The sequence below is a fragment of the Strigops habroptila genome, chromosome 2 (genome assembly GCF_004027225.2).
Source record: "Strigops habroptila isolate Jane chromosome 2, bStrHab1.2.pri, whole genome shotgun sequence".
Classification (NCBI taxonomy): Eukaryota; Metazoa; Chordata; class Aves; order Psittaciformes; family Psittacidae; genus Strigops; species Strigops habroptila.
This window is the reverse complement of record NC_044278.2, coordinates 33,938,120-34,058,441: the sequence shown is the minus strand read 5'-3', so window position 1 is coordinate 34,058,441 and position 120,322 is coordinate 33,938,120. Positions and strand designations below refer to the sequence as shown.

The 120,322-nt window shown below is 42.1% G+C and overlaps 1 protein-coding gene across 4 annotated transcripts; it reads right to left on the bottom strand.

Moving 5' to 3' along the window:
* Nucleotides 1–222: 222 nt before the first annotated feature.
* AGPAT3 (1-acylglycerol-3-phosphate O-acyltransferase 3) lies at nt 223–91,533 on the bottom strand. Of its 4 annotated transcripts, XM_030476806.1 has the most exons (11): nt 91,021–91,257; nt 55,791–55,855; nt 48,965–49,085; nt 16,449–16,675; nt 11,870–12,039; nt 11,519–11,680; nt 9,010–9,163; nt 8,445–8,547; nt 6,131–6,206; nt 4,046–4,244; nt 223–3,341 (listed from the first exon to the last, which is right to left on the bottom strand). In XM_030476806.1, exons 4-11 carry the CDS (start codon nt 16,624–16,626, stop codon nt 3,253–3,255), a joined length of 1,131 nt encoding a protein of 376 aa, XP_030332666.1. In that variant the 5' UTR covers nt 16,627–16,675; nt 48,965–49,085; nt 55,791–55,855; nt 91,021–91,257; the 3' UTR covers nt 223–3,252. The 4 variants fall into 4 exon arrangements, with proteins under 4 accessions (XP_030332666.1, XP_030332665.1, XP_030332667.1 ...); XM_030476805.2 differs by lacking the exon at nt 55,791–55,855 and having other exon boundaries at nt 91,021–91,300; XM_030476807.1 differs by lacking the exon at nt 48,965–49,085.
* Between the last annotated feature and the right edge of the window lie 28,789 nt (nt 91,534–120,322).

Here is a 120,322-nt window from a genome sequence, read left to right as displayed (position 1 = left end):
TGTAGGTCAACGTGGTGCTACCTTGGAACTGGTGATGAGAGCAACATTACCGTTCTTCATTACAATGTCAAATGCTGTCAAGGCAAAGAGCATAGCATCTGTCCATCTCAGTCTGAGAGCCATTCATCTTCGGAGTCAATGCTGAACTCCATGGCAGTCAGCTTGCAAGTCCATACTGGAGAACATGGTTTTTAGTCTAAACAATGAAACAGTAAGTGAAAGTTTTCAAAGGTGGAGAGAGAAAACGCTCCCGTAGCTTTAAGTTTATTAAACCTAGCATGGTTGAAAAGCAGAAGACAAAAAACATGATACATTTTTGTTTATTATTGCTCTTAAAGGGCTTGGTAGTCAAATATACAAGCTATGTTCTATTAAACCAGAAGAAAATAAGATATAAAATCTATGCTCACTTTTCCAATCCAAGCCACCTGCTAATCTTCATTAGTGACACTAACTTCAGCTATTTCCAGTCATTTTAATTTATACATACTCTGTGTACATGTGCACGTGCGTGTGTATAAAAACCCCTATCGAAGAGATAAAATTCAAAATGAAGAGATTTGTGTTGGTTTTGTACTGTTTTGTGCATTGCTATATATTTCAGTTTTCAAAATGACTACTGATATGTCTGTTTAGAAGAGCAAAATTTAAGTAAGTGATGATGTATTGTATTTTCAAAAAGAAAGCATGACCAATAAGTTATCATAAGAAAATATGAAATCTTGATTATTCTCCCCTTGATGTACATGCACTAATCCCATGATTCAGAATAGGGAGTTACATGCACTAAGAGGAGAAAAGAATCCCGTAAAGAGAAAGGTTATTAATTCCCCTCTCCTTTAAGCATTTCCCCTCTTCTCAGTATTAAGAAGGGATTTACTTTGTGAAATTCTTTTCATGCCCATTAATATACTGCTGAAAATGTAAGTATAAAACATGTCAGTGGTCAGCCTGCTTTGCAAGCCTCACTCTGCTAAGCCAGTACAATTTATATAAACTCACTATCATCTTCAGGAAGCAAGTGTACAGCATTTGTAACATCTCTCTAAGCAGCAAGAATTATATCCATTACTGAATTACTTAATGAAAAAGAAATAAAAGACTAAAGAAAAGAACAAAAAGCCTGCTGCTTTTAGTCCTCCAGTTAAAACACGGGGAAAAATCAGAGAGTTATCTTCATCAGCATTTGGAGGTCTAACCGTATTTAAAGACAAAGTACAAAAACATTCAGCAAGGAAAAGAGTCCTGGCTAAGCTCTGTTCTCCTCAATTCCAAAAGCATATTCCAAATTCCACTAAGATTAACAACAGTTTTGCATCCCTACCTTAGGAAAGATTTATTGAGGGGACAAAGATGGCATACTAATGCTGGGGCTACGGGTACAATGATTCAGTGAGGATGAGTCTAATAGGACACGGACAATGTAGGTCATCCTTCAAAACCTCTTGTTGAAAAGACCACAAATAAAAATCAAGTGCCTGACAGAATAGTGATTAATGACCCCAAGTAAAATATTTTTCTAAGTTACAAAATTGCTCTTCCAGTGTTTGAAAACAGAAAAACCTGCGGGATAAGAGGTTACATTCCAACAGTTACAGTAAATATGAAAAGAAGGTAAATTATTACTCTCTTATCTTGGTTACTAGAGCAAAGATGAAAATAATGACCAGTGCTTTGATAAGATCTGCCTTTACAAAAGTGAGATAAGTAGTGGCAGCTGGGTTAAAAACACAGACCCCGAGAGTCAGCTTCTGCCCTCAGCTTTAGATCTGCAACCCATTTCACCAACTTCTGAGCATAGCCAAATGCAGATTGTGGCCTTCAGACTTGAACATACAGGTACCTCTGCTAGTTAATACATCTGTTTGCTAGGCACACAGCAGCAATCTACAAAAACCTCAGAATGTGTGTTTGGAAAAAAGTACAGGTACAGCATGATTCTAATCTCTAATTTCCAGTGAAAAAAAACACCCCAAAAAGTCAACAAGCAAAACTAAAGATATTTAAAATCCCTGAAGAGACCTCATACTCTTTCTAATGCTTAACAGCACAACACACCTTGCAATATACTTCAGACTAACATCTAAAGCATGTCCAAGTAGAAAGTGCAGCACACCCTATCATTGCAGTACGCAGGGTAAGAAGAATCAATGTTGAAACTCCCATTAAAAGTTCAAGAGATGCCAGTATTCGAAATCTGATTGCTACAAACCTGTCTCCTTTTCACATTTTTGTAAAAGATGACATTTTGAAAACTGTTGTGCTGATTTCTGCTGCTGCCTCCCAGTTTACTGAGAGAGGTTGGCTGAAGTGGACTTTGGTGATGAGAGATGCAAATAGAAATAAAAGGAGAAAACGTCAGAACAATTGAATTAATTTCCTTCTTCACACAACTCCAAATTCCGCAGTCACCATGAATTCAGAAAACGTAACAAGCCTAAACAGAAACAAGATCTTCATACATATAGGATGTGAAACAGGGCAAACAACACTCAAGACTGAAGTAATACTTAAAAATTAAACAGCCTTGAGCTGTTAGCAGGAGGTATGATGAGAATTTTAAACTGTTTTAATACTAGTGGATCTGTTCTATGGTATGTGCTGATCAGTAACGCACTGCTTCCAAACTCCACTACCCATTCCCTCACATTAAAGAAGTTTTAAGATGTTGCCTAAAAATAAAAAGTATCATTGTAACACATAGATAGGATTTCATCTGCAGCCACGACAACACAGCCTTTCCAAAATGACTCTAACCAAATGAACATCTGCAATTAACTTAAGAAGGGTTGATTTTCCTGGCTCATTAATAAAAAAAGTTGGAAATCAACAAACATATTGGCTTTAGCAAGAGGAAACATTCAATGGCTCCTGTTGCAAAAGTGAGTGTAGTGCTCTTGACAGAAACCAGTGTATTCAGTCATCTGAAGATGCACGTGGCCATGGCCAATGCCCTCTTTTCTTCCCCCACTCCCAAGTCCCCTAACAAAGCAAGAAAAATTAGCTGCTTCTTCCACCCCACCCCAGATTTTCTCCCATAGTTTGACTACAGTAATCTTTAAACAGGCAGAAAGTTGACGCGTTCTCTTCAGTTGATGCCTCCAACTTCTTCATTCTTGGCTCAAGTTTTATTTGTTAATATTAGTCATCAGTTATTAAGAAAATACAGTTTCTAAGTGTTCATTGTTGTCTTTTAACTGAAGTTAATCGGACACCATAGTCTGGTTGTATGTGCTGAACTGTAGCTGTCAGTTATTTCTTTTTCTTGAATTCTTGGTTGCCATAGCTGGAGCCTTTTTCTATTTCGGTTACTCCTATCAGTCTACGAACTCCAAAGGAAGCTTTAAAATATAACAGAGAAATAGGAAGTGTATTAAAACCAGTTCAAGGATTTAGGAAGTAGCAAACACACAGGCAGAACCAACATGAGTTAACCTAATCCTGAAGTCAGTAGTGATTACAGACCAACAGTGTGTTGTATGAGGCTGCATATGGATCACAGGTCAGATATCACTAGAAGAGGAGGACAATCTATATTCAAAAATATAATTAATGCTTCTATGTTGAGTAACAGGACATGTAGTATGAACACTGAGGTATATTCCCTTCCCCAGCCCCCATTTGGTTTTGGTGTTTGGTTGTGGATTTGTTTTTTCCTTCCTTAGGGTTTTTTGTTTGGGAGAGTTTGGGGGGTTTTTTGTTTGTTGTTTTTGTTTGTTTGTTTGTTTTGTTGGTTGGTTGTGTTTTTTTCATTCACAGTCAAGGTGTGCAGTAAAAGTATTTTCTCCTTCAGGAACCATAATAATGGGCTACAAGACTCGCTTGCTACTGATTGCTATAGATATTGCCAAAGATATGAAGGCAAGCCTGCCTGGATTAAAGCTTTTGAGATAATAAAAATGCTATACAATATAAAGACTACAGAGTGAGCTCCAAGTACTCTTCTGCAAGCTCCATTCATATTAATTAATACACAGAACTTGGTGGAGGTAATGGATCCTGTTACGTGTCACTCTGGGCTTAGCATCTTCTCTGCTTTTATTACCTGCTCCAACAAATCCCAGGAATGCAAGGATGAGGAGAGGTGATCCACTCGCAAAAACTCCGAAGCCAAATGTGAAGAGCGGAGAGAGGAGAACTGTGGCCCAAAAAAGAAAGTTTAGGAGCGTCCAAGGTCTCCTACGAGGTTTAAACTGCTGGCCAGGAAATATGCCTTCCTGATTATACATCTCTTGCAAAGCATCCTGGGACAAAGAGAAGATAGGAGAAAACAAGTTCATAATGTTTGCACACCAAGCAATCCAAGACTAGTCAACTGCAGGACACCATCAAGGACAGTATCTGTGGTAAATACCCATCCAGAGTACACAGCATTCGTTTCCATCTGCTGTCATTTATTCGGACATTTCCATTGATTGCTGAGGCCACTGTATAAGCCCTCTGAAGGCAATCTTAGCCACCATCAGAAACTGACACTGTATCAGCCTCTCCATCACAAAATATCTTCATCTCTTCTCTTAATTGCTCGGGATTTTAGGGCAGTGTCAGGCCAGAGGCCAATTCAGACACCACCTGCCTATTTGCTGAGTGCTTTTCTTACTCTCTTCACTGCCAGAAAAGTGAGCAAAGCACAGCAGAAAAGTGCTGTATGTACAGCCAGAAGAGGAAGACAAAGCACAAGCTAACCAGCAGACAACACTGTGCTAGCCATAACCCCAAGTCTTCAACAGAGAAGCTGCATACTGAGCTGAGCCTGCAGAGAGATGCAATTATGAAATGCATCACTCAGAGAAGCAGAGTGCCCACAGTCTTCCCTGAGTTCGTAAGAATGTTCTGTAAAGTTTCCAAGCCATTATTAAGTATGGCTCGAGTTTGGCTATTTCTTATTTTTCCCCACTTAAGCTGTTTTTCTGTTAGCATCCCTTATAAAGGGCTAAGAAGCACAAAGGCTAAGAAGCACAAGGTGTTCCTTGCCAATAACACAGCCTTTTGAGGACATACCCTCTGTGCGGGAAGAGCATTTCAAGGATTCCAGTCACAACATATTGTTACCACTATAAGATCAATATATAAATATCCACATATATAAGTAACATCTCCCCAGCAACATCTCACACCAAAGTTGAACAGAGGTACAGCCAACATCAGCAAGAACACCAAGCCCTCCATCTGCAAGCAAAGCAGAGCATTCTGCCTGAGGAATAGCACCAAGAGGAGTGAATGCTCTGTGCCACATCTGCTTAGCTCTGCATTTACTGTTTAACAAAGCAGGAGGCAAGCACAGGAAGACCACCTCTGTAACATACACCTTATTGTCTGTTCTTCCAGCCCAGCAACGTCAGAAGGAATTCTTGCATCTAAGAGCCTTTTCACAAGGGAATTACATGATGACATGTCCCTGATAGCAGGAAGTGGGATTCAAGGATCCCAAATATATTTATTTATTTTTCAGCTCTCTAATCCCATATTACACTGACTCACAAACTAGTTTAATACACCTGCTAAAGGGGGAAAGGAGGAAAGGGGGAAAGGGGGAAAGGGGGAAAGGGGGAAAGGGGGAAAGAAAAGCTTGGAACTGTTTGAAGGCATGCTGGCCATGTGCTACGCCAGTCCCTGACAGCAGATCCCAGGGACTGTCTGTACCATGTCACACACCACTGCAGAGCCGTTAGCAGGAGGCAGAAGGAAAGAAAACAGTGGAAAAAACATGAAAGCAAAGGACAATTGCAGCTAAAAGCCGGGACCACCTGTCCCTTATAGACAGTTACCACTCTTCTTGAGTGCCTAAAACTACCCACAGAGAGAACAAAGCTTTTAGAAATGTATGACAGAGACCCAAGAACTGGAGAATATAAAAAGACAATGGATTGCTATTAGTCTTCTGCAACACAGGCGTATCTCTGAATCCCATTGTGCTTCCTGGCAATTTCAGACCTACTCACCAGCCAGCCTTCTGTGGCCAAGGGGCTCTTCTGTACTGCTCCTTCCAGCAGTTTGAGGGATGGCTGCCTAATTACACACAATATTTCCATCTCTTCTCTCCATCCAGTGGCAGAGTGTGCATTACTCAGAGCCTTAATACACTACCCCATGAAAGCCCCAAAACAGAAAAAAAAGCAAAGCTGTTTACCTTTTCCTGGTAAAGCTTATGAAGCCAGTTTGCAGCTTCCTTTTCATCTTGAGGGATATCTTCCAGAGGAAACCTCCTAGTTTAGTAGAGAGATTGAAAAAGAAAAAGAAAAAGAAAAAAAAAAAACAAAAATGGAATTAAGGGGAAATCCAGGTATTTGACTTTAGATCTCTACTAGGGAACATCTTCCATTCAATGAAGGGCATAAGCCATAGGTATTGTCACTGACGGCAGAGGTCTTAAATGAAGAGAAGAACTGGGACTTAAATTTTTTAACACCTGATTCTCCACCTAAAACCTCAGGTTCCTAAGACAAAAGAAACTGTACAAGCTCCTACCAATTTCAGAGCAGAGTAAAACAAGCCTTTCCCATTCAAACACTGTTCTTTCACTGGAGCTGCCACCAGTTGATTCCCAGTGAGCTCAGACTGAGGCACCCAGAGCTTAGAAAAGACAAACAAGTAGCAAACCCCAGGATAACTGTTTGCTACGTTTTGTTAGTGAAACCCCATTCTGGATGGATGGAGGGGTGGTTAAAAATTCACTTTGTACCAGTCTAAGGAAAACATCTTCTTCTACAGCTGCTGCACTTGGCTCTCCTCACCTTTCCAGCCCTACAGATTGAGGCATGCAGTTCTGGGTGCATACAAAAATTATGCCCAGCTCCAGGTACTGACCTGACCTCAGTGAGAACAGGCACCTTGTAAGAGCCTCTTTCTAGTGGTGAAGAGCCAACCATTTTCCTGCATTCTTTTATTTTCTGAGATAAGCCACTAACACGCTCACAAATGTATAGTCTCCTTTCTCAGTGGCACACATCTCAGCCCTGGATCAATTCAGAAAGAGGTTGCTTGTTTTTTTAGAGGGCAGGCACACATCTCACCCACAGCTCAAACATATTTTGGCAGCACTTGGACTGTATCAAGGCCCTCTTAACAACAGGGTGACATCTAGGAGGGCTCTAGACACAGTGATCCCAGATACAGCTTACTTGCTGCTGTTCAACAAGGGAATGTATTTCCACAGTATGTACTACAGTATATACTACACAGCTGCCTTCAAGTCTGCAGCACTAAGGGAAGATATACTAATACATTTCTCATCATTTCTGCATCCCATAACCAATTGGACACCAGATTTTACAGATTTGCTTTCATTAGTTCTAACAGGAGGAGCTGCTCAATTAATATAAACAATGCTTAGTAAAAGCTCAGTAAAAAGTCATTGCTGAAAGCTCTGCGATAAAGTCGTCACTGTATTGCTATCACCACGAGAGGGTACTCGCAGCAATAACATCTGGTAATTCAGTTGATTTTCTCTAGAGCCAGTCAGAGGAAAGACTGGATCGCCTGCAGAGAGCTAAGTTTCTTACCTCTGCACAAGTAACTGCATACAAATATACCAAGAACAAGAGCTTACATGTTTTCTTTCTCTGAGCTAAGCTGAGTCTGTTGGCACACTATGGACAATTTTCAGCAAAAAGACTGTAAAAATAATTTCCTTATTCTCACAGCTTCCTCTCGAAAACAGAGAAAAACTTCCTAGTGTAGAAAAGCATTTTGAGAATGTTGATTCAGTCCACAAACATATTTTAAATCAAAGTTATCTGAACATAGCAGTTTGTTTCTTTAGTGGTGTACAATCAGTAATTTTACCTGGCAACATCATCCTCAACATGAACCCAAACCTCTTCTAAAAACTATTGAAAACTGCATTTCTTTTCTTTCCTCCCACTACCTCACCAATAAATAAACCCAACTTGCATCTCCATTAGCAAGCCATAAGATATTTAACTGAATGCAGCTGCTCTTCAATATACAGAGATGTACATCCATGCATGTGTGCCCCAGATCTAGCTAGACATGCTACATGCATCTGCCATCAGTACAGGATTACAGGTGGCAACGGCCAGACCAGCTGTTTTGCTAGCTGGTAAGCTGGCTGCTCACTTTCCTCATCAGGAATATGTCTGACAAGTGTAAATAGTCAAAATGAAACCCCTTGCAAATGAGTGATCCCTGCTCTCTGCCTGTCACCTCTGCAGCCTTCTTCCCAACTGAAAGGCCAAAATGTTGCAGTATCTGAGAACTGGAACACATCTCCTTCCCTTCCCCATCCCCATTAGGGCTGCAGCACTGTGCCTCCCCTGAGATAACATTTCTTTCACAAAACTGTTGCTGCTATACCTTGGTACAATGGATAATCAGTGTCATTCACAACTAAAACAGGAAAGGACATTTCTCTGTAAATCTGAATACACTTCAACATGCTAAAGCATGCATCTTAGGGCTCACCTCCATCATTATATGCTCACCTTACACACATATCTGCTTCATATTTCTTCCCATAAAGAATTCCTAACAAAGACGGATTCTTGTTTCCTCTGAAATTTAGTGTTACATCATACACTGCTGAAACTGTTGTAAAAAAAACAAAACATGGCTGTTACAGCAGCAATTCTAGCAACCACATTGCTGGCATCTTTGCATGAGACAGCAACAGAGCCTTGTGCAAGCCTTGCACTAATGATGTCAGGTAGCAGCATCCTTCACTACTTTGTGTTTACATGTCATATTTATCTGTATCAGCCAGCTGACATTCCCATCTACTTAGCACATGAGTTATCAAAACACAAGACAGACTTGATGAACTAAGCAACAATGACATACATGAAAGGCTTATTATTTTTTAAGACTGGTACCTGAGAGTTATGTGGCAATTTACAAATTAATGGTTGACATGCTGAATACTTTTTACTGCCAACTCACTAACTGCAATGGAGCTAATGAACGATAAGAGTATACTGCACTGTGCTACACAGAACATACTAAGCAACACGTTACAATTACTGCAAAGACCAAGTAGCAGCTTGCCAGTACCTGTTCCCCTGAGACACTGGACAGCAGTGGTGAAACCTTTGGTTCTGGGCAACAGATGGTATTTCAGTTTAGGCAACCCCTTGGATTCAGCTACCTCCATACTGATCCGATGCTTAGTCTCTGTAAAACGAGTTCCTTCACAGTACAGGAGAAACTAGCACAACGAGACAAAAGGCGAAAGCAAGGACATCTTGAGATCAAAAGAAATGAAGCAGAATACTGAAAATCTGTGTAAGATAAACATACACCCATGCATGTGCACACACACTTCAATTGTCTCATCTGATCAATTATTAGGCATAATCACCACCTTGCAACTCATTTACAATTATGTTTAACAACACTGGTACCAAATTCAAGGTGACAAAAAGTCTAAATATGGTTATACCTGAGACTTTTACTTAAAAAAAAAGAAAAATCTCTGAAGGCCTTGGCTGGCTGGTGATGGACTAATCTACAAATCAGAAAAAGCAATCCAAATATCAGTACATGACCACTTTAGGAAAAGACATATTAATCACTAGCCACCTCATTTAAAAATTGTACTGTACAACCAGAATTACTCATCTGAAGGCAAGACTTGTTTGAAAGCTTTTCTGATTTTTTTTTTTCATTTGTATCAGTTGTGTTCACAAAAAAATGGCACTTTTCTCTAAAATCCTCACCTTGTTCATATTGTAGGACACTATTCTGATTGCAATACCCTGAGTAACTAAACTAAAGACTTAAACCCTCCCATACTGACTTCAAGTAGCAGAAAACGACCATCTATCCTCCAGCCTCTATATTGCCTCTGCTCTAGTTGAGAGAGAGACCAGAAGCAAGGCAAAGCCAAGAGCAGACAAACAAAGCTCTTCTGAGGGCCCTAGGGTGAATTTCTGTTTATCCTTGGCCTTTCTGAAAAGTGCAAGCTCCCATTGCGCCATTAGAACCACAAAGCCATAGACACAAGAGTTAGACCTGCTGAAGCACAGTGAGAGAACAAGAACTGATCCTGCAATCTTCACGTGGCCCTTCGGGCCATGTTCCTTATGAAAACCCGACCAACCACCACCAAGTGGTGAGGACAACACAAGGTAGAGAGAGTAACACCAGTATCTCAACCTCAGCCTGCAATGCAAGCTCCTTCCTCTATACCAAGTTCTCACCCTCTTCTACTCAATGGCGCAGTGATCCTTTTGGACCAAATAAGCAAGAGAGGTCCAGACTATGCACTGCAGTGCATGTGTGAGAAAGACCTCCCCAATGCAGATTGCACAGACAGCCCTAATTATGGCATTTAGAATGCACAAAAATGATGAAATTGATTTACTCAAGTCAATTTTATTCATTATTTAAATTGCCAAGCAGGAAGTCTTGATTTAAATAATCAATGCTAACTATGTTTTGCATTTACATTTTCTAGTTGTTTTCTCTAGAGACTTGTCCATGGTTTTCAATCATAGAATCATTAAAATGTATAGGTTTGCAACTAAAGTACAGTCTTGAGATTTTTTAATTGGTTGGGTTCTTACTCCTTTTTTCAGCACTAATCAGGAGGATACATTAAATGCAGTTCGTATCCGTATATTCAAGCAATTAAGTAGTTTAAAATACATTCTCCAGATTGTTATTTTTTATATCTTTGTAATGATAGAAAAAAATCACAAATGACACATTCACAATGTGCTAGTTAAGGCTTACTATTTCACTATTCATTTTAACAAGCTGTACTGGATAATACTGAAAAATCACTTAAAATGCACAGAAAAAGCCTCTTAAAATGTTTTATGAGCCAAATAACTGTACGTTACAAGCACTACTATAAAAGCAAACCAGAAAATTTATCAAAACGTTTTCATTCAAAGCAAAAATAAAAGTTAATAGGTTGATTATACTACTATGTTGCTGCAGTAAAAGCTAATAACATTGCACATAATGAAACATAAATGTTTCACCCTTGACTCAAATAATGTCAAAATAAAAAGGAAAAGCATCACTGCAAAAGCAGATGTAATCTTGCCATGTGTTCTCATAGAGACCTTTTGAGAAATCTGTAATTTCAGAGATCAATGAACAGGCTAACAAGAACTTCCTATCAAAATCCATGGTCTGTGCATCACCCCCACCCAAATTCACTCACTTCTCCAGAAAAGATGGTTTTGTTTTAACGGTTTTTTAGCCTACCTCAGAAAATGTAGCTTAAGGCCATATAGATTTACTAGTCAATTATGGGCTGTTATTTTGTTTTAAATGTAAAAATAAGTTCAGATAAAATTAACAAATATTACACAAGCCTGATATATAAATTATCATCAAATTTCTAAACATCTAGGCAATCTTCTGAACTGTTTCCCAAAAGCTTTACCAGCATATCCAAAAGACCTCAGAGCAAAGGTTTTCCTTGACAGCACTTGAAGAAAGCCATGAGCAGACCTTCTCCTTATACATAAGGCTACAGTACCACTGAGTACCTCAATCACCATTTCACTTCTAGCAATTGATACTAGAGGAGGAACTCAACACTTACCCACATATATTCAGGATAATCAGCCAAGCGTTTTAATCCTTCAATAACTGTATCTCTGTCTTCTTCCCATTTCCTTTTGCAGAAAACAATCTCGAGGAAGTACCACGTCCAGCCAATTAGGGGCACATATAGTAGCTCTCTCTTAGCAAGGACTTTGGAACTCTTGGAGAAAAACAAAAACAACAATCCAAAAATGCCATTTGCTGATTTGTTCAATGAGATCAAGGACATTAAAATTAAGATGATAAACAGTTGATGGAGTTATATCTGGAAACTCAAATGCAAAGAAACTGTATATAAAGGAGTTTTAAATTGACTCCAGATGAAGAGAAAGCTCATGGCCCCACGTACCCCTAGCACTCCAAAGCGCTCTGTCATTGTCCAGCCGCACAAGAAGTCAATTTCAAAGTTGTGATTCAAGATGATGATGACGTGTTCCTTCCCAAAGGTGTTCACCGTGGCCTCGTCTGAGAACAGGGTGCACTCTGTGCCTGACCACCATTCCAGCAGCATTACCAACTCTAACAAACATGACAAAGACGGAGAGAGGAGTCAGGGGTGCTGCTTACAAAAAGCTATTTAGTGTTTCATCTCCAGCCCCATTCAGTGCCTAGTCTCCTCTGATTCCCAACACCACTATCACCTTTTCAATCCAACCCAGTAGACACAAAGTGAAAGCTTGGATAGGTATAGACCAAATCACATCATCATCCTTAAGCAATATTTAGGGCACTAGATATATACACTATGGATAATTTAGCAAGTTTTTAACAGTGACAAGTTTGGGCATTATATTATGAATGTGAAATTTCATCATCACTGGAAAAAAACCCCGAACTTTGTGCCTGAAAACAGACAGCTGAGCTGTTGATTGCTCCACTAAATGAGTACAGTTTCTCCCAGGTGGAATACAAATTATGCATAGATGCAGCCTAATGCTTTTATTCAACATGAAACAAGCTTTATAGAGGTAAACAGACCAATAAAGGGCTTTTAAAGGGATACAGTGACATAGATCTTCTGCAATAGATTTTAATATTAGAACACAGGAATCTAATCGTTCTGTATTAATGGTGATCAACACAGAGTCAGAAGCACCAGAGAACTGAGCTAATTTATCAAAATACCTGGGCAAAGACAGGAATGGTAAATTGTGTCTTTCTTTTACTGCAAAGAAAGAATGTGCCCTTTCCTCTCTGTCTTCTCCAGCTTTTCAATACCCCAGCATCTCTCTTACTCTACCTGAACATTTCCCTTGTTACCCACTTTTCTAATTTTCCATCTCCCCTATTTTCATCTTAAAAACTCCTTCCACTTAAATTCAGCACGCACTGAATGTAGTTGCTATGGTTAGCCTATTTCTCTCATTTCAGCACAACAAGGCAGATGAAAGGCATTGCTTGTATCATGGGACAACCATAAAAAGTACGAGAATAGTTCATTCTCCAAGTAGGAAGATTTGCTTCCATGCAAACTGTAGTCATTGGTATTTTCTCATTTCAATGAGATATGGATGCAATCAACATTTGGTTGCACAAATACGGCAGTTAAGAAGTTCCAAATCTTCTCTCATTACTATGACAAACTTGCAGGGAAAGCGCTGCTCCATTTTCTATGTCAGGTTCTGCCACGTGGTATTTCAACTTCCCGTTGGGAGGCCCTGGTTTTGCAAAATGAGGCAGTGCCTCCCTACACAAGGGCTTCTGATCAGTGGGATCACAGCAGTGTAATCTAGCCATACTACTAAACAAGAGTGGGTCCAATTTTGCACCACATCAGGGAGAAGGCAAACACAGTATTTAGATGAATGATAGGGAAAACCAATTCTGGTCTGACAAAGATACACAGCTTCTCTAGTATTACGTTTTTTCACTTTGTATTCCCTGTGTGGCCACTTATTTAGTGGGTTAGTTCCCTGTATCATTTTCAAGACTCACTCCTTTTGAGGCATGACAAAGTTATGCAACTTGCTGATCAAGACAGTATAACCCCAGTCAAGTGGAAATACAGCTGAGGAAAGACAGTATCATAGTTTATACCAAACTAGAGGTTTCTATCATTGCTTTCCAGCTTTGTCTCCTTTGCAAATGATGTGATCACCTACCTTTCCTTGCTCTGGTTATCCCAGCTCAGTAAAAAGGGAAAGAGGACAAGCAAGAGTGTCCTCAGTTGAAAGGTATGCTCTTCCACCAAGGTGGTGGCCAGGAGAATGGAATAGTGGTACCAAATACAGTGGGGTACTCAGCAATTTTCCCTTTCCATTGCCATCCATGTACTAAGGAGAAACATCTCCAGTACCTGCTACAGTTGCTGCATTTTCTTATATTAAATAAAATAAAATGTGGGTGTTTCTTCAAAATCGGAAAAAAAATCTGCAGGTGTGGATGATTTTCTGCAGAACATTGCTAGTACCATTCACTTCAAAATAATGGAGGAAGCTTTGCTGAGAGATTTGCCAGAGTCCATACTGAGAGAGAAGAGCTGATAAGCCAGAGGAATAATAAGAGGAAACAGACTGTCCTCTACAAGTGTACTGATAAATGATGTAATTATAACCAGAAGTGGGCTTATTTCCTTTTTTTTTCATGTGCGGGTTACAGCTATTTTGTGTGGCACCGATCCTTGCTACAACAAGCCCATCCTTCTGAACAAACAGATGGTAACACTTGCGCTGCTTGGGATACCTCCTGCAGAGGACAAGCAACACCTTGCTACAGCAAACCTTGTCCTTCATCCAGGGATCCTACACACCACCCAGAAATAAAGCAAACAAGGCACAGTGCACCTCGCAATTTAAAGTACTAACTAACATTTGAGAGATTATTTTTGCAATCAGACTAAACCCAAGGCGTTGCGCTCTCCAAAGGCATGAGTCATCTGAAACGAGCTGATCTAGGGGAGCTTGAAGTACAGACTACCCGTCACGAATTAGATGTGCTGCAAAGGGTTTATTTACGTTGTGGCCAGAGCCTGACACTTTTCTCCCCAAACATCTGCCACGAATACTGGCTAGTCTATCTCCTCCTCCTTCTGAAGCTGTACTTCATGTATTTGAAAAGAGTAAGAATAAAGCCTGGTTTTCAGTTGGCTACAGTACACAGCCACATAGACGATCACCTGCATACCTACCCCTGCACACCAATCCCAATTTCAGCTCAGCCGAAAACTAGACAGCTTGGAGTAAGCAAGCAAAACATAGCATCCAGAAAAGAACACCAATCTAGAGGTTCATTGGCAAAAGGCTTCCACATAATGAAATATATTTCATTATGAATAGCAACATTTGAACTGCTGCATTTACACGGCTTACTTAATTCGTTATAAATCACAATTGAAGCGCTTATTCTGTCAGCTCTTCCATTACAGACCATCAGCACTCTGCAATCCCATATTACATTTATTACAGTAATTTTCACAGTTTAATTTCTCAGTAACTTAATTTATAATAGGCTATACACAAGGGGTTATCCTAGGTACAACCCAATTATCTACTCAGCTTCTCCAAACCTTTTTGAACAGTGCTATAAGTTATTTCCTGTGTGTAGAAGATATAACAGCATTTAAAACGTGATTTTTTCTGTGCACAATTCTAACTTGTAGAAATCAAGGGTCTGAACCTACAAGCCTTACAGGCACAAGCAGCTCAGATTCTCAGAAAAGTCAAACTATTAGTGCAACAATAGTTTTCAAGATGAGATCAGATTCTAGATTATTTAAAATCACATTGAGAAAGTCTTACAAGCAAATAAAAAAATAAATCCCATATACCCCCAACTCCCCTCCAACCAAGCTAATCTTGAAGTTTCTACCTCTAAGTTCCTCCATCACAATACTTTCTTCTGACAGTTTGCCTGTCACTCTCTATTTAATTTCCTTTCTCCTGTGCTTCTCAGACAACATTCTCAATAGGTAGGACAGAAAGAACAGGAAGGACAAGGACAAGAAGCTTAAAAATAAACTGAACTAGGTATTTGGAGAGTTTGTATTGATAGTACTTCACATCCATGATTTAAGAACTGTGGGTGCATGTCAGTGGACTGCTCAACTCTAATTTAAATACTCATTTAGGTGACTCATTTACCCAAAGTGGGAGTTAGATGCTGAGCGCTAAGGTAAGCGGCCATGCATACTGGGAGGAGATGGAGAATGGAAACGAATTAGATGATTCACTGCTGAAACAGGAGGTGACATTTGGACTAAGGCGCCTTCTAAACATTCATTTCAGAAAACTAATCCCCTGTTAAGTTGCATGAGAAGAAAAAAAGGCATCCACAGGGAAGTTTTGCAAAGGTCTGAAAGAAGAGAGCAAAGCAGCTGCACTCACTGTAGAGCCGTCCCATGGGCAGAGGAAGAAAAGAGTGACAAATTGCTCACAAGAGGAGATACTGGCATCGGAGAAGGACATTGTAGGGTGTAAGAGGACTCTGAAGTTGGCACACGGTCCAGCTATAGAGGCAACTACACTAGATACTTAAAGACAGACATCTCCCTCTGCAGACCACACAGCTGACTTGGGCTCCTAAGTAAGTGGTCAATATGGCATGTATGCTTAATTCCTGAGGCAGTCTCTGTGAATTCCGCCTTCCCCATCACTTAGCACAGCCTCTGATGCTGGATGAAGATGGTATTGAGACAGCAATTCCTACCAGTCAAGACAGGATTGGGGAGGAGCTTTATTTCACACTTTTTTGAATAAGAGTGACAATATGTACCAGTCCCTTGATTTTTATATGTTTTCCCAGTATTTCAGAAAAGGTGGCTGCTTTGAACTTCTCTGAAAGAGTCTACTTATCACTTCTCTCTCTCCTGTGTCATTATGTATATACATATACATATGTATACATACATTTTTCTTTAATTAACAAAAAGAGAAACAAAACCCACTCCACTCTCCACCCCCAGCACTCACATCCCCTTCAAGCATACTCACGGCTCCAAAGCGAATAGGCAAGGCGACAGTTTACTCGGCGATAAAACTGCTTGTTTATGGGCCAGAGGACTAGTGTGCATAGTTGAATGAAGTTAATGATCAGTCCACTCACAACAAAGACAAACCCGATGAGGAGGTGAACTATGAACTGGGTCTTCAGAAAGGCAATGAAGCCCATGATAACCACTCAGAAGCGTTTGCAAGGGCCGTCACTCAGAATAATTGTCCTGAAAGAGAAAGAGAAGAATCAAATGGAGACTGGATTTGCAAGCCCTGAGGATGGGCAAAGAGAGAGCCCTGAAACAGCCTGTGCAACTTCAACAACAGGAACCCAACCCAATAAGCACTCTGCTCTCGAAGCCTGCCTCATTCAGGTCTTCACGCAATAAACTGTTGATTGTGCAAGTCACGTCCAAAAATAGGAAGGAATCATTATTTTCAATTTACAGCCCACTAAGAAGATTATTTTTTGCTGAAGATGAATCTCACACCACTCTTCAAACAAAGATCGTATAATTGGACTTAATGCTGGGAGGAACACAGAGCCCTGCACTCACAGTGAAGCAGTTGAGCTGGGATGGGTAAACAAGTTGCACAGTGACTGCTGTGCTTTTAGAGGTTGCTGTCCCTAAACTGCAACAGGAGCTTTAGCCCCCCTCTCCCAATAAATGGCATACTGAGCCTCTGGAGCAGCATAAACTGACCAATGCTTTCCCGGCCTGCCTTCAAAGCCACCACTCTGTACATACTTTTCCCAAATAAGCACTTGAGAAAGGGCTGCTGGGGGCTGCAGAGACTTTATTATGCATTTGCTTTGACTAGAAGAGTACAGCAGTCCATCTGGGGAGCAGGCTCTTCATCCTGCAGTGAATTCTGTGATGAAAAGAGCAAGGCTGGTCACAAAGAGTGTCACTCTGGCAAACACTTAGGCATGGAAATGGAAATTTTATATTCCTACATCCAAAACCATGCTGAAGCAAGTTTAATAACTTCTCATTTTGTCAAGCCACAGTTCCATGATCAAATATACCAGATAGTGTGTGGGGAAAAAAGGTAAAATAACAGAAAAACCTTAGGCTACATAGCAGTACAAATTTGATCTGTAAAGGGCTTATGTGCAGAATCTTGATTCCACCAAATCAACTCTGAGCATGTGCCATATTTATACCAGGTGCAGAAAGACAGGCAATGTGTGAACGAGCAGAAAGTCACAGTAGTTTAGACAGACAAGTCTGATCCAATACAAATCTGCCAGTACAAAGTTAACCCAATAAAACCTATTTACCAAGCCACCAGACCAAGTTTATTACAAACCCCATGTTATCTGACACTGGCCTTTTTGACCTGCTAGGTACAAGAATCTCTACGACTAGGCCAACCAGGCTGTCAAACCACAACCTCAATGTCTCACCCAAACCACAGACTCAATGCCTCACCCCAAAAATAAAAGTATGACCCCGATTTTCTGCCACAGCAAAAGCTTGCTAACAAGTGTTTATGCTCAGCTTTTACAAGCGTTGCAAATGACCAGACCAACCAGTAAATGGTAAGAAATACTTTTGACAAGCCAAACATTCGAAGGTGATGCAGAAGTTCCTGATGCCCGAAAACAAAGTACCTGCCAGCTGTGAGGAACAAAACCATTTCCATTTGCCACCCGCTTACAGTATGGTACTATTTATAAAACTCAACAGCAATATTACTTGTGAAAGCTTGTTTTTGACTGTCTCATCTACAAATCAGGTATTGCCTTTCAAGGCACAGAGTGTCTCACTTTTGCACAATTAAAATCTATTTGCATCATCAGTAATCTACCCACTTCAGAAGCACATTGCAGAGGGGAAAAAAGTCTGTTTCAATATAGCCAGTACTATGCCTACCACAGAAAGCCAAGCAAGCTGAATAAGCCGATATTGAAGCATGTGATGAAGAGTCTAAATTCTACCAATGTTTTCCTGTAAGAATGGAAGAAACATTTCTTCCACTAATAAATTATTTTAAGAACAACTGTTGGGAAGCAGAGACTTGTCTTTTAAAAATAAGTGGAGCCGTCCTTCCTCTCCCCTCCCAAAATGTTGCAGGATACAGCTGCGTCATACAGCCAAAACACTGTACCAGCATTCACACACACTGTATGGGAAGGCAGCCATGGTATCCGGTGTTTGACATTGCTGTTTGACACAGCAACAGGCTCATTTATCTTTTCCACTGGCACGTTCTATTAAGTACTGCCAAACCTTCAACAACATGTTCTTTGCTTCCAAGATCAGAGTTATTCTCTTCATCTGGTCTCTCTCAAAAAAACAGTTCAAACAAACAAACCAGAAAAGAACAAATTCCCCCTTTTTTTGAATCTCTACTTGCCTTCTGTACAGCCACCTGCAAGCAGCTTTGCTGATGACAACCTCAATCTCAGGCATTAGACCAGTACTTACTACCTTTCAATGCACAGCGTGGCCCCTCCCAGACAAGGGCCCAGAGCACACACAAATGGCATGAGGAAAAAAAGAAATGTCAAGTATTATCCTCAAACAAAATGGTTTGGCTCCACTTCCATGGCCTATTTGCTTTGAGTGAAGTCTGGAGCACTCTAGTATTTGTCCCTTACATTAAGGACATTGCTGTATTACAGATCCAAAAGGACACATACCTTTTTACCAGACAGAAAGCTAGAGACACTGCAGCATGGTGCTTCTCCAGCTTCATTACATGTGGAAAAACAGGACTTCTCACTCTTGTGCCAGTGTCCTGCCCCACAGGCTGGGCACCACCTCGCTTTGATGGGACTCCAGAGCTGTGACTCAGCCGCCTCATATGCCTGCACCTGGGCTCACTGCAACCTCTGCATCTGGGCACTGCAAGTCTTTCCAGCATAGCTATAGGGTAAAGAGAACAGCAACCAAAGCATAGCTGGTTCCTCTCTGGCACCTTCCAAGGACAGTGTTTGCCCAATTGCTCCATAAAAAGCACAGCTGCTTTACTTGCACGTCCTCTTAAAATGGACAGGGAACAACTGAAAAATGGGTTAGTCTTGTTGTCTGATCCCTCCAGCTTCAATGCTGGATACAGAACCTGCCGGTCTCCCTTTTGCCAATCCCTCACTTAATCATATTTGACTTTTACGATAATTAGAAGTTAACCTCAACCCAGGAATTCTTTACTTTTCTGCATTCCTGCCCATGTAGGGCAGCCACGCAATTCAGGGGGAGGCCAACAGGCAAAGGGTAGTCAGCAGCTGTTTTGCTGAATCCCATGGTCAGGCTGGGGAGAGGATGGGGAAATCAGTATTTGCTGGAATGAGGAGAAGCAACACTTCTGCATCCGACACATACATTAAGATCAGTTAAGTGAAGTGTTTAGGAAGTAAACATCTGCCTTAGTTTAAGACAGCAAGTCTCCACGATTTTTTTTTTTTTTTTTTTTTTTAAAGTATACCCATATCTTGTGCATATTCAAAGACCTGGTGATAAAAATCTTTGTTTCTCCTTTCTTTTCTTGAAGCACTTTGTAACTTCACAGTATTGACTTTTCACCACAAAACCTCCCATTCCTCCTGTGCAGCCACACTGAGAACTGCAGGCAACTTTAGTACTCTCCCTGCTTTCATATCCTTGCCCAGTGCTTGCGTTTCATAGCCACGCTGCAGGATAGAACTAGTGTAAAACACAGCTCAAACCAAACAGCACACTTCCATTGCATTTTAGTGCCTTACTTGGCCTTGGCCAGTGGCAGGTCCCTCTTGGAGCCGGCTGGCATTGGCTTTATTGGACATGGGAGAAGCTTCTGGCAGCTTCTCACAAAACCCACCCGTGTAGCATCGCCTGCTACCAAAACCTTACCATGCAAACCCAATACAGTTGAGTACAGAGTTGTGTCTTGAGGGTCTGTGTCCACATGGGTTCTCTAGTATGCAAAAGACACTATGTGCCTCTCAGTAAAAGGAGAAATACAATCTTTTTCCTTTACCCAGCTTTCCACATTCATGAAAGTTCTAATGATTAAACTGCTTTGAGATTTCTAGCTCTCTGTTAAATGTTGCTAAAATGTGTCACCAAGTTCAAAAGCCATTAGAAGGAAGAATAACAGAGACAGTGTAATTGCATCAGCCACATTTCGTTAAAAAAATCAGGTTAAAAAACCCCCAGATGCACAACGTGCACTGAGCACATTACATCCACTGCATGAAACATGTAGTTATTTATGAACTCAAAATTAAAAATTAAGCCATTAATCATTCTATAATATAGTATTTCCAGCTTGAACTCCAGGTTTTAATTAATTTATTGCTGCCATGTGTGTACAGTTCCTCTGAAGTTCATGAGGTTTGCAGGAATATGAGCATGAAATTAGAAATCGGTCTGCTGATCCTAATATTTTAACTCAGTGAGAACTAATGTGTCTGACAACAACAAAAACTGTGGCAGCCAGTACTTATATCTCTAGCCTTTTGCCTTCAGTTGTTCTGAGCACGATGCTGCCATTTTCCAGCTGCTTCCACTCTACCGTGCCATATTTATCGCCATTTATGAAACTAATTACAGACATCATTTACTCTGAATTCTGGTATTTTACCTACTTCATTTTTGCTATTTGAGGAATTAAGTGAAACCCTTGCAATACTGAATTCTTCCTTTTACCATCATCCTTTAAAATACTGCATTTTTCAGATTGAGCTTTGTAAGCCTCCTTGATGTCTGTATAAACTTAGCAAGCCCTGTCTATGAAGAAAGGCTAATAATGTTGGAAGTCAGAAGCAGTACACAAAGGCATTTTGTTGGCCATGTCTCATCAAGAATTTCCTCACTATTTTTTAGAATTCTACAAACTCTGCTCACTGAAAACACACAAGGAAAATTAAAAACTATTTTTATTCAAAATGAGAACCATTTGTTTTATGAGCTGCTTCATGTATACAAGGAGGACAGGTACAAACAGCAGTAGCCAGGAGGTGACAAAAACTCCTCTCAGTATACTTTCTTCCCTCCAGATTTCTCTGATGGCCCATCTCAGGCTACTCCTCTTTTAAAACCAGCTATGAAAATCACTAGCATCAGCATCTTTCCCCTCACCTCTCCTTACGAGATCAGAAAACTCCAAAATACCAACCAGCTACCCAACAGTTGAGGCAGAGATGTAAAGAACTTTCAATGCCACTGCCTATACCTGTTTGGTGGATAAATAAAAGTAGAGGTCCCAGTCTGGTTATTTAGCATCCCTCAGAAGTACTACATTGCCCTAGGGGCAGCACATTATTTTCCTGGACGTTTCTGAGACACACCACACAAAAATATGTTGATCATCTTATGATAACTGCATTCAATGCATAGAAGAGATTACCTCAGTTATCTCTAAAATATTTTTTTCTTGCAGAATATGCAATACTTTTCTAGCTAAAATACAAAAGAGTAGTGGCTACCAGCTTTTGAAAGCGTAGTGATATATTTATTCTCAGCAAATATCCCGAAACAGGAAAATATTCAGGAAGAAAGCAGGTACCTGATAGTCTTCCACTTTCCTGCGCTGTATCACATCTCTTTCTGGGATGAGGAATTTGGGAACCAGACCCACGAGATGCAGAAGCCATACAAAACCAACAGATGGAGTATTTACCCAGGGTTTTGCCCCAGACTTCAAAAAAGCAACCCAAGGCTCCTTTCCACTCTGCCACTGCACCACTAAAAGCAGTCTCCAGTCAGGCCTGATTTATTTTAGAAGCACAGTTTTAGAAGAAACACTGGCAACCACAGCTAAGTAGGCTAGATCAACAGCAGTGAGTCAGTGAAGCAAATGAAAGGAAATAAGGTGTAACAACAGTTTTGGTATACACTTGAACAGTCTGTGCTAGGGATTCTCCAGATATGCTGTAAAAATAGACAACTATTCGATCACATCCTACACAGTATTACAAACCGTCTACTACAGATCTAGCCTTTTAAACCTAAGCATGACAGGAAGATTATCTTAGTTTCTCACATAATATCAGTCTAATTTCCATGCACATCCCTCAGTGAAATGAAAGGCTGATTCAAAGTTGATTAAAAATCCTGCTTGTCATGAATTTTTGAAATTGAAGTGTATGGAAGAGGACCTCAAGCCTTTCCGACTCAGGTCACAAAGATGCAACTTTGCTTCTGAGTAGTGAGAACGAGGAGTATCATCTCAAAAGGAAGAAAACGTTATTGAGTTACTGTCATGAAATTCGATGAGAATTTACTCCTTAAAATGTTGTTAAACTTATCTTTGACACAGCACCACAGCCAGTTTCTAGAAAAGGTCAAAAGCAGAAGATTATCCCCATCATCTGTCCAAAACATATTCATTACTTTGGTCTTAATCTGACGTCCACCAAATCAAAGAAACTTTCACTAGTATCAACAGGTTTGGCTCCGTATCTGTGGAGATTTTTGATGAGATTAGTCTATTTTCATCACATAGCCTTTTAGAATCATAGAATGGTTTGGGTTAGAAGGAACCTTAAAGATAATTTAGTTCCAACCCCTGTGTCATGGGCAGGGACTCCTTCCACTAGACCAGTTGTTCAAAGCCCTGTGCAACCTGGCCTTGGACACTGCCAGGGATGGGGCAGCCACAGCTTCTCTGGGCAACCTGTGCCAGGGTCTCACCATCCTCACAGTAAAGAATTTCTTCCTTATATCTAATCTAAATTTAACCTCTTTCAGTTTAAAACCATTCCCCCTTGTCCTATCACTACATGGCTTGCTTGACTTGTTCTCTTAGCGAGATGCCAACACTTCAAGGTTAAAAAAAAAGCTGTGCACATTGCTCTGACATTCACTGTCATGTAAGAGGCATAAGGAATTCTTCTGCTGTAGGTAAAGTGTAGGCATTAACTCCAGCAGGCATAATGTGATGGTCACTCAGAACAATGCCAATCACATGAGGAGCACACAATCCTCAACAGAAACACTAGTCCCTCTTCATGATTCCTTCAGTCAAAATCTTTAATTTTATCATTAAAAGACTGTAAATTTACCAATTGAACTTTAGGAGCATTTAAATAAAATGGAGCATTAAAATAAAATGCATACCTGAACAGTTTCTGTGTACCAGCAAGCTCTACTGGGGAGTGACCACAGCAAGTAATCCTGTCACCCCACAAATGCCATGCTGGGGCATGGCCCCACTGTGGGAAGGTCCTTATGTGCTCGGAGAACCTTCTATCACAGAACACCCACCCACCCTATAGAGAAGATCCTGAAGAGGCCCACACTCTACTAGGACTTCAGCCCCAGCATTTGCTCCTTCCTGCTTCTAAAATGAGGGACAGCTTCTTATCAAGATACGGGTTGCTCTAAAAAAAAATAATAATAAAAAAAAAAATCAAGATAACGAGTTGTTTAACTTGCATTTTGTAGACAAAGACCATAGAATATGTAAACAAAGCAAAGAAAAACATTCAAACAACTCAATGGAACCAGAAGGGGATAAACCAGCTCTGGTTACTACACATCACTGCACTTGAGGGGCAGTTTTCCCGCTTCCCTGCCCTATAGAAAGTGTTACTGACATGATTAAGACTCCTCACCAGCTGCGGAGAGCACTGTGCTTATGCCTCTGCTAGAGATGAAATTGTATTTTTCTAACTTGTTGCTACAATATTACAGCTGAAAACACGAGCAATATTTAAATAGCTATTTTCCAAATTTAATTTCAACTATTTCTTTTTATTATACTCGGAACATAAAAAAACCTCCAGAGCAAGTGTGCACAAAATCAATTTCTCCTCAGCATATACATTCAGTTAACTCAGCTATTTAAACAAATAGATCAAATAACTGACATGAACTTGCTTAGAAATCTGCTGGCTGCAAGACAACCAACATAAGGAAGCAGAACTGTTTGAGAAACTTCTCTCACTGGAAGCATTTCTATTGATGAAGAAAACAATTGTATTTTCTGTTCACAAGAGAGAAAGCAGAGAGATTCTGTCACAAGTTCACTGGGTAAAGCCAGCCCAGACAACTTCAGTGTCACGGCTGAATATCACTGAACTAGGCTGACATCATGTTTTCCATAGAACAGACTCACTGTACTTGCAAGACACTGCAGGATTCTTCATTGATTTTTCCAATGAAGGTGTCCCACTACTTCAAAACCCGTACATGCATGTAACTTGATTTTACTTCAGGAAGACAAACATTGCCTTCTGGTTTAGTAATCCGAGGATAGTTTCTATTATAGTATGCCATTTACAACTGCTTGTAGGTGTTTGCATGCTGCTTCTCCCCATTTGTCATGGTTCAGTCTCCAGTCTGGCGCTTTTGCTTCAGTATAAACAACACAAAGTTAATTCTTCCTAAATTTATAATTACAAAACCTTAATTGCATATTAAATTTAGATTAGATAATAATTTCATAAGTTTGCCTCATCTCATAAGATATGGATGGGTTTTATGTGTATTTGCATATTCACAGAATTAGCCTCATTTTTAAAACCAAAGGCTGGTAGACACACTTTACTCTTGGTTTCATCTTTAGTGGAAAATTCAACAGTTGTGGCAAATAAATAAGAGCTTTTAAATTCTCGTCTCCTGAACCAAAAAGCAATTGCACTTGAGGAAGCCCTACTGCAGCAGGGCTAAGCTAAACTGCAAGTTAACATACATGTTTTAATGCACCAGCTTCCGCAATAAAGGATGCAAGCCATCCAAGAGCACAATAAGAGGTCCCACACCCTCCCCAGAGCTGACTGCTCTTCCTGGACGCTACACAGGGCCATGTGTTTGCTTTTCTTTGCAGCACTACAGAAGTCAACCTCCCTGTTGCAGCCATGCACAGAGATACAAGCCACTGACCCAGGGCAAGGGGATTCTCACCTTGTTCCCACCAGCCTGTTAGCATAGCAAGACACAGCAGGAACAGACCTGGCTCTTACACAGAGGGGGAGAATATAGGAAGGCTGCAATTTAGAAGAAAAAGGGAATAAGCCCAGGGGAAAATACCAGCCCACAGCCCACGCTGAAACACATGAGCTAGAACACTGTCATGTTCTGTATATTTTAAGAAATAAATAGGAACAATTATCCAGTTTTGCAAATTCCTTATGGATCTAGACAGTTAAGTGTGCCTCACTCAGAAATGGCTGTCAAACACCTTCTGCATGTCCTGCTCCTTCTCTTGGGAGATTTTAAATCTCGCTCTGGCCCTTTTTGTTTGTCTGGGGGCAGCTATTCTCCTCCTTTGACACTTTAAATAAAACTACTCCAAGGGAGAAGCAGGATCCTAATCCTTACTAGCTCCCCAGCTCCCTATTCCTTCCCTCATGTCACACTCTCCTCTTTTTGTTACAGACCAGTGCAAGAAGCCTGCTGTATGCCACATCAGGTTTATGCCACTCAGTCGTTGTGCACAGCATTACACACATTGCCCACCCATCTGGTATTCAGTTTGCACATCAACTGCTTCGGATGATGTTGGGAACTTGTTCTGGGAAGATGTTTCTGGCTTGCACAGGCTTTGCGAACAAAAGCAGGGTGGGAGAAGCTCTTGGAGAACTCTGCACACTCCAACATGTCTAACAGGTCCACTCCAGTTCTCTAAAGGACAGCCAAATATTTTCTGTCCTGCTAGCTGCTCTCTGCAATTTCACCCTGAGTGCAACAGCAGGGAGCCCTTCCCAATTTCAAGCGTGGTAGATGATGGGCAATAGTGGATGCAATACCTGCCAAGCAGTACTGGGATGCTCTTGGTGCTAAATACTCCTTTTTTTTTTCTCCCAGCCAGGTTCGCCTTCTGTAAACACTGTGCATCTCTCTATGCAAGGGAATGAATACGTGTGTGAGCCAACAGCTAGATGGAGCTTACTGCATAGCCCAGCAGCAGCTCACACATCATTTAACCATTGCACTTGCAATGAATGAAATCGCCACCAGCACCACAAGATATTTAAACAGTTTTGAATGCTCATCATGAAAAATAAGCCAACAAACCTCTAACAACCACATCATCTGCATGCTTTTGACTTACTCCCGAAGTTACACTGCAGGCATGGGAAATCTCTAATGACAACACACAGCTTTCAGATGTTGCAGATGTAAAGCGCATACATCCCTACAGGCACCTGTCGATTGCCCACTTGCTTGTGTCCTTCATGCTCTCTGGTGCTACGCCATGACTTACCAGTTTGTGTGTAGCACCACACTGATGTGGCTTTAAGGTTTTTGGGTCTCAGCCGGCCAAAGGTGGGGAATGGACAGTGGGGCAACAGCCTGCAAGTGTCCACACAGATCTGCCCCAATATCCCTCACCTCTTCTTTAAGCCGCAGGAGGAGCTTGCTGAGACCTCCCTCTCTCACAAAAAGGAAAAGATGCAAAATACTTCTTCACTATGCAGCAGCTGGATTTAATGGCTGAAAACATGCTTGCCCATTCCTGTGCCCAGGACTGGTAACATCCCCATTTTGCCTGTGATAGAGAACCCCAGATCTCTGGCCAAGGGAGCAGGAAGCAACACGCTTCTCCCTAGAAGGAGAATGATGAAGGGGATGATCCATTTTAGCCACGTTTAGTGCTCACAATGTGGATGCTCTGGCGGTCTTGTAGATATGGTGGGTAGCACCATACATTCACCACCAAACAATGCCCTTCAGCTGAGAGCAGGTCTCAGTACAGTAGGGCAGAATTCCACAGACATGGTTTTGAAAATCACTTTGCTTATTTAAACATATGCACAAATATATATATATTTATAAACACACATATATATATATATAACATGCATGAGATATTTCCAGGATAGCAGTTGTAGGCCTGAAGGAATTTCATTTTAACCCAGTAGTTGTGGTAGTATTTTGGGACATAATGCTCCGCAGAAAATTAACATCGTATTCAGAGAAAGAGTAGGAAGTGGAAGCCAGGAGAGCATGGACTTCATGGTTTACAAGTAATGCCACAAGGCTGGGCTGGCCATAATCAATGTTCTCAAACCAGCTCATTATTTATTCCATCCCACTGCAGTTTACACACCTATGCAACTGCTACAGAGTAACTGTGATCCCACAAATCTGAGATCAAATTTGCATTTTGATGGAAGCATGAATCTTGCTTTTATTCAGGCAACATGGCAAGAATATAAAATCCCCTCCCCCTCCTCAAAGTAACTGATTTCGGTTGAATTTTTCCTGTTGCGCTAACGCATAGATTATTCAACACACATTAACAAGAAAGCTAAAATGAACATTTTATATATACTCTTTTCAAATAAGACAGACAAAAAGAAGTAATTCTTCCCAGTTCTTGACTGGCTTAGAACAGTTTCTTGCCTTGCATTTAACTTCACAAATGCTAAAGAAATTCTTTATGTGGTAGATCTTTGGTTTCTTCTACTTCTGTTCTCTCTGCAGGTTGCTGTTGTTGCTTTACAAACACATTGAATATCAGGGGGCACTGTTGGCACTGACCAGCCCAGGTAATGATACAATTTTCATGGCTGTGACAGGCCAGGAGGAGCAAAAAGAGCAGGAGTTGAAGCACAGTAACCCACCTTGCACCTGAGCTGGCCCCAGACTCATTCTTACAAACTCCTCCTCCTCTTTATGTGAAGGTGGGCAAAACCAACAACTATTGCAAGACAGAAATACAATACTGTGGTTTTTTTTTTTTTTTTATTTGATTAAAAAATACCCAAAACACTAAATAAAAATAAAATAATTAAACACTTCAGTTGCTTACAATGATGAAAGAGGACTGAGACCAAAACTTACTATATAATCTATTACAAACATGTAATTAACCGCAGAAATAGTTGAAGCTGTAAGTTGCCTCAGTGAGTTCTTTTCAACAGAGCTGAAAATGGGCATTTTTATTATTTTGAAGAGCCTAGGACTTTTGTCCCACCTGACTGGAGGTCAAGTCAAGATTTAACCACCAGGAAATCACATTCTGCATCTAGCAGCTCTATTATTTTCAGCCTTTCCTATGGAGCAAATGCTGATACTGACATTATCCCCTCAAATGTAAGAACTTTCAATACCTCTTGCGAAGAAAGACTTTTTGCCTTAATTACTTCTGGTTTCAACAGAGCTAGAAGGTGTAGTGAGACTATTTTCTTCACTTCAGCTAGTTCATTCCAAGTTGAAAACCAGACGGGGAGCTGGAAAAGGAAAGAGCCTCTTGCAATCTCTGAATAAGAAACAGGTGGGAGAAAATGAGGTCTCTATTTTAAATGGGGACAGACTTTCCTTAGTTCTCACACCTTGTTTTTTCCCCTTATAGTAGGCTTCTGTTCTTAAAGTGAACATGTTCTGGCTGTGGTTTCTCTCTTTTGTGAGAAGAATACTGTCCAGAATGGATTTTCAGAGTAATTCAATATCCCTTCAAAGCCCTTCATTCTTTCTGAAGTTACTAAGCTGGACAGTTCGCCTGCACAGGCGAAAATGCAATTTTATGAATACAAAAAATCTGAAGCTACTACAATTACAACTGCTACCATAAACTAGGATTTGGTCAGATTTATGTCTAGATGCTGACTATGGCACTTTTAAAGCATTAAATAAATGCTATGGGTAAATCACTAACAGGTATTTAAAGAGTAATAACACTTAGGTAGTTTGTCATCGCCTTGTCTCCTACCTTTTAACCTGAGATTAAGATCTGCTTTGTATCTGGTAATGAAGTCTCTCATTAGGTCCCTAATTCTGAAGTTTAATCGGGTTAAAAAAAGTTGTGTTTTGTTTGTTTTTTAAGAACAGTTAATCTACAACTATTTCAGTAAGAAACTTTAGTATTTCTGTATTTTGATGCAGGGATTAACAATTTGACAGAAGATTTGCCGGAGCACCCTTTCCTGAATCACCTGCTCTAATTTGTACAATTCCTGAATTGCTAAAAAATTCAGAGTGCGTCCAAAACTTGTTGAAGAGAGAGCAGCAAGTGGCCAGAGCCCTAGCCAGCTAGGGGCTAGCTGAAGTGGCAAATAACAAAGTACTTAGCCATAGCAAGTGCCTTCTTCAAAATACGAGGCTTTTTTTTCTAGATAGTCCAAATAAATTTCATAACACCAGTAACCCAGCACCCTTCAAAGAACAGCAAAGGATCTAAAGAAGCACAAGTTAAATATGGTATAAAGAGGCATAATTCAGAAAACGTCTCCTGTTTCCAGATCAGTGAATGGTTTCTTCTATGACAGAAGTGTGCAGCTCCCAGCTGTCCCTTGGAGTCACTCCCCTGGATGGAGGGACATTTCCTAAAGTGAGCCACAGAACTGCAAAACAGAAAACCTGACACACGGGACCAACACTACCGAGTTCAACAGTAAGTTCAGTCCAAGAAATGCACGGGGGAGCACAAACCTCCCTCAGAACAGCATCTTTCCCACATTCCCATGGAGCCAAGGTCAGGGAGGATGTCCAAATCTGATTTGCAAGTGCTCAGGCAGCTAAGAGGAAGGGGAAGATAGCAGCCTTGAAATGCCGATGGCTGAAGAAGGTGGAGTACAGGAACAAAGCAGCACAGGAGAGCAGACATCACTACCAGACCATGCTCCCCCTGCAACTTGTATGTCTGAATTCAGAATGTGATCAAGTCTTCCATCCATCACTCTCCACCTCCATGCCAGTATATTTAGCATGTTATTTCCCTCCTCTCACTACATGCAACTACAGGAGTTATTTATATGTCAGAAGAAATCCTCATCACTTTCATTTTTCCCCCTACTTGCTGAATACAGAGTAAAATAACAATCTGGTGTTCTGACATCAATTGATAGCTAGCTACTACCATGGCACAGAGACATAGTTAATGTCACCACTATGACACTTCAATTTAGTCAGGCAGGAGGAGCTTACCAGTTGCCAGAAAATACTATAAACTGGGCTACTTTTTCCTGTCTCACTGGGTATGGGAAGGAAGCCACATCTGCACGCTCAAACGTCACATCAACGCAGCTCTCTTCAGCTCTGCCTCGTGCATCAGCTTCCTTCCACCAGATCCACTCCCAGTGGACAAGCAAAGCAATTGCTGGTTAATCCAAAAAGTTCTCAGATGCATCAAGAGGATAGTAAACCTAAAATATTCCTTACTTATCTTGTCTCCTTCTCCATGTAAACATCTATTTTCAGAAGTGTAGCTTCTATTATTGATCTCTTGAGAACAACAAAGGTTTTCTTTTTAATTCTCCCCTTGCCATGGCAATACATGTACCAAGTAGCAAGATCGTCTATTTAGTACAGAGCATTTGATGCTATTTCTGTATGCAAGACACAAAACAATATCCTAATGGTTTGCAAGTTTTATTTTTACAGTAATTTCCCAAGAACTCAAGTCCCCACCAATTTTCTATCATTACAAGCCACTTCCTCAGTTGTGTTTTCTGCCAAAAAAATTTTGAACAAGGGCTACTGTATTTCAAGAGCAACATTTTTTTCTGACATTTTGTTTCATACTATAATTTCTAGCTAATTTTCTCTGCAAAGCTTCATCCTCTTCTCTGTGTTAATGCATTCTTGATATCTACACTTTTTTGTTGTCTTATGTACTCCCATATACACAGCCAATTAGTCTCCTCAATCTTTCCCTGGATGACAGTTCCTATGAGCACTTTATGATCTTTGCTGCATGTCTCAAAATCCTGCTTTCAGCTTCTAGCTTTATAAATAAATTGGACCACGTGAAAGCATACAGAATACATGCATGACAGTGGTGTGGTGGAAATCACCTTTTAACAATTACTAATGAACGTGTACTTCAGACTATAGGACAAGTGGGAGAAAGAGAACGACCCCAGCTGCTGATAGCATCGATTTCCCTCGCAGACTCCTAACGCAGAATGACAGATCAGCTCTACGCATTCACAAGGCCAAACTGTGGACACCTGCATAGGGTTTGATCCTTTCTTTCCAGGCACAAAGGCTGCCAACAAAGAAAACCCACAGCATGCTTCCAGGTTTACAAACTTCAGATGTTTGCTTTGCCTTGGGAACAGGCATCTCTCAAGAAGCAGCCTCCAGAAAATGTGACCTATCGTTCACTTTTGGACACAGACTAATAAGAAGGCATCTCAGTTGCCAAAATTTTGGATATGTACGAAGTCATCTTGGGACATCAAGTCACAAAGCCCAACCACTGACACAGCTTCGCTTTCCCATTCACCATCTGTCTGCACTACGCAAACATGGTCAGTGCAAAGAGAGACAGTACTGGATCCATCCCACGGTCATCATGTTCGGGTGTCAGCCACCACCCTCTGTATTAGGGGCCCAAGCCCTGATGCTCCCCCAGTGACAGCTCACAAGGGTCTAACTCAAAAAGCCCAAACACAAACATTGGGAACATCAAAAACTTCTCTTTAACAACAGCCCTTCACATTCCCACAACTTCTTCCAAAAGGAATTAACAGCAAATCCTACTCCTCACCAAGGCTTCCTTTCTTTTTTTCCAACCATTAAAAGATGACACCAATTTGTGCTACTGCTACATACATACTATTAGCAACATACAAACGAACAGTAGTTCAGTGCTGGAACAAGTCGTCCAGAAAGGCTGAGGAAACTCCACCCTTAGACATTTTCAAAACTGAACTGGACAAAGTCCTGAGCAACCCAAACTATTTGTCAAATAAGCCCTGCGGAAAGCCACATCAATCTCAAATGGCACACTCCAGAGTTCCCACCCAACTATATTCTTCTATATTTTTTATTATTTTTATAATGAATGCTTGTAACATTACAAGCCTGCAATTGCAAACTCCATAGAAAAAAAGGATGCTGAGACCTTATATTTGACCATGGGAAACCATTCTGAGACCTCTTTCCTCCATGAAATGTCATCAAGTGAGCTCTACAGGAAGGCAAGCAATGCACTTTGAGCAATAATAATTAAGTCCAAACTGCCTGAGTTTTCACTCCACTTCCCAGGTGGTTTTTGCAGCCTGCAGTGAGCTTTATGTTACCATGGCTACTCTTACAAGCATTTTACCCCTCCTTTAAAGCTAATCACATCACAGCTGCAGTATAGACAGCCCTATCAGGTAACTCAGCCACAGATTCATATTTTTTTTCCATGTACCAGCTCTGTAAATCTAAGATTGGATTTAAAGCAAGTTCATCCTTCTTAAGGCAGATGCAAGTTTAAGTATTACTTAAAGCATTTGTTTTGCTACTCTTAATCTCTTTGCCAGTGCTAAAACGATGGGTCTCTCTCACTGTATCGTCCAAATTTCAGTGTGTTAAGTCACATCACTTTCATACCACAGTCTGACATAATTTGTTTGCAAAGGGCATCCAAATTGCCCGTTGGGGACCAAGTGCCTGGGGAACTGCACTGTTGCACACGTCCACTGAAATGAGAACAGTGCCAGCCTTTCCAGACTAGAGGTCTGTGGCAGAGCAACCACTGTAAGGGGCATGATCGGCAAAGTCCCTGAGGTCGACTTCATTTGTGTTCAAGAGTAAAAAACAGTCTATGCAGTGTTGGCAGCTGCTCCTCCAGCCTCTACTATCTCTTTTTCCTCTTAAGCTCCAACTCTGACCAATATATAGGAGTCTCTGTTTAGTTCATGTATAACAATTTATCTGCTTTGCAGAGAAGAGCTTGAGTAGCCAGCTACACACCATTAGACAGCAGCCTGCTGAAGAAAGGAACGTAACAAGTAGTTCCAGGAGCCTGGCTCCCTACAAACTTGTATTTCAGTGTTGACTGACACTTTTACAAGGTCACATCCATGTACAGACCTGGGTATCAAAGAATACCCGACCTTATGTCATAACATTTCCTAAAGGTAAGGCTCTTAAGCAGCCCCTTTCTCCTCTCCCTGGCTACCTCCATGAAACTTACAGGATTCCACTTATTTTGGGTACATCCTTGCTGCCACCTGCCAGTGGTTTCATATTGCCAAGGAGAAGGACACAGATAAATGTATTTCAACAGCACAATACTAAGTTTTATTGCCATAGTTGAAGCAGGCTGAAAAATCTATCAAGCTCTACCTCTTCAGGTTTGTTGATGTTAAATACACAGCAATACTGTGTTAGCCTGGATAAACTCAGATGGGCATGGTCACAAAATTCTCTGGGTAATGAGTTTTTAGATATTCAAGGTTTCTATGTCTGCACATCCACAAGCAGCAGCCACAGCACAGAAACAACCCCCTGAAATCCACAATGAGAACACTGCTTAAAGCTTCAACTTCTCTGCAAATTCCTATTTATTTGAATAATCTAACCTCTTAAAATTCCATGGTTTGGTGCTATGGGTGTGTTAAGAAGACATTGGCTGTTTTAATCTCTAGCCACTTATCTCATAGACAACTACCCAGTCAATGTAGGACACCTATCTTCTCAGTGCTTCAGTTTAAGCTGCCTAAATAAAGCAGCAGAGCATACAATGGCTTTTACACAAACGTGGTGGTATATCAAGAACACATAGATTACGGGCACATTACCCAGATAATAGACATTATATAGAAATAGATCATGTTGTGCTTTGCGTGTCGAGTGATAATCTGTCCAGGTGCACCCAGAAAAAATTAACTGCTCCTCTACCAGGCTCGGGCCCATTCTTCCTCAGCCTCCCTTAATGGCAGTGCAAACAGATGCACTCCCCAGGCCTGATAAAGGATTTGCCAGCCAATGCATAATGATCCTCTGCCTCACGATGTTGAGAAAGCATCAGTGGACTAGCATTTAGATACGGGAATAATAAACTAAGAACGATGAGACATATCTTTTAAATTTCTGTCCCAAGAGTCCCCCATCCATGAGAGGGCCCTCCCTTCAGCCACTGTGGATGGCATGGCCCAGCAGCAGAGCCCTGCTCTTCATTGCTCTGGTCCTCCCCTCAGGCTGGGGAACTGGTGCAGCCACACTAACAAATGACCTGGCTACTAATTTTTGCCTATTTATCTCCTTCAGAAATTAATCTTCTTTTAACACAATATTTTAACAGGCACTCGTTGTGCAGTCTTTTGCTGAGCTACTCTGAATTAAAACACAAATCAAGCACCAAACTTGGCAGGAGCAGAGTTCAAAGCTCATGTTTCACCAGTTTACCATTTACACGGCAGCACTTCCCACAGCGCTTAACCATCCCCAGGGCCAGCAGCACTGGGCTCCCCACCAACATGGAAACGACCTGCCCTCAGCGTGTGCAAATCATCCCTCCAGCATGTACAAATGAGGAACCACCAGGTTATTCTGCCTAAAGTAACAGACAACACATTCACTCCAAAAATACAATGATAGGAAATACTAATAAAATCCAAGTGAAGACAAAGATAGAGATCATGTGCTAAACTATTGCTTCAAACACCTGAAACAAAGATAACAAAGCACAATTACAGTCAATAAGCAAATAAAATAAATGGGCAGTGAAATTAAACCGCTCATTAAAACTGCTTGAATGTAAGTGCAAGTCTAGCACAGGCCTCCCGTCCCTCAATGTCTCAAAAAATGTTGAATTACTGCACTAAAAAATACAACAGAAGCCAAAACTTTGTGATCTGAATTAGCTTGCTCTTAACTCAAAGTGCATAATGAAATCAAAACATTTATGGTAAGTTCAGCTGTTTCAACACATCACTCAAGCTACAAGGCAGGGCTAAGAACATAGTGAGATAGAGTTAAATTACCTTAAATTCTAATAGAAAGTACACCAATTAATCAAATTAAGCACAATAGTATTTTGGGCTCCTGCAGTGGCCCAAAGAGGAAACTGAAGAGGACAGGATCTGGCAACAAAAAGAAAAGGTATTTGTTTCAAACATTTTGGAGCTCGGAATGGGACAGTTAAAAGCCACAAAAAATTAGAGGAGAAGATTCTTATCAGCTTACCCTATATATTAAGTGATGACAAGCACACACAGAATGATAAATCCATTATTTATGCGCTAAGCAATTTGTTGATTGGTGAAAAAGGGCAATTCTTTTACGGTCCCATGTTGCAGGGAGACTTCAACCAAACAAACTCTCTGAGGAAGTAAAGACTGACCAAAGAAGAAAATATGATGTCTCATAGTCTTGTAATTTCTGTAGACTTTAGTTTGCACTATGCGTTATACGCTGGATTGCTGCAGTGTATCTTCTGAAACATTCATACCTGATATCAGAACAAGTGTATGTGAGGAGACATATATGGGTATACAAATGTGAGCCCTCTGCACTATTTCCTGTAACTTCAGGAGAGTGTTACTGTGGTGGTCCCTTGCACATCTTTCATTGCTGCCTGAGCAACAGCCTTCACGGAGCAAAGCAATGCATTTTTTATTTCCCTTTTTTTTTTGGGGGGGGGGGGGGGGGGGGAGGGGGAAAGTTGTAAAGATGTTATGCTGGATTTCCTAGGTTGTTTCTGAGGTTGTTGGTGTTCTTGCATCAGACGCACAGCAAGGGAGCCAGCCCCAGGCCTGCATATAGGTGTCACATAAAACCCAGAGGAACAAAGACAAATTCCTAAGAGAGCACAAACTAAATTTACCCCAGAAGGTGACCAAAATACATCCTGTCCAGCAAGCTAATAAGGGTGATCCAATCCAGGAGAAGCCAAAGATCACAGATGGAATTACAGAAAAAATGGGTTAATCTCTCAATATGCAAAACTGATTCCCTGCTGTACTGGTGATCTCTGATCTTAACACCCTAGCTCTGCCTGAGGATATGCTAAGGGAATTGCAAACTAACACATTTAAGATGAAGAAAAAATAAATAATAATTTAAAAAACAGTCTTTCTAGTTACTTCTTACAGATCAGACTTATGTTAAAAAATTAATAAACTAAAATACTTACCAAAATCAGCTTTCTTCAAGCATCAAATTAAAGAGTTAAAAATATCCAAACCAACAAAGCCAAAAAAGCACTCTAAGGAACTTGCATTAGGTCTCATCCATATCTAATCGGAGAGGTCTGAATGAGCTTTCTGTTCACAGACAAATAGATGATGTCATTAATTTTCTCCCTGAACCCTGAGGTTGTTGAAGAAGAGGATCTGACCTAATACCAGTTAATTCCTGCTGTGTGCAGAGTTGTAATCTCTCCTACAAACCAGATCTGACCTGGATTCAAGTCAAGAATTTGAAGAGTGAAAAAAATGGGGGTGGGGGTAAGATTTACAAGACATGTACGCACTATGCCTATGCATAACATGCACACAAATTTATATTTGTAACAATACAAAAGCATAATATATCAGATATGAGATGCATATACTACATGCCAATATTGAGCCAAGACATGCAGAATTAATTAAAAACTATACTCTGTTCACATATATATACCTACCACATGTACTTTCTTCAGTAAAAAACCAAAACAAAACAAAAAACCCCAAACATTTAGCAGGGCAGCACTAACATCCTTAATCTCTACTTTTCCTGTATTTTAACATTAAAGTTGTGAAGTCACTTATATACATCCTGTTTTCTTGAACATTTTGAGGGCTAAAGAGGCTACTAATCACCCACATTTTAATTTGAGCTGTCACATTATATAGCTGAAAGCCTACATATCTGCAGAGATTTGCTGTTAAGCTTAAATGGAAATAAACTAATTAATATTAGAAATGTCTGCACACACACACAGAGGATTGTACGCTTGTAAATAGCAAAGGCATCACTGGCTGTGTAAAAACAAAGCCAAGATCACCCCACAGATTTTCATTTATTTGTCTCTTCACTGCCTTACAAAACAAGCAAGAAAACCCACATGTTATGCTGGAGACTTGTGCTCAGCAACATCATGCCCCATGGAAAGGTTTCCAATTGTAAGCATACTAATTAAAACTCCAGCAGGCTTTTCTTTTTACAGTTGAAGTGACATGTAATTCTTTCATTAAAACTAGTCACCAGATTGCACTCAGATTTCTATAAGTTGCTATTTGCTCCAGATGCAGCTCTCAGAAGTTCTGAGATTTCTTTTGACTGAAAGTCTTGGACATACATAGAGGCGCATAGAAACAGACCCAGCCCAGAAATCTAGGGCAGCCCTGCACTGCTCTTACCTTCCCCAAACCCACAAAGGCCCATCACCGCACGCTCCTCAAACATGGTAAATACACCCGCTGCTCAATGCCACCACCTTCCCGAGCCCCTGCTCACCCTTAAGGGGAAGCAACCTGCTGAGCTCCTGTTGGTGGGAAAAGCTATGGCAGTCCTTCATTTGCACCTGCCTGAAACATTTATTTTGAAGTACTAAAGACACAGGTTGCCCCACAAACACCCTAATGCATTGTGAGCCTGTTGCAGCCTAATTTCCAAGTTGCATGCCCAGAGAAACAGACATGCGAAAGCTAAGCAAGAACACCATATAAGCGCAAAAGAAGTTTAAAAAGGCTCTTAGAACAAACTGGGAAGACAAAATCGCCATCTTACCCAATGTGTGCTGTTGCATCCTTAGCAATGCACACAGCAACGTTCTCAGCTAAATAAAAACATAAAACCCTCAAACAATGGCAAAACCAAGCACCATGACAAATAAAGAGGGTACCAGCACAAATGAGGGAAGGTATCACACATTACATCAGCCTTCTAGAGCACTTCAAAAGGACCACCACTCTCTAAGCCCACTCCAAGAAAGCATTTTAAAGAACAAGCCACCACTGCAGTCGCAGCACAAAATCCAACTTACCAATACAAGTAATAGGCTAAAGCCAAGGCGATAAGTGTAGCACAGATTCCGGCTAGCAAGCATATAGCCGACTGGCTTACCAACATCTTCCCAATTTGTTATTGCTTAATAAAACAAAAAAAAGGAGGAGGAGAAGTGGAACAGCAAAAATGGACGATGTGAATCTTGCCTAGGAACACAAATCAGTCTTGACATGTAGGAGGGATTATGATGACAAAAGTACATTGAGGTAAATCTGGAAGCACTGTAGCTACTAAAACAGCCTGCTCAGCAGCAGAGAAAAAAAAGCTGGGTGTCCTCTCCGTTACGTGGCTTCATAGAACAACCTACTAAAAAAGCCCCTCTTACCTCAAGAACAAAGGCATGACTGAGGCATAAGTGGACTAATATTTAAAATAGGTAATACTCCTCAATAAATATTACTGTCAGGTGGTGTTGCTGACAAACCAAGCTTTTGCTCTAATCCAATAATCTTCTTACAGCAAATTACCAGGCTACAATCAACTGGATTCGCTCGCATGGTGAGGTATGTATGCTTAGCACTGTCGCTTGACACTTCTTATTAAGAGCTGACAAAAAGATTTGAACAAAATCTAGATTTTAACACAAAGAAACCTCCCCCCCCACACCAAAGCCTGTCTTTTCTCCATGAAGAGTGAACACCAGGCTTGCGAGAACATCACAGAAAAGAAAGAATTTGGTCTGCATCCACAGTACCGTCCTTGCAGGGCAGAAGGATCACTCACCTTTGTGTCACGACAAAGGGACATCTTTGAACTGCACCAACTAAAGAAAGGCACTCTGCAGCCAGCAGGGGAGCAGCCTCCTGGGTGCTTTGCTTGGAGGGGGACTTGGGACTCCACTGCCCTTTCCCTTTCTCTGCAGGTCTCAGAGGAGACCTCTACCCAACTAAAAGAACAGTATTTTCTCTTTCTTCTCCCTGCTCCAAATTCAGGGCTTCTGGGAGGCCTGAGCCACAGCAGGCACACTCCAGCAGCTTGGTTAACAAAAAGGAGATACCAGAGCCTAGAGACGGAAGAAAAAAGATGGTAGCAGCTACACCCTGCCCAGGTGGCAGCAACACAGTGCCACTGCTGCCATTAAGGCTATAGGGCCTGTCTGGCTGTTCTGCACCACAATCTGGACAGTGCAGATAAAGAGACTTGAGGCCATGTCCGCGCAAGGACATAACAGTTGGACCCAAGAGCGTGATTCCTATTCAGCTATCACTGCACCAACACAGCCCTTAGTGCAGACACAGTTTTCACTGGCGTAACTAATCCTCACCTGAGTTAAGCCTCTACAAGAAACAAAAAGAAACAAAATCCAAACAAAATCTACCTTAAATGCTAAAGAAAGATTAAAGTAGTAGTTGTAGCTCCCTGATGTTCCCATTTCTAACCAAACTCTAGCAGCAGCACTACAGAAAGCTACAACACGCTGTTAGCTCCTCTTAAACCCTTGGCTGCCTTGTAAGTGGAGTTAGAGAGATTTTAGGAGATTTCAATATAGAGAGAAGAGTACAAAATCAATTAAGATACAACAAATGGAAAGTTTTTACAGTAAGAGAGACATACAATACCTGGAATTATTTGGCCAAAAAAAAAAAAAAAAAAAAAAGGCTGTGAATTTAAAAAAATCACAGCCAAATAGGAGATTTTATCTGGTATCAAGTTCAGCAGAGCTGGGTGGAAAAAGAATATTAGCTGCTGCCTCTGAGTTTAAAAGCACACACCAGATAAATATGACATACTCCAGAAAATATGGTGAATACGGTCCAGTGGAAATCGATTTCTCTACCAGGACAGCAGCATCACAGCATTCATGAATTAAAGGAAAATTTTGGGTGGTCTCTAAGCACTGTCTGTAGGTGCTCCTGCCCTCTTAAATCCTGTGCAAAGTCCAGGTCTCTTGTAAAACCTTTTCCAACCTCACCTATAGCTCAACCACATTTCTCAAGTGACTGCACAGATAAAAGTCTTACTACTATCTACATCTTTGTCAGTGAAGGAGATAGCTTGCAACTAAACTCCTGGCTTGGGAATAATCAGTTTCTGTGGGCTCCAAAGGAATCTTTATTGACTGTGTTCCCCAATCTCCCTTTAGACTGCTCAAACCGTTTTCTTTCTCAATTGCAGAAATAAAATTATATTAAATTTTATTAAAACAAATACCTAAAACCCAAGAGGAACACACACATAGTTCAAAGTGACAGGAGGGTTCCAGGCACGCAGAGTCTGTAAAGTAGCACTAGCAATGTTTTTGTAGGTGAAGCTCAATCACCAGTTTCCAAGATTGCTGATCAATACTTTTTCATTACAGAAAATGCATATAATGGAATATGACTGAGCACAGGACAGCCTTAGAATTTTATAAATAAGAAACAAACCCAAAGTAGCAGTTATCAAGAGGCCTCATTCGGGGGGGAGGGGAGGGGCGAAGGATATTGCAATAGTTGCTTATATTTGGAGCAAGGCTTACTTGGTTTTTCTATTATAAAAGCAATTCTAAAATTATAGTGCTGGCATTCAAACAGTGACTCTGTAATACCAGCCCTTATATAACAAACAGAAAAGGAGTTATCTAACAGAAGTCCTATTAGTACAAAATGATTTGAGTAATAGGCCTCTTGTATTGTATAAAATAGATCAATGTTATGTAATTATATGATGTTGCCAATCTTAGTCTCTGATGATCAAGAAAAACCTCAGTAGTGTCTACTCATCCCTAAGACTATGCAAAATGCTCCTCTTCACTCCAAGTGGTTGAATTTTTGAGGCAAGTGGGAATTCATCCTTTGTATTCAGACAAAAATAAACTACAAGAGAAATTTCAGGAGTGTAAGTGCATCTGCGCACCAAGCTGTGAAACCTAGGGACCCATCTCCTTCTAGAGAGATTGTGTCAATCTGGAAATTGCTTTGTGGCACAGTTTCCTTACTTGTTAAAACGGAGATGCAAAATAAAGGATAAACAAAAGTCGTCTCATCTGCAATCATCTGAGATAAGTGTTATAAGACGAATGATACACTTTGCTTTCTGGATGGAAAATTATGCAAAAAAAAAAAAACCACCACCCTCAAACATAAGAAACAGAGAGCCAACCACGAGATATCTGTCAACGTGCAAATGTGCTGTGGCTGAACAAGGAGAAGCTTCTCACTACTGCTACATGAAGTTTCAGCAAACACCGTATGTGGGCCTACAAGCCCCTATCCAAGTTCAAAGCTTTTCTTTGAAGTACTGCATACTAATTGGGAAGAAGCTGGAAGTCTGTCTTTCAAGAAGTGCTGAGCTGCTTTAAATTTTAGGTATAAAATACTAGCTTCTACAAAAGAGAAGCAATATGATTTATTCTACGATTGCATCCACAATAATACATGATCACCAGTGCAAGTGAAATGTCAAGAGCAGGCAGGCTCTTGGGGCTGGCCATTAGCAAATCCACCACCTCCCCCCTTACCTACCCTCTCCTGAGAGCAAAGCTAAGAGTCAGACACAAGACTCAGCATACTGGCTTTTGTTCACTTATGCCTCATGCTTCTGTTCCAGTGTTTGCTACTGCAATCTGCATTGCTAGGATGGAAAAGCTTAAAGAAATACAATTATTTTTTATTATCATGATTATTAAATAAGTAAATAATTAACACAGTAAAGCAAAGGGTCCAGATGACACCAAAGCAATCCACATGCTGTAAGAATCACAGCTGCAAAACTGAGGAGAGACAGCCCTCTGCTACACTAAATCCAGAAATTTCCCAGAAGAGCATTTGCATTACTTCACCTTACAAGTGCACCTCCAAGCTGCTAACTGCTCACAGCTTACCAGCGAGGAGAAAGAATGCTCTAGAAGACAGCCGAAAAGCAGAGTATATGTCACACAATTGTAACTTTATGGTCCCCATATTTCTTGACAGATCTGTGACAAGTGAGAAAGACCAATCAGCCTACTGTCACCAGACTGATATTTGTCACATGGACAAGGATGCCTCCTCTAGACATTTCTGTATAGGAAGTCTACGCTTCCACCGCCACGTTTTCTGGGGTTTGACACAGAAGGGGGGGGGGGGGGCACATGAAGGGCGAGGAAAGGTGGAAGCCACTGTTCTGAAGTATCTGGATGTGGAAGATCTCCAACACAGGGGAGACAGGGAGAGGTGTAAAAATACTAAAACCAAAAGCAGCAGGTGTTATGCTGGGTGATGGACTGTCACTGAGGCAGCTTACAATAAAACCCCACTGTTTTGCAATTGGGAAGGAATAATAGGTGAAAAATGTGGTTTGGAAAACCAACAGGTACACAACCCAAACAGTTCCTCAGTCAGCTCATGTAAGCTGAACTGGCAGTCTGAATTATACCAGGGAGCTTGATCCTGCAGGGGAGGAGGAGGATGTTTGGTGCAATGCTGCTTCACATAGTGCTGTGTGCAGTCTGCTATTCCCAACCCAAAGGGTAAGAAAGTGAGAAAGGTAGAGCTGTACCTGGGCAGGGGCCCACATCATCCCCTTTCTTCCTTGTATGGGATCCAACTTGTATCCTCTCTCCTTCACCTCTGCTGCCATCAGTAGCATGTTTATACCTGAACACGATGGCTATACTTCTTTCGGATTATTCCACTGACTAATATTTCACAAGGCTGTTAACAGACTGAATTCATAATTATCCTTGTGGTCAGATCTCTTTCTGCGTGTACACAAAAGCAGGTATCTTTCTAAAAAAATAAGAGCAGACTACCAAGCAGACTGATAGCAAAAACAAATACATCCTGGACAAAGTTTTTTGCTCTGCTTCATTAGACAAGATCACACCACCAGCCCCTCCTGGTCTGAATACCAGTACTGGAAGCAGCTACATGCCACACAACCTTTCCAGTATAAATGGCATGTAACACACACACTCTCCCCAACACCACCACAAAAACCCCCAAACCAACCAACCCAAAAAAAACCCCACCACCAACCCAAAATACACCACAAACAAACCAGCATGAAAAGAAAAAAAAAATGTTCTCCCTTACTCAAACTTGAAGACCACATTTTGAACATAAAGCTGAACTGCAGGCACAGGAATGTGTACTTATAGACATGGTGAAATCTTTATGAATTACAACCAGAACGCTTTTTCATCCAAAAAAATTAATGCAGAAGTGGGAAGTCTGAACTTGGTTAATATTCAGGCTGTTGTTGGCCATTCAGCTGGGAAATTGAACAGCAGCCACACTGCAAACAGCCCACCTACCTTAAAATCCACGTGAGAGGAAAAAGTGAAAAGAAACATCTACAGCTCTCCCCGTTCCTTAAGATCTTCCATCTCCTGGTAGCTTGGCATTTTACTGCTAAATAGGCCTCTTGTAGCACATAGAGTTAATTCAAACCATTATAAATTCTGCAGAGCAGGGGACCCTTCCATGGTTAACACATAGTCTTTGGTCTCTGAAAGATGCTGCCAGCAAAGATTAGAAATCCAGAACCGGCTAGCATTGTCGTGATTCAGTTTCACTTGTTCAGCTTCTTCTGGACACTAGCCTTTTAACAAAGTGTTTGAGAGGGAGGTGACCTAAATATCCTTTTACTGAAGGCGGCAGGGATCCTTCAAATGACTACCCCACTGGAAACGTGTGCCTGCCTTGCACCAGCAAAATTCGGACAGCTATTTTGCATGAGGGCTGCTCCACGACCAATGGCAAAAGCGTAGGAGTTTTCACAGATGCTCTCTGCTCTTTTTATCATTGTCTCATGTAAGCTAACTTTGACTGAACTAGAAAAAAGGACATTAAAAAGTTCTGATGCTACGAGTACTTTCTCAGTCCTACAAGTACCACAGTACTGACACTAATCTGACCACAGGACATTTCCCAGCTGACTGCATGGAAATTTCTACATCTCTGTACATTCCACTGTATCATTTCCACTTCTGTCAGATCACAGGAAGGATGTTTTTGGTTACCTGGCACAGTTATAAAGTACTGAAAGATATGTGAAATGTGAAATTACTAGTATAAAAGTGAGCACCCATTTCTCTTGGAGCTTGCAGCATTTCAGAACAGTTTGACTGCCAAGTCAAAAACTGCTCCCCATCATTTGAAAAATTAGAAGCTAATTAGTAAACAGAGGTGTTTATTGTACCAAAGCTTCATGTTGAAAAAAGCCTGTGTGCTATACTCCAATTCTGGATGTCACCGTTGCTAGCTTGGCACTGTTCTTCACAAGCTCCTCAGTCAGGCAGAGTATTGGTTTGAGAAGCAGAATTTATGCTGTTATGATTCATTTTTATCTGCCGGAATTACCCTTAGCTCATCTGCAATTGTATGCCAAAAAAATCAGATATTCAAGGATATTAAAAAGTGCCTGCATTTCGACACGATGTGTTAATATAGGACACATTTCTAGACAATGAGTCTAGCAAACCAGGCTAGCTTTGTTTAAAATAAACAAACAAGGAGACTGGTCTAATTGCCAGGACTAATCTAAAAGAATCAGTATTTCTCCAATCAAGATATATAACAAGAACCTTCGTGCTATTTACTCAGCAATGTATAACTGCTGCTTCAGTCTGCAGTCTGTGCTTTGTGGTGTTCACTTTCAAGCCCATTAACACGAATTACTTCATTTGATTCATTCTATTTAAATTCCTTTTACCTTTCTTATAATAAACCAGATTTTGGAAACACCTGTAATAATTGAAACTTCACTCCATTAATAAGAAGTATTTTTCTGTAACTAAGTTCCCTACTTTCAGGCAACTGAGAGCTTATCCTATGTCTGGTTTGACTGACTGCTCACAAGTCCCTACTCCCAGGCACTGCTAAGGGCTCACTCTTAATTTACGCTTAAGGTCAGTGTTACCCTGAGGTTTGCTTGTATAACTGCTTTTACAGTTATTACTCATCCCAGGTCTGTAGAAACAAGATACATCTTAAGCTAAACTGTTGTTTTGGAGGGGTTGGTAGTGGTTTGGGGGTTGTTTGGGGATTTATGATTGGTTGGGTTTTTTAACATGTTTATAATTTTCAGCAAATAGATAATTCTGCTAGACATTAGGGAAGTTAACCTCGTAAAGATGAGAAACTGGTAGTAGTAGTCACAGAGGGACAATCAGCCTTAACACAGCAGCACCCACAACTGGGCTGTAAGTTTATGTTATCGAATGTCCCAGCACTGGGACACCACACTGGCCCACAGTCATAAACAATGAAGATGTTTTCCTTCTGGGGCACAAGGGAGTCACAGGCACAGAGATTAGGCAAATGAACCCTTGATACAAAACTGGCCTTGCTGGTAAGGCACAATCATACTGTCCCAAAACACTCACTGCGACAGCATTCATATTCCCATCTGTACTTCCCACTGCTTTGAAAAATACCACCAAAGGTCCTGAATGCATGGCCTTCACAACTTTAAAAATAATGTGAAAACAATTGCTCCATAGCACCACTGACATTTTCAAAACAATTAGAAAAGAGTAAGATCTGAGAGGATTGGGGTTGTTCAGCCTGGAGAAGAGAAGGCTCCAGGGGACCTTAGAGCAGCTTCCAGTGCTAAAGGGGGCCTACAGGAAAGCTGGAGAGGGACGTCTAGGTAGTGACAGGACAAGAGGGGAATGGTTTTAAATTGAAAGAGGGTAGATTTAGATTAGATATTAGGAAGAAGTTCTTCACTATGAGGGTGGTGAGACACTGGAACAGGTTGCCCAGAAAAGTTGTGGATGCCTCAGGCTGGATGGGGCTTTGAGCAACCTGATCTAGTGGACGGTGTCCCTGCCCATGGCAGGGGGGTTGGAACTAGATGATCTTTAGGTCCATTCCAGCCCAAACCATTCTATGATTATAGCTTCTTATAAAGAAGCTTTTAATTTGGATAATTTTTTCTTCTCAAAATAAACTAGGATATCCAGTTTATAGGTCCTTGGTCTTTGATTTTCACCAGCTGGTTCCCCAAGCTAGAAGTGATGCCTTTGCTGGCCCAGAGCAGAGACCACCCTGGCAGGTCTGAACAGCACTGGCTCCTGGACAGAAGCATAGCCAGCACTGTCCAACAAGGCTGCTCTTTCCCTAAGCTTTCTTGGGAGTAAAACTTAGTGTGGAGCAGCCTGAGTGCTTTCAGAGATCGAGAGAACCGAGTGCTTCACGAAACACAGATGTCATGCTTGGTTCTTCCAAATAAATATTGCAACAAGGAGCTGGCCTTCTGGTGCCTGCCTCTTATACACAGACTCAGTAGCTAGAGGAGACATACTCAAGTGAAGGACATGCACACAGTATTTGCCCCATCCTGAAAGAGTTTAGAGCAATACTTTCAGCTCTGCAAAAGAGTGCTCTGTGCTATAACGCACTTAACACACCCAGACCTTCTTGAGCATTCCTAGACTACCAAGGACAACTAGTCCTTTCTGATTTTCACAGTCTCCCAACTCAGCATGCTATCTATTGAAAAAAAACAAAACAAAACACAATAAAATGGGAGAGAACATTACTTCTGCATGTTGTGCAAAACTGACTCTGATTAAAGACTATACCACACCAGACTAATGTCAGGGATTGAATCTCTGGTAGCAGCTTTTCAGAACACCAGTCTGCCAGAGAAGAGACTTCTGTGTTACGGGCTTTGAAACAGCCTGTTACCATAGCCTCCATATTGGTAAGTTAAATATGAAAGCAGAATGTAACTCATTTTCCAATGTACTTCACATTTCTCCTTGCTTGAACTATAGAAAACTATTGAAATTGTGGGTGCTACGACTGCTTTTGTGAGCTGCTTTCTGGTCCTGCTTGCTGCATCTTTATGTCCACAAGTGCTTTGCAAAGATTGTTGTTTTTTTCTTGGGGTGTTGGGTTTTTTTGTTGTTGTTGTTTGGTTGGTTTGGTTTTTTAGGGATCATTTTTTTTAGGGATCATTTTTTTTATCTCTGTGGCCCCCAACTAAGTTTACATGAAAACCAAATCTTCATAAAAATTGTTACAAATTGTAGCACTGGCAAGTCTGAGAAAGAGAAATCCACTCACGAAGACACACAATGAGGACAAGAGCAGCAGATGATACACACAGGGCCTCTGCCTATGTGTAAACCCCAACAGGAAGGGATGCGCCTATGGCAAATATTATCATAACTTGGCCTTCCTGTAACTTAGCCCCTCACCTCCTTCCCTGTGTGCCTGTTGGTACCAGTTGTGCTTTGGTTCGTCAAGCGGCGATTTGTTCCACAAAAAGAAGCATGTGCTGGGACACTGAAAAGCTCTCTCTTTATACAATTTCTGTAATCGATATTAATACTTATCTCAGGATTTATCTGAGCAATCAAGAAGGTAAAGGCTGAACGAATTAGTCATGGAATTATTCAACCCATGCAGCTTCCAGCATGGCCATTTGCTTCACATTTAGAATATTTAATATCCAGATTATTCCTCCTCGCAGTTCTAGCAATCTGAAATAAGGCACCCAGGCACACACCACACAAGGAGCACAGGCACTGGCCTTGGCAGCCTGCAGGGCTGGATCTGAGAAGCCCAAGTTCTCTCTTCTCCAAACAGAAGCAGAGCTTAAAAATTCAAGAACTGTACATAATTCATAAAAACCTGCCCCCCAAGCATATCTTAGCTTCTCAGTAACACTCCCATTGATGGCTTTTCAGGCCTTACATGCAAAAAAAAAGGCAAAAATTGCAGGAGTGTAAACTGAAAAATATGCCACAAACCAGCAAACACATAAAAACAGGCTTTTGTGTATTTCTGGGGCATTGCTCTCACACCAGTGGCAATGAGCCCAGGCACAAGCATTTTGCAGAACTGGTTTTGAAAGCAGCTGATCACCATGACACTGTAACAAGGCTACGTTCATCAATCAGCCTACTGATTCTCCCTCTACCCACTAAAGCTGCAGTTGGTCAGCATTAACCAGATTCCGCTGCAATAACTAATTCTGGGGGTTGAGGGAGACCCAGAAGGAGGCCCCTATTTGATCCAAGAATATTTGGGGCTCACAGAGTGCTTATTTGCCCACCTGATATTATTATCTGGGATAAATGTTTTAACTTCCTCTGTAGCAGGAAAATGTGCATCTTCAAAAGGGGTGCAACTTTGCATGGGGTCAGAATACATGCCCTGATCATGGATGGTGGCTGTACTGCCCTGTGAATCAGAGCTTTGAGAAATATTTCATAGAAATGAAAATTTCTTGGGAAACTACTTGCCCTATAATAGACCTTGAAATGTTATTGAATATGAATCAAAACTCTGGGTCTTTGGAAAATCACCAAGATCAAATGACTTTCCTATTAAAAAAAGCTACTAATAGCCCATGAAGGGGCACGGTATCAGAGATCATCATTAAAATATCTACATCTGACACTAACCACTCTGGGTATTTAAGATCTTGTCCTAGAAAAACCCTATCCTAATGCTGTGTTGATGGGGTCTCATCAGATTTCCACTTTTGCTGTCACTGTAGGACAGACTACAAAAAAGGGCAAAAAGAAGGAATTTTGCTCCTGTAGCTTAATGTTTCCATGCCTGGTTGCTGGACAAAATTTAAGGGTGTTTGAGATATAGACAGCCTAAGATGATCCCAGAGTCAGCATTCAAGAGATTTCTTTAAAGGAGGTCCTCAAAGTACTGAAAGGCCACAGTTCTCCTCTACATTCAAGGGCGGAGGCAATAGCTAAGTATTTCTAGAGTCGTCTGGAGGTTTTTTTGTGGTTAAATCTTTGCTGCAATGATTACCAACAGATACAGCATACATGAGAGAGCAGGAGCAAACACTAGAGGAAGCAACAAGCTGAAGTGCTCGTTTCGTCCCTAAATTAAAATTCTCAGAGTGGGAGACTTTTGACGCCTCTCCCAGCAATTCATAAGCTCTAAGAACAGGATCTGCACCCCCATTTTTTTCTAAAAGCAGCTTATTGCTACAGACAAAACGCACATACAGAAACGTGGGGGAAGATTTCTTTCTTACCACCACCACTGGGGACCACTTCTGGCACCTGGCAACACTCAGAGCAACAGGAGAATCCCCATCTCCTCCCTCCAGGGAAGTACCACTGTTTATGTTTCAAGAGATTTCCTTTCTCATTTGCCTATAAGCAAAAAAGACATTCTTCAATGAATGACGGTATAAGTATTTTGTTTAGAAGCAAAACACAATGCAAACAACATGCAGCTGCTAACCCAGGTCAAAATTATTAACTGAAACTCTTGTTATTAGAATTACTCACCTCTATCTTTTCTTCAGGGAAAAAAAACCCTATTTAATTGCTTTTCCCATGTACTAATAGTACACTCTGGTCCACAGGTACCAACCACTATCGTTTTCAGAGGATCTAACTGGCACATACCTATGAAATTAAAAGCAAGTGTTCTCAACTTGTATTTACCACTAAAATTGCAGCTTCTATTCGGAACAGAGAAAGGACTCGCATACTCAAGAACTAGCCTACTTTTCCTAGCTTTACTAATCAGCATAACAAAAGGTATTTCTTTTACCTACAAACCTTGTCTCGATATAAATTATTGAAAATGAAGCAGAAGCAATTATTCACTCTCAACACACACACTTAATCCTTGTATTAAGAGCGTTTTTTAATGATCCTGAAGCAATTAAGTTAATCATTATTTAATTTTAGATTGCTGAACTGGAGATCAGACACAAGCTCTATCTCCACATAATTTAGTGTCAGTAATTAGAGATGTGCTTTACTCAGAGATGGCTTGTTTAAAGCGTGTTATCCAATTTCACAAGCCTTATGCCATGAAATCTACAAACCAAACTTCAAAAAAAGAAAACCCCCAAAGAAACTCAGACTTACCAGACTGCAAACCTGGTTTTCCTTTAAAATAAAAAACCTGAAGAAAAATAGTCTTTAAACATCTGCCCAACAAGTCACATGTATCGCAAAAGCTAATATAAAGCATTTCGTTAACCTGCCACTACCTTTAGTAAAATTTAAAGCTGTAAGAACAAAAAAAATGCTCTTCTCACACAAATCATTTCATTTACAACTTATTTTAACCAGGATGTAAGGTCTACAGGAAAATGTATGTGCCTGTTAGGATGCCCAGCAGGACTACAGGAAAATGTATGTGTCTATTAGGACGCCCAGCAGGTGTCTGCCATGGGATGTAACCAGTACTGAATCATTCACTTAAACACATCCTTGACAGTGCTATCAGAGGAACAGAAAAAAAGACCATGCATGTTTATACTGTATACATTTACCCTGGATATCATACCATTCCAAAACTGCTCAATTCCAATCTACCTCAGACAAATTCGTGTAAACATGTTGTTGAAACCAAACCACGCTAGAAAATGCTAGTTAGCTATTCAGCTCGCTATCCATCTAGCTCAGCGTTAGGTCTATATACAGTTAATGGCAACACTGGCAGGCAGTCCATCTGGGCTGGCACACTGCCCAAGGCCAGCTTTATGTCCAAACACAGTTGCTGGTTTTTGGAACAAAGGGTATCATCTTCCACCGCTGCCAATAGAGAGAAGGAAAACAGATGACCGGGAAGCATTTCAAAAACACACACCACTTTTTGCAACTCTTTGTCTTCAAAATTGTCCAACAAAAAAAACCACATGCAACCTGCTCAACACTCAATTAACAGTTAACTGCATTCAAACAAATATGGAACTACCTCTATAAATGTGGAAGATGTAGATTCATTTCAAGACTTTAGTGCCAGTATCTTTATGAGCCAGTTTGACTTGCGGCATAGAAGAAAAGCTACAGAACTCATCCACAGTGCATAAAATTTCAGCAAAGCCTGACAAAGAAAAATAAGAACATGAAGCTACAAAGAGATCGGGATGCAACAGGGTTGCTGCAGGGAGTTTACTCAAAACAAATGTAAGTAAGTCTCTGTTATCTGGATTTTCAACAAACATTATTTAATACTTTTCCATGTAGTATCACTCTGAAAATGTAAAGTTGGAGACCAGTAGAGGAACTGATAGCAGTAAAGATCCTGCCCAAAAGAAACCATGGCAGACAGCACAGGAAAGAAAAACTGCAGACATCTTGGAAGTCACTAATGAAAACACTAAACAAAACCCAACGATCTGCCTTCTGCTTCATTTTTAACTGCTTAATAGCTTGCATGGAAATAAGTAATTATGGCAGCTGATGGCAAAGCTGGGAAGCAATTTGAACATAAGGGTGTATTGAGTCATTATACAACAGGCAACATAGCCTTGAGGACTGGAGCCATATGAGTGGGATGAAAGTCACTAACATACAATGCACAATCACATATATAAAATAAACAGGCCCCAGGCAGAGGGAGGCTGATCAGTACCTGAAGCAGAAGGGCCTGGATGCACTAGCCCATCCTAGCACAAAATGGCTGTATGTTGCCACTGAGATGCAGCTGTGAAAAACACACATGCAATCCTGGGATGTATCCAGAGAAACCTTTCCAACGGAGACAGGAAGTACAGGAAAGTACATAAGAAGCACTGCTAAAATCCCATTTGGAATCACACACAAGAGAGGCTGCCCATGTTCAAAAACGAGGCACTAGAAACACAGGAGGCTGAAGGAGGATTCCAGTGCTGACAGCATGCACAGTGATGGGTACACTCAGCAGAGGGATGCAGGAGGATTTACAGGGGATGCAATTGCTCACTGTAAGACAGTAAAGATAACCGCTAGGAAGGGAAATAAACCATTTAAGCCAAAAAAAGGTTGCTGTTACCAGAACAAACAGGTATCAACTGGCCAGGAGTTAAGTTTAGGCTGGAGACTATCAGAACAACAAGGCTCTGGGAGAGGCTTTTGGTAACAATAAACCTATGTGCTTAAAGAGGCCCTTATTATGAGGACATTATGACACACTACCTGCTTCCTATAGCTCCCACCATTTTTGTAGCTGTCCCATCTAAACTTTCATTGAAGGGTCTATTAAACTATCATCAAAAGCATTTGGTTCTGTTCTCGGTGCTGGTAGAGGAAGGCCTGTGAGTTAAAGGGCAAGGTATGGAAGGTAATTTATAGAGAAAGTGTAAATAGTTACCATAACATTCCTGCATACCTAAAAGGCAAGTATGTATCAATTTAAAATAATAATGTTAGCCATTTTGTTTACATTAAAATCCTCACATACAACTATGGCAATAAAACCCGTCCATTAAAAAAGATGATCATCAAGCCATGAACAATATCTCATTCCACTTCCCAACATTCCACAAGAAAGAGGTCTCTAGAACCGATGCAACAGAGCATGCCACCATTTAACAAATTGTATCACTCAAACTGAGCTGCTCCCTGGAACAAGAAAGTTTTCTAGTCTTGAAGGGATTCTGAAACACTGTCTTGATGGCCCATCAAAGGGATGTCTGCCTTTCCACTGCCTGTAACATTTTACTAAAACTGATAAAACTGAGGCCAAAGTTCCCAGGAACACTGCAACTGGTAGGAGAAGAAATTCTGGTTCGATATTGAAGCACAGCAGTGTTATGCAAAAGAACAAGTTTTGGTCTGACACTGTTTTTGTACTGGTGCTTGCATAAGAGGTACTTGAGCCCTAAAGAGCGAGAAGCGTTTTCCATTTAGGATCCTCATCTTCCCCACTTAAAAAAAAATAAGAAAAATATATATATATATATACACACACGCAAATATATTTATAACCATGAACTGGGAACTTCAAGTTGTATCAAATTGCTTCTCTGATGTCTTCTAAGACTGAACAAACAGATTTAGGTAGTACATTGAGGATAAAAGAGTCACATTTAAATACAGACATATTTTTCCATTTAAAAAAAAGTCAAATATAAATGCATATGCACACACTTGAACACTTATGCAGTTTCTCTCTTGCATAGTGCCTTGCATTGAATTCAATACGATAACCTTAAAACCCATGTTTCCATTAGCTACTTTGGTGTCACAACTTTGAAAATATTCTCAGTGCTCCAACATTTAGGACAAACAAGACTGAAAAGGGGACACATACAACTCTGCCTTCAGCATCATCTCACACGGGGAACACTTCGTTCTTTTTTTTTCTCCTCCCTCCACCCCTCTTTTTTTTTTTTTAATAATTTATTAATACTACTGAAACCATTTTCTGGTCAGTTTTCTTCCTCACCATAGGAAATATCAATATCTTTGAATCTTCTGATTATTTCCTTGAACCACAGCTCAGTCCGTTCTGTAAAGACCATCTTGCTTATTATAATATCCCAATGTTGATGAAGGAACGGCAGTCAGGGAAAAAGCTTGATGATATGTTTTTAATCACAGGTTAACTTACTCCTTAGATGGTAAAACTGATTTCATTATAAACTTCTCTCAATGTCTTATGGAATCAGAGAGATATTAATATAACAGCTTCAGGAAATTACTTCCTGCCACCATCCTACTACTGCGGTCATCATCACTTAGAGACCGTAAAAACTAAATGCTTCCCTAATGATAATGGGAAATGATTGACTGAGAAAAATAAGTCTTCACTGATAGGAAAAACTAGGAGAATGTCGATAAATTATAAAGAGTTTACAACAATCAATCAGAAGTGTTTCCCCACACCCCCATAATGCATGTCTGAACTGTGAACCTTCTTACCATGGCTATTAGAAGTGGCATAAATAGACTGAAAAATGAGGAACTGGAATTATTAATGAAATGGAATTTAGGAGGATATGACGGAGGAAATACAAGCCACTGTGTTGACTGCAAATCTTTTTGTAAGGCATCCATTGTAAGCCAGACTGCTGACCTAGATGGACCAATGACAGACAGTCTCTCTCCCTTTTCAAGACTTCTGCAGCAACAAAGCACTTTTGCAACCAAACCCTTCAGTTTTGAGCTTCTCTCTGTAAGCTGGGGAACAAATAAGCAAGAATGAAGTGAATGAATGTATCTGTGGCCTCATAACTCTGCAAAATTCTCTGTTTACTCATCAGGAGAGAGCTTGAGCGCCAGCAGCAGATCAGTTACAGCTAAACCAGTCCATGGCCTTCTGCAAAGCCAGGGCTCTGACAGATAAACATCCTCCAGCAGGTTCAGCTGTGGCAGCCTACAACATTACTACCCCCTCTTGTCCATCCCAGCCTTCTGCTAAGGACCACTGCTTTATAGCTGGAACACCTTCAGAGCCTGCACCTTAGCTGCTCTAATTCACAACTCAGTGTGTTAGCTTAAACCCCTGATGAAGGTGGGTTCTTGCCATGACTCTCTATTTTTATTGGTTTTATTTATTTTTAAATAAAGACAGCAAACTCCACCAGAATTTTCCAGCTGTGTACTGCTGGGGCTGAAGCACCTGCACCATGGTCCTTTCTGTCGTACCAGTGGTTGTTAACATCTGAAGGAGTAAGCAAAGTCTGAGATCACTGCAGCAAGATTTGCTAGACAATCCTGATCCAAGTTAAGGAGGTTGAATTATTCTTGGTTAAAGTACCTCTGATACTTGAGACCAGAAACAGGGTAAGACCTCGACAAGTTAATTCAGGTGTCTGTGTAGCACTATAGTGCTTAGTTGGAAAGCTTTCATCTCACTTCTAGCTTGAAATGTGACATACAGAAAAGGAAACCATGGCCAGTTAAAATGACATAAGCTGGGAAAGCCACAGCTGCCCTAAACAACTAGGGCAGAACATCTTTGAACCAAGGTAAGTGTGTATTGTCTTAGATATCTTTCCTCAGTTACAGCCCAGACAGGTTTATACCCAAGAAATCTAGTAACTTATCTGCAATTTCTTAGAGAGTAGTTATCTTTAAGGTTTTGCCATGACTTATCCCTGCTTAAATGCCTAAATAAAAAAACCCAGCATAAATGAGTAAGAGGGGAAGTTGAGTAGGCTCAGGCAAGGTTTCTGTATTTCTTCGTGTTTAAGAGTGCTTGGGTTTCACTTGGGTTTATTCACGAAATTTGAACTGTGAATAAATCTTGAATGTGCTTTATAAAAAATTGCATAAACTGGCTTCTGGGAAGAAGCAGGCTCTGATAAAAGGGCCTAAATTATTTTTCTAAATGGCTATTAATTGTAAACCTGTTTTTTTTCCTACCACAATATATAATGTAAGCATGTCATTCAGAGTAATCCCAGGGATTTTTTTTTTTTTTCTTTTAAACACTGTAATATTCTTTTACTTAGAATATGCCCACTATAAAATATGTTTATGGCAATAGCAGAACACAGTTCTGCCTACCACAGAGCTACATAAAGGACTGCCTTCATCAAAATAAGCTCCTGTTTCTAGCACCTCAATACTATAGAGAGAGACCTGCTGTGGAGTGAGTGTGGAAAACATAAGCAGGAATAATCTGCAGGGTAAGGGATAAGCTTAATTTCCTCATTTCCCTCTTTCCTTCACTTTTCAAATCTTAAAAAAGACAAAACAGCTGCAAACACCCTCCACTGATATCCTCTGGCTGACCTTCATAAAGGCACATTCCTTTCACTACGGTGGCCCTCTGCCACTTTCAGTTTGTGCCCTAACCCAAACCCTGGGGCTGAGGGTCCCCACACTGCACTCTGGGGAAGCCTCCACTACACAGTTGGGACTTCACAAGCTTTTCTCCCATTGCTCTGACATTTCCTTTGGTGTACAATAGATTTATAGATAGCTTTTAGAGTTGTAGGTTTTTAAATGGCCTTCAGTCAGGGGCAAAGAAAAATAATCCCCAAACACAATTCTTCTTAGTTACCCACTAACGAGAAGCAACTGATCATTAACTGTCATGCTCTGATCTTCCACAAGTAGGCTTTCCAGTTACTCCAAATTAATAATTTTTTAGGAATTCAGATAAAGTTAATAGGAAGGAGTTACCTCATGGGATTTGAGAATTGCAGCAAGTCTTTGGCAGAAGTACCTTTCCTTTACTGGTCTTGAATCTGTAAAGTTCCAAAATGAAAACTTGTAGGTGAAGTGTTAGTCACATTAGGATTAAAACTCCCTGCAACCTGTATGTGTCTGGCATGCCAGACCTATGTCTTTTCCTTGAGCTCCTCCCTGCTCCACACCGCTTCCCCATCCACATTAAGTCCTTTTCAGCAAGAGACTGCCAACAGGATCATGAGCGAGCAGGCTTGGCTAAAAATATTCTTCAACACTGTCCCTCATGTGCCTCATTGTCTACCTCATCCTCTGCCTTGATGCTGGATATCCTTCAACCTTCCAGACTGTTTGCAAAGCACCTACCACCATCAGTGCTAGCGCCAGCAAATCCCAGGAGACAGCCACTTCCTAGCACTGGGCCCAAACCTGTGTGGTAGCTATTGGTAGCTGAGGGATCCTCTCCTCCATAGTTAATTTACCCCCCCTGGTTAGACTAAACTAACTACACATATTTCTGTTTATTCACTATTCATAATTCAAATACAAGTGAAATTAAAAGGATCTAGAGCAGCAATCTAGTTAAGAACTTTAATGAACATGAATAGCATTTTAGAAATAAAGTCTATTATAAAGCACTTGAACTAATTAAGTTTACTCCCTGCCCAAAACCCTCAGCATTCTGCATTAAGAAAGTAAAAGCCTTTTAAAGAAAGCTTTAAAATTCTGAACAGCTGCAGATAAAATCTGAACAGACAATAGTGAAACTAGCCCCATTTGCTATCATATCTCATTGAGTAACACAGACAAGGAAAGAACAGTTAAATACACCTATATCTCAAGAAAAAAAATATTCTTTGTTATTGGTGAAACCATTTCATGGTGAATGAGGCGATAATTCTGGATGCATCAGCTCTTCAGGATCTCAAAACAAACCCCCATAGATATGTATACTCCTTTCAAAGGTACAATGGCTAACAATAAAATAATAAAAATAAAATACAATCTTCCACAGAGCTAACAACCGAGGCAGAAAGGCCCAGCTTATCTTCTCCAGGAGAACCTGTGCATTGGACCTTTGAACTAATGTCCTTTTTCAAGAAAAGTTTTTTATTACCATCTTAATAGCATTTTTTAATTAATCAGAAATACACATGAATAACAGATTTCCAGAAGCCTGATGAAGCTTGAGCTAGTTGTAATCTAAAATAACAGTGTAATTCCTAAGAGAATGCTTTATCTTTACACTGTCCTAGCTTGGTCTTGGTCAAACACAGCAATAGAGTAAATTGCTATGTTAGAGGTTAAAAGCAGGGAAAAAAAAAAGTCAAGTAGAAGAGCACAGGCTGAGAAGACAAAAGATACTTGTGATCAAAGGGTAATACAGCATGAGAGTTTTATTAATCTTGCAGGAGTCTAGCCAACAACCCTGCCAAGGGGTTGTCCACGCTCCTCCCCGAGGCTGCTCCACACGTCCTCACCAGACCGCTCTGGGTCATGCCGGCCCAGGGCTGGCACGGGCTCACCCCAGCTCACCCCAGCCCAGCGTGACTGCAGCAGGTGCCAGGTATTTTTATGTCTAAACTGCAATTTACATCTGACCTGTTATTAAGTTCAAAGGGAGAAGCTGCCGCAGCAACGCCACTGGGAAGGCAAAGCAATGCGCTCCCGTCTCATCAGTGGAGAAGGGCAGGTTACGGCTGAGAGGGGAAACACGGTCATGGCCCTCAAATGCCTTTTGGGCTGCAGGAATAGTCTGCAGGAACACTCTGCTTCAACTGTCATAAACCAGCTGCACAACCTGTGAGATGCCAAAAATCCTGACCCTTTCTTCCCCCTGCATCACACAACCCACTTATGACAGCACCAGACTACGGGTAGCACATGCTTGTTTAGGCTGATTTAATGTTTCTGGATATTGAAAGGTGTGCACAGTTTGTAAATAACGGAGCGTGGCACTGAATTAATAAATTGTGAAGTTCTACATGAAGAGCACTGAAGCAATAGTCTAACTGATTCAGCAGTTCATTCTCACATCACAGATCTCAAAGGACTATTTGGAACATAATCAAGCAGCCAACTATATACAGGGAATTGTGTCCACAGCAGATCATCTGCAATTTGAGAATTACTTCAAAATCCTTTTAAAGTAAATCATTCTCCTGCTACGAAAATCTCAGCTTCTAAGATTAGAGACCTTTGGAAGATTATTCATTCCCTCATCTCACACTTAAAAGGATGCCAGAATTACTATATCCTGGACTGTAACTGAAGCCATTCAGTGCAAGCAGCTTTCTTATCAAGGGACTATCTTTTCAGTGAGATTCATTATATATCTTAGGTTTTGACTGAGGTATTTCATACTTCTTTTTCCCCATAAAGACAAGAGCTGAGCAGTCTTCTAATCTCTGAGATTGTAAATGCCTAGCTTCTACAGCTGCAGTAATTAAACCAACTTCTCATTCCATTATCCACATCAAGTCTCTTCCTCGGCATCTGCTCTATTCCCACACTGCGCTCTTAAATCAAAGCAAGATAAGCTATTTTCTAAGATCAGCTGACTTGTCTTCTCCATCAAAATTATTGCAGTCAAAATGATTCTGAGCAGATATGAAGCATCTTGATAAATATCCAAGGGTCTCTTTTAAAGAAAAAAACGTAGACATCATGCAAGTGGTTATTTTTAGCACCTGAGTTGTTCTATATTTATTCCTTTCTATTTGGGGGGGGGGGGGGGGGGGCGGGAAGGCAGCATGATCTCTGAGGAAGCATTACCAGAAAATATGTTCTACTGGAGAGTCTGCTTTATGAGTCCTAGCTCCATGAGCACTGCAACAAGTACATCATGCCATCCATTCAACCATACAAATCTAAGGGTTATGCATGCACACTGAAGAATATTTACTTGGTTTCAAAGAGGTGCTGAAAAAAAAACCCCAAAACCCAACCAAATAAAACCAAAAGCCAATCAACCAAGAAAGCAAACTCCTCACCATAATCTTTTTATCATTCAGCTTAGATGCAACACTTCAGACTCATGCTTAAAAACTTCCACCTTTAAGTATTTCTAATTGTCTAGGCCCCCAAAACCCCTCAATATCTTGTGGGCTAGCTCTTAAAAACAAAGCAAACCCACTCCCCCCAGCTCCAGGACACACCATACCTCAACAAAAGCTTAAGTCAGCAGCAATAGCAGTAGCTCAGGCCACACAAACCCTCAGGCAACAAGACTACTTATCTCTTCCTTACTCTCTTTCCTTGTAACTGTTACCTTCTTGCCCTGAAGACTCAGGCCCTATAACCGCCAACATATTTATCCTGCCCCAACAACCTCGTGCTTCTGATCTTGATGCAAATTCTCTGAAGGCTTATTTTCAAGGACAGGATACAGATTACCAAAGGTGTGGGTTATTTGTGTGGGAAGAGATAGGTCAGACAAGAAAAGCAGAACTGTGTCAAGGAAGCTTCTCTTAATTGCTGTAAACTTTCATTAAAGTTTAAGACAGGGTCTTATATCCACAAAACTGAGAAGAAAATTTGTATTTTGAAGCTATCAGTATTTCAATTTCCTGCTCTACAAAGATATCTGTTATCTACCCCAGTTATTTTAGATTTTGTGTTAAGCTCGACCTCTTAACATACTCATCAAAACAGCAAAATTTGGGGTAGGGTTGGGGAAAGATAATGCGTACTTCTGTATACAAACTTGAAACTTCTCTCTCCTCTGACCTTGAAGGACTCTGTCTTCCTTCCAGGTATTCCCTACCTACAAGACAGACACATCACTCAGCCATACCCTCCCAGTATTTTTCCAACTGGCATTACCTACACTTTGACACCTCTTCAATCCCAAGGTAAACAACAGACAGTTGAGGAACTCCATAATACGAGACTATACCACAAACATTTCAGCGCACACACTGACATCAGATGAATGTTTGCTCAGCGAGCAGGTTATTACTATTTTCATACAGTGCAAATCACCTGAGTCTGCAACTTGCCACAAGGTAGAAGTATGGATTTCCAAAAAATTACAGGCTTTCCAAGTTAAAAATATACGTGCCTCAATGACCTCAATCACAGACTGACCCTTTGAAGACCTTGCACTGCATCACTATTGCATTGCTGAAATCAGCAAGACTTCAGGTCAATCTTACACAATTTTAAAACAAGCAGCCCCGAAGGCTTTCAACTGAGAAAACCCACATTAAATTCACAAAAAAGAGGAAATTCTCTGAGGAACTGTTGCCAGCTCCTCCTCTACTACCAAACAATACTTTCTTTATCATTGTAAACTAACCCAAAGCAAGACAACAGAAGCATCCAAAACCTTAGAAAGAGAGAAATCGAATGCTGTATATCCTCTCTGGTTATGAAAAACATAACAAAAAATGCAGACACTAACCCAAAATCAAGTTTGGGTTTCCTTAAGAGAAGTACATCTGTTGAAGAAGGGACAGCATATCAAATTTATTCTTATATCTTAGTTTAAAAGCTACTGAGTTCACATGACAGTTCTTTATTAGACAATTTGTCTACCTTTTGTGAATTAGATAATCCCCCTTTTAAAATGGATTACATTCCAGAATAAACATGTCAGTAAAAGTTTGTCCAGAAATATGCACTGTGAATGAAATCAGTTCTGTCTCTGGCAATCTTCCCTTCTATTACATTATTCAATGCCCAAATTAGGCTGGTTTATGGCTTTTGTTAGTACCTGGGTGTCAAACTGACCACATACAACCTGTGTGCTGAAAGGCCAATATATAGCTAGGTATAACCCATTTGTAATCACAGACAGAGTTGCTCACATACCCTCCTCAGTACTAGAGCTGTCTGATGTGCTTCTCTGAGCAGATCCATGAAGACATCCTGCAGATACAAGCTGGTTCCTTAATATGAGCCAGGAAAACAAAACTCACAAGGACACATCCAAACAACTGAGGGGGTCGTCCTTGGGACAGTTGTTCTGTAATCACGGGCACATGAGCCACAAAAATAGCTTCTTTCAGAGGAATTAAGACAGCAACAAGACCTCCAGCACCTGTCCCTACCATAAGGCATCAGAAAAAGCAGCAAGGGACACCACGAAGCCATAGCCAGCATTAAAGGCACCAGGGAAGCCACAGGCCCAATTGATCTAAAATAGCACATTAATCCACAGCACTAGTCTACTACTTTTGAAGGGAATACCCTGTTGCTTCTGTGACACAGATCACAAGATGGTTTGGGTGTGCACAAGCCACATTCCCTTTGGATGAAACTATAAGGAAGATCCACTTAGAGTGTCACTCTAAACACACAAGCAATAGGCAGACTGCATCTCCACAAAGCTCTCCAGCATGTCCCAAGCAGTAGGAGACTCTTCAACTGCCACAAATTTATGCAATACTTGGAATACCTCATTCTAAACAAAGGACTAAGTAGTACCCTTTGCACTTTTGTTACATAATGTACTTTTGTATTTGATGTTAACCACCAGCTCCCAATTCTTTGTGATCCCCTCTGCCTTGTGCTGAGGCCTCTCTTGCCTCTGTGCCATTTCTCTTTCCCCAGTACCGCTCTGCTTTCTGTTGCTTTCCTCACCATTGCTGAATGCTACTACTACTTTCAGCTTTATTTTGTATTGTACTCCTTCCAAATGTCCCTTCCCATGGCAAAGATCAATCCCCTTCATGCTCATAGAAGCACAGTGGCAGCTGGAGTCACATGGAAGCACCACTGCTCATCAAGCAATGCTGAAAGGGGAACAAGGCTTCTCTAGCAGCAAGAGGAGGATAATTGGCTAAGGAGAAAGACTGCTGACTTGCAAGCGCAAGAGGACTGGTGACTGGTGTCACAAAGATCAAGGGGATGAAGGTTGCCGACCACAGAACATGTGAGCAACATGACAGGCAACCCTTGCTACAGATACCTTCAAGTAGATCTTTAGACACATCATCAACCCTACCCCCTACTACCACAGAATGTGCATGTGCTGGGGCCAGGGTCATTGCACAGCATATACTCTAAGACAACACAGTCTCTATGCTTATTCCCAGACTCTGCAGGTAGCTCCTATGAGGGAACACTGATGTTCAGGGAATAGACCCTTCCCTTTGTCCATTCACCCATAGATGACACCAGCACCTTCCTGCATTAACACCTCTGATTCCAACCTAGTTAAGTTCATTGCTTTTCTGTAGCTGTTGCTAGGGAAGAAGGATGTGTGCACAAGTCTTCAAGCTGAATTACAGTGCACTGATCCTGGGTCTGCAGAGAGCCAAATCAGCAGTCTGACCAGGAAGGTTGTCATTGCTTTAAAGGCAATTCCACAAGGGCAGAAGATTGCTGTTGCTCATAGCATAGCAAGCAGCTAAAGTAGATAGCATCTCTCCACTCTGTGCCCTGTTCAAGAGCCCTGCTCAGTCCTGCTAACCACGCACAAATATGCACACATATGCATAAAGCATATTTTGCTAACACAGCCCACAAAGGCCCTGACTATCTCCCCCTCCTTCTCCAGTGTAGGGGCACAACCCCAAAGCACATGAGCCTAGGTGACGCCTTGATCCAGGTGGGCTGTTGTATGGCATAGAGCAGAGTCACAACAGTTACTGATGGGATGCCCTCAAAGGCCACTGGATACTCCCAACTGGTTCTCTCTTCAGTGCTGACCAGCAAAAGAACCCCCAAGGGATCAATATTTTTGAGGGAGCCCTTTTCCTTCCTTTTCCCCTCTCTGCTTCTCCCCTTTCCACTGCTCCCCTGTGCTTCTCTGCTTTCCCCTGCTGCAGATTTGAGCAGGTCATAGGACACATTCCTGCAATACAGCACTGGCCATAGCAAAGAGGTAGTTACCATGCATGTTAGAATAGCCTATTCAGAGCTCCACTTCTCCTGTCCCTTACAGAAAGAGCAATTTCAGCCTATTAGTTTATGCTACCCTTCATCTCCTGCTGCTGCTTTCACTACGCTGCAGAAATCTGTCTTTAAACCTGCAGAAACTAGTCAGAGCATATCCACACAGCAAGGACCAGTTTGTTTTTCTCTCCTCTTTAAGGTCCTCTGACATAGAGGAGAACTCAAAGACAGCCCCTATTCACCAACTCCAGGCACCTTATCCCAAAGTTTCTGGAGTAGCAGCCCAAAGAGTTGGAGGCCCAGAAAAAGACTAATCAAAAAGGACAAAAAAGTGATGGTGGATTTGAGTGCCGCCAGGAACAGAGACGCAAACATGGGGAGGGCAGGTTAAGCAGATCCAGAGTCCATCAGGAATGTCTTTTTATTCAGCACAGACATTTTCACACACGAATAAGTCACGACACATTGTTCCATTCCCATTCCACTCTGTCTGCTCCCAGCCACTGATCATGGTGTTTTTCCTCTGTGTAATATGGAGTGCTCCAACTTTTTGAAGCAGATGTGGGAAGCTGAAATTACAGCCTCAGAAAAGATTCACCCACATCCTCAGTGCCCACAGCGGCCACCTGTGACTCAGAGGGTGCTGAAATTATTTGTGTCTCACCTTTTGTGCGAGCAGAACCAGGGAGCCTGTTCCACCTCAGTAAAGCAAGATATGCTGCCATGGCCTGGAAATTCCCTACCATGGTCTGAAGCCAGCAAGACTAACAAAGGGCTGCCCCTCCTGTTTATTTAACAGTTGTGCTGGGTCAGGAACCAGGCTGGAATCAATACTGCTCACACTGCCTGGGGCTACACAGAAGGCAAAGGTCCAGGTTATCTTGTTGATAACTCCACTACATGGAGGTAAAAGGTTTGGAAAATGGCCTTGGAAACCTTGATGACAACTACACCCAGACCAGACTTGCTCACCCCACATCAGCTCACCACTAGTGGTAGGAACTGAGGGTCAGGAGACTTTACAGATGACAGTCGCTCTTTTATGCAAGGTCTGGGCTGCTAAAATTTAATTTGGTGACAGCAGAGATGCTGCTCCCTTCGATAGCAGAAGTCCTTGACTGTGCCTTGTCACACACAAAAGCTCTGTGCCCACTGCTGGCCATTTCATGTCTCGAGAGCAATGGCATAGAATCATAAAATCACAGAATGCTTTGGGTTGGAAAGGGCCTTAAGATCATCTGGTTCCACCCCCCCCGCCATGGGCAGGGACACCTTCCACTAGACCAGGTTGCTCAAGGCCCCGTCCAACCTGGCCTTGAACACTGCCAGGGATGGGGCATCCACAGCTTCTCTGGGCAACCTGTGCCAATGTCTCACCACTCTCATAATAAAGAATTTCTTCCTTCTATCTAATCTAAATCTCCCCTGTTTGAGTTTGAAGGCATTAACCCTTTTCCTACCACTACAGTCCCTGATGAAGAGTCCCTCTTCAGCCTTCTCTCTTCTCCAGGCTGAACAGCCCCAACTTTCTCAGCCTGTCTTCATATGGGAGGTGCTCCAGTCCCCTTATCATCCTCGTGGCTCTCCTCTGGACTTGCTCCAACAGCTCCATGTCTTTCTTACATTGAGGACACCAGAACCGTACACAGTACTCCAAGTGAGGTCTCACAAGAGCAGAGTAGAGGGGCAGGATCACCTCCTTCGACCTGCTGGTCACGTTCCTTTTGAGGCAGCCCGGGATACGGTTGGCTTTCTGGGCTGCAAGCGCACACTGAAGCTGGCTCATGTTCAGTTTCTCATCAACCAACACCCCCAAGTCCTTCTCTGCAGGGCTGCTCTGAATCTCTTCTCCACCCAACCTGTAGCAGTGCCTGGGATTGCCCCGACCCAGGTGTAGGACCGTGCACTTGGCTTGGTTGAACTCCATGAGGTTGGCATCGGCCCACCTCACAAGCGTGTCAAGGTCCCTCTGGATGGGATCCCTTCCCTCCAGCATCTTGACTGCACCACACATCTTGGTGTCATCATCCTACTGCACCAAGCTTCTCAACCAGCACCAGAGAAAAAGTAGCTGCAAAACTTCAGAGAAAGCTCTTACTTTTGCCACCTTCTCCAAACAACAGGATGTCCTGGAAGGTGAGAGTCTGGTCTTTTGGGTGTGCTCCTGGAGCAATTGATGGTGAAAAACACCCATCTCCAGCACCGATCTCAAAAGCAAAGAGGGGATGCAGGCAGCAGGTTACATAGGTCACTTAAATGAGCAGGAAGAGAAATTGTTTGTTCCCACAAGGGGCTTACACAGACATTACTGACAGGGCAATGACATGCTGGCATCATCCCTGTGAAACAGGGAACAGGACAATTTGACACTTCCTGGAGCAACAGTCCAAAGAGCAGAGGTTAGTGGGACAGCTTTCCTTCAGTGCACACTGCAGCACAAACACAGGGAGGACAGCCGGTCTAGGGAGTAGGCTCACTCAAATTCAAAGAACAATAAATGGACAAAGCAAGTAAAACTGAAATGTCATCTCCTGGCCTGCTCCGACTGCCTTGCACATGCAGTTAACATAGACAAGGCTAGCCACGACTGCCCTAGCAAAAAGATTCTCTCCCCCATAGAGAAGAACCCAGAGAAAGCAGCTCCAAAATCCCAGCCAAAGCCCAGCACTGGCAGTGCAGGGAAGAGACGACTTCTGCTAAAAAGCATTATGAGTATTACGCACCATACTGCAGCACAGTTCTGTTGCTTAGGGTTTTTGTTTGTCTTATTAAACTTCTGCTTCAGGTATCTGATGGACAGGTGACTTTTCAATCATCCTTTCCCTACAATGTGTACCTTTGTTAGCTACTAGAAAAAACAGGGACCAGCACTTTTATTTGAACAAGTGGTAAGGACAGAAAAGCATACCATATAGTCCTTTTATTTCCAGTTTGAGCAATACCCTGAGTCTGAACATTTCACATGAGTGTATTTCTCCCCTTCCTCCTCCAAACATGACATTCAAAACCCCAGAGGTTATCAAACACAGAGCTAGTATTAATTAGCCTCTCAGGAGCTGCATACCACAGGACCAGGGCAAATTGCTGTAGAAGCCTATTTCTTCTTTGGTGGATTTTGTGCCAATTCACAAGCCACATGAAGAGTTTAAGGCAAGGGTAGGACTCTATTTTGGCATGCACCCTGCCAGGCAATGCAGTCACTGCTACTTGAGGCACTAATCTACAGCTACACCAATGCGCTAAAAGAAAGGCCAGAAGGCCAAGCTTGGTCCAAAACAAGTCAGGGGGCAAGCCAACAGCTAAGCAGGGTGGATGGCAAGGGCTGTGGTCCTTATAACTTTTTTGGACTGTTTTTACAGAATTGTCCTCTTGGGTTCCACAGAAGTCAGAGCACTCCAGCAAGTAACACCACCAAGCGCTTTACTGATTCACCCACTACTTCCCTAACATGACCCCTTTCCAGCTTGCCAGGAACCATCACCAGCCCCCCGCCAAGGGCTCCACTACAAACATGCATGGAAGATGTCCACTGCCTTGACCTTTCCTGTCCTTCACAATTCTGAACAGGTACCTATATCCTACATAAAGGAGGTATTGAGGGATGGAGGGAATGTTTCCTCACATCCAGGCTCACTGTAACACGAGGTGATTATAAGGGCTCTCCAAAACTGAGGGAGGTGAGGAGAAATATTTTAACTAAGGGGGGTGAAGAAACCCCAAATCTTTATCATTCTTTCTAGAGACTGAAATATTTTTTTCAGTAATTTCTTGTTTTATTTCTGTGCTTTCCCAGCTCCTGAACTAGAAGTGCTGACCTACCCTCCCAACCAAGACCATTTCTCAGCCACTGAAATCCAAGAGATACCAGATCTCACACATACTCACGTTATCACCACCTAGATGTAAATCCTCTGGTGGACCTCAGTGTTTTCTCCCCAAAGAGAGAAGAAACAGCTGCTGAACAAAAGGAAAAAAACCCCAGCAAAATCTCTTTATCAGGCAGCTCATTTCTCTTCTAGGGGTCTGAGTAGCAGACAATAGGGAACAGACAAATTGGGGGACAGGGACAAAAGGATCAAAAAGGCCAGTGTAGGGAACAGACTAAGCAGATTTGGCAACTGCCTGCAAAAGGGGACAGAAATGGCTCCAAATGGGATAACAGGACCCTCAGAAATGGCAACGATAAATCCTGACCAGAGCTGTACATTAATACTTTAGTACCATCCATTTCTGTTCATGTTTGGACAATACTCTGAAGCCTGGGGAAAGGACTAATTTGAGCACAGCTAATCACTGGGATGAATCAGCTCACCAGTGTGCATTCTCCTTAGGGAGAGAAGAGAGAATTGGCAGACGACAGTGCTGCAGAAGACAGCAATAGGAGGAAACAGCTGCTGAATTTGATGCAGGAGAAGCCTGTCATGTGGAAAACATTTTGCTGCAGTGTTCTTGGCCAAAATCATCATCCCCAGCCAAGCACATCCTACAGCACGTAAGAACAAGTACATTCCCTTTGGAAATCCTGTGGATTTCCAACTCCAAAATGCTGAAACAGCAAAACCCAAGGCTTTTGCTACTGTACATGGAAGCAACAGCAAGACAGAAAACATCCTCTATCACATGGCAAAGATCAGGGGAAACCTGTATCAATACTGTCCTTTCAAGGATAGTATCAATCATGTGAATCCAAAAGTGATGAGTCTGTGACAGATCTACATCTTTATTTCAGGAAACCTGTACTAGTTTGAGGATAGTTTTTGCAGCAACTTGAGGTCCACTGGCTTACAGTCTGCACTGTTAACTTCACTCTGTATCTTTCCTAAGATTACATGCAAAATGCACTTCAAGTGTTTTCTATAAACTTGATTTACAAAAACCTCTAAAATCCTTCAGAATAAAACGGAAGTGCAAAGCCCCACGTAGGGCCACCATGCAGCCCAATGGACTTGCTGCAATTTGCAGCAGCAGTTCTCTTGCCTCTTCAGTGTATTGTAGACGTTACTGCACCTCTTCTGCTAAATGAGGCTTCCACCTTTCCCCTTTCTCACTCCTCTCACAGACCAGTTCAGGCACCCAAAAAGCAGCCTTCAAGACTGCAGCACCAAGCCTTGCCAGGAACACTCTCCCTACAGTCCTCCAGACTGCCATCCGCCTTAGAAAAACACTGCTTGGGGAACACTGAATCAGGGGAATGGCAAGCAACCCACTGCCCACAGCAACCGTAGGAAAAAGTCTTTCTAAAGAAATAGTTCTCGTTGACAAAGATGCTGGACTGAGCTTAAGGATCCTGATAGCACGGGCCTCTGCTGGTTAGCAAATTTCCAAAAAGTTTAACACCAATTCTCTACTGACACATCAGAAAGCCTGGTTGGGAAAGGGAAGGCTCAAGGCTGATGGTTTTACCAGTGACCTCAAGACACTCTTGGAGCCACTGCTGTACTAACGCACTTCAGCATACTGCCAAGCAGCTCTTTACATCAAAAGTAGACACTGCACTGGGAAGCAACACATCAGGAGCAGTGATACACGAATACTTTCCCAGGCAGTGACGGCTATGCAGAGAGCCAGGCAGCCACAAACTATCACATCCATATGCTCCTGGGCAGAGCTCCCCTGGACCAGCACCAGCGCTGCCAAGCTGACCTTCAGCACACAGAGGCTGTGCTCCCATCAGCAGCCACCTTTGTCCTGCATGGCGATCTCTCCCAACCAGGCCATGCTCATTTCCGTATGCAAAAGGATTGTGCCACCAAGCAATGGTCCCACCTTGCTGTCTGACAGGAAATAAAGATGGAAACTCCAAAGGATAGAAGAATTGCGGGAACTGGTATTTGAGCTTGCACTCGCAGAAGTCTGGTGTCCTTAGAAAACCTTCCTATGACACACTGGAAAGTGAATACCAGAGACCAAACAACAGGTAAGTGAAGAGCCCACATCTTGCTAATATTGCAAAAATCAAGCTGCCATGCAAGCTTGCTGATACAAAGAGAGGTAGGTCAAAGCCATCAGGTGGACATGTTCTGGATTATTTCACTTTTATGGAAAATTTTATGCAAATACATATCTGCACAGGAGTATTTATATGGAACAATATCTGAAATATATTATCAGTACTTCATATGAAAATCTACTGTCAGTACTAAAAAAAACCCTGCACAACTTGAATTCTTTTCTCATCGCACAAGATAAAGCTCCCAGGTACTCTTACCTGTAAGAGGAAGACTGACAAATAAGCACTACAAGCACTGCTCTTTAACAGGCTTTTTTTGGTTACAAAGATTTGATCAGCATCATCCTACCGCACTCCAGCTAAGTCACGGATCAGTTAAATTAGACCCATAATAGAAAGTACAAGCTAGCTTCAGCTTTGGTGACCTTTGTTTCCAAGCTGCCTTAATGGGACAGAGAAATATTATGGAACAAAACTGCAGTTTGTATTTTTGTTCAAGCAAACACTAGTTTACCACTGGACTACTACAGACTCCCTACCTGCAACATTTTCAGTGACAAATAACAGCCCACCTCCAGGACTGCTGTACTCTCTATGCACAGGCAAAGAACCATGTAATAAAAAAATTACACCCTCGAATGTACATATGCTCCACGGGCTTTTCACACCATACAATCTATTCCACCAAGCAATTTTTAGACTTTGAGGACCAAAAGTGGGTTTGTATTCCAGCGCCAGATTGACTGATCCTCTCCTTCCTCTGAAAAGTAAATAAACGCTGCTCTCGATTCTGCAGCACAGAGATAAAGATCTAACTTCAGCAAGTAACCTGACCTTTTAATTTTTCCTGATGTTTCACGTGTCCCATCAGCGGCATACGAAAGGTTTACTTATTTGTTCTTTTTCCGCATGGCAGAAGAGAGCTTTCAGTCTGTGTGAAAGATGATGCCTTGGGTGCTCCCAGTGGGCCTCTTATTTATTCCTCATTGTAACTACTTTCTTCTTTCTTCTGCTGGCAACTGAAGACTCCTTCACCAGATTTCTGTGGTGACAGGCATGAGAAAAGACAAGCAGATATCTTCTGTTGCATCTCTGGACACCTGCTCTGAAAGAGTCTTCTGTTCCTGTGTGCTGTTATTTGAATACACGAATGACCTTTCCAAGGCAAGCAACAGTTTTCCCCAGAACAGGCTTAGTCTGTCAAATTGAAGGCTGGAATAAAAGCACTCGCTCTCCTCAAATATCTTCCAGTGCTACCTTTGAGAATTGAGAAATCAACAGCCTCCGAGACTTTTTTCAGTTCCTGCAAATTACAAAGCTTAAAGCAAATGGGGCCTTACTGTTGTAGTACAAATAAAATTATTACACTCTGCCTATCCATAAAGATTTTAATAATACAGAGTCCTGTGTATAAGCCCTGTTGATTTTTCTCACTGTTTTTCTCCCAGGTGATCAAAAGGACTAGTTTCCCCACAAAAGCCTTGACAGGCACTTGGAAAAGCAAAGAGGTACTGAGCCACTGAAAACAAAGAGAGCGCAGTATGTACACAGCTCATTCCTAAGCCTGGTGAGCCTTGCAACTTGGGGTCATTGCTTCCTCCAAAGCCAGCCTGAAGAGTAGAACCATCCTAAGAGTCTTCCAATATTGGCTCAATGGCTTTCAAAACAGTCAGTCCCTCTATTCAAAACGTATGCAAATTAGGTCCGGGGGGGTCCTCACCACTGTGAGGGTGGTGAGGCACTGGGAACAGGTTGCCCACAGAAGCTGGCTGGCCCAGTGGCTGCCCCATCCCTGGCAGTGTTCAAGGCCAGGCTGGATGGGGCTTTGAGCAACCTGGTCTAGTGGGAGGTGGCCCTGCCCATGGCAGAGGGTTGGAACTAGATGAACTTTAAGGTCCCTTCCAACCTAAACCATTCTGTGATTCTATGAAACGACAAAGAGGAAAATCGCATTTCATCAGAAACTGGGACAGTTTTTGAGCAAGGGGAATCAGAGTAGCTAAAGGAAATTCCATAGGAGAGGCAAGACAAGAAACAAAGAGTGTACAAAGATGTTGAAGATGCAGGGTGGAGGTCAGGAAGCAGGATGGAAAAGGGGAGAAAAAAAAAAAAAACAAACGAGGCCTTGCTGTAGCTGATACAAACAGGAGACGGGGTTATCATGCATCTCACATCGCTATGTCTAGTTTTGCCTTCAGTAGTTCAAGGATTATGTTTACAGACTGAAAAGTGTGCATGGAAGAGCTTCACAAACTTCAACCAGCAGGAAACAAGCCTTCAGCAGGAGACTCAACAAGGAGAGCTGTTTTAAGTTTAAGGAAAAATAAAAATAAAACAAACAAAAACCCCGAACAAACAACAAAACACCACAAACTTGATCACAGTCTAAGTCCCTGCATGGAAACAGGGTTTACAGCAGATTATGCCTCAGCTGCTGGAACCAAAGCTTGGTAAACAAAAGCCATAGGCTTCTGAATGAAACAAAAAATTCAGGTCACAAGCCACGTACTTCAGCAAAGATCAGCAGCCACTGGAACAACTTACCAAGGGCCAAGACAGTCTTCATGACTAACCATTTTTTAAATCAAGCCTGGAAGTTTTTCATGGAGGCAAGTTATAGTTTGCATACAGATTTATGAGACGCAGGGTTAACCTAGTGCAATTCCTACACCCTATACCTTTGTCTCATGGCCCAAGAACCCAAGGGGTAGGTGTATGAAGGGGCTAGGGAACAAAAAAGCGGCAGGAAAAGAACGTAAGAGGAGGTGCAGAAAAAGATATAGAGGAAAACAAGCCATACTGATAATGAAGTAGAATGAGTAAAAGCACCTATAAAGAGAAAGGATGTACGTAATGATTTTATTTCTTCTAATTGAAGATGCATGGGAGGAAGGAAAGAAACAGGAGGAAGAAAAACCAATTCTGAGCAGGAGACTGGCGCTAGAGAGGGGGCAAGGAGAGGCCATGAGAGAACAGATCTTTTTTATTTCCTCAGGTCACTGAGTATTTCAAGTGTGAGTCTTCCAAGTGCAAAATTCCCTGCACCAGAAAACCCAGGCCCAGCTTGCTAGGCAGTACTCTGACTGTCCTCACGTTGTGTAGGCAGTACACAGTGCCACATGAGAGTAAGCCAGAAAAATACTACGGCTAAAACATGCCTCCAGTCACACTCACACACAGCCCGATTCTTCCAGGTGACAAAGCCTTACACTTAGTGATCCCCTGTCCAAGTGAAATGTGGAAGCAGATGCTCTTTAAAGTCACTGTATTCCTTTGTGTGCTGCCTTGATCAATACAGCTGTGTTCATTTACTACTTGTTTCAAGCTCCATGACAAGGTACAGCAGCGAAACTGTACCTGGATACCAGTTCTATGGGGGATCAGATGTGTGCAGGCATTGTGATCTATGCAAAAGGAAAGGAGACACCAAGACAGCAGGTACAGATACACAAAAGCACAGGAAGCAAAGGACTACCTAGCTGGGCTCTTTCTGTTGGCTTTAAACAACTATAGGATTGAATAACAATAACCAAATTAAAAGGGTTTTCCACATAATGGTTCACATCTTTATAGTCAAGAGTAGCTGAGGTGGTAAACTATGTAGGACAGATCAAAACATACTGACTGATTCATTAGCCATGGAGGCTTTAAAGCAGGCTGGTTTGTCTCGCTTACAGCTCTATCAATGAAAGTAATCAGCCTCCCTGAACACGGCAAGAAAGTTTATTTAGGTCAGCACCACAGGCTTTTCTCACCTCTCCTAGGTATGGGATGGTAACTTGCTGGGGGAGGTGGACAGAGGGATCAATTCCCTCATCAGATCCAAGTTTACTCCTGTCTTTGCTCTAAAAATCACATTCAGCAAAACACACACACAGAAACCTCTAAGTGGATAAACAGTGCACAAAAGCTTACACTTCCTGCAACTGAGCACTATCACAAGCAGAAAACACACACAGCATCATACAAGTACATAAAGAGTCAGGGGCAAAACTCAAACTCTGGGAAAACAAGCCTCCTGAAAGTCTTAGGGAAGTAAACACAGGGGGGGTTAGTACATCCCCTTTCGCTTCCACCTACATTTATGTTTCGTCCACACGGCTTCTTCCACTTAAGATTTAAAAAACAAAACACAAAAAACAAAGACAAAACCCCCCACAATAAACACACAGACATTCAAAGACAGGTCTGTCCCACCCCGCCAATAAATCCCAAACGTTCTCTTTAAAACTTGTGTAATACCACTCTGGATCAGCTCAGTGATCCCCACGCTGCATGATGTGGTCCCAAGCAGTATTCACTCTGGAGGTATCAGAAGGAAACAGAAAAAAACTTGCTAATGTATAGATATATTTGAATGACTCCAGAATGACTCAAGGAAAGGAGAGTAATTCTTCCTGAACACTGAAGACAGCTGGTAGTGTACTCACACCCCCCACAGAAAGGCTTTTAAGTGTTAAACAGCATAGTCACAGAGATTTATTCCTTCTCATGAGCGTGCTTCGCCCAGCTTCCAGACGCTCTGCTCCTGGGAGCTCCATTACTCATGTTAAAGAGTATTCCTTTTTAATCTACCTATTGCTTTTCAGATTCATTTCACAGCATGATTTTTAAAATTTTAAAACTAAAAGAAAAAAAAACCACAACATTTGACTGTGAGAAACTACCATTGAACAAATAAGCCAGTTTTGGTTTTTTCTCTGTATGAAATTCCTAAACACAAGAGCGGGCAAAGGAAAAAGAGAGAAATTAATAGTCAAACCCTGAGAAACCAGACTTTTAATTTTATTTCAATGTGATAGATCTGGGTCCTGCAAGAGACTAACTGCTGTCAAGTTCCATGAAAGAGTCAATAGCACATACATGTCAGAAGCCTGTTTTCACACCTCATTGTCAGCCTAAACACAGGGTTAGGTTTCCTCTCATTCTCATTTCCTAGATGCCACAGAACGCTGAAATGAAATAGTAGAGCATTTCCTACCCTACTAAGAAACTAAAAAATTAAAAAAAATAGTGAGATGCCTTTCTGCATCCATCACAATCATCTATTTTCACGTATCATGGAATGCAAAAACTGTCTCATTATCCTCACAGGGAACAGGAATTCATATGTAAAGACAACTTTTCCTAAGTGGATGAGAGATTTTAAAAAAGGATTGCTGTTTGAAGAATATGGAACCCATAAAACAATAATAATAAATAAAGGTTACAATATTTACTGGCACATGGAAAATAAAATTCCACGTTCACAAAGCATCCTAAGTATAGCACATTCTGTGGTAAATGGATTAAGACCTCACACACACTTCAGAAGAGACATCTAAGGCATTACAGCTTTTCTTTTATGAATTCCCAGCTTCAACGTTGCCCCCCAGCACAATCATCACCTTAAAATACTAAATCCCAGACCACCTGGGCCTGCAGAGATGTGCAGAGCATGTCTGGAGAACAGCAAGTATGTACTGACCCTTATGCGCACACTACCACTCACATTCTTCAAAGGTCCAGCCGCAATCTCATGTTGCTTAAAATACAAATACCATTTGGAAAAGCTACATAATCAGGGTAAAGTGCACAGGTAAAGCAAACATACAAATGCACTCTGGATCTCTGTGGCCAACTCTGGCACTGAGAAATATTGTCACAGACTTCAGTAAGTTTTACTGATCAGCACAAGTAAGTATGAGCAGGTTTCTCTTTTGGAGTGCTTTTTACAGTCAGGAGGAATGGTTATGATTTCTCAGGATTGCATTTCCCCAGATGACAGGCTCGGCTTTTCAATCTGGTGTGCTGCCCCACTGCCCAGCCCTGACCGCAGTGCTGCAGGCTCTGCTGCTGCCTCCTACCCAAGCTACATCCACCCCTGCAAACACAGCCAGGGGTTTGTCACACCACAAAGCAGCATTTGGTTACAATCCTCAAACACAATTTGAACTATTTAGAAAACATGAATTATAGTATTATTTAGCATTTCCATTATAATGTTATAACATGCTGTCAAAAGACTTTTTGCTTTTCAGTGTACATACTGGCGAATAGAATATATTTTGACCCCCACACAAAGCACTGGCTGATTTTTAGACAAAGAAAAATAGGTAAAAACAAGCACACTTGTTAACACCTTCTGAAATCAAACACATTAACTACAACTGCAACCAGCATTTGATGCCTTCCAAAGGAAAGGATGTTTGCTTTCAGCAGTGAAATCACCTGGATCATAATTTGAAATGCTGGTTATTACAAAGATGGGCATGAGCTACTGAGGTGGAGGGAACTATTAATTACTAGGTTTAAAGCTCTATTATTTGATTATTAAAAACAGCCAAATATGCTCCTGTCTCTCTCTAGGAAAAAACAAAAAACAAACAAACAAAAAAAACCAACCACAAACCAAAAACTAACAGAAAAGGAATATAGACTTAAAAAAACCCTCTTCTCCTTTCATTGAATGCCTTCCCTCCTAAAACATGAAACATTTACCCCAAATACTAAACAGCTGAATGTATATAGACCCTTTACATGCACCTGCATACTAGGAGTCTTAATAAAAACTGAATGCTTAGTGACCAAGTAACTTGCTTCACCTTACATTTCTGCTAGGCATTCAGACACCAAGAACAACACTCAGAGACTGCTTGAATCATATCCAAATTCGCACCATGGACGTGACTGCTTTTCAGAGGCTGGACTTTCCCCTAGTATCCACACTAATCATTCTTTCCATAGCACTATTCTAAGGTGGTTCTGCAACTATGGTCCTTTTATCAAAGTCCAAAACGCTTTTCATGGATGATGATCGATGATAATAATAAAGCAGCTTCATTCAGGACACATGGGAATCTTGAAATCAAGAGGACTTACACATAAATCTGAGTGTTTTAGTGAACAACAGAGGGTTAGAAAGCACTGAGGCAGAAGTAATTTTTGCTAGGGAATGATTTTGCTCTTCACAGGACAAATATTTTTCCAAAGCTGGAAACCTCTGGAGGTGTTTTCTTTTGTCTCTTCAGAACATCAAATTTATTACAAAGGTATCACATAGTGTTCCAATGCATTTGTTAGTTTGGAAGTATTGTGTTAAAGGACAGTAGGAAACCAAGGAAACAAAAAATAAAATCTCACCATACCAATCACTACCTTAATTGTTTTGCCTTCACCATAGCAGAGGCATGCTATTTCATTATAATGGATATGACAGTGTGGGCCAGGAATAGGGAAGAAAGCAAGCAATCAGACACTACTTTGCTCAGAAGCTATTTAATACATAATAAAAGTCTTGATCACCACTACTAACAAAAATATTAAGGTTTCCAGCACTTGCTGCCCCGTAAGTAGCTATCCGTGAAGGCACTCTATTTATACGCTGACACACCTGCATTTTTGGAGTGTTGAATCCATGGAACATTCCTTTATTACACATTACTCCGAGATCTTCCTTTCAGAGAGATTTTAAAGAGTTTTATAGCAATGAAATAACATCTTCATGACAGTCAAATAATCTCAAACTGAATTAAAACACTGACCTATGGGTTTATTTGTGTATTGGCACTTAAAGCTTTTGACTTTAAACACAAAGATGAACACTAAGGCAGGGAGCTGAAAAGACAACTGAGGTTTGAGGAAAAGGCTATCTGTTACGAAAGCTTCTAGGTTAAGAGGCAAAGAAAAGTTGTTCTTGAAATTCTTACCAATGGTTATGGAAGAGATCTAGGTTTCTAAACACCGGTGCCAAGCATCATTTTTAAACTCTTCCGAGATCTATATCATCCACATGGGACTGACAGATGCAACACCAGACCACTAGGAAATCTATACCTTTTGAAAGAGGTGGCTCCAGACCAAGGGAAATACTCTAGAGTGCCTAAAGTGACATTAGATGTTCAGATACCTGAGTAGCCCCACTAGTCTACAGCATTTAATTAAAGCAGAGAAGATTACAACTGGGTTTAGAACCAGCCTGATCCCTCCATCCTACCCCTTCCAGCCACTTCATATGGAGGACAGCCACATGATTTCAGTGTGCAGAAAAGAAAGCTGCTTTCTTAGAGTAAGTATCTGGAATACTTTGCATGGTATTGGTCCAACAAATAACTGAAGAAACTTTTGAGACTAGAGACTATGAGAGAAAGAGCACACACTATAAACTGAGCTGCACAGAAGGCAGATAGAAGATAGCAGCATGAAAGGACTAGGCTTTCACAGTGCATCAAGGGATTTACATCACTATTTCCCACTATCTCCCTGTGATGGCCATATCTCTATTTATCGGGGGGGGGGGGGGGGGAATGAAGAGCAAAGTCAGGCCCCAATACGGAAGAGCATACATTACAAACTCGAAAACCCAGGTTTTAGATTTCAAATACATTAATTACCTGATACACACACTTTTGGGAAGTGTTTTCTACCTGCACAGAGCTGGCACCCTTTTCTCCATGACCGCTGCCATTACTGATGGGGATCACCATGACACCATGTGCAAAGGTAACATAACTATGCCTTAAGACTCCAAGTACTCCACCTTACTGTATTTGAATGCTTATTGAGTCTACTCTGCCCACTGGCAGGGCTTCAAATTTCAAATTCATGCTAGGAATAAAATGGGCCAACCCAAAATATAGCCACAGTTGATCTACAGAAAAAACACTAAGCCAAAAGGAAATGGTTTTGTTCTCCTTTAGGTTTTATTACTTTCACCACAGTATTTCTGTTAGACAGTCAAAAGTACATTTAATACAAACCAGAATTTAGTATTCAGGAATCTGAAATGAAACCATGTCAAGAAAGGCAACCACTGCCAACAGAAAAGACCAGTAGTAAAAAGTAGCTTGAACGCTTCAATTATTCCAACTTCTACTGAGTGATGCGCAGCAACCAAAATATACCCATGCAAAATAAATCAGCCTTGGCTAGAGTTTGACTTTTGACCTGATTACATTCTTCTTCCCAAAACAACCTCTCATCAAACAGCTAGAAAGGCTGCATCAAGAACTGCCCAATATAACCAGGGTCTTTAGCGAGCTTACACAGCTGCCTCCACACGCAGAAACTATCACTTCCATCTCAAGAACTGCAAAGCTGTCTCTGCTGAGTTAACATCTGAACAAGTCTTAAGATAGGATCCCTACATAAATTAGGATTGCATCCAGACCTGAAGCTGGAAACTAGGACTCTTGAGAAAAAGAAGAGATATTGCCATCTAAAAATTGGGCAGCAGCTCTTAAACGCCTGAGTGACTCCTCCAGAGAGCAGTCCTAGCCTCTCACCCTCTGACAAAGCAACAGAAAGTGCCTTGGTGAGGTATGGGGAGTACGAAGCAGCAGAAACAACCCCACAAGATCATGGTGGAAGAAATAAAGAAATTTGACAAACAGCATATTCAAAATGCAAAAGACAGATCCCAGCAAGCAGTAAGCAAGGCCAGGAGAGATGTGCTGTAGGAATTTGGAGCAAGCAGGCAACAGGGAGTCCCAAAAATCAATGGGTTGAACAGATGAACCTGCACGACCCCCCCAGCATCTCCCCTCGCCCCCTCCTCTATTTGAGCCCAAACCCTTCCAAAAACTTGTTGGCTTAGTTTATAGCTGAAATAATGGCAGCATCTACCCAATTATGTTCAGGTCTGTTGGCTACCTACACAATGGACTCAGGAGTGAAGACCCACAGCCCCCACACAAGGCAGACGCGCTTACGTAAACATAAATCCAAGGAAACCTAGGAATATTTAAAGGCTCTTTTCACACCCTTCATGCCCCTCCTGTTTCCCCTCCCTTCCCCACATACATCTAGTATAGACAAAAATGGTTAGAGGTAAAATAAAGAAAACCTGATCTAATTACACTGGAAGTACAAAAATGGAATACACAAAGATTAAGTGTTGCTAGTACAATTACTTCATCTCTCATCCAACGCAGCATTAAATTTACCTGCTCGTTACTGTAATTTGGCAACTGAATCAAATGCTTAAAAAGAGCCCTGACAAACCCCACAATGAGTGGGATTAAATGAGGAAGAGGAGGAGGAGGTGAGAAAGAAAATTGCACCAAGAAATCAAGATTAAGTTAGAGATGCACAAATTCACCTGTCTGAGATGATCCACCCTCTTCTAGAGAGTATCTGCAAGCTAAAGTTTCATGCAAAAAACACTTGGTGGAGAAAAAAAAATTCCAGCTTTGTAACCAAGTTGCATGTGCTTGGCACTGCTAGAACTTGTTAAACAAAGCTGTGTCAGACAGACACCCTTGCAGAAAGAATCTGTATCAGCGCAGTGTGTTTTTGATTTGTGTAACAATTATTCTCCAGTTTAGAAGCACACAGCTAATGAGGACTCACTACCCAGAGCAAACACGTATTAAGAAGTGCAGGTACTGGTTTTCTGCTGTTTATACCCTCTCTTGTATGTGTAATTCCAGCAGATCACACTAGATTTGTGAACTTCCAACAGTACATTAATTGCAAAAGATGGAGTCTTCCAAGATACAAGGGCCATTTATCAAACAATAGCATCCAAAATGCTTCCAATCTACAGAATCCTGCTTTAACACTGTTCTGGAATTAAGGAAGAAACGCAGCAGGGCTCCCCTTTCATAAGAACATATGGCATTTTAAAAAGCAGAGCATTACAAATTCCACCAACAGCTACTGAGTCATTCAATAGAGGCTCAATTTATCTTAGTTCTGTCTCTCCTACCTAGGCACACGCTCCATAGTGAGAGGAAGACCAAAGTTCCCTGCGGTCATACGGAAACAAGTTGTGTCTCATTTATATTAAAGATATACATGCTTTCTGTGAATTTTTCAGACAAAGATGATGACAGCTAAGTACTGCCAAGTTTACTCACTGTCCATTGCTGGGGAGAGAACTCAAAGAACAAGAACTTCCTTGTGTGGAGCATCCTAGATCGCCTGTGTTTTACCAACATGCAAAGACCATATGTCCTGCCAAACCATTTTAGGCATACTACGCATAAAAGAAAGCATTTCAGGAAGCTGAATGGTATTTCTTTTCTGTTCATAGAGTGACAGACCATCACAGTCCATAAATTTTCTGGTACTTCGTCTAATACTTGTTAGCGAAGCGTTCGCCAGTACAGGGAGCCAGGAACTTGACTCAGATTTTAATTCATTCCTCATCATTCTGCAAAACTACTTCAGCACCCACCAGCTTCGTGCAATGGCTGCAATACCAAAAAGGCAAGCAGTCCTCTGTTATAGAAAGAACCAGCACTTGCATTTAAATTCTGTGGGCACACACCAACTAGCCTCTGAATGAGGTTTAGCCAGCCTTTCAGCTTTCGTTTAGTGCCCTCCACGCATTGCTGGCAGTTACTGCTTCTGGCCAGGGCGACTCTAAGGTACTTTGGCTGGTCATCAGGAATTAGTTCTGTGCCACAAAAACTCACCAAGAGCCAAATGACTGAAAAAATAGCAAACCAAAGGAAACAGGCACCATGCTCTTTCCGGTAGCTGGGTTCAGGCTCCAGATTTGAGACTGATCTTTCAGGTAAACATCTTCAAGGCTTTGGTCCACCTTCTGCATGGAACACACATGGAAGTGAATTCACTGCAAGCGAATTATTTCACACACTTAAAAGAGGAAGATATGAAGCAGTCACTAATTAAAAGGACCCCATGTCACAAAAGCAAAAATACCAATATACCCTCCCTAAGTCATTCAGTCTGATGCACAGATTTATCAGCACTGCCCTGTGCTGGAATTCACAGCATGCAAGGCTCCCAGAGTGGAGCAGGCTTGGAGCAAGAGTCTCTACCAAAATAAAATTGCATTGTATGCAGCTGAAGGGGATTTCAAGAGGTCACCTAACCCAGCTGTCTCCAATGTTTGACAGCCAAGCTTCTCCAATACCTTTAACTTATTATCATCATGACCACTTGCCCCCACCCACTCCCACCCATTTTTTACATGGCAACAGAAGGATTGAGCAGGATAGCCAGAACTTATGTTCTCTGGATGCTCCCGGCCCCTTGTCCACATCTTGTAAGGGTGCACTTCCCACCAGGAAGCCAGCACTCTGGTTCCCAGTGCAGGAGCAACCAAACTCCAACCCTTCCCGTAGGCATCTGCCAGGATCTTTTCTTTTTGAATTCTTTCCAGCAACTGAAATTTCACAACTCCCATTTGGCAACAGAAAGCTTTTTCCAAAGCTTTCCAGCTCTTCCTTCTGCATCTTAAATCCATAACTTCTTGTCCTCTCTACAGCAGGCATGGAGAGCAGTTCACTCCCTTCTTCCCTTGCAGCAAGCTTTCGGGTATTCTCTATGTAGACCAACTTTCATTCTATAAGCCTTCCTTTTGGTAATGTTCTCTAGACATACATGTGAATTTTTTCACTCAATTTTTCTTACAGCTTCATCTGCAGAAAAAGGTGTTTCCTAAAAGTGGTGCTTTCAGCAGCATGCGATAGCCCAGCTCATGCCCAGCAGAACCATTCTGCAGGAGCGTGTATGCATCCCAATCTAGCGTGTGTGCATCCCCACCTAGTGAGCTTGCTTTTTACTTTTGGGGTCAGAGAGAAGGGACAGGTTTGAGGTTGGGGTTTTGGCAGGGTTTGGTTGGTTGGCTGGGGTTCTTTTTGCAACCACTTAAGACTGACTCACATTCAAGTTTGCAAACAGCTGAGTGGAAGCATTACATTTTTGGTTATTATCAAAACAGGTATTTGGTAGGAATACAGACAAGCTAGGGCTAGTTTTCCCTTTAGATATTTTGCCAACCTAGCTGTGCTAATGAGTAGTATTAAAGAAGACACTCCAACGTAAATCCAGAGGTACAAATTAATGTAGGCAACGATATCACCAAAAACTGAGGCTGGTCTGTAGGATCTGGTTAATCTTATTCAAAGAGAGAGATTAAGAGTACCAGCAAACAGACTCCTCCTTTCCAGACTAAACTGCAGTCCCACTAGAAAAGATGCTGCCAACCTTTTTTCGGTGTTGATATTCCTATTGCACTGGGGAGGAGCAAGGAGCCAACTAGATAGGAGGTAAGCAGCCAGTTTTATCTGCCCTGCGACAAAATGCTCTCACTGATGATTACTCCACTATTCCACTAGTTCTCATGCTGTTCAGGCAGAAACCTGAACGCGCAAGAGAGAGTGAAATAAAAGGATGTTACTTTCTTTTGCTGTAGAGAAAGGTACAGGCATGGTACCTGAATGAGGTAAGGCTCATAGTGGGTTGCATGCAGCAGGGGAGTGATGATGAACACTGACTACCTGGTTTTTATTGTGAAATATAACCAAGATGACACTGTGAATGGCAGTTCTTCAGGTAAACAGCAAAAACCTTGTTTTTTTCCAGTAAAACTAATGATACCTTTGAGTTCTGGAAAGCTACAAAACCTGCTTTCCAAGCTATTACATAAAATTTCCTTTAATATCATCACTATCTCGGTCAGCTCTCTTTCTCTAGTATGATATTGCTACTGAAAAGCCAATATACTACTCCAGCAGTGTACTGGAGTATACTATTAAAAGCCTATAGTACACAAACTGAAATGAAACTTTTCAGCCAGGAAAGGTTTTCCTTCTTGGTAAGTTGCTAGCAAAAGCTTATAAATTAAGAAAAAGAAAAGTACCATCAAGTGGGCTTTCGTACAGGCACAGCTGCACCCAGGAGAGCTTGCTAGCAGTATACATCTAACAGCATAAGCATACGTATGTGTTTAATGGACATACCTTCATTCTAAGAATATATGCTCCAAAACCGTTTCCCATTAAGTAAGTTATGGTTCTCAATTCCCAGCCACAGCTACAGCTGCAACGGGCAAGCTGAAGCAATGCCATCTGTAACCAGTTTTCATTTCAAATGCAAGACTGAATGCCTTTTCAGGGCTAAGCAGGACCCAGGCACAAGCAAGCACGTCTGTACCAGGTCAGAACCAAGGTCTACCCCATCTCATGACATGTCCCTGGCAGCAGCCAGGAAACAGTGGCCAGGGAAGAGCAGAGAACCAAGGCAAGCGTATTGTGCCTAACCTCCCAGCATCTAGCAATTTGCAGGCAAGACACTTCTCAAGGTAGAAGGCGCACAGCTACCTTTGGAGTTCAGCTTAAGACACAGTCCTGTAATGTTGTTAGGAAATGAATGCAAATTCAATCCTTTCAGAGCAGGCAGACGGACGGGCCTTGTTGAGTGTTTTCTGGTATTTGGGCAGGAAAGCTTGAAAGGAATCCAGCAGCATTTGGCAGCAATAGGTCTCATGCCATCACAGAAAGATGTTGGAGAAAAACACAACTGGAGAGTTAAGCTAGCCAGTTCAGTTTCCACCATCAAAACCTTGAGAGTTCACCTTGAGAGAACAAAAAGTAAACAGCACTACTCACAGTACATCATATTTCAGATTACCCCATCTCAATTCTTAAGAGAGGGTACGTAACCATCCTTGCCACAGTGCTACCTCTGTATGAAACATCTATTTTCAAGTAGTTGTCTTCTCCACAGATAAGAGTGACATCACACAAAAATTCAACATTAAATACATTTACAAGTTTCAGAAGAGTTAGTTATGAGCAGAGGCTGCTGAAAGGCATGGCACTGTCCCACAGCCATGGGCTGGCCAGTGAAGCAAAACACAAGATAAAAACCTCAAAACACAAAATACAAAGAACCAACTCAATCCTATGATCCCAGTGATGGGAATATTTCACTGGAAATGGGGGGTGGGAGTAATCAGTAAGGATCTAGAATCTGGCCCAAATTCCCACTGGTGCTTGTAATTTTAACTAAAGGTACATTACAGGCAAAGTGAATTTAGAAAAAAATAAAGCCGTGAAATAGAGACAACAGCCTCATCTTCCCAAGGAAGAGAAAGGCTCCAACCCTCTGAGCAACCCCAGGAAGATGTTTGAAGTTGTCTCCCTATGACCACCAGAAGCCCACTGCTCAGCGGGCCTGGGTGGTTTGGGTCATGGCATCTTCACTGACCTCAAGAAATGAAAACCTTCCTTTCCCTTTGGTTTCAGCCCTCTCACAACTCAAACTTAAAGCAGAGGCTGGCTATATGGTTAATAACACAAAGGCCACAGGCACCAACTGGAGGCGAGAGAAGTTCAGCTCAGACATGCTGGTAGGGAGCCCAAGACTGCAGGAAGGCATTTGGAGCAAGGGTGCTCACATAAAAGTACACACTGTGCAGCGTAACAGTGGATCAATCAATCACAACTGCATCTGCGAGATGAACGCTTGCATTAGGCACAAAATTCACATGCATCAACCATATAGCCATGCATCTCTGTTCAGTTGGGAGGAGGAACAACATCCATAGTGAAACCTGATGGAAGGCTATCAGTCAAGCTAATGGGTTTAAAAACCCACCTTTATCAAATAAGCTGATTATAGCTGTGTTATCCAATGGTGTGGCAGCCGTTCTCAAAATTTGGGTCCATAAGCAGTCTAGCCTTTATTACTACCAGGAACCTGAAAGCTGACCCAGCAGGAGAAGACTGAAAACTGGTAACACTAAACCATCATATGAATTATGTTAAAAGGAAAGAGAGGTTGATTTTGAACCAGTACATAATGCACACATTTCCACTATCATGTTCTCCTGAAAAGACCAAATCTGCATTTGAAGTACCGACGACTTCCAATCTCTAGGGGAAAAAAAGCTTTCTTTGTACAGAGTCAAGCTTAGGCAAGTCTTGCAACAGTAATTACAGACACTGCCTCCCCAAGCCATCTGCTGTGGCATTTATAACTCCTGGAAGGGCAGCAGGCAGAGCTGGTGGAGGAGAAGAGACACACATATCCCAGCAACCAAAGCCAGGCTTCTCAGAAAAGCTGTGATGCTGGTCTGACCCTAACAGGAACTTACATCCTGGTTATCCAGACCTCCTTCAGCTTGCAGATAGCGCTGATGTTCACATACCGAAGGAAACAGCTGCATCTGCAGATTTGTCAGATCAAAGGGAGTTAGGAGCCCAACCTCAAGGCAACTCATAACCCTGAGCAAGCCCAGCCTGGCAAGAGCCCAGCTGGAAGAGTTTGACCAGGACCTCATCCCAAAAATGAACAAACTTGTGCTCTGTAGTCAGTCTAAGCAACCCAACTTTCACATGTGGGCAGACTTTAAAGACACCAGCACAGCCAACAGCTGTGATGTGATGCCTGTAACACAGACAGAATAATTCAGAACAAGCTAAGTTCATCCTTTATGAGGACGCATAGGGTCCAGCCTGATGCACTCACCTGCACACTGACCACCACTGCATCTGCAGAATGTTTTCATCAGCACACCACAGCAAGCAGAAGAGGCCAAAAGACACGCTCACCCACCCCTTGCTCACATAGCCACAAGTTTTAGTGGCTGGCCAAGCTGCAGGCTCTTTGAAAATCCAACTTTTGCAGCACAGCTGGAGACAATGCCGATTAATTGTTTTGCCATCCATAAAACATTACAATACTCACTTCATAGGGTTGTCACAAGGATGATTCAACATCTCTGAAGAGCTTTGAAGAAGAAACAGTGGCTATTGTTCTGAGTACCACAGAATTTGGAAGATCTCACATGAATTCTGCATGACCGTGCGTGTGTGACAGCTTCAGCACCAATAGATTATTTTCCTTCACAAAAAAGCCTCCTGGAAGCTCATTGGCTCTGGGCAACACTTTATTCAGAAATGTATTTTGTTTTGCTTGTTAATATATCCTAAATTGCCATCAACTTTGACTATTTAATTAATAGATTCAGGTGCTGTTTCTAGTCTCTCTTAATTACGGGAAACACTGCATTTTTGACAAAGAACTCAGTTTAGGCTGTCAGGGCTCCCAACCAGCACACTGTAATTACCTAAGTAATGCTAACATATGAGAACAACAGGGGGAAGAAAAGCAACTAAAAATTTCACTGAAATCCCATTTCCTTCACAGCAAATGAGAAAGTCTGTCTGCATGGAGAAGAGGTGCTACACACAGAAAGAGGCCAATGGCATACCGCTTACGCCTAACTATTAAAGAGCTCTTAACACTGATGCAGAAACATTGTAAAGGTTTTAATTAGGTTTGCTTTTCCTTTTTCCCCACAAATATGCAAATACACAGGAGGAGTTGGATTCTAAGTGTTCTGCCATACACTCGGATTCACCTCTTCTGAAAGGAAAACTTCTACTGCTTCACTCCAAATGTGTAAGGAATCTATATGCCCTTTCATTCTCATAAAACATAAATAGCTCAACATCTACCCTAAGGATAAGCATTTTCTTTTTTTCTGAGCAGTCTCAAGCTACAGTGGTAGTCACAATTAGGCAACAAGGATGTACCCCAAGTGAAGACGGATCTGGCTGAGAGAACTAACATTTCCACTACACAAAGCTTCAAAGGATCTTTAAACTCTTTGGGACACAGACCACATCTTTTGTTTGGAAAGCAAACATTACTGATTACACATTACTGATACTACTGTAAGATAAACAACAGTATTAGGACTAGTCAGTACACTGGCTTTTATTCCCCATCAAAGACACGACAAAGTTTCTTCTCTTCTTTAATTCACCCTAGCTCTCCACCAAGGAACTGGCACTTACAAGTGCACAAAAAATACAGCATTGCAGTATCAAGCCTCACAGAGCCTAGGTCCCAAGTTCCCCAAATCCCGGGGGAAGCAGCAGCCCAAAATTATGTTCCTACTCTCTCTACGAAATACATGAAGGATGTTGCATATCTGAGAATAAGCAAAGGGAGTGGGGAGGAGGCGGGGGGGGACAAAAAGGCAACATGAGCAGCTGGCCTGATTGACCAATAGCACACAGCAAGGAGATGTACCATCGATCCCAGCTTTTTCTCAGTTTATGTCTCACAGAGATCAACAACTTTAGAGGAAAGTTCAGAGTGCCAAGACTATACCGACCCCCTCATAAAACACCAGCTTGAAGCAGAAAGGAAAGACTGATTCACTCCCTTGCCCATCAGCCTGATGGGCAGCATCCTCACACAGTTTGGTCTATGCATAGTTTCTATACTGCTTTCCTTGCCTTTTCCCTGGCAGGTATCATAACTCTACCCAGCACTTCCTTGGTAAAGCATCAGGGTACCCCAGCACAGCTGGTCACCACACTGTCCTCCTAAAACTGTTTGGGTTTTGCATGGATTTGCAGACAGAAGAAAAGCTGCTATGGTTCTGAGTTCCTTTTTACAACATTGAATACTTATTTAGCGGAGGACAAGAATCCAAGCCTCCTGCTTCCCAAGATGAATGTCCCATCTTCTAAACTGCACAGTTATGCTGTCTGTTCCATGCAAGGTTACACAACCACAAATAAAGACACAGCAGAAGGAGGTGCTGTCGTGAAGGACTGGATCCAAAAGTAACACTCCTAGACTGGTCTTCAAAAAAAGAGACAAGCATTTCTCTCATATTTGCTATGATGTGTGTGTAACAGCTCTAAATGCCCAGCTTCTCGTCACTATCATGTCTTGCACCCTCCAAAATGTGCCCAAGTTCAGAGGCACAAGGAAATTTTACCGGTAACTCTTAAGTATCCACTGATTTTAGCAGCATCAAAAAAAAAACCCAAACAAAAAAAACCCCAAACAAACAAACAAAAAAATTAAAGCAAGGGTTTGTTTCCTTTTTAACCATTTGAAATTTGGACTCCTGCAATAAAACGAAACAGGAAGCAGAATTAGTGGTTTGGTGCTCCAGCAAATTAAACACTCCCTAAAATATACTGGTTATACCTATAGGAGCCTGTGTCCTAGTGATAACTGATCCCCAATTTAGGTGCTAACTCACTCCTGGAATCCTGACATGATCATGCATCAGATGGCAAATTGATTTTCATGGAACACATTCAACACATTTAAGAGTATCTTAAATGTCATGTAACACATTTAAGCGTATCTTCACCAAGCACACAGCAGAGGCCTTGGGATTACTGCTTCTTTTTTTCATTTCATGCTGGTTAGTATCATAGGTAAACAAGAAATCTGGATAATGCCTTCTAATGCCTCTCTATTCCCTTCCTTTCAGTCTTACTTACAAAGACTGTATCCATTCCTTATTAAGAGCTACCCACAAGCAAAAGTTCCCTGGTATTAGCCTGAAACACAAGCATAGACAGACAATCCTTCTTACTAGGGGCTCATCACCAGAAGGTAATGGAACAGTCTGAGATACAATGAAATTCTGGGTTCACTTTGATTTTTGTCATTTCTTTTGTTCTTTATCTTGCAATACTCAAAGTAGCAATTACCAAGTCACCTGTTCTTTGTTCGGGCAGTGAATATAAACAGACTAACACATGCATCAACACTCAGTATTAAAACTAAAAAAAAAAAAACCAACACCGACATAACAGAATATTTTTAGCCTTTACAGATGACAGGTACGTTTCTTTGTCAGTACCTTGGCCACTCCTATCAAGAATTACGTTCTCATGAGCTAGAGAGGCAAGACTGATGCTGGGCTGCATCAAAAGAAGTGTGACCAGCAGGTCAAAGGAAGCGATTCTGCCCCTCTACTCTTCTCTGCTCTTGAGACCCCACCTGCAGTACTGCATTCAGCTCTGGGACCCCCAACACAAGAGAGACATAGACCTTTGGAGTGAGTCCAGAGAAGGCCATAAAGAGGCTCAGAGGGCTGGAGCACCTCTTCTATGGAGACAGGCTCAGAGAGTTGGGCTTGTTCAGCCTGGAGAAGAGAAGGCTCCAGGGAGACCTTAGAGCAGCTTCCACTACCTAAAGAGGGCCTACAAGAAATCTGGAGAGGCACTTTTTACAAGGGCATGTAGGGATAGGACAAGGGGGAATGGCTTCAAGCTGACAAGAAGGTAGACTCAGCTTAGATATTAGGAAGAAATTCTTCACTGTGAGGGTTAAGAGGCACTGGCACAGGTTGCCCAAAGAAGCTGTAGCTGCCCCATCCCTGGCAGTGTTCAAGGCAAGGTTGGATGGGGCTTTGAGCAACCTGGCCTAGTGGAAAGTGTCCCTGCCCATGGCAGGGAGGGTGGAACTAGGTGATCTTTAAGGTCCCTTCAACCCAAACCATTCTGTGATTCTATGAATGCAAACATTCTTGCGGTTTTTCGTATTTGCAGAAAGCATAGAAGCAGTCTACCATAATTTATGGCTATCATAAATTTAGCATAGGTGAACTCATTATATTTAACAGCAACATTTTATTCACATCAGTTACTCACAAAATGTAAGCCTCAAATCCAATTATTCCATAATAGTTTTCTAAGTAAACAAAACACCGTTTAGGATTTGAAAACAATGCATCTTTCTGAAAAGAGAGGCAGGAAAAAAAAAACAACCAAACCATGAAGCTCTAGCACACGACTATGCAATAGTTTCATTTTGTAAGAAGATTAACACAGAGCAGAAAGCTTTGGCTCTGACTGGTAAAAGAACATACACTTGGTGCTAGGAGAGAGTTCCCTGTAAGTGGAATTTGTCCTGTTTGTTAATGCATCTCTGTAGAGATAAAAGAAATCATGCAGGAAGAAGAAATAGCATCCTTATTTCTGTCCAGCACTACCTCAACTCAAGCCCATTCTGATTTCAGTCCTTGTCAGGCACAACCCGCGCACCCTCGACTGAGCTCTCTGCCATGTGTTGTTGAACTGCAGCACAAAGTTTTGATAAGCAGTCCTGCCATTTTAATCATGCTCAGCAGAGACAAGCTGGTCAGGTGTTTTTCTTGTGCTTCTTGAATTCAAGCTATATTTGGAGACCAACTGTTCTCTATCCTGCTTTCTCCAATTAAGTGTGTGTATAAGGGTGGAGAGGTGAAGGTGGGAATTAAGAGAGAAAGAGATAATGAGACTTTCTTGGAGTACATAAAGCCGCCCTTAAAAAAAAGGTGAAGAAAAGATACTGAAATGTAACTCACATAATTTTAATTGCGAAGATTCAGTAACAACAGATGTGAAGGGGAACAAGACCAGAGCACACAGAAGGGAACCAAAAGCCAAGGCTGCTCTGAAAGTTACAGGAAAAGATCAGAGCATTTATGTTTAAAATCCAGGGCCAGAAGGAGGAACTCTAACAGCCCAACACTCACTGAAGCAAAGCAAGTTCACTGCAGGTTGCAACAGCAAAAACTCCGTGTAACTTAATCATCTTGTATACAACTGCAGTCTTGATAGAAAAATGAATGGGAACCGTTTGGGTTTACATGGGGAAAAAAATAAATGAATGTCCCTATCTGTGATTATGTTGAACTTCACCCAGAGGAGCTGCCGTTCAAGCAAAGAGACTTGAGTGAACAGCGTCACCGCAAAAGAAACACTGCCAAGACAAGTGGAGAGTTCACCACTCCACTCCCAAACATGCTTGTACGTATCAGCGATTCACTAATGGCAAACATGCATTACTGGACTCCAGCCTATTTCCCTTAGAGCAGGAAAGTGGGGGAAAGGCCATGCAGTTTATTTTGAACTTGAAATTAATGAGTCTGATGACATGATGAGCCAATGAGATTATTGCTTTGAAAAAAGAGCTGCAAAATTACTGCAAACTCTGCTGCTTTCCTTTCTTGCTTCACACCTACTCTCTGCCTGATCGAGGAGGGGAGATGAAGATTCAAAGAGCAAAACACAAAGAGCAAAAAACACATACAAGCGTGGCATCAAATAAGTAACAGTCTCAACACAAAACTTCCCTTAGTATACAGTCTATTTAATATAAGGGGATAATCAATGTGCTTATCGATTTAGATGCCTACACATTAGGTTAGCAGCTTATTAAATCCATCGGCATCATCTGAACAGAATCCACGCACAACAGCATCCTATTTGGTTGCCGCTCTCAGATCAATACGGTTTGCTCTTCTCCATTTTGCACTCACAAGCCGCGCACCCGGGTACAGCCCGGCTCTTCGGAAACGGGCTTTCCTTCCATTATTTTTTTTGTTTCTTTTTTGTTTTAAACCACTCTCCCACTTTCCGCCCATCCTCCCTCCCCCCCTCCCCTCACGCTCGGCGCAGAGTCCAGCTGCCATCCTCCCAGCAGCGAGCCGCCAGCCTGCGCCTCCGTCCCTCCCCACGCCGGGGAGGATGTCCATCTCCCCCCGGCAGTGCAAGCTGCATTCCAGCCGGAGCCCGGCCGCGCCGGCAGAACCATTGTGCCCTTCCCCGCACCGCCGCCACCCCCCCAGCTCCGGGTACCCGCCGCCGCCGGGCCCAGCCGGCGCACAAAGGGCTGCACTGCCGGCGGCACCGGCACCGCGGCCACCGGACCAAGCCGGGCCCGGCCCGGCGCTGCTCCTCCAGTGCCGCCGCAGCGGGGGGCGGTGCGCTGGGGCCTTCTGAGGGGGGCGCCCGGCGGAGCCGCCACCGCCGCCCGCGCAGGGGAGCGCCAAGGCGGGGGGCGCTGCCCCGGCCGCGGAGGGGCCGGCACGGCACGGGCAGGGTCCGCCGCCCACCTTCCCCCTGCAGCCCGGCACCCGCGCCTCGCCGGCGGAGCGGCACCAACCTGCAGTCCTCGCCGCCGCCTCCTCGGGAAAAGCCGGAGCTGTCTCTGCCCGCCTCAGCCTCCAGCCCCGGGGCGGGCGGCCTTGCCCGCCTCCGCCTGCTGCTGTCCGCGGTGCCCCCCCGGCGGCGGCGGCGGGCTGGCTCGGCGCCGCTGCCCTCGGGAGGCGGGGAAGGGGCGAGCGGGGCGGGCGGCTGCGGGAGCCTCGCTCATTGAGTGCGGCAGCCCCAGCTGTCGCCGCCGCTGCTCCCCGCAGCCGCTACTTCCTGTGCAGCGATGGTTCAGTTCCTCCCGGGCCGCTGGGGGCAGGAGCCGGGGGGCGGAGGAGAAGAAGAGGCGGAAGGTCGGGTCAGATACTGGGGGCAGCACCGGCCGCTCCCGCAGCTCCTCCCGCACGGCCCGACCCTGCTCCGCCCCGGGCCAGCGCGGCGGCACCCCAGCCGATCGCCCTGGCCGCACCGCCGTGGGACGCGATGCAGCGGAGCCGCCCCTAGCGCCCCCCACTGCGGGGCGGCCGCCAGGGGGCGCCGCCGCTCCCTCCCGAGGCGCCCCTCACCGCGGTCCCGCTCCTCCGGCCACCGTTGGCGGCGAACGGGTGAGACGATCGGAGCCGGTGTTCCCCGCTGGAGGGTGCGCGGCGATCGCCCGGCCAGGGCAGGGGAGTGCCGAAACGCCGCTTCCCGTCGGTGAAAGCCCGCTCCCCCACATCAGGAGCGGCGCCTGCCCCTGGCCCCTCTATGCGGAGTGAGAGCCGCCTCGCTCGGGCACGGCCGCTCACCGGAGCCATGGTTCGCTTTCCCGCCGGCTGCCCTCAAGGAGAGCGGTGTCCTCCTCCGTCCCGCTGCCGCAGCGGCAGGGAGATGCGGGGCCTGACCCGGCCGCGCGGAGCCCGGCGCTGCCGTCCCGCGGGGCTGGGAGCGGGAGGGTGCGAGCGGAGCTCCGAGTGCGCGGAGGGGGACGCGGGGGTCTGTGTGGAAGGGACGCGAAGGTGGCACCGCGAGGAATCAATAACGGGAATTCTCAGTAGTGCGGAAAAGCGCTACGTAACGGTATTAATAAATAACGACTCCATCCTGGGTCCGAGCAAGGAACAGCGGTGAAGTGGGGGCTCTCGGCTGTAGGGGTGACGTTCCGCATGCGGTAAATCGGGTACTCTGCCAAGGACTGGACTTGGGGAAAGCCGTTTACGAAAGGAGGATACCACCGAGCTTACTTGGCTTCGAACCAATATAAAGCCATAGATTGACAATATCTTTGTGTTCCTGTATGCACCATGAGGAAGCAGGTCAGAACATGCCAAAAGCAATACAAGTTTAGTCTGTTTTTCACAGTAAGTCTGGAAATATAACGGCTTTTTTTTGGAATCTTGCTCGTCCTGAGGGTGTGACAGGACTGTATCCGGGGTTGCTGCAGCTGCCTTTTTCTGGCCAGAGAAATCCAACTTGGTGAGGCTTTTACGGGTGATAATGACTAGGGGTAGGGAGGTCTTCTGCTCCTTTCTTGGGTGCAGCATGAGGGAGTGTAAAAGCTTGGAAGTTACAAATCTTTTATTAAAAAAAATAAACCTTTAAAACTGGAACAACATTTTAAAATACCAGTATCTAGCATTGTCTTTCAAACACTTTACTGATGACACTAAGTAACTGGGTTTACTTTTCACAATGGGGAGTGCTTGCGACTCTCAAATCTTTTTGTTCAAGATTGCATGTGTTCATTACCTATGAAAGTCAGTTTGTTTTATTTGATTTCATAATAGCGATTTTGAGGGGACCACTGTTAGGCAATAACATGGAAAGACAGTGGTTATAGTGCTCTTGGGTCATCACAGTAAAGCAAATACTACCCTTAGCAGTTGTGGAAGACTCAGAAAATGGTTTTATTAGTTATTTAGGTTCTAAATGTCCCTGTCTTTCACCTGTGGTATATGGCATTCAGAACATCATAACTTGACTTGCTTTAGAAAAGTACACACGTAATACCTAAATATATTCTGTGTTTACTTGAAGTACCATAAAATCCTTAATTGCTATGCTTTTACTGTCATCACAGAACTCACTGCTGGTTTCCAATTGTACCCAAGTTCTAGTATGAGGCAGAGATTCTGCCCTTAGGTCAAGCGCATATGCTGCTTTTCTTCTATCTCCTCCAGCACAGCCTCTTGCCAGCAGTTCTGATGAGCCTTAGCTGGTGCTGCTCAGCCCATGCTGGTTTGGCCAATCACAAAATCTTTGGCTGGTTTCCTATGCTGGTGGAGCTCTATAGTAGGCTGCTGTAAATGACAGGAGCCTCTGTGCCTTCCTGGAGAACATCACAGGCAATTTCAGTCCCTCGTGTAGCTCAGAACTGTGACAGGATAAAGGCAATCTGGCATTCCTCTAAGGGGCTTGGTGCTGAGTCTCCTGTTTGTCTTCATTTTCCACACTGGTAGTACACAAATAATTGCAATTTTTTTTATTTGTGAACTTTTAGCATACCTCACAAGTCCGTTTCTAAATAAGGAATAACTCATTCAAGGAAATTCTCTAATAGAAGTAGCTTATGACAGTTTGACTGCAGAAACAGAGCATGACATAATATCTTAAGTCAGAAGGTTTTCAAATTGTATCACTAATGTGAAGACAGTTAGGCTTGCCTGGCCTGTCTCTGGCCTACCTGAATTTTAACTACAGAAAAGTAAAAATTACCTATATTTTTTTAATATACTGGTAGTTCTGCTTCACAGTGCTTAACTTAGATGCTTACAATGTCCAGTGAGAGTGTTGTGCATATGACAACAAAATGATGAAAACTAAAATCTGAAAGGGTGGTGCATTTATGGGGTATTTTAGCATGAGACAGATAAAGAAGAAAAAGAGAAAAGAAAATACATGTGAAGTCTGGGAATGAAAGTGGTGAATATGGAAACCACGTGAAAAAAAAATCCCAAAAGGTAGCACCTATGAAGTTTGCCAAGAAATTAATTTCCATCTTCCTGCTCAGCTGTGTTCTGACACCTTACTGGCAAATAGCACCCTCTCTTTCTCAGCTGCTGAGGGAGCTCTGTGAAGTGCTGACCATCACCTCTGGAGTGAAACTGAGAGCAACTGTCCTGGTATTTATCCATTATCATCCCTAGGCTTAAAATGAACTCTTCCACAGAAGCAATGTTTGCCATGTGCATGAAGCAAGATTTCAGATAAAGCTCTATTAACCTTTTCTGTTGAGCAAAAAACACTTAACATATTAAAGCAGTTGAAATGTACGTAAGAGCATCAGGAAAGCAGCTGTTTCAGGTCACCCCAACAGGTCTGAAGGGTCTGCTGGAAAGAGTCTCTTACATTGATCATCACTTGCCAATTTTTCTGAAAATGTGAATATAAATAGGAGAAGCAGATTTTCTCTCTACCTAAAGAGGCTCTCTTAGTTTTTGAAATGTATCCCTTTTGTACCTGCTGTAGCCCCCTCCTTCCCAAATCTCATTGTTTTCTCAAACCATTAGTTAGAAATCACCAGAGGACATTTCCATATTAGTTTTCAATACTGAGCTATATCCGAGTTTTGTTCAACACCTTGGTCCAAAGGCAGCTCCTCCTCACTTCCCATCAGCTGCAGTGAAGCCCTGATTAACTTCTGAAGTGAGCAGAAGCCAGGCAACTGTTTGCAGGTTTGTACAGTGGGAACTGCACGAGCCACTGACAGGTCAAAGAGACTTGAAGCTGACCCTGAACTGAGTCTCATCTGTACCTGAAAATTTGGGACCGCGCCAGTGAGTGCAGATACACAGCATTGGTCATCTAAGTGAAAGCATGACATAACAACACCACTTGTTAACACATCCTATCCTAAATTTAAGCTCTAATTAGTTTGAGGACTTAACCAAAACCACATGCCGGCGCAATGCATTAATGTGCATGTGATACAAAAGATAGAGAAAGCCAGAATTCATCTCCTGAAGAGGTTAATACTTTAAATCCAACCTAGCTGAATATCCGCTTAGCTTACCAAATGTTCAACATTGCCTTTAGAGTCATTACTACAGTGTTCTCTGCTTTGTTGTGTTCTCGGTAGGATTGTGCTGTTGATACTGACAAATGAACAGGAACGTGCCCTATGAACGCAGCTTTCTAACAATTACCTGAGAATTATTTACTGTTCGAGCTGAAATTCATTGATGCATAAAACATCTTCATCTTTTTTTTTTTTCCCTTTGGGAAGCGTAGTCAGCTTTCATTTGGTCATTTTTGAATTACATAAGCATTAAAAAAAGTCCTATTGCCATTGTTACAAATACTTCCAGTATGTTAGAAGAAATATGGCTAGAAATAAAGAAGCCACAAGCTAAAAATACATATATAGCAGTTATTTCAGAAGGGACTGCTGATTTGGAGTGCCTAACTGTGCATGCTTTAAGGAGCCAGCTTTTCAAAAGTTGTCGAGTTTGTATAAACAGTTCCCTTCCAGATGTCTCCAGTAAAGCTCCATTATTTTATTTTTCTCTCTTCTCTCAGTTCTAACGTTGGTCTTCATTAGGAGTGAATTGAGAAAGTCTGATAGGCAGGGTTGCTTATGAGACAGGGACACTGGAATTCCTGTTTTAGGGATGCCACATCATTTTAGCCAGAGGTGACATCCCTAGATTTTCATCTCCGTGTGCTTAGCTGAAAAAGTGTCAGGTAGCTAAGAAAAATTTAAGAAGAAAACTTAGGCACCACTTGGGAGGTGTAGAAAGCAGCTTAAATTCCCCTCATGCACTTCAGACTTCTAAATGCTCAACTGTCATTGTGGGGGGAGATGGACTTTAAATATATTAAATCCAAGTGTAATTTAATTTGGATTTTCCTGATGCCTTGTACATTTTTTTGAACAAAAACTTTAATGGAACTACCTACTGCAAGCAACACATAAGTGTGTGCATATGCTTTACACATACGTATCTTTCAAAAGGGTGATGAAGTTTAAATAAATAAATGGAAAGAAATGCCACATAATGCAGAATTAAGGAAAATCAGATTTGTATCTTTTCCAGCGGAAAATTAATTGTACTTCTTCACAGAAGAGTCTTCCAATGCAAAAATCACATGATGCTGGGAAATAGGTCATGCTGCTTAGCAAAGACCAAAACCTTGCACAACACAATGACGGAATAGACGTTTTGCTGTAACTACATATTTCTATACTTTCTCTTGGAAGTGCGTTTGTTATTGTTGGGTGCCCTGAGGTGAATTTTAGTTCTCTTCTTATTACAAGGCACTTAAAGCTGAACCGAACACTCTTGACTTACATTGAAATTGCATATTTTTTCCTGTAATCTAAGGACTGTATCTTGTACATCTGCTTAAGGAAAAAATACCAATTAACTTAGTGGGAGGTTTTCTGTACAAGGAAAGCAGGATCACAGTCCTATACGTGACTGAATCTGAGGAAATGTTAGATAAACACTACTTTAATTTAACCCTTCTTAGCAGCATATATTTAACCCCTCTCTTAGTGGTGTATTTTCAACCTCAAAAGCCTGAGCAAAGCTTGGTCTCCTAGCAAGGCCTGTTGCCCATTGCTAATGCAGGGAGCCCAGCTCAGTGTGAACACCATGAGTGTCAGGTGAAAGGAACCCAGCACATGCTGAGTTGCATGGCTGCAGAAGTGGGGGCTGGACATCACCTAGCCTGGTGCTCTTTTATCTGGTCCAAGGGCTACATAGCCACCTCAGACAAAATTAAAGGAGCTTGTAATGCACCCACACTGGTTTTCATTTACAAAGAGAAAGTGTTAGGTTCATCTTTAAGTATCTGTTTACTAGCTTTCCTGTAATGAACTTTCTTATTTTCTTGCTTGTATGTATGCAAAGATGCATGTATGTTTGATACTGAGTTTTAGTGGCCCATCAACCACCTTCTGACAGCTTATGAATTGTGCGTGGTTCCAGACTACACTGTGAAAAAGACTCCTATAGAAAACATCTGTACAAAGAAATAGGATGGAGTAATGAAAACCCTACTAAACACATAAGATCAAGGAGACAGAGCTGGGTTTACTGGAGATTCTTGATTCTGAATTTTCTGATATTTGCTATAGACGTAGGAAACGGATTTGGCCTTATATGAGTCTTTAAAGAAATTCTGGAAGCTTACTCAATTGACTTTCCTTTGCATTGCCAGAATGGTGGATGAGAGCCAAAATGTGAAGGCAAATGAGATTCCTCCGCTTTGGGACTGCATTAGGAGAGCTTCTGTCAGTTGCAGTACCTGGCTTTCTAGCTCTGGTGGCACTGGCATACCGCTCAGTTTTGTTATGTTTCTAATGGTGGTCAGCACTGTGTGCAGTGCCTCGGTATTCAGAACCAAACGTTGACGAACCAACGTACCTATTTTGTGAGCTGCTCCAGTAAAAGCCTACCCACTCAGAGCTAAGCCATTGCTGCTGGTTTTGGCTGGAGCTGCTGGCAGGTTGCCCTGTTATGTATAAACATGTAAAACACAAAAAGATAAAAGACTGCAATGTGCTAGATCACTAATACACATGAAAACTTGATTTCCTACCTCTGTGTGGAAGAAGTTGCTTTTTCCTGGTTTTCAAAGCATCTACAGTTCAGTAAGCTGCTGCTCCATGGAAGAGGATATGCTTTCCTACTATGATTTTAATATACTTCAAAATGCTATTCTGGAGTAATCCTTGGCTTTGCCAGCCTGAAACTCAATAAACATGTTTTTGAAAGGACAAAGATTTAGTGGTACTGCTGTATGTATCATAAAATAAATCTCAGTTGATTTGTTAACGTATGAGTGAAGCCAGAGGAGATTGTCCTGTATTATCTGTCACCATCATATATAATCCCTGCTCTGTAGACACGACTACTTGGTTTCTCAGGTGTGGTTTGGTGACACTAGTGGGTTCATATTGGCATTACAACAATATATCCAATAGGAAAATGAAACCCCATTTGTGCCATTAATTGATGCCATAGGCTAAGGATATAATTAAGCCCCCAACCCAGGTAGGAACTACTATGCAAGGTTGTGGAAACATTTCCATTAAGCTTATTTGTATGGTTTTGTAGTCTTTCTGTATGTGTTAATCTTTCCACATGAGTAATTTTCCCAAGACATCACCAAAATTAAATTAACTGTCACAGTGTCTGTTTGGTCTGTACATCTGTTAGTGATGCTCTGGTTTACATAATAGTGGTGAACTGTTGTGCAGCATAGCATACATACAATTTTTAATTGCAGATTTCAATGTAATTGTCACATTTCCGAAGCTAAATAGAGAAGGGAAAGAAGCCAGTGGACATCCCCCTCTTCCCTCCCTCCCAGAGCATAAGGGCATTTATAATTCACACAGTCTTAGAAATCCCATGGCTGATGTATGGTTGCTTCAAAATCTACATTCACAAACCACAAGTTCCGAGAAATGCCAGTTCTTCGGTCATGTTACAGCCTGGATTTGCCAGAAATGGAAATGAGACTAAGGTACGGCAGATTCAGCGTTATCAGCAGTGCTTTAGCATATATGCAGTCGGGAAGAAATGTTTGGATGCATTTGTGTCGGAAAAGCAAAGCAGCAATGACTGATAGGGAGTCTCTGAGGCAGATCCAAGTGGATCATCAGTGGAAGCAGACTGTCTCTGCTGTCAGATATAAAAAACAGAATGCATTTGAAAGAACCAGGGATTCATGAAGTGCTGGTTAAGTGTAACCAAAAGACAAAGAAGAAAATCTGCTGCAAAGAAAATGGACAACAGGTGCTTCTCAACTTCCAGTAGAGACACTGGAGCTGCAAAAGCCTGTTATCATTGTGCTTGCTCCCATATATACACTGAGAATTAAGAGATTGTTGTAGCAAAATAAGCATGGGACTGAATCCGGAGACTAGACTAGAAAGCGATCCTTGATGCAAACATTTTCTGGTTAAAAATAGGATATCCATTAATCCAAATGCAAGAACTGTGACTGACTTCACAGTAAGAATTATACCTCTATGAAATCAATATATATAAATCAGTAATTACAGGATTAGTGGGAGAAACACTTCTTATTGTAAACCAGAGACTGAATTTAGGGAACTATCCTGTCGAGGCAGAAAAAAAACCCCAAAACCACAACAACATTCAGATAACTTGTTTCTAATATGATTGCTATCTGTAATCTGGTGGTAAATACATAGTTACCGTTGCAGAGCTCAAAACAAGAAAATCCAAAGCAATATACAAGCAAAAAGTTTTTGAGTAGAGTAGCACTATGGCCAAGAGTTGACTTCACTAGTAACACCATGTGAATCACTGTGACAGAAAGAGGACAAGCAGAAGAGAACAGAAGGCCATCTGAAACCATCCCAGGAAATAGCTCTGCATTACAGAATGAACCTAATAAAAAGGATGAGTGGATATTTGCAGATCTTCCAGAAGATCTCTCCCTATTAGCACTCCAGAAGGGAAGCTGGAAGCTGTAGATATGACACGGCATTTGGCATTTGCCAGGTAAGAACAATAAAGGCACTGCAAGAAGCAAATGATATTTCTCTTCCGTAACACACCCACAGGGCACACAAAGGTCTAAGAACAGAGACCTTTTTAGTATAGCCCTATTTTAAGTCAGGATTCATGAAATTGTCACATGATAATTTGACCCTAGACATGGTCTAGGGTGAGGCGTCCCTGCCCATGGCACGGGGGTTGGAATTAGATGATCTTTCAGGTCCCTTCCAGCCCAAGCCATTAATTACTGATAAACGACTATCAAGAAATTTATCATATTTAAACCAAGCCTAAAAACATAGAAGTCTCTAACAAACCATCTTTAGAATTTGCTGCTTTCAGTGATACCAAGAGCTGAAATGTCCAAACTGGTCTCACTGATTACATGACCCTTAAAGAATAAAAGCAGCAGTGTTCTCTGGCTTTGCTGCTATTGCATTGCTATCTCAATGGAATTTCATAAAAAGACATTATCCTTAAAACATGAAACAAAAAAAAAAAGGAATACATGCAAAATACTAAAATCAGCAGCTGTTCAGTAGTGGAATAAGTGTAATTGAAACATTTTTTTACCAGTGACTAAGTCCTTGGCACATTCTTAAAATGTGAAGAAGTCCAATTACTTGAGAAAAATACTTTTGGAAGTTTTTAAATTAGAGGAAAGAAGTCTTTCCTTTGTTTAATAATTCAAATGCAGACAGGTATCAGAGAAGGTTCTACAGCACATAAATCATAAATATGAAATACTGACTTATCATATTTTTTAATGAGTTCCATTCTTTCTCAAAAGTGCTTGGCACAAATTAGTAACAAATTAGTTTTCTTTTTTACTGACATATTAATCAGTACATTAGGAATGCAAAAATTAAGCATTTGGATAAATGTGTGTTAGTTATTTATTTTATTAAGTATATATACAGATTCTGCTTGCAAGGAAGAAGTATGTAAAACTATATATGATTGCAAAATTACCAATTCTAATGGTTTTAATGCAATAATAACTTCTCCAAATGAAAATAGCATAGAGATAAAAGACAAAACAAGCTTAAAATTGATTATATAAATCAGTGAACATCCAATGATGCCTTAAATCATGATTGAAATTACTATGGATTCAAAATTAGAGTTATTGGGTAGCACAATTTCCAATCCATGAAAAACTCTTGTCTATAAAAATGGGGTTTTTTCTCATACAGAATTTGACATGGCAGTATTTCTTGCAGCAGAGCTTTTAAATGCTAACTGTTGAAATGCTAGAGGTAGAATACAGGCACGTACACACATACCTGAATGAATATATGCAGATACATTTTCCTGCCTCACCACTCCCCAGTTACTCTTTGAGACAGAAAGGTATGTAGACTGGGGACGAGCAAACCACATCCCCCACCTCACAGGCAGCCCAGGCTGCACAGAGCCGTGGCCTCACCCAAGACTGCCTGCTGTGGTGGGGTTTGCATCATACATCTGGGAAAAGAGGTGTGACAAAGCAAGAGAGAAGTTAGTCAAAACGAGCCATCAATCACCACCTCTTGTGCCTTACACCTGGCTGAGAAATTTGAAGTAAAGCAGAGCTATGTGCTGTGGGTCCTGATACACTGCAAGGTCATCTTAGAAGTCAGTGCTGGCATGCCATTGGCTTCTCCCAACTTACTTCAGTGGCCATAAAACATGCTCTAGAAACAAGTCCTTCTGGTTTGGGCTCTGAAACAAAACAAATCGTTGTCCTAATGGGATATATCAACCTGCTTTTGTTTTACATGTGTACAGACCAGCTTTCCAGTCATAGGACTAACTGTAGAAAGTACAAAGAAGGTAGAGAGTAGAAGCTGATATTCTGACTTCTTTTTTTTTTCAGATCAACAAGACATTACTTCCTTACAATACATTCCACCGTGCAGTTTACTGAACAAGTACTGATGATTAGACTGTTTCATTAAATAGTCTGAACATGGGTTTTGAGGAAAAATAGTAGAAATTGCAATTTCCAGCTGAGAGACAGCTCATTAAAACACATGAAATCAGCTCAAATTCTGCCAAAAGGGAGAAATAAGAAGGCAAAAATATCCCAAGTTAGTTTGTTACTAGTAGGGATTCTTTGCCTTGCTTTAAATTTAAGACATTTTTAACAAAGGGGATGCTTTCAGTTACTCTTTGGAGACTTTAAAAATAAATCTACTCTGCTTTCTATTGTTTTTCTTTGAATTTAATTGCTCTTGGGTTCTGCTGTGATAGCAGTTATTAAATCAGTGGATGATGCACACCAACATTTCAATGTTTGTTTACCTACCTCTAAACTTGGAATGGTCTTCCTAGGTTTTAGAGGGTGTTAATTATTGGATTGTAAAGTACAGTGGGATACCTATGCCTGAAAAATGCCTCCTCTGTCATTTGATTGCTTTTAAGGAAATTCTCCCAAGCCTCTCCAGTGTGACAACTTCGCAAGTTAAATGGAGAGGCAATCCTAAATTCACTCAAGAATATTCAATGATGTACTGAGCCTACCCTTCCCTGCTTTGTTTCTAGCAGCTGGTAACTGGCTTGTCTCACCAAGCAGTGCTCCACGGCCCTGGCCCACTTGCTGGCCGATATGGACAGTCCTTGCTTATCGGATAGGGGGGACACAGACACCTTCTCATAGTGGATGTCTGCATGGAGGTGTTTTTCACCTTGCTCCTGTGAGCCTTTAACTCAAACTTGCTCCTGTGAGCCCAATTCATCACCTATTAAAACAATAGGAATCTTTGCATTGACCATGATTAGGAGGTGCAGCAGGCTTGGGCTGCTTGTTTTTGGGTTGTTAATAGGTTTTCAAAGCTTCACCAGCACTGCTGGACTATCAAGTGCTGTATCTGTGTTGGGAGATTCTGGCCATCAGCATGGGATAACACAGAAGAGAGGAGTTTTGCTTGTTCTGCTTTGAAATGTCACGGAGATAAGAGGAAATATCTACAATCTTGAATTAAAAGTTTTCTATGCTCACTGTCTGAAGAATATATGCTTACTATGATCATAATATATAGGTATACCTAACTATTCCCTTAGAAGTATTAAATTTTATAGCTGTTGTTTTACAAAACCTGCAATTCAAAGTAGTCTGAAATTATTAAGTCAGGAGTTTCAGGGCAGCTTCTCTCAGACAAAAAAACCCCAAACCAAACAACAAAACAAATCCAGCCACACGGACAAATGTACTGCAGCAAACCAGAAACAATTGAGACAGGTCTTAAGAAAAACTAATTCAGTCTAATTGCCTTGCCAGAAAGAAGAAGGGAATGTCATGTTCATGTTGTTTTCTCTTCCCCTAAATCAAGAAATGGAATTAAGTGAGACTTGCCAGCCAAGTATTTTGACAAGGCAGTATTTTGTGTGGTGGGGGGTGAACAGAGGCCCACAAGCTGCAGGAAGATGGTCTGGGGAATTCTGCACAGCCGGAAGTCATTAAGAAGCAAATAATAACCGATGAGACACTTGATCAAAGACAGTGGAGAGTGGTATGGGGTAAAATTGTTGATGATTGCTCAACAGAAACTAGTTGGAATAGTCAAGTCTGCTTTCAAAACAGTGATCTGACTACCCATGAAAGATAGGTGATACCTGTTGGGAAGTTCTCTCTAACCAAAAGGAAACCAGCATCCTGCCCAAGGCAAACACAGAGACCAGAGCAGTAGTGCTCTTCCTCTCCTGGGGCTGAGCCTCAGGCCATAGAGCCTTCCAAACTTAACAGGCCCCTCATTCGTAATGGTGCACACCAACATCAGCACCACTGCCTCCAGTGATACTGAAGAAATTTTAGGACTTTGGAGCCTACTGACTGAAAACAATTTCTGCATTACTACAAGGAGGGTGGACAGCCAATGGCTCTGGAAGCAATGTACACCTAGCAAATGTGATGTGGACCAAGGGATTCAGTTTTGATGCTCCAACTTCTGTGTAGACAGAAACCTGTGCAGCCAGGGTGGCCTCATCGCAGCAGAATGAGGACCTATCCTCTAAGGAAGTAAACCTGATTGAATTATTCAGGAGGGCAACATGGTAACAAGTAATGGGAAAGAATCACCAAATAAGCATTAGTTTAGCACAAGATCATGCTGGAAGGCAAATTTAATCAAGACATCAAAGACATGACAGGAAGAATGTCTTTAGTTTCCTATACATCAGCTCTTGATGCTGGGCAATAAATAAGATTTGGGATTTCTCAAGTAGCTCAGCCTGTTTAGCTTAATAAGGACGGAGTGATAATTAGATCATAGGCTCTAAATACCTATTTACACAGGAACAGAAATCTGTTAAGCGAGGGCTCTTCCATCTACCAAACAAAAAGACCAATTGACTAGCTGAAGCTATAAACTCAAACTAAAAATGACAAGTGAAATCTGAAGTGTGAGGATAGATAACCACTATCAAGCTGTACTAATGTTGGATTTCCCATTTCTGGTTGTTAGAAAGCTGTAGCAATGGTTATGGTGGATTTCCTACTTCTGACAATCTTAAAATCAAAAAAAGCAAAAGCTGTGTTTGGTTTGTTTTGGGTTGGGGTTTTGATTTTTTTTTTTTTTTTTTTTTTTTTTGAGTGAGTTTTCCCCCAACAGACATGGTTCTAACAAGATTTTTGGGAAGGCAAATTGTATTGTAGAGATGCTTACCCTACATAATCAAAACTCCATGCAGTTTATAATCCGCAAATCCCTCTCTTGTGCAAAAGCATCTGCTCAGGGTGCTTTGCAGGGTCTTTCACAGGTTAAAAGGGTAGATTTTTGTGGGAACTGCTTGTCAAAATATTGGCAGCCACTTACTGAGGCATCCTCATTAAATACAGCTCCCTTTGAAATCACAAGTGTGTGCGAGAAAGACACAGAACTATGCAGACCATCACTGGTAAAATTACAATGTTCTGTAGAGGTTTTTCTCAAGTATATCTAAACAGAAAGAAACTTAAATCATTCAAAAGACAAACGGGAAGGTCTGTGGTTGAAATTAACTGTCACATCATCGAATCTATAGATGTAAACCTAGTAGCTTAACCTAGGTTAAATTCCCACCTGTCACAAATAGACAGGTGGGCTAAAACAGATCATAATGTAAGGAGAGAATAGATGAAATTGGACAAAGGGCAAAGGGAGGGCTAAAATCTTGGCAACTGGTGTTTTAGAAAAAGAAGAAAAGTTTCAGCAGAGCCTGGCCAGTAGCTTGTTCCAGTCCCAGAATAAGTAAATGCATCCCTAGCCTCCTGCAGTGGCTAATGCGAATGATGCAGTCACATGGTAAGGTGGACTGATAGCACTGCCCAGTCATGCAAAGTGTGAATGTGTCTGGGATCTGCCTTAATTTGTGAAAAATCAGGGCAAAGATCCAATAAAAAGGAGTTTTCTGCCCCTGTTCTCCCTCCCCATCTAAGGCACGTAGAAACACATTGCTAGAGTCTAGAGCCCAAGGGTTTGGGCAAACATGCATGAACATCACTGGCAGAAGATGTCCACATTTAAGAACAGACTACCCCGCAGGACTAACAACACATGGAGTGCACTCCTTGAGTTATTTCTACATCTTATTATTGCAGCTTTTCAGAAGAATACCAGAGTTTAGCCTCTTCTAACAAACATGTATAACCGCCTTCTTAATATGGATTTGGTCAAAAGCAATATGTTTTTGGGAAAGGGATTTCACATTTGAATTTTAGGGATACTGATTTGAAATCTCACATTGAAGTCACTTTCCATGGGATTTGCTTCCAGTCTTGAGGCACTACTGATTGTGCAGCAAGGTTCAAAACCAAATTAAATGCATTGATCTGCTCCCAGGAAAATTGTGTGCAGAAGTAGCTGTGTTTCTGAGTCTCCTAAATAATAAAACCAAACAAACAAACAAAAAACCCCAAACTCCCATTGCTTAATGAAAACTCTTCCTGACAGCATCTTTTTTCTTTGGAGAGAATTATTTTTAGCTGTGATTATGAAGAATACTAGTGGAACAGCTCTCGTGAGCCACAGCATTCAAGCAGCAGTGCTAAAAATATAGCCAGGATTTTGCTAGCTTGTTGGGATGGTAGCAAAGGTGATGTTGTGTCACCTAGGAAGATAAAAATCATGCACTTTTTACAAATCCCAACAAATATGTGATAGTAGTCAAACTTTGAGAAGGAACATTTCCACCCATTGTATCAAACTGAGGCTCATTTTCTACCCTAGTGCAGCCAGGTATATTTTGGGATATTTTCTTGCTGATCTTTTTTCTCCTATCATAGGAATATAAGAAACTAGTCAGCTTACAGCATTATACATCAGCAGCCAAGGAGAGAACAGGGAATAAGACATTTCTACAAGCTCCATTTGCAAAACTTATATAAATCAAAATCAAGCACTGTGGTACTTTTAAGCAGCCATGGCTCATGAACCCTGGGGCTTTAACTTGTCATTTAAACAGTGGGGTTACTGCCTGTGTAAGCGGTCATGTCTGAGCTCTGTGTAAATTGGGGGGAAAAAAAATGAAGTCAGACTCCCCTATTATTTCCCGTATTCTGTCTCAATGAGAAAGGCTATGATTCCCAGGGTGAGAGCCTGCTGAGCAATACTTCATGGTATTTGCTTTTCATTCAGCACAATTAATAGAATATTTGCAGCAATCCATGGTGGTGTGGGTGAGTTCCTTCCTGCTCACTGCCCAAAGCCTTGCAGGAGGCAGCAACCCTGTCTCTCAGAGCAAAGCATGGGTCCTGAGCCCTTAAAGCATACTGGTGTTAGGTTCAGAGCAATACTTCCCTAGGGATATAGAATCACAGAATAGTTTGGGTTGGAAAGGACCTTAAGATCATCTAGGTCCAACCCCGCTGCCATGGGCAGGGATACCTCACACTAGGCCATGTCACCCAAGGCTCTGTCCAACCTGGTCTTGAACACCACCAGGGATGGAGCATTTACAACTTCTTTGGGCAACCTGTTCCAATGCCTCAGGACTGTCACAGTGAAGAACTTCTTCTTTATATCTAATCTAAACTTCCCCTGTTTAAATTTGAAGCCATTAACCCTTGTCCTACCACTACAGTCCCCAATGAAGAGTCATTCTCCAGCATCCTTATAGGCCCCCTTCACATACTGGAAGGCTACTATGAGGTCTCCACGCAGCCTTCTCTTCTCCAGGCTGAATAGCCCCAATTTTCTCAGCCTGTCTTCATACAGGAGGTGCTCCAGCCCCCTTATCATCCTCGTGGCCCTCCTCTGGACTTGCTCCAACAGCTCCATGTCCTCCTTATGTTGATGACACCAGAACTGTACACAATACTCCAAGTGGGGTCTCACAAGAGCAGAGTAGAGGGGCAGGATCACCTCCTTCGACCTGCTGGTCATGTTCCTTTTGAGGCAGCCCAAGATACAGTTGGCTTTCTGGGCTGCAAGCGCACACTGAAGCTGGCTCATGTTCAGTTTCTCATCAACCAACACCCCCAAGTCCTTCTCTGCAGGGCTGCTCTGAATCTCTTCTCCACCCAACCTGTAGCGGTGCCTGGGATTGCCCCAACCTGGGTGTAGGGCCTTGCACTTTACATTGTTGAACTTCATGAGGCTGGCACTGGCCCATCTCTCAAGCGTGTCAAATATGGGAATCCCCACCCTGACTGCCACAACATTCCTACTGGAAGGAGCTCTGGTGGGAAGGGGGTCAGCTGGAGAGGGTTCCTACTGTGGGCAAGGGAGAGTCTTGTTTGGAGGCCTTGGTAGGAAAGCATTCCTTTGGGAGCTGAGCATACGTATAAAGAGAAAGAAAGGTCAATCAATGAACATATGTGGGGTAGCTGGAGAAGGGGGGTCCAAAGTGGACACAAAAGAAGGGGTGGATGGGGTGGGATGACATTAGCTGTGACATATAAAGAGAGAGGGGAAAGCGCACACTGCTTGTGTGTGCAGCCAGCCCAAGCCCTTGGCAGTTATCCCCCTTCTGTCCCAGCTCCTTTGGGCTGTACCCTCAGCTGGGGTAATGTAGTACACTCATGCAGAAGGCAATTAAACTTCCTTCTATACACCAGCAGGTACTCTCTTTTTCACTTTAGAAAGCACGCTCCCTAGGGCCTAAATTGAACTTTAATTTACAATTGAGCTGCACTATAGGGGCTCTGCTCTCAATTGGATTATCTGGGAATTACTGCAATGTAAATAATAATTTCATAATATTAACATAAGCCTGTTGTTGGATTGCAGAGTCACATATTACCATTAAACATTCCCAGTGTAAGGCTGCTTATGCATAGTCTTGTAGAGGGTTTAATTTGGAGGGCTAGACAGCTATGAAGGGGCTGCTCTGACATTTCCTCTGAGGATAATATGGGTTGCACTGTCTACAACCCAGTAGATCCATATGGAGGATTCTGCATTAAAATTGGCTATTATTCGAGGTTCCTCAGAGAATTTCCCTGCTTCTCTTTTTAAATATGGACACAAGAGAAAAGGGAAAGTGTATCTGAAAAGTTTAACTGTTGTCACTTGTGGGAGTACTTTTTCTTTCATTTTGCTACAGCTGGACACTGGTTTTCTCCTTTGTAAAGTACTTTTAAAATACACAGGCTAAAAAGGGCAGAGAGTGTATATTTTTATTAAGTGTTATTAGTTACTGCAGAGAGCTTATGATTTGGATAAATTTCCCACATGCAACCTCAACCTCACAGCAGTCAGTAATAATTCTCTGCTGACTTTGTGGGGCTGAGTGGAGGGAAAGCAATCCAGTGGCACAATATTATTGGTGTGTCCTCTTTTCCAGAGACACCATTTTAACAAAACCCGTGTTGAGCAAAAATCTAAGCAAACCTTAGCTTGGCTTTTGGTCTTTCACTTGAAGGTCACAAGTCTCAGTTTTGTTTAATCTACATGTGGACCTACTTCTAAAAACAGTGGACTCTTCCCACAAGCTCATCTGGTATCTATCACACTGCTGTGTTAAGAAGGAGGCTTTGTAAGCTATTGAAAGTGAAAACCACTCCTGACTTTGTTAACCTAATTTAAAAAAAAAAAAAAAAAAAAAAATTGCATCAAAAAATCCCCAAGAAGGTGGCACAAGCTCTAAAGATACACAAACCATGCCGCTCTGCTTCCCACTTACACATCCCTCACTCTCTTCCCACCTTATTTACAAGCCCCTCACACGCACTAGCCCTCACTCCCCTCAGACATATACGCCTTTGATGGAGTAAACAGTTAACTGTGGTTAGAAAATGGTCTTTCAAGGGGTCTTTCCACCCAGGAAGAGGGCAACTAGAGCAGGAGCTTACAGTCAACAGTGCGCAGGACACCGAGGAGCTTGACGAGGTACAAAGCAGACCAGAAGTCAGGTGGCATAATGCTGAAAGGTTGTGCATGCTGCGCGATGGGTGAACAAAAGGGGAGTCAGTGTGAGTCAGAAGCCAAAGCTAAAGCCACAAGGCTACGAAGGGGACTGTGTCAGGGGGAGGCTGAGGGGACAAGGCAGAGCCATAGCAGGAGCCAGGCCAGCGGTACAGGCACAAATGCAGTTGGGTGCCAGGCTGAGCAACAGCACACTGGGGCAGCTGCCACAACTGGCAACTGAGCAAGCAACCTTAAAGTAAAACTCCTGGGCCTCCCTCAGAAGCCACATTGTGCACTGATCACCAGGACAAGGCTTGGTAGAGGTTGGTGGCTTTATGTGAGAGAAGCCCACCAGCTTTGAGAGAAAGTTTGTTGTCTGTAGAGGGAAAGGGGGGAGAATGTTGGTAACAGCCCTCCAAGCCCAGCAGACCACCTGGAGAAGAGTCCATCAACACCACTAGCTATCCCAGATAGCACTATTTGGTATTTGGAGACCAATAAATTCTGCTGCTGCATACCGCCTGCTCTGAATATAGAGGTGGTCATATCACGTTTACCATCTTGTATCTCAGGAGAGCTTTGACAAGGGGAAGCAACCTTTCTCTGGGTATCACTGGATGATCCTTGCTCCACAAGCAAAGGAGGCAGAACCCAGCTGCACACTTATCTTGACCTTCCCTGCAGCACCCGAGCAGGAGTGCTTCTCCTCAGAACATGTAGCTTAAATCACTAAGAAGCTTGCAAACAGGAATTTTGGCAACACCAATCTAGTCCTCTTGTAACAGCCCCTCAGGCAGGGCTGACAAAAGTGTCCGTGCAGGACCAAACCTGGAAGCTGATCTGACTGCAGAAAAAAGTTAAAAAGAAAAAGAAAGGCAAAATGGAGTAGGCATAAGTGGCCCAGGAGCAACAGAGTACATGCAAGTAATCACTTAAGCAGAGAGCACTGCTGCTATGGAGTCATTTGTTAAATATGCCCTGAATATAGGAGCCCAATCCTCAGAGATCAAGGAGGTAAAAGCCAGCCTAATACTGGCATTGGTCATTTGCTCCAAATAAGACAGGGCAATGAAGGTGTCTCTGAGCTGCAACAACCCCTGTACTCCTACAAGTCCCTTAGCTGCAAGAGGCAGGGAACAAGGGAGCCCTGTGCAGAAGCAGCTAGCAGAGCTCATCTGCCCACTCCACATGCAATGATAGCAAAGCTCTCTTTAACAAAGGCAAAGAAACAACAACATATCTCAGTGACTGAAAACACATGACAACTCAGCACATTAGCTGTCCTAATGCAAACCCTATACTATCCCTTAGGGAAAAAGAAAAGCAGCTGCACTCCTGCCTGTTTTCAAAGGCTATTTCCACCCAGGGTTTGTGCACAGAGGCAAGCAAGCAACAAGATGCTACAGAGCCTTCATCAGCATTATGTTGTGTCCAAGCTAGTAAGTCTAACTGGGAGACTGAGCTTGGCCTCAGGCTCGTTCTGCAGCTCAGAGCATAGGCAAACTCACCTTACATCAGTCAGCAAAAAAGCCCCATGAACACACACAGGCTTGAAAGCCCAACTTGCAGAGCCACTGCAATCACTGCTTAAAACTGAGGTAATCATCCTCAACCAGGTGAAAAAAATCAATGAATGAACCCACAAAAAGTCCCGCAAAAAGCCTGGGGACTTCTTAAAACATCTACTGGGAGGTGGTAGGGAAACCAAATGTGTGCAGAATGTCCACCACCAAGTGAGAGCTACTCCTCTGTGGAGGTGTGTAACACAAGTGAGTCTGATTTGAATGAAGCATAAATGGAAATGTGTATGTGAAAACACCAGAAAAAAAAATCAGCAAAACAAGGGCTAAAAGAGCAGCCTCTGCTAGTACTCAAGGACAAATTGACAGCAATGATACACTAATGAAGGTGTTTATGCCAAGACCAGAACGCCTGTGCTCAGACACAACCACAGCTGATAGGGTTTGTCAGTGGCAGATCCCACGGGAGGAAGGCAACAAAACTACAGGATATTGCATAGGCCATTCTTGTTGGTGGTACCTCTAAGATATCCTAATAGTGGAAGCACAGGCAAAGCACAGCGGATTTTTCTAATGTTCATGAAGGATGAAGTAAGCAAAATTCTGAGGCAAAAGGGTGATACCATAACTGTTGGCTCCTAATGGGTATAAAAGGCCTGTCCAAACCTAATTTGCCATCACTAATAAACAGGAACTGCAAGCCTGTGTCTCTTGTTCTCCACATTACACACATGTGGTCCTCAGCCAGACCACTTGAGCACACACATCTACCTCATCGTGCATGACTCTAACAGGGTATGAGCATAGAGGGTGAAATCTGGCCAAGAATGAGTGTGAATGAAATCGGTTTTGCTTAGTGTAAAATCCCTTACGTTTCCCTAAGACCTCACTTTGAGTTCTGCTGCACTGGTTTCCTACATGAAGGAAAGCATAAAGACAAATGAAAAGGTTCATAGCTCTTGAGACCCAATCTATTCACCAGCTAGTCCCCTCACTCATAGTTTTATACTCTCCTAAATGATTACACTTCTCAGCTGATTTTTGTATTGCCACTTATCTATATCTGTATCTATATCTATTTCTATATTCATATCTGGAGTATCTGAAGCAACAGATCTAAAAGTTGGCAGCTTTCCAAGTCCATCTCTTCAATCTCCCAGGTCTTCTCTTCCTTCTGCTGCTTTACTGGAAGGGGCGGGCTGTGTCCCATGATCCTGATTCTCCCTCCCTAATCTCAGCTGTAGACCACTGTATTGGGGAACTGCCACACAGCAACGAGGTAGATGATCATTTTCTCCTAGGCATTTTGCATTTCTGCCTTCATCTGATGACAGCAGCAAAAACAGAGCTACAAGAAGCCAGATTTCCATCAAGTTAACTTAAGCAGGCTGTGACCGACCAAACCCCTCTGAAATCTTCTTTTAATTGTCTTTCAAAACAGGTACTTCCTGCAGAGTCCCTTTTATGTTCAGTGCCTCCTCCGTTTTGACCCGAACCTTCCTAATGCTTAATGTAATTTCCAATATCCCATGATAGTTACATACAAGACACAAACCCCATTTCTTGGGTTATTGGTCATTTTTCTCCACTTGAGGTACAGAGTAATCCTAGATTCAATGGCTTTTCCCTATTCTTTTGGAAGTTGAGATTCAGGGTAATTAGAGAGCAACTACCATCTTGTTGGGCATCTTCCCATCTTTTAATGTGAGGCATGAAAGGGCTTTTACCATGAGGCAGTTAGAGACATGGCACAACTGGAGCAGGAAAAAGGCATTTTTCAGAGCTCACTTACTGAGACAAATTGGGAGATCTCCCCATGTAAGACCTGCTGTGCTGTGCCCAGCTGCTCAACAGAGTGACCCAGAGATACCCAGGATCTCCAGGGCTTTTCCCCTTTCCCCTCCTGCCTTAGGGTGATCCAGGATTAACCACCTCTCTCCTCTTGTTGAGAGAACTACACTGTCTCCCCATTCCTCCTGTCCTTTTGAAGAGCTCCATGACCATCTTGAGACCCTGCACAGTTTCCTGCTCTCTTACCTGTAAACTAAGCTAAGGGTTTTTCTTGCTGCCCAGTGGAGTACAATATCAAGAAGCTGAGCCAAAGTTGAAGCAGAAAATCACCCACGTTAATCCTTATTTGTATGCCTGCTGGGGGATTTTAAGCTTGATATCTCTGCTGCAGCTTCTTGTAGGAGCAGGGGAAAAGCCTCCCAGTTTGAACCCACCTTTTTCACAGACGTGCTTTGTGACTGTGTATATTTGAACCTATCAGTGCTCCCCTTTACCTACTGGTAAGAAGAGACAAACAATATGCATGCTACTTGGTTTGCAACCAGCATGGGCTTGCAGAAATGTGAGCAGTCTGGTTAAGGAAAAGGCTGCGTAAGTGCAAACTTATGGTTCACAGTAGTCAGCAAGAAGAATTGTTTTATGGTTTTACTTGCCAGGGGATCTGTAGAAACAAGTTCTGGCTTTGAAAATTGCTGTCTGTGCTCAGTAAAAGTGGAGTATTTCTGTCAGAATAATGACAGGCCTTCCAGAAAGAATGGCAATTTTCACATTTCATCTTAAATATTTATGTATGCATGATAGTGCATCACCTCAGAAGAAAATGTTAATACATATTATTAAATAGAAGTACAGCCAGGGCTCAGCTTGGCCAAGGTAAGCTTCACAAGCTGAAGGCAGTTCTATCTACTCATCTGAACTTGTGTAAATTATGGAATAGTTCAGCTATGCGATAGTGTTACTGAGTTCTCATTAGCCATATTACCAGCCTAGACCACACAGTCATCTGTGGTAGCTATTGTACTTCTGGCTAAACAGAGATCTTTTTCCCTCCCGTATTATTCATGTTATATGGAAGGAAAAAAAATAACTCTGTACTTCTCCAATGATTTTCAGAAGGTGAGAACTCCTCTGAACTACAAAAGACAGAATCATCTTTTCAGCACTCGCATTTCTGGAATAATAGGATGGATATATTATTTCTTGCAACTGCTTTACACCATGTGGTAGCAAACCCACGCAAGAGGAAGTTGCTTATTCAACATATCAGAGACATGATGTAGGCTTGCTGGTACAACGAGAGACATGTCTTCTGTGTGTGAGGGGTTGTTGTTTCATTTTTTTAAGTGCTGAGTAACATTTGGATGCTAAATGGGAGAGGTCTGGACAGAGTGTTTTCTGCAGCTGAGTTGTTGATAGCTTTGCTGTCGTAGGAATCACAGCTGGTCCACAGCAAATATATACAGCAGAGGGTAAGGGACTTTGAAGAACTGGAACATGAATGTGCTACAAAGAACAACAGGCTATCCCACATAACTTGCAACCCAAATAATTTTTTCTCATTGGACACTTATAGCAGTGTTGCTCAGTATTTTTTAATTAACAGACTTCTTCCCTCCTTGGGAAGAAAAGAAAAAAACAGCAAGCACCTGCACAGGATGACTACAAAGACTTTCATTTCCAGCAAAACCAAAATGCATCTATTTCTCTTTCCCCCACTTTTTTTCCACTTACTGGAATGCATTGGGGCGTGCATGGTTTATTTTACTTAAACTCAACCCTTACCACCCTGACATGTTTTAAGACCAACCAGTGGGCTGGTCTGAAACCACTGTTTATACCATTTGGCTGTTTCACAGGTTGGATATTAAGACATCAGAATATTGCTCAGGAAGAATCTCTGCAAGACGTCTCACACTTCTGTGAAGAAAACGAATACTTGGCTGCCCCAGCTCTCATCAACATCACTGGAAACTTTCCCTTAGACCAGCTGGGTTTCATTTGTGATCAGTTGAACTGGCACCTCAGTCTTCTCTTACCAGAGGAAAATCATTATTCTTTGTATAAGTATTTCTCCATAGATAAGTGTGTTTTCAGGTGAGAAAAATTGAGAGAACCATTATATAATCTCAGAGTATTTTCTCCATTAAAGGTAATTTTGTCATCTTTAAAATTCATCAGGAATTAATTGAAGCCTAGAAAATGAGTATCTGTCATGGGGCAGGGGGACTAATCTTAACATTTAGATTTAAAAAAAAACCAAACCAAACACAAAACCACAACAAAGCAGAGGCAAATCTTATACGGTGTTGCTGCCTATTATGGAAAACCAGAGCTATTTCTGCAAGCCTCAAGATCCTGCTGAGCGGCATAGTGCTGAGAAACAGAGACACCAGACAGGAGCTTTCAGATCAGCAGGATCGGCCACTCTGCTGTCCTATATATTCAGGTGGGCGAAACACAAGGACTGCTTTCCTCCCTCTGGAAAGGAAAAAAACTGTGTTAGCACATTTGCCAACATGTGAACGAAAACCATAGAGCTCCACACTGTAAGTGTTCTTATGGATTGATGATGGCCTCTGTGGTGTGCACCCTGTTCTGACAGCTATTTATTCTTCAGAGCTGTCTCAAAACTGATGAAAAGAAGTCAAAGGTGAAACAATGGTAAAATTTTTCTGCAAAGTTTTAAGACTCTTGCACAAAGGATTTCTGAAGCACAATGCCCTCAAAACCAATAGCTATTGGAAGAAATCCTTCTAGCCTTCTAAAATCACTTCTATGAGAAAAAGGAAGAAAGACAGATTTAAAATATCCCTGAATGGAAATTCTGCCACCCCTCAGCTAAGAGTCCAAGAGCAAAACCATGTGAATGAGATGCTAATGGAACTTAGGTGCCCAAATGTGGGAGTCACCTGTGACTGCAGGACTTACCTTCCATAGTCCTATCTTGCCTTTGCCCACTTGCAAGGCACAGCACTTCTCTCTTTTCTGGGTGTACTGGCATCACAGAGTTCTGTCCTGGGTAGATTTGTTGGTATTCTTAGGATGGACACCTAGGAATTACTAGGAATGAGGAAAGCATCCCTGTTCCCCTTTCAACCCAGCCGATTGCCTCCTCCCAGCTGGCCACTGGCTGCCCTGGCAACTCGCAGCTCCAAAGCTACAGTTTTCCATCTAATACAGCATCATACTCTACAGCACTCCAGGTAGGTATTTCCCTTGGCTGGTGAAAACAGCCATCTTCTCAAGACAGCCATCAGGGTAGTGTGCTATCATGTAAATATGATGGAGTGTTTAGCTTTGCTATAATACTGTTATGTCTCTCATCATACTTATCATTACGACAAAACAAACCACCTCAAGTCTTGTGCACTCTAAGGTCAGCTCAACGGGTCCTTTCTTTTTGTTTTGCCTTTGCCCTGAGGCAGGACATTCAGAGTTTGCGTCATTTCTTCACCCACCTCAGACACCACTGTTCCCAACGTTCTGTGGAAATAAGCATGCTGAGCAACTTCTAATTTGCTTTCATCTGAGAAATTATAGTCTTCTGCTTCCATTCCCACTAGTCACCCTGCTTTTTCCTTATTTGTATTCCTCACTGGTTCTGCTGAGAACAAAAGGAAAATATCCATTTCATTTTGGTGACAAACTGGCTGTATTCATTTCCATCCTGCCCTCACCATGTGACAGTTCCACTTCTTCACTTTCCTGATGTCTGAAGTTTTTTACATTGTTTTTGCTGGGTTTTGGTTTTGGGGTTTTTTTTACTATTTAGAATCATAGAATCATAGAATAGTAAGGGTTGGAAAGGACCTTAAGATCATCTAGTTCCAACCCCCCTGCCATGGGCAGGAACACCTTGCCCTAAACCATGTGGTCCAAGGCTCTGTCCAACCTGGCCTTGAACACCGCCAGGGATGGAGCATTCACAACCTCCCTGGGCAACCCATTCCAGTGCTTCACCACCCTCACAGTAAAGAACTTCTTCCTTATATCTAATCTAAACTTCCCCTCTTTAAGTTTGAACCCATTACCCGTTGTCCTACCACTACAGTCCCTAAGGAAAAGTCCCTCCCCAGCATCCTTATAGACCCCCTTCAGATACTGGGGTCTATAAGGATTTCTCTTAATTCTCTTAATTTCTCTTAATTCTCTTAATTCTTCATTTCTCCTTTGCAACATCTATCCCAGCTTGATAGTTGGCAATTTTTAATTTCTTTCTGCACTTTATTAATCTCAAGCCATTAGTCTTGCTATAGGCTGTATGTTTACTCTTAATAACTATCCTGTTATCCTCTTCTCATGACCTTAGCTTTATCATAAACATCTCACCCTATTTACACAGAGCCAAACTCTGCATTGTCATGAAATCAAAGATGCAAAATCTTTCAAAACCCACTCTCAAATTAAGCTTTTAAGCACACCATAACAGCCAACTTCACCCTGGAAACACTGGGAGTCACAGACCTCTTAAGAGGCAGCACCGAAATGTAAGAATTCAGACCAAACTGGGTTAAAATGATATTGTGCAGTGTAGCTTGGGAACTGATTGCTTGTTTCTGACTGTTCTTTACTCGTCTCATCCTGCTGGCATGTTGCATGCCCAAGATTAGCCTCATTAGGAAGCATTAACACCAGTCAATGCCTGAAAATTTATGTTTGGACCTGGACATATCAAAGGAGTGATGCTTTCAGTACTGAATGGCTCAAGTCTGCCTTTCCTTGAGCTGAAGAATGTCTCACTCCCCACAGAGTCATGCTGAAATGAGTAGAGTACTGAATGAGCAAGGCACTTTTTAGAGTAAGAGAAAAAAGGACAGAGAGGGGATGGATGTCAGGGGCCTTTCTCTTCCAACACTGTTTGATCAGTCATACTCCAATACTGATGATACCCTCCCATCACCAATTTTCATATAGTTGAATAGTTATCCACATACCCTAATTCTATCACTCTCCTTGTAGGCACTTCTTTCTGACTGGCAATACAAGATTTCCTGCAGTAGACAACTCCTGAGCTAGCAATGCTTGTTGAATGTAAACAGCAAAAATGACACTGCAGTGGGCAGTGAAGACTCACTAGCTGAACCTTATTTTCCTCTCTTTTTTTCTCTCTCTGACCCTTTCTGTGAACTATCAATGAGAAGTGACACACAACACAGAGTCCTTTGAAGAGGAACAGACTTTGTAAACACAGGTCTCCCAGCATCAGCTGGAACGGATACTCTAAAATACTTAAAGCAATGTTTTTGTTGTGTATTTAATAAAGCAAAAGCATTAGGAATAAATGTTGTTATGAAGTTGATAAGCATCTTAGTCATCTGTTCAGCATCATTCCCTCTGCAGCATACGACCCCTCACCCATTTGCTTCTGCCCAGTTTTGAATTTATATACGTCCACACAGTCAGAGAAGCACAAAGTTTAGCTGCAGCTCAAAATTGTCAGTTCAAATCCAAAATTTTTCCTACAGATTCAGTGGCGGGAGGAAGAGCTCAACCCCTGAATTCAGGATACAGAACTGCATTTGGCTCTGGCCAAGGCATAAGAGGCACTTTGATTGTTGCTGTTCTTGTCCTCATTCGACTTGCAAGCCAGTCCAACCTCACTGTCATTCAGGATTCCTGATCAATCTGCATGTATGTCACAATATTATCTCCAAAGTCTCAGTACTTCACACAAAAATCCTAATTTAGGGATGTGGGAAATGACATACAGACAGATTAAGTGGCTGTATCTGCCACAGTTGCACTGTGTGGTCTTGAACAAGGCTGTGTCTCAACCTCTTATGTCTCTGTGAAGGGCCAGCAGCATCCAAGTGATGTGGCAGCTGCCGACTATGGACAGAGCAAGTAATTACTCCTTATTCACTTCCTCTGTGGTGTGTTTGATTTTACATACCCCTGTCACATCTTCTCTCACTAGCTGTCTCTATCCGACTGAACTGTCTCTGTCTTCTTCATTTCTACTCATCTAGCAATTGCTCCACAGCTCTCACCAGCTTTGCCACCCTTTTCTCTGTCTTTTTTGGTTCTTCCTACATCTTTCCTGTGATGACATGAGCAGGGCAACATGAACCTTTCAAGATAATAGCACCTCGTGGGTCTACAGAATGGCAAAGCATCCCACTTTATTCACTCTTTTCTTTCCTGATGTCTTTTAATTACCCATTTACCTTTTCAACAACTGCTGTGGGTTTAGCTGAAACTTTCTTGAACACCAAGATAGTTTTCCTCAGTGGTAATTCTTCAGGGCCTACCACTGTGCATGTAAAGTTACATGCACTAAAATTAAGTCTACTCCTCTGCACTTGATAACATTGACTGTCATCCGCTATTTTATTCTCAAGCTATTCAGAACCTCAAGATCTTTCTGTAACTCATCACAATCAGTTTTGATTTTGATTGCTTCAAGTCACTGCATGTCGTGGGCAAATTTTGTCACCTCATGAGTGTATTGAGCTGCGCTGTGGCCACACATCCCCATATGACCTTCAATGGTGACCCTGCCCTGTCGTACACATTGACAGATATTTCTGCTCTTAGCTTCTTGTCTTTAAACTAGTTACTAATCCGTAAGACAACCTTCACCTTTATGACAACTTGGTTTATTTAAGGAAGAGACTTCACCAGAAGCTTTGAGGAATCCAAGTACAGTGTGTCTACTGGATCAGATTCATCTATGTGCATGCTGATTCTTGCAAAAAAACCCTAACACATTTATGAGCCATGCTTTACAAGCTGTGCTGACTCTTCTCCATTATTTTATATTTCTCCATATGTCTACTAATTCTTTTCTTCCTAATGCTTCTCACAAATGTCCCTCGAATGAAAATCAGATTTTTGAGCATATAGTTCCTTGAGTTCTTCTAGGAACCTTTTCAGAAGTGGGCATCACATGTCTCACTTCCTCTAACCTTGAGGCTAATTTAAGCAAAACTAATTCAGGCAGTGGGTTATTCGCCACAGTTAATAGTTTGGCAATTTTGTATCAGAGCTGCTCTGAAACTCCTGCGTGAGTGCCATCTGGTCCTGTTGGTCTGTTGTTACGTTTCCTTGGTTTGTTTTAAAAAGGCTTTTCATGTCATTTCACTTTGAGACCTTTCATCAGAGACTTGCCCAATTAAAGTTTTCAGTATGGCAACTCTGCTGAGCTCCTACATTGGAGTGAACACCAGTGCAAATAATCTGTTTGGCTTTCCTGCTATTTCTTCGCCTTTTTTTTTACACTTTGATCATTTATCAGCTATATCGAGTTTCTGCCAGTGCCCTTCTGTTTCTGACATGTTTGAAAATTTTCTTATTATTAGTTACATGCCTTTAGTGTGCTGCTACCAAGAACCTTTTTATTACCTATTGTTATGGTTTTACACTTCCTTTCCCAGAATGTGTATTCTCCTCTATTTTTCTCATTTCTACCTTCCCCTCTATTCTGCAAGATATGCTTTTTCTTCCTTTACTTTGCTCTTTACCTATGCCAACTTGAAAGTCTTTTTTCAACACGTGATATATCCCTACTCCGAATTTTCAATACATCTTTAAATGTGTCCATGATATCTACAGGCACTTTACTTTTTTAACTGTGCTCTTAATTTCTAAGAATTTTTCTCGTCTGTACGTTTTTGACCTTTTTGAAGGTCTACACTGTGGTTGTTGCAGAGTTTTTTGTTCCTGTGGACTTGCTGAATTTGAGTGTGCTGTGGTCACTGTGCTAAAATGCTTGGGTGATACTTCCATCCACAGCAATTGTATTCTCATGGCTCAAGTCAAAACCAGGCTCTGTCTTTTCTCAGTTGTGTTCTCTGCCTAGCTGCTGCAACAGAGTTATTTATGGCATCTGCAAATATAATCCCTGCCTCATACTTTCTCATAACATTTACCCAGGCTACAGGACATCACCCAAACTTCCAATCTCCTTTGTTTTCTGCCATTTCATGCTTTCTCATTACCCTTCCCATTTCTCAGTCAAGGTCACCAGCCTGGGCAGGTGGCTGAGAGCATCCCTCTGTTCAATATTCTTCCCTTTTAGGCACAGTATTTCAAACCACAGGGATTCTCCATTACCTGTATGCCACAGATGACTTATTTACCTGGTTTGACTCCAAGCTCTTTTTAAACTCAGAGTAGGACAACATAATCTCCAATTCTTTTATCAGGCACAGCCTAAAACTATGCTATCTCATGGCTCAGCTTATTTTCTGAGTTTCTAGTATGTCCATTGCATCAATATCGTCATTTAAAACTCC

Excerpts from the sequence above, each read along its gene's own strand:
- AGPAT3 (XM_030476804.2), bottom strand. The coding sequence starts at position 16,626 with ATGGGCTTCATTGCCTTTCTGAAGACCCAGTTCATAGTTCACCTCCTC. Across the intron at positions 12,040-16,448 it reads TGCCTATTCGCTTTGGAGCC|AGTTGGTAATGCTGCTGGAA; the intron begins GTGAGTATGCTT and ends CATGTTTGTTAG. Across the intron at positions 11,681-11,869 it reads AGCGCTTTGGAGTGCTAGGG|AGTTCCAAAGTCCTTGCTAA; the intron begins GTACGTGGGGCC and ends TTTTTCTCCAAG.